The 139,752-nt window shown below is 41.6% G+C and overlaps 1 protein-coding gene across 3 annotated transcripts; it reads left to right on the forward strand.

Moving 5' to 3' along the window:
- The first annotated feature begins 19,720 nt into the window (after positions 1-19,720).
- ARMC3 (armadillo repeat containing 3) lies at positions 19,721-109,112 on the forward strand. 3 transcript variants are annotated; one of them, XM_063450784.1, is made up of 20 exons: positions 19,721-19,765; positions 30,742-30,837; positions 39,599-39,647; positions 45,474-45,591; positions 60,095-60,220; positions 61,304-61,372; positions 61,921-62,096; positions 68,448-68,642; positions 70,490-70,673; positions 83,887-84,039; positions 85,832-85,937; positions 89,120-89,369; positions 91,332-91,468; positions 92,628-92,796; positions 92,887-92,987; positions 95,138-95,239; positions 96,394-96,486; positions 101,812-102,006; positions 105,836-105,998; positions 108,814-109,112. In XM_063450784.1, the coding sequence occupies exons 3-20, from the start codon at positions 39,600-39,602 to the stop codon at positions 109,018-109,020; spliced, it is 2,592 nt and encodes an 863-aa protein (XP_063306854.1). In that variant the 5' UTR covers positions 19,721-19,765; positions 30,742-30,837; position 39,599; the 3' UTR covers positions 109,021-109,112. The 3 variants fall into 3 exon arrangements, with proteins under 3 accessions (XP_063306854.1, XP_063306856.1, XP_063306855.1); XM_063450785.1 differs by lacking the exon at positions 19,721-19,765 and adding an exon at positions 28,523-28,595; XM_063450786.1 differs by lacking the exon at positions 30,742-30,837 and having other exon boundaries at positions 19,733-19,765.
- Positions 109,113-139,752: the final 30,640 nt, after the last annotated feature.

Raw genomic sequence — 139,752 nt, forward strand, 5'->3', positions numbered from 1 at the left:
TGATGTCACTTCCTGCCCTGCCACCCATCCTTACACTTGCACTGAGAGAGAGAGAGGAGACCTGGCAGTGAGAGCAAGGTATGCTGTCAGGTCTCTCTCTAGATAGGGGGGTTTATTTGCAGTGTGATGGGTTGCAGGGGCCCTTCAAGTCATTATGGGCCCACTGCAACCTTTCATTGGATTTATTTTTGTTTAACTTCCTTCTGCCTAAGGAGATCTCTGATCTCCACAGCAGAAGCATGACTGTGCTACCGGGCCCCTGACTGACTCGGCCCTCAGTCCATGACCGATCTGCCCGACCTGTCAGTCCGCCCCTGCACACATTACACACAGATAGACACATACAGATACACACACTACAAACATACAGACACAAAAATTAAAAAATAAGCCACCTACCTTATGGTGGCTTCTGCTAGCTGTGACTGGTGGGAGTTGGGGGCCTGCTCTCCTGTCTGGCCCCATCCACGCGGCTCCCCCCTTCTCCTCACGAGCGGCTGTGTGTGTGAGCATTCCTCCCAGCTCTCCATGGAGGACTGAAGGGGCCCAGTCACGCTAATAATGCGCCGCAGCTCACAACCGGGACCCTTCAGTCCTGCATGGAGAGATAAGGGCATGGGCCACCCGATGGAACAACTCACAGAGGTTCCCATTCCGTGCGGTGCAACTGCACAGCCACCACAGGTTTGGAACCCCTGTGTTAGTTAATGACAGGGGCGGCAAAATGGATGGGGCCGGCCCTAGAGGGCTGTGGGGGGGAATAAGACATATGGAGGGGATTAGACACATTTAGGAGCTGGGGAGGGAATGAGACACATGGATGGCTGGGGGGATGAGACATATGGAGTTGCTTGGGGGAGGGAGACACATGAAGGGGTTGGGGGTGATGTGACACATGGAGGGGCTTGTTGGGAATGAGACACTTGGAGGGCTGGGGGGAATGAGATACATTGAGGTGCTGTGGGAAATGTGACACATGGAAGGGCTGGGGGAATGAGACATATGGAGGGGTGGAGAGGGAATAAGACAATAGAGGGCTGGGGGGCAGACACACAAAGGTGCTTGGTGGAAAGAGACACACAGAGGTTGTGAAAGGGGAACAAGAGACACACAGAGGGGCTGAGAAAGGCAAACAAGAGGCACACAGAGGGGCTGTGAAAGGGGAACAAGAGGGGCTGTGGGGAAAGAGACACACATCTTCACGTGTGTAGTGTCACAATTTTTTTGTCAAATTGTTTTTCATGTGGACAAAAAACATGGCTTTCACAGTATTCAAAGCCTGGGACCCAGCTGCTACTTTAGGTGTCAAGTGTGTGAGAGAAAATGTGGAATTGTTGTTGAGGGAAGATATATTAGGCCTGCTTTACTAAACAGCAGCCTGAGGTTTCTCAATTAAAATGTCCCAGGGAGAGATGTTAGGTTAGCAAGATACATTGCTGGTACTCTGCAAACCACGGTAAGGGTCTCTGGGGCGGAGCATTTGGAGAGCAGAGTGGGCCAGTGCTCCAATAGCACTAGTTGCTATATAACAGCCAGACCAGGACTTGTATATACACCTTAGGAGTTCCATGTGAACTCATTGATACTCACCTGTAGCTGGTCAATTAGCAGGCAGGCTTTTAAAAGAAGGGATCAGCCTGCTGCAGAGTGAGGGAGAAAGAGTTAGAGGAATGGTGTGTCTTGAAGCTATAGTTTGTTATTGTAAATTGGTAAGTGGGAAAGCCACCCAATTCCAGATGGTGATTACTGTGTTTAGTAAGTGCTCAAATAAGAGCAAGGAATGTTATTTTGTTTATTTTATTTTGAAGCACCTGTATATTTTGCACCAAATAAATCAGAAAAACTGAGCTGGATGTGTCCTGGACTTTGATTACTCTAGAAGGCTGTGGTTACCGTAAGATCTGTGACAAAATCCTACCTGTAAAAGAGGTGGTTCGTTACAAGTGTTACAAATATTTAGTCACTGTTTGTCTTCACTGAGACTTTGTGAAGACCAAAACATTGACAACTTGTACATAAAGAACAAAAATGTTTCTTTAGTCCTGAAGCAGCGTCATGACGTGTGGGCGTGAGTGCGTGCGTTCGCCGCGATGACGGAGTAGGAGGGGAGCCCGCCATGCCTTGCCGAGGTAGCCGCGCCTGAAGGTCTCCCTCGCTCCCCCGCTCTGCAAGAGACCGACCGCACAAAACTGCTTATTTTCTCCTTATTGAGTGTCCCCAGGCAGGCCTTCGGCGTCGAAACAGAAGCAAACAACAGTGCTAACGATAACCGCCGAAAACTGTGTGTCATCAGCCTCAGCTTGAGACTCGGAGTGCTGTCCTTTGAAAACATACTTTTTTCCACTCGGTGAACGTTTCGAAGTCCTGCTGGAAGTGAGCCATGTATCACCTTCTTACATACGCCGGGAATAATATGGTGAAGTAGAACTTTATCTATTTGAAATCTTCACATTTTGGCTGCTCTCCGTAGCAGTGAGCATAAACGTATACCTTAATTGGCTGATATTGAGTCTAAATTCAAAAGTACTGACATTTATACCCTGTACTCTCTATACTCTCAGCCTAATCCAGGTCAATAAGTAAAAGAAGGAAAGGGAAAGATACGGAAGGAAAGAAAAAGAAAGAGAAAAATATATAAAAAGTGGAAAAAAGGAGAAAATATATATATAAGGAAAAAAAAAAAAAACGAGAGAGTCATGGTATCGTTATAAACACACAGGTCTTTTTTTTTTTTTTTTTTTTCCTTCTCTTTTTTTTTGGGTCCTAGCTGAGGCACCAATAACTGTGCAATAAGGAGCTAAGGCTGAAAGTAAACAATCCCTGATTACAGCATAGATACCAGGCAAAGCCGATACTACATTTAAAAGAACCCTAAAGGAAAGGACGAGAGGAGGGGAGGAGTGCTGGAAAAGTGGGAGAGGGGGGGAAGGAGAGAAAGAAAAAAAAAAAAGAAAAAAATATACAGAAGGCAGTAGGCAGCAGGGAGAAAGAGAAAGTAAAAGAAAAACTAAAAGTAAACGGAAAAGAGTTAAAGAAGAAATAAGCAAGTCGGAACAAAGATTGATTGGTGGGCTTGTCCTCTCCATAAGCTGTAAATTGCTATAACATGGCTACGAAAAAAACACACAAAACCAAACTCTCTTCAAGGAAAGACAAAAAAGACCTCGCTCAAGATAAATCTCATGATAAATCACTAACAACATATTTTTCCCCCCAGCAACATAAGAACTCTAAACATAGAATAAATGACACGGACTTGACTTCGGAAACTTTGGATTCAGAATCAATAAGTAATCCTGATAAAGAGTTAATAACTATTTCCTTGCTCCAAACTAGTCTTAAGATCAATCTGGAGGAGTTCAAAGCGGAATTGGCTTCTACTGCCACGGAAATTAAACTGGATATTAAAACTGAAATAAAAGTTCTCGCTGCAAAAATGGAAATTTTTGAAGACCATCTCAAACAACTAGACTCTCAAGTAAATAATTTAACAGAAGAATATGATAAAACTCATCGGGACATTGTAAATCTACAAAACAAATTATCTGACCTAGAAGACTGCTCTAGGCGGAAAAATCTACGCTTTAGAGACATTCCAGAAAAAGGCAGACAAGAGGATGTAAAGCAATCCGTGATGGAGTACCTAGCTATATTGGGTGTCCCCTTTAAATCTTCAGAATTGATAATAGAAAGATGTCACAGGACATTCAAACCACAAGCTATTCAAAATGATTCTCCTCGAGACATTATAGCATGTTTCTTTTCATTTGATTTCAAGGAAACCATTCTGAAATTTGCAAGAACCAACCCAGCCTCTGAAGGACCTTTTCAGAAAGTCAAAGTATTTCAGGACCTATCCTTTGAAACCAGAACAAAACGAAAAACATTCAGCCTTGCTACTCGATCTTTGAGAAGCCACAATATAAAATACAAGTGGCTGTTTCCTCCAAAACTCAGCTTTTCCTTCGAAGGCAAAAGAGAAATATTTGAGACCAATGCATCTCTAACAGATTGACTCAAAAACAATAAATTATTGCTGTAGATTCATAACCGTATATTATAGAGGGAAAAACGTAATTAAGGGAGGTCAGAAAGTGGAATAAGAGAAAAGTGATGAGAGAGAAAGAGGGAAGGGAGGGAATTTGAAATGTATATTAATTAAGGCAAATTTTTTTTATTTTTTTTTAAAACAAATTAACAAAGGAAAAAGCAATATTCACTTGTTTTCACTGGGTATCTACAAATGCATTAATTATTTTACTCTTCGTTAATATAGACACTGTCCGGGTGTCGTCCCACTAGAGGGATATCCATGTTTAAATAATCCCAATATTATTCTACATGTACTAAAGTAAATCTTATTTGATTTAACTAATATGCCAAAAAAGTGGGAAAGAAAAAGTATAAAAAGAGAGGCAATGCTGTTCTCAATGCCCTAGGCGGTTCTATATATTATATATCTGTGAATTTTTATACAAATTTAATATATCACATAGCAATTGCTAGAACAAAATAGACATATATAATTGGCATTAACATTAAGGTATTGATAGATAAAAGAATGCTTTTCCTTTTTTTTTCTTTTCTTTTTTTTTTTTTTTTTTTTTGGACAATTTGTTCTTACTCTATATTGGTGGGTAAAATACCTGGGGAAAAAAACCAACATATAATACCACTTTTTGTGCTCACATATTATAAAATGCACTAAATATATAAATTAGTCACTATAGGTATCCTATAGGTATTGTGTTATAAGAAGGATACCCATGTCTAAGTAAATTCACTTTTACTCTATAGGTTTTATGTAAAACTGTTGCTAATTAATTAATACTTTAAAAGCTAACACTTAGGAGTTGACCCAAATGTAATAATACACTACAAATTTACTAATTTCTCCACAAGCTTAAGCCACGAGCTATTAGCGTTTACACACAATATATTTTCATTGTGCGCACCATGTACAGATAACGATAGACTAATGAAGATATTTATAAATTAAAAAAAAAAAAAACTTGGTGAATTTTTTTTTTTCTCTCCTTCTCCCCTTCTTTCTTTCCATCCTTTTGTCTCTCTCCCCCTTCTATAAAATGGGAGAGAGACAATACGATAGAGGGAGGGCATTTCAGGGGCGGGTTTCTAACTCAGGCATGGTTCAGGGTTTCCACTCTTGTGTAGCTATGCTACTCGATTTTCATTGTGCCTCTATGGCTTTCAATGACTACTATAGCATTAGGTTTTTACCTAAATGGTTGACTGTGGATGGGGGTCTTACTCAGCGCCCGCCATCAGATGGTATACATGTTGTGTGTTGTTTTTCCTTTTTTTTTTTAAATGTTAGTGTGACAAGTTATTTTTGGTTTTGTTTTTTTCAGGAAGTCAAAAGATACTGTCTATATGTTTTTCTATGTTGAATTTTCTATCCCTGAATGTTCAGGGGCTTAATACAAATAAGAAAAGGCACAGACTGTATGATTCGTTGACGAAATTAAACACACAGGTAGCGTTTCTACAAGAAACGCACTGGCTTAACCCCTTAAGGACCAAACTTCTGGAATAAAATGGAATCATGACATGTCACACATGTCATGTGTCCTTAAGGGGTTAAAGACACCAAACAAACTTGGGGTGGAGAAAATTTTGCAACGGTGATTCAGGCCTCACTAACAGAAAAAAAAAAAGAGGTGTGGCAATTATATTCAGAAAAGATATTAACTTGGAAATTCTCCATATTGAATTGGACTTAGAAGCGAGGTTCATTATTCTATTATGTAAGATTGAAGATAGAGTCTTTACCCTGGTTAATGTATATTTACCTAATGTTGATCCAATGACCAAATTTTCCCTGATAATGGATAAAGTCGATAAAATTTGCAGGGGACATTTGATCATTGCCGGGGACTTTAACTGTGTTAGTGATCCAGTTATGGATAGAACTTTTTGTGTTGAATATTTTTTATTGTTTCACATAAAAATGCATATTGCAAACTGGTTCGAAAAAGGCAAGCGGTTGCCCACACAGGAGCTTAAGCAGTAGTTTATACCATACATTAAGTTGAACAGTCGCCTACGTAGAGGCTTAATCATTAGCGTATAGGGAAATATGCGGGCTATCGCCTGTGCAGAGGCGTATTGGTCAAAACATATACTTAAACACCTACTAAACTTTGTAAGGATTCACTTGTGGGCATCACAACAAAAGCTGTATAGACCGAGCTAATGCGCTATTTGTTTTGTTTTAATTAACAGCATTTTAATCTGGTGCAGGTTATGACTAGTTATGTAATACAGGTAAAGAGATATATAGAGAAACAGGCTGGTGCAACTTTAAAAGGGTTCATTCAATAATGCACAGTCTGGTGTAAGCTGTAGCTAATGATGCAGTGCTGGTAAAGGAACATGTATGCAGACAATTATATAGATATAGCACAAGGGCTCCCACATTAAAGAGAAGTAGTATCAAATAACCAATGCAAGTAAGAACTAGAAATTAAAATTGCGGAAAGATCGGTTTCACAAACGGAGTGTCATGAAACAGTCCCATTAGCTTTGTCTGTCCTTCATTGTTTTATTTATCCTTTGCTTGGGACAGTGCTTAGGCGAAGTGGAGTTGTATAGCGGCATTAATTGAGCCTCTCCGCTGGAGGTGGCAGAGCAGTGCCTGGCGAGATAGGTTGTAGCTGTGCAGGCTGCTCTCTACTGTGGCCTCTGGAAGGCTGATGCCAAGTGTGCCCCTATTCGTCCCGTTGGTCGGTCAGTGCAAGGTCACCCTAGCCCCCCTGATGCATCTGTCCCCCTCTTTTCCCCTCCAGGCCTGCTATGGCCGTGCAATCGGGAACACTGCAGTGTTGTGGGCACTCAGGGATGTCGGTAGTCCGGCAGACTCCCACCCCTGAAAAGTCTTCGTCCCCTTGTCCCCTGCACCTCCCCAACTTCCACAGTTCCCCGTCAGAGCTCCAGCCCCATGGTGCCTCACCCTTCTCCGGTCTCACACTTGTCGCCGGTGCTCGCCTCTCCGGCCACCGGTCCGCCAGAGGTCCAGCTCGCCCCGGCGACACAGGGCTCGCAAAGTTGGGGGCATCCTTCCCTGGACCACCACCAAATCCTGGGATAAGGGCCGGCTCCGCGCCGTCCGTTCTGCCGCCTGGGGGGGTCCATCCGTGGGATCCGTCGCACCGAGGGCCCAGGTGACCCCGCGTACCTCCCTGCGGCGTGCGCTTTCGGCGGCCATCTTGGCGTGGGGAAGGGCTCCCCTCAATCTGCAGCCCTTCTGCCTCCAGTCTCTGGAGATTAGCCTCATGGGCCGGGATCACCCCCGCCGGCCCAAGGGGGGGGGGGAGCGGGGCCGAGTCCGGTTCCCCCTCTCTCCCTCAGCCATCTGGTCTCGTGGCTCCTGCCGTTGCCGTGTGTGTGTAGGCCTCATGGGCTCAACTTGCTCAGGTTAAGCGGATTGCGCGGCGGTGGCTGAGCAGGTGTCCCTGCGTTTTGCTCCTGTGCCTCTCCCCTGCTCCAGGTGGGTTTTTGGTGCCTTATTGTTGTGGGATTTGGCATGTTTATGCAGCCCAGAGCCGGAGCCGGCATGGACGGCAGCCGCTCAGCTCGGCGGCCCGGCCCCGCCCCCTGGATAGAACTTTTTTGTCTCCCTTATCAAATAACAAAGGAGCTATTAAACAAGCAAAAAAATTGAATAATATCTGTAAACAATATAATCTATACGATACGTGGAGACTATTACACCCTTCTGAAAAAGATTTTTCCCATCTATCCGGGGTGTATGGTACTTACTCCCGGATAGACTTTTGCTTAACAAGTGCCAACACGATTCCGCTCTTTAATCATATTAATCTAATGGAAAACACTTGGTCAGACCATAGTTTCGTCCTATTTGATCTTGGGGATTCCCCCCCTTTACATCGTAATACTTGGAGACTAAATGATAACATTTTAAAAGACCCTAGTAATAGGGAAGACCTTACCAAATTATTGAAATATTTTTGGGCAGAAAATGATCCGGGTGATACCTCTCCGTTAATAAATTGGTGCACTCATAAATCGGTAATGAGGGGCTATCTAATTAAAATAGACCACTTTTTTAAGAAAAAGAACGGTACAATACTGCCTGACTTATATACCGAATTCTACTCATGTTCTAAAAAGAATAAATTACAATCTTCTCCGGAGTTGAGAACCCAATTAAAAGTTTTACAAACTCAAATTAACCTAAAAGAAGAGGAAAAAATTAAGCAAAATATATATAAATTAAAATTGAACCATTATGTCTCGGGTAATAGAGCGAGTAAAGGTTTACTTCGTCCTGGTTCGATCTTAAAAACGGAACAAGACAGGGGTGTCCCCTGTCACCGATTTTGTATATTCTTTCTCTTGAACCTCTTGCGGTTAACATTAGAAACAACCATTTGATTAAGGGGGTCCCCATTAAAACTCAAGAGATAAAGATTGCACTATATGCTGACGATGCCTTGGTTATTCTCACATCTCCGGAGGAATCATTAGCCGCACTAATGAAAGAAATAGATAAATTTTCCAATATTTCTAATTTCAAGTTAAATGTATCAAAATCCACAGCTTTAACCATCAATTTATCTCCGACACAGGTTGAAAGATTATCCCAAAAATATCAATTTATTTGGACTGACATAGAAATTAATTATCTGGGTCTCAGCTTTCCAGCAAATGCCTCCCATATAATGGAGAGGAATGTAATGCACTTAATGAAAGATATGAATCAAAATTTAAAAAAATGGAAAAACCTTGAGACCTTATGGACAGGTAGAATTAATATTATTAATTCCTATATTTTACCGAAATGGCTGTATCTGTTTTCAATGGTCCCTCTCAAAATCCCTAAAGGTTGGCTTTTAATGATCCAATCGGCTATTAATAAATTCATCTGGAATAATAAAAAGCCTAGAATAAGTCAAAAAAATATCTCAAGAAAACTGTCCAAGGGAGGGCTAAATTTCCCAAATATCATAAATCTTTATTATGCGAACATTATACGTCATATTTACATTTTACAAGTACCACAATTTTTTTCCGAACCCTGGTATAAAATGGAATCCGAAGCTATACACGCTTCTAGCCTCTATTCCTATATTTGGTCAGATCCTGGTAAGCTCTCGAGAGTTCTACCCTACTTCTCAATATCGCTGGCCCACACTTTGGAAATATGGACGGAAATTAAGAAAATTTTGGGTTTAACCAATCGAATCCTTAGAACCTGCAAATTAAATATATTAGAAGCTAATGTAGAAGATTTATCATTGAGACACTGGCCTAATAAGGACACTTTAACCTTAGCGGACATTATGCAGGGTGATAATATTTTACCCTTTCAACAGTTAGTAGATAATTTGCATATTCCATCTAAAGAAATATTTACTTATTTCCGTATTAAGCACTATATTCAGAAACATGTTGTTCAATCTACATTCCCATGTGTTAAAGAGTTGCAAACTCTATTTTCTTTTCAAACTGTACCCAAGATTATCTCGGTTGCCAACTCGTTACTTAAAGGTCTAGATCCCTTCCCGTATAGACTGGTTAAAATATGGGAAAACGAACTTAATCTAGTGATCTCCCCAAACGACTGGTTTTCCTCCTTAATTTGGGTAAACAAATATATTCATGGATTGAACCTGACTGAGTGCCACTTTAAGCTTCTGTATAGGTGGTACTATACTCCAACAAGGTTGGCTAAAATGTATACTTCTCAAGATCCAACTTGCTGGAGATGTGGCACCTATTCAGGCACATATATCCATATTTGGTGGTATTGCCCAGCACTTAAGCCATTATGGGCCTGTACCTTTAATATCTTTTCGGAAATATCATTGAATGAGGCATCGTTTAATGATACAAATAAAAATCCAGCCTCGGCCCTCCTTCATCTGAATTGGCCTTTTAAATCAAGTAAATATAGATGTTTAGCTACTCACTGCTTTATTGCAGCCAAAGTTACCATTGCAAGACAATGGAAATCTTCCGAGCCTTTCCAGAAGGCTTCCCTAATCAAACAAGTTAAATTTCAATTAACAATGGAAAATGATATTCTTAATACCCGGTCACTGGCCTAAAAAAAAAGAGACTGGTATTTACTTTGGTTAAACACCTGTTCCTTACTATATGGCAATTTATAAATTTTTCAAGTGACGGGGGAGGGGACGGGGGCCTGAACGAGGTAGCCCTAATCATTCAGTAGAAATACCTGTATGGACAACAGCTTTCTTAGTTTGTGTTTATCTTTTAGGGAGTTACTCCCTAACAGATTTTCACAGACTTTTGGTTTATAATATAATAACGACCTCCTCAATTAATTTTTTTTTTCTCTTTTCCTTATTGGCTTGTTCTTTCTCTGTGTCTGTTTGGAGGATGGCTTGTCGCATCCTAACGAATGCATTCTCTTTATATAGTAGGATCTACTTATATCATTCGCTGTATTATGCAATATGTATGTTTGTAATGTATGTATTTCTCGAATTGTAATGTAATATAAAATATAAAAAATCTTTTGAATAAAGAAGTATTTAAAAAAAATAAAAAAATGTTTCTTTAAAAATCCAGGTTGTGTAAGACGCTCAACTCATATTTTGGGCACCAGCATAACTTAACCCCTTAAGGACACATGACGTGTATGACACGTCACGATTCCCTTTTATTCCAGAAGTTTGGTCCTTAAGGGGTTAAAGGGGCACTGTAATATATATATGTTATAATGACATCCTTCCATTCGATGTTTAATTGGTTTTAAAGTTGTAATTCTACAGAAGTGTTTCCAGCAAATAATTTCACAGTGCTGTTTGGGTAAATGAGGAAACATTAGCCCGAGCCGCCTTGACTGGCTATGATTGGCTGAGAATGTCAGCTGACTGCTTTCAGCCTATCGCAAAGCCCATTCCGATATGAATCTGTATGGCAACAATTGTAAATGTTGCCTTAGCCACACCTTACCTCCAGTGGGGTGTGTGGCTATTGAAAGACAGGGACCTCATTAAAGGAACACTATAGTCACCTAAATTACTTTAGCTAAATAAAGCAGTTTTAGTGTAGAGATCATTCCCCTGCAATTTCACTGTCATTTAGGAGTTAAATCACTTTGTTTCTGTTTATGCAGCCCTAGCCACACCTCCCCTGGCTATGATTGACAGAGCCTGCATGAAAAAAAACTGGTTTCACTTTCAAACAGATGTAATTTACCTTAAATAATTGTATCTCAATCTCTAAATTAAACTTTAATCACATACAGGAGGCTCTTGCAGGGTCTAGCAAGCTATTAACATAGCAGGGGATAAGAAAATCTTAATTAAACAGAACTTGCAATAAAGGAAGCCTAAATAGGGCTCTCTTTACAGGAAGTGTTTATGGAAGGCTGTGCAAGTCACATGCAGGGAGGTGTGACTAGGGTTCATAAACAAAGGGATTTAACTCCTAAATGGCAGAGGATTGAGCAGTGAGGCTGCAGGGGCATGTTCTATACACAAAAACTGCTTCATTGAGCTAAAGTTGTTCAGGTGACTATAGTGTACCTCAGGGGTAGGCAACCTTTTAGCAGCACTGTGCCGATATAGGATTGTGATGTCCCGTAGCGTGCCGATCCTCAGGCCCGTTGCTACCAGGCAAGCTAACCAAGCAATTGCTTGGGGCCCCGAGCTGGCCTGGGCCCCCAAGCAGGGCCGGCCATTTCTATAAGGCTGCAGCCGCCTGAGCGCTCCATAGAGAGCCTCAGGCGGCTGCAGCACTGCCTCTCTCGTCATCTCCCCTTCCCTGTAGCGTGACCGAGCTCCTCTTCCTCCTGTCAGTCCAGCTGGGTACCACGCGGTAAGGGAGATTTAGTTTCCTGTTCCCGGCCGAACTGACAGGAAGTGCACCCTGAGCTCGGCCACGCTACAGGGAAGGGGAGGTGAGAAGAACATAGGGAGGGAGAGAGGGGGGGGGGAGTAAAAAGAACATAGGCGGGGGAGTAAGAAGGACATGGGGGAGGGGAGTAAAAAGGACACGGGGGAGGGGAGTAAGAAGGACACAGGGGGAGGGGACTATGAAGGACACAGGGGGAGGGGAACAAGAAGGACACAGGGAGGGTGGGAGGGGAGTAAAAAGGACATACGGAGGGGAGTAAGAAGAACATGGGGAGGGGGAGAGTAGTAAGAAGAACATGGGGGGAGTAGTAAGAAGAACATAGGGAGGGGGGAGGAGTAAGAAGAACATGGGGCAGAAAGAAGAACATAGGGAGGGGGGAAGGAGTAAGAAGAACACGGAGGGGGAGGAGTAAGAAGAACACAGGGAGGTGAGGAGATGAGGAGAACACAGGGAGGGGGAGGTGAGGAGAAGGGGAGATTAGGAGAACACAGGGAGGGGAATGGTGAGGAGAAGGGGAGATTAGGAGAACACAGGGAGGGGAGTGAGGAGAAGGGGAGATGAGGAGAACACAGGGAGGGGGTGAGGAGAAGGTGAGATGAGGAGAATACAGGGAGGGGGTGAGGAGAAGGGGAGATGAGGAGAACACAGGGAGGGGGGGTGAGGAGAAGGGGAGATGAGGAGAACACAGGGAGGGGTGAGGAGAAGGTGAGATGAGGAGAACACAGGGAGGGGGGGTGAGGAGAAGGGGAGATGAGGAGAACACAGGGAGGGGGGTGAGGAGAAGGGGAGATGAGGAGAACACAGGGAGGGGGGTGAGGAGGAGAACACAGGGAGGGGGTGAGGAGAAGGGGAGATGAGGAGAACACAGGGAGGGGGTGAGGAGAAGGGGAGATGAGGAGAACACAGGGAGGGGGTGAGGAGAAGGGGAGATGAGGAGAACTCAGGGAGGGGGGGTGAGGAGAACACAGGGAGGGGGTGAGGAGAAGGGGAGATGAGGAGAACACAGGGAGGGGGTGAGGAGAAGGGAAGATGAGGAGAACACAGGGAGGGGGGTGAGGAGAAGGGGAGATGAGGAGAACACAGGGAGGGGGTGAGGAGAAGGCGAGATGAGGAGAACACAGGGAGGGGGGGTGAGGAGAAGGGGAGATGAGGAGAACACAGGGAGGGGGTGAGGAGAAGGCGAGATTGAGGTTTTTTTGAAATTGAGGTGTGTGTGCTGCCGTATTCTGCTTGTGTTATTTATACTGTAATTGCTTTGTATCGTTGTATTTGTGCGTATATGAGCTATTATACTGTATATGTTCATTAGTAGTTTATGGTATCGTGTATAATACATATGAATGTGGGCTGTGTATGAGGGCTGCTTGTGGAATTGTGTGTAGATGGATATGTCACATTGTGTGTTAGGTAGTGTATGAGGGCTGTTTGGGGTTTTTCACGTGAGAGGCTGCATGTGGGATTGTGTGCATGTATGTAGATTGTTAGTGGTGATGCGTTTGTGGGGATTGTGTGTATGTTTGTGTGTGGGCTGTTCATAGTATTTGTATGAGGGGAGGCTTATTCTGCAGGTCTGTGTATATCTAGCAGTGTGGGTGGCTTCCCTGGGTTCCAGTGGGGACCAGCCTGGGCAGGTACAGGTCAAGGACAGGAGCTGCAACTTCAGCTGTGGGCTGCTCTACTACAGTGTGGATTCCCATTCACAAGTGCTGGGAGGACGTGATCTGAGATCACTTCCTCTAAGTGCTGCAATGCATAAATTGAGGATTGTCCTTCACTACCTCTTTGTATTAGCATATATCTGAAGTTTCACTGAGACTCCTGATAGGCCAGACCCTGTTTGACTCTAGCAGCCTTGAGTGCCGTGGAAAGACACCTCGAGTGCCGTGCATGGCACTAGTGCCGTAGGTTGCCTACCCCTGGTGTACCTTTAATGCATGAAAATGGTTTAACGCTGAATGAGGGACAGTGCCAGGGGACTCCAGGCACTGTAACCAATTCAAGGAGATGAAATGGTTATTGTGCCTACAAATAGCATGAGGAATACAAATCTGTACTCCTAACACTGTAGTGTTCCTGTCACAACTTGTGCAAAAAAATATTAAGAAAATTAAGATTTACATGGCTACTGGTCTAGCCATCTTCAAAAGAAAGTTACACAAATTTGGTGTGGGTTTGTTGGTGTTTTATTTTTTTTCTCTCTTTCTCTTCTTTCCCTCCTGTTTCTAATTTCATCTTGGAACTCGTGTCGGTGCCTGCGCTAACCAAGTGCTAATTATGCTGTCCGACTGGCGGTCACGGATAGCGGAATAGATACAAGTAGTGGTTAATTGATCCTAGGCCATATTAGCTGGATAGTATAACTGTTTACCTTGTTGAGGTTGTGAATCACCAAGACCAAATTGCTATATTATACCGCCGTTAACTAATTTTTTAGATTGCAGTTTTAATGTAAACACTATTTGGATTCAATATATGAACTGAAGTACGGTGCAGTCAGAGAAAATAGTGAAATAAGAAAAAATAAAAACCAAAAAGAAAAGGGGACAGTGGAAGGTATTGCACAATAACTAATGACCTGGTAGGGGAGGCGGGAAAGGAAGACAGAGAGATGGGAAAGAAGTGTAAAGGCAGTACATGCACTGGAGGCACCTATAACCATGGCCACTTTGACTTTGGTCAGCAGTCCTCTCACTCACCCATTACGTGTTACTGTCTCGATAGGGATGACTCTTTTTTTTTTTCTTTCTTTACTGGCTGACCTTAACATGGTGATAAAACAGTGCCAGCAGTGTGCCCAAGCTGACCTTAACATGGTGATAAAGCAGTGCCAGCAGTGTGCCCAGGCTGACCTTAACATGGTGATAAAACAGTGCCAGCAGTGTGCCCAGGCTGTCCTTAACATGGTGATAAAGCAGTGCCAGCAGTGTGCCCAGGCTGACCTTAACATGGTGATAAAACAGTGCCAGCAGTGTGCCCAGGCTGACCTTAACATGGTGATAAAACAGTGCCAGCAGTGTGCCCAGGCTGTCCTTAACATGGTGATAAAACAGTGCCAGCAGTGTGCCCAGGCTGTCCTTAACATGGTGATAAAGTAGTGCCAGCAGTGTGCCCAGGCTGTCCTTAACATGGTGATAAAGTAGTGCCAGCAGTGTGCCCAGGCTGTCCTTAACATGGTGATAAAGTAGTGCCAGCAGTGTGCCCAGGCTGTCCTTAACATGGTGATAAAGCAGTGCCAGCAGTGTGCCCAGGCTGACCTTAACATGGTGATAAAGCAGTGCCAGCAGTGTGCCCAGGCTGTCATTAACATGATAATAAAGCAGTGCCAGCAGTGTGCCAAGGCTGACCTTAACATGGTGATAAAGCAGTGCCAGCAGTGTGCCCAGGCTGTCCTTAACATGGTGATAAAGCAGTGCCAGCAGTGTGCCCAGGCTGTCCTTAACATGGTGATAAAGCAGTGCCAGCAGTGTGCCCAGGCTGCCCTTACATGGTGATAAAGCAGTGCCAGCAGTGTGCCCAGGCTGACATTAACATGGTGATAAAGTAGTGCCAGCAGTGTGCCCAGGCTGCCCTTACATGGTGATAAAGCAGTGCCAGCAGTGTGCCCAGGCTGACCTTAACATGGTGATAAAGCAGTGCCAGCAGTGTGCCCAGGCTGACCTTAACATGGTGATAAAGCAGTACCAGCAGTGTGCCCAGGCTGACCTTAACATGGTGATAAAACAGTGCCAGCAGTGTGCCCAGGCTGTCCTTAACATGGTGATAAAGCAGTGCCAGCAGTGTGCCCAGGCTGACCTTAACATGGTGATAAAGCAGTGCCAGCAGTGTGCCCAGGCTGTCATTAACATGGTAATAAAGCAGTGCCAGCAGTGTGCCAAGGCTGACCTTAACATGGTGATAAAGCAGTGCCAGCAGTGTGCCCAGGCTGACATTAACATGGTGATAAAGCAGTGCCAGCAGTGTGCCCAGGCTGTCCTTAACATGGTGATAAAGCAGTGCCAGCAGTGTGCCCAGGCTGCCCTTACATGGTGATAAAGCAGTGCCAGCAGTGTGCCCAGGCTGACATTAACATGGTGATAAAGTAGTGCCAGCAGTGTGCCCAGGCTGCCCTTACATGGTGATAAAGCAGTGCCAGCAGTGTGCCCAGGCTGACCTTAACATGGTGATAAAGCAGTGCCAGCAGTGTGCCCAGGCTGACCTTAACATGGTGATAAAGCAGTACCAGCAGTGTGCCCAGGCTGACCTTAACATGGTGATAAAACAGTGCCAGCAGTGTGCCCAGGCTGTCCTTAACATGGTGATAAAGCAGTGCCAGCAGTGTGCCCAGGCTGACCTTAACATGGTGATAAAGCAGTGCCAGCAGTGTGCCCAGGCTGTCATTAACATGGTAATAAAGCAGTGCCAGCAGTGTGCCAAGGCTGACCTTAACATGGTGATAAAGCAGTGCCAGCAGTGTGCCCAGGCTGACATTAACATGGTGATAAAGCAGTGCCAGCAGTGTGCCAAGGCTGACCTTAACATGGTGATAAAGCAGTGCCAGCAGTGTGCCCAGGCTGACATTAACATGGTGATAAAACAGTGCCAGCAGTGTGCCAAGGCTGACCTTAACATGGTGATAAAGCAGTGCCAGCAGTGTGCCCAGGCTGTCCTTAACATGGTGATAAAGCAGTGCCAGCAGTGTGCCCAGGCTGTCCTTAACATGGTGATAAAGCAGTGCCAGCAGTGTGCCCAGGCTACCCTTACATGGTGATAAAGCAGTGCCAGCAGTGTGCCCAGGCTGACATTAACATGGTGATAAAGCAGTGCCAGCAGTGTGCCCAGGCTGCCCTTACATGGTGATAAAGCAGTGCCAGCAGTGTGCCCAGGCTGACATTAACATGGTGATAAAGCAGTGCCAGCAGTGTGCCCAGGCTGACATTAACATGGTGATAAAGCAGTGCCAGCAGTGTGCCCAGGCTGTCCTTAACATGGTGATAAAGTAGTGCCAGCAGTGTGCCCAGGCTGTCCTTAACATGGTGATAAAGCAGTGCCAGCAGTGTGCCCAGGCTGACCTTAACATGGTGATAAAGCAGTGCCAGCAGTGTGCCCAGGCTGTCCTTAACATGGTGATAAAGTAGTGCCAGCAGTGTGCCCAGGCTGTCCTTAACATGGTGATAAAGCAGTGCCAGCAGTGTGCCCAGGCTGACCTTAACATGGTGATAAAGCAGTGCCAGCAGTGTGCCCAGGCTGTCATTAACATGGTAATAAAGCAGTGCCAGCAGTGTGCCCAGGCTGACCTTAACATGGTGATAAAGCAGTACCAGCAGTGTGCCCAGGCTGACCTTAACATGGTGATAAAACAGTGCCAGCAGTGTGCCCAGGCTGTCCTTAACATGGTGATAAAGCAGTGCCAGCAGTGTGCCCAGGCTGACCTTAACATGGTGATAAAGCAGTGCCAGCAGTGTGCCCAGGCTGTCATTAACATGGTAATAAAGCAGTGCCAGCAGTGTGCCAAGGCTGACCTTAACATGGTGATAAAGCAGTGCCAGCAGTGTGCCCAGGCTGACATTAACATGGTGATAAAGCAGTGCCAGCAGTGTGCCAAGGCTGACCTTAACATGGTGATAAAGCAGTGCCAGCAGTGTGCCCAGGCTGACATTAACATGGTGATAAAACAGTGCCAGCAGTGTGCCAAGGCTGACCTTAACATGGTGATAAAGCAGTGCCAGCAGTGTGCCCAGGCTGTCCTTAACATGGTGATAAAGCAGTGCCAGCAGTGTGCCCAGGCTGTCCTTAACATGGTGATAAAGCAGTGCCAGCAGTGTGCCCAGGCTACCCTTACATGGTGATAAAGCAGTGCCAGCAGTGTGCCCAGGCTGACATTAACATGGTGATAAAGCAGTGCCAGCAGTGTGCCCAGGCTGCCCTTACATGGTGATAAAGCAGTGCCAGCAGTGTGCCCAGGCTGACATTAACATGGTGATAAAGCAGTGCCAGCAGTGTGCCCAGGCTGACATTAACATGGTGATAAAGCAGTGCCAGCAGTGTGCCCAGGCTGTCCTTAACATGGTGATAAAGTAGTGCCAGCAGTGTGCCCAGGCTGTCCTTAACATGGTGATAAAGCAGTGCCAGCAGTGTGCCCAGGCTGACCTTAACATGGTGATAAAGCAGTGCCAGCAGTGTGCCCAGGCTGTCCTTAACATGGTGATAAAGTAGTGCCAGCAGTGTGCCCAGGCTGTCCTTAACATGGTGATAAAGCAGTGCCAGCAGTGTGCCCAGGCTGACCTTAACATGGTGATAAAGCAGTGCCAGCAGTGTGCCCAGGCTGTCATTAACATGGTAATAAAGCAGTGCCAGCAGTGTGCCAAGGCTGACCTTAACATGGTGATAAAGCAGTGCCAGCAGTGTGCCCAGGCTGACATTAACATGGTGATAAAGCAGTGCCAGCAGTGTGCCAAGGCTGACCTTAACATGGTGATAAAGCAGTGCCAGCAGTGTGCCCAGGCTGACATTAACATGGTGATAAAACAGTGCCAGCAGTGTGCCAAGGCTGACCTTAACATGGTGATAAAGCAGTGCCAGCAGTGTGCCCAGGCTGACATTAACATGGTGATAAAACAGTGCCAGCAGTGTGCCAAGGCTGACCTTAACATGGTGATAAAGCAGTGCCAGCAGTGTGCCCAGGCTGTCCTTAACATGGTGATGAAGCAGTGCCAGCAGTGTGCCCAGGCTGCCCTTACATGGTAATAAAGCAGTGCCAGCAGTGTGCCCAGGCTCACCTTAACATGGTGATAAAACAGTGCCTGCAGTGTGCCCAGGCTGACATTAACATGGTAATAAAGCAGTGCCAGCAGTGTGCTCAGGCTGTCCTTAACATGGTGATAAGGCAGTGCCAGCAGTGTGCCCAGGCTGACATTTACATGGTGATAAAACAGTGCCTGCAGTGTGCCCAGGCTGACATTAACATGGTGATAAGGCAGTGCCAGCAGTGTGCCCAAGCTGACATTAACATGGTAATAAAGCAGTGCCAGCAGTGTGCCCAGGCTGACATTAACATGGTAATAATAAAGCAGTGCCAGCAGTGTGCTCAGGCTGTCCTTAACATGGTGATAAAGCAATGCCAGCAGTGTGCTCAGGCTGACATTAACATGGTGATAAAGCAGCGCCAGCAGTGTGCCCAGGCTGACGTTAACACGGTGATAAAGCAGTGCCAGCAGTGTGCCCAGGCTGACGTTAACATGGTAATAATAAAGCAGTGCCAGCAGTGTGCCCAAGCTGACGTTAACATGGTGATAAAGCAATGCCAGCAGTATGCCCAGGCTGCCCTTACATGGTGATAAAGCAGTGCCAGCAGTGTGCCCGTGGCTGACATTAACATGGTAATAATAAAGCAGTGCCAGCAGTGTGCCCAAGCTGACGTTAACATGGTGATAAAGCAATGCCAGCAGTGTGCCCAGGCTGCCCTTACATGGTGATAAAGCAGTGCCAGCAGTGTGCCCGTGGCTGACATTAACATGGTAATAATAAAGCAGCGCCAGCAGTGTGCCCAAGCTGACGTTAACATGGTGATAAAGCAATGCCAGCAGTGTGCACAGGCTGCCCTTACATGGTGATAAAGCAGTGCCAGCAGTGTGCCCGGGGCTGACATTAACATGGTAATAAAGCAATGCCAGCAGTGAGCTCAGTCTGCACTCAGTGACCTTCCCCACCTGCCCATGGTGAGTTAGGACTGTACAGACACACAGAACACATTGGGAACAGAAGGAGCGCTGATCCTGTGCACTGAGCCTAGGGGGCGCTGTCATTCCCAAACATTCACCAGACTGAACACTGCGCGTGCCCAGCGCGCGCTCCCGTCGTTGCATAGCAACCGGAACCAACATTGCGGAGTGCGGGATCGGGCAGAGTTCGGCAGGTGAGCGGGACTGCGGCATTGGGTGGGTTTATTCGTAAGAGGGTCTCTGTAATAAATGTCTGGCATCGAGCCGAACTATATAACGCAATGTGTGCTGCTTTATACCTAGCACGAATGGGAGGAGTGTGTATCACTTTAATATGTATTCATACAGTGTGTATCACTTTAATATATGTTCATACAGTGTATATCATTATATTTTGTGTTCATACAGTGTATATCATTATAATATGTGTTCATACAGTGTGTATCACTTTAATATGTGTTCATACAGTGTGTATCACTTTAATATGTGTTCATACTGTGTATATCATTATATTATGTGTTCATACCGTGTGTATCATTATAATATTTGTTCATACAGTGTGTATCACTTTAATATGTGTTCATACTGTGTATATCATTATATGTGTATCACTTTAATATATTTTCATACAGTGTATATCATTATATTATGTGTTCATACAGTGTATATCATTATAATGTGTTCATACAGTGTGTATCACTTTAATATATGTTCATACAGTGTATATCACTTTAATATGATCATACAGTGTATATCATTATAAAATGTATTCATACAGTGTATATCACTTTAATGTGTGTTCATACAGTCACTTTCCCTGCACAGAGAACTTACACACAGTACAGCAAGTGTAAAAAGACTGTCTATCTGTCCATCTATCTGTCATTCCATGCCTATGCTAAAGGAACAGTATAGTGTCAGGAACACAAACATGTATTCCTGACACTATAGTGTTTAACTATTTGGGTGTCTGCCCCCACCCTAGAGGTGTTACTAGGCAGCAATTTAAACATTTCCTGTTCTCTGAAAAGGCAATATTTACATTAAAATGCTTTCCGGGACATACTATAGACACTAGAACCACTGCATTAAACTATGGTGATTCTGGCGACTATAGTGTCCCTTTAACTGTGTGTCTCGCTGTCTGTCTCACTGCTCTGTCTGTACAACTATCTATATTTATTTTCTGTTGTGGAAAAGGCAATGATCCATGAATTTGACACATTTTGCCTATGTTTCTACCATAAGTGAGTGCATCTGAAATCCGGATGCAAATGACTCAAATCTGGGCTCGGATTTAAAAAAAATCTGAACTAGCAGCCAGCAGCCAAATAGATAAAATCCCTCAGCGCTGCTAGAGGTTATTATGTGGTGACTGGTCAGTGCTTGCTAGCCAGCCCTCACCAGTTGTGGACCTAGCAGGCGGGCACTTTGGACATGGTCCGAAGGCCTTGCTGAGAAACGGGGCACGTCCCCCCCAGTCACTGTGTGTGTGGCATTATCACACACAACTAACTTTACGCCAACCGTTCGCTATAGCTGCAGCGTCTTTGGGCCTGGTCCGCCCCTGCTTACCTGGTAGCAAAAGTGGGACACGGGGGAGCTGATGATGAGTTCGGCCCACTGAGCGGAGATGCGTGACGTTGATGTGCACCGCCTACACAGGTCACAACAATGCAAAACAAAAACAAAATAGATAATTTTTCAATAATTAGGGGCCCAGTTAGGTGGAGCGGCACTTTATCACCATGGATTATCACCATCTCGCCGTCTCTCACCCACCCTGGATCCAAGGCCAGGATCCAGCTTCCAGTGGGTGAACCTCTCCTAAATCCAGAGAACCAGGAACAAAACAAGCTCTTGCAAGAGATGACTCTGGGGAGTATGTGATTATAGCAATCCCCAGAGTATAGTTATCCCTTCCCCCAAGCATGAGCCAAGGCTTCAAGAAAGGTGCAAGTAGGTCTGGTTTATTGAGGGCTTCCTGCCCGGTATTTATGCGTGTCCACCAGGTGGACACTCCCCTAAGGGACCTGATGGAACAATGGGACACATATTGGATATTAGCCAATCACAGAAAATACAAACAAAACACTCAAACAGTGACCTCACAATCCCTCCTCTCTATCCTGGAGATAATTGGGAAGTAATCAAATTATCTCCCAGGGCAGAGGCAAGACTCCATTAGCCACATGGTTACAAAAATACATAAAATTACACAATGTTACAATCCCTACATAAAACATATACATGCAACATATCCCCAGATAGCTTAGATCTGAGCGCACATTATTACCGAATGGCGCTCAGATCACCTACATACAGTTCAATCGCCATGGAGCCAAAGTCTTTTTCATAGTCTTTTGTTACACGAATAGGCTCCATGGCCTAGCTATCTGGGGTAGCACTACTCACATACTGAAAGTCCCGAATGCCCAGGCAGAAATACACAAACAAACCTTTCTGCAGGGGAAAATACGGCTATCAGCACAGGGGCCATAGTCGGAAGGCAGGAGGTTAGCCAGTAGTCCCCTCCAGGCACAAGTGGTGAAGGGCACTTCATCACAATCTGTATGTGTGTTAGTGTGTGTCTGTTTATCTGTATGTGTGTGTCTATGTATCTGTGTATGAGTGTGTGTCTGTGAATCTGTATGTGTTTCAGTGTGTGTCTGTGTATCTCTGTGTTTATTTATTTCTTACTGGCATTTATAAAGCGCCAACATATTCCGCAGCGCTGTACAATTGGAAAAGACAACACAATAAGAACAGACCGACACAACAGGTAGAGGGCTCTGCCCGTGAGCTTACAATCTAAAGGTTTAACTTGGGAGTTGAGACAAGACATATTGTGTATCTGTGTATGTCTGTGTGTTTGTGTTAGCGTGTGTCTGTGTATCTGTGTATTTGTATGTGTGTTAGTGTTTGTGTATTTGTATGTTTGTCAGTGTTGTTCTGTATGTGTGTCAGTGTTTGTATCTGTATGTATGTCTATGTATCCTGGTGTGTCAGTGTATGTCTGTATATATGTGTGGGTGTGGCAGTGTGTATGTGTATACATCTCAGCAGCCAAACACCAACACTTTACACAAATACACCCCTGCATTCAAACAACAACACAACATACAGATACACTCCTACATTCAAAGGTAAACACTATACACTGCTTTCAAATGCCAACAGTTCATAAAAACACATAATACTGCACACTAATACACTCCACACATACATACAAAAACATGCAATGCTCAGTGCTAATTATAATGCTGCAAGGGTGGGCAAATGGTAGATACCCAGCTGGCAAAGCATTGTCGGGGGTTGTAAGACATCCCTGAGGTGGGGGGCTCAACAAAAATTCTTGCACCAAGGCCCTCTCTACTTTAGTTCCACATTTGAGCACCATGCAGACTATCAACCTAGAAAACATACATATAGCAACCAGGGGCATAGATATTAAGGGCAAACTTAAAGGCACTTTACAGTTCCCAGAACAACTATAGCTTAAAGGGACACTATAGTCACCTGAACAACTTCAGCTTAATAAGGTTGTTCAGGTGAGAACTATAACTCCCTGCAGCCTTTCTCATGTAAACACTGTATTTTCTAAGAAAATACAGTGTTTACAATGAAAGCTAGGAACACCTCCAGTTGCAGTCACTCAGAGTGAACCAGAGGGACTTCTGAGTGCCTCCATCCACTCAGATCTGCTGTGCACGAGCATCCTGTGATTCAGTATCTACTCCCACTGCATGCAGACACTGAACTTTCTTTATAGAGATTTATTGATTCAATTCATCTCTATGAGGAGATGCTGATTGGCCAGGGCTGTGTTTGAATCATGCTGGTTCTGCCCCTGATCTGCCTCTTTGTCAGTCTCAGCCAATCCTATGGGGAACACTGTGATTGGATCAGGCTATGATATGTCAGCAGACTGCTTGTTTTTCCTGAGTCTAACAGCATGCAGATTTACAGCTTCTGGCTTGAATACAGTAAGATTTTTACTATATTTATGGAGGCATGAGGGGCCCAGGTGGGCTAGCTGGTCGTGTTAACACTATAGGGTCAGGAATACATGTAGGTACACTGGTGACTATAGTGTCCCTTTAATGTCCCTTTTAACAGTCACTCGGATTTCCACTAGAGATGCTTCCTGGATTAGTACTGCGCACACTTTGCATGGAGTTGCTGAATGCTCCCCATAGAGATGCATTGATTCAGGGCATGTCTATGAGGATATGCTAACTGATGCAGCACAGCATTTTGTCGCATATGTGCAATAGCCTCCCAATGCTTTCCTATGGGAAAGCATTGGATTGGCTGAGATTGTTAAATTTGATAATCTTAGCCAGGTAGGCAGAGCCAGCCGCGGCAAAAAATGTGAGTAAAATTACTTTTTATTTAGAGTCAAGGGGGGGGCTGGGGACCTTAAATGTGTTCTTACAACTATAGTGTCAGGAATAAGGTTGTATTCCTGACACTATAGTGTTCCTTTAACACCTTACACACCATATGCTTATGCAACAAATATAGTATTTCATTTGCACTAAAGCTTTACTGTTATAACAGTCCCTAGCCCCTATGAAACCACTAACCACCCAACCCCCTCACTGCATTCTCTATCCCCCAATTACATCCCGTATACTCACTACAGCCTTTCATTCCCCACTACAACTTCTATACCACCAGTACTACCACCCACTACAGCTAATGTTCCCCTATTAGAGCCCCTGTTCCCCACTACAGTCCCTAACCGCCACACTACAGTCTCTATCCCCAATTACAACCCCTATACCACACAACCACTTTTTTCCACCCACTACATTCCCTATACAACCACTACAGCCTATTAAAGCCCATTAGAGCCCTTATCTCACCACTACAGTCCCAGTCTCTCATGGTACGACTCCTGGTCCCCACTGAAGATCCTACCACCCCACATAACCTTTTCTGTAACTCAAGGATGTAAATGTGGGCATGATTTATATTTGTGTAGCTTGCAAGTTGGTGGGTACAAAAGGGGCCCCATGATCTCCTACAGTCCAAGGTCCCCATGAGCTGTCAGTCCACCACTGGCCATCACATTAAAAAGTTTAAATAAATAAATTTTTACAAATCCTATGGTGTTCAATAAGACCATGATAGGGTTTAAACATCCCTATAACTTCGTCTGCTATGTAGCAGGTGGTGCTTTTCTACGACATAAAGTAAATACTTTTGCCTGACTAAACCAGGCTTTTGTATTTAAAGGTGCATTATAGCTATGGTAGTCTGTGCATATGCCATCTGGATATTGCTTAGGAGCCCTATACACACTGTTTAGTCTTAGTCTTTGGACAGTGCAAAAGGGTTGACTTCCTTTACTGTCCCTCTGCATAACTCAGAGGGCCTGAGTGTTTGGAGTTCAGACTGAGAAATTTGACCACTAGAGTGGAGGTTATCACAAAGAAGTAAGGCTGCACATCTGGGCAATTCTAGTAATTGAAGATTTCAATTACCGAGGTATTTCCTGGGCCAGAGGGACTAGTGGATGAATTAGGGGACACTTTCATGAAGCACCAACTAAAACAGATGCTTGTCTAGACCTTGTAATACTAGTCATAGTTTATCTCTGTAATGGCACAAGTGAGCACTAACTGAAGGGCAAGCTGAGCCTTCTCTGAGCTTTTGCCCATTCTCGAGGTTCTACTGTTCTCTGTTTGTGCTGCAGTGCATTTACTTAGGGTCTCCCTAAATCAAAGGGGTAATCTAGACCTGGACCCCGTGCTGACTTTGTTTAGAGGGGTTTCAGATACACCTCAGTTATGAGGCCCCAAAGAATACCGAAACAGCTGTGTGAGGTTGCTGTATCTCTCGTGCAAAGTGAACTTGCTGGCATTTTGGATCTAAACTGCTGTTATGAGCAGGATCAGTCCGATATGCAAATGGTAAAGGTTTTTTTCTGAAATGGCACAAGAGATCAAAAACTAGGGCAAGCTATTGAGGTTTCTCTGAACGTTTACCCGTTCTCGGAGTTCTCATATTCTCTGTTTTTGCTGCACCTAATAATATATATTTTTTTAATTCTTTATTTTTGTTGTGCATAAAGATATAACAACGCGTATGTGGTACCCCAACGGCATTCCACAAACTTTTCAATGACAGTTATAACAGTGGGGTACATGGTAGTACTTGCACAATTTTATATTAACATGAGTGGTCCGTTCTATTACTAATAGCTTGTGTGTGGGTATATTATGTGAGACAGTAGAGCTAATGAAGGTCATGCATAGTGTTTAATCGATCAATGTTTCCCTGAGACATATATAAGATTGGGACTGTGCCTGTTTTAAGTAATATGGGAATTAAAAGGGTTAACAAATCAGGCATGTAATGTAGAATGATGAGTCGAGTATTATGCAACTGTAGTATAAACTTTGCAGCGTAGGGCAAAATAGGTAGACGTTGCATGCTGCTTGTAAGAAGCTGGGTGATTGCTTTAACTTTGCAGGATAAGATTCCCCCCTTAGGCCCCTGTGGCCACATATGAGTATGCTTAGTAAGTTTGGCTATTCCTGACAGAATAATTTACAGTTGTGCTACATACATGCATTATGCTGTTTTAAATCAGTGGGGCGCTTTAGCAGAGTGTCCTCATGAGAACATGGTTATAAAGGACTTAACAAAATAGTTGCCACTTTAAACGAGGGAGCAGATGGCAATGTTCTCAGAGAAAATAGTATGGGCGCTAGATAAGCAGGTAAGAGGCCTGGCTGGCTCAGAGTGCAGGTAAGACAGGAGGCGACAAGGGATAGTGAGACAATATTTAAATTTCTAGCCCTGTGGTGAAAATGAGGCCCCCTGCAGCACCCTTAGCACAGTCCACAGTCACCCTACGCTCTGTATCAGTAGGGCATAGTCCCTGTCCACCCTGGGGCATGTCAGGCTTGGAGGTGCTGATGATGGGAAGTGTGGTTTGGCTATCAGGGTTTGGTCTCTCTGTGGCTTGTCAGGCTTGGGCTTGTGCCATGTCGGTTCTCGCCTCCGTGCCGTTGCCGGCGGGTCTTTACCGGGTCGGCGTGTGGGAGAGCCTTGCTGACGTGGGTATGCAGGTTTGCGTTGGTGCCGGGTTGTGGATTGGGTATACTGTGCCTTGTGCTGGGTTCTAGTCACTGGTGTGCGTCTCCTCACCTGTGTTCCCGCCGGCGGTGGAGCGTGTCGTTTGAGGCGCCATTTTTTGGCGCGCTTGGTTTGGGTGGGCGAGCCGTCTGGATGGGAGCTGCAGGGTAGAGCCATGGGTGCACTTGTAACCTGAGCCTGTGTGTTGCTCAGTCTGTCTTCCAGCTTTTTCCCACCTAATAATATTGACCTATTTTCAAACATTCAGGTTAGCGAGCACTTAGAAAATAGCAACCATAATATGATATTTGAGAACAACTCAGAAAAACATATCTATATAGGCTTTACAAAAACACTTAATCTTAAAAAGGCTAATTTCAATAGAATAAGGGATTCATTGCAACTAGCTGACTGGCAGGAACTATTCACTCAGAAAAGCGGATTATTGGAAAGCCTTTAAGCAAATTCTACGAAAGCTTGTTTCTCTTCATATACCATTAGGAAACAAATATGAAATAAGTCAAAATTAAAACCAATATGGACTTATATAGGAGCCAGTCAAGGACAGACAATAATCAAAGGACATTTAAAACAGGTAAATCACATATGTCAATTGAATATAGAATTCTATGAAAAAATAATAAAGCCAACGGGATTGCAAAAGACCTATTAGATGGGCTAAATGAGAAAATGGAAAACGCATAGCCAAAACCCAACACCCCTCAAAAATTGTACATACAGTAATGTAAAAAATGTGTTGCAATCTCAGATAATCTGTAGATATTTTCTAAAAAGACCTGGATTTTTGGGGGGGCAAAACACAATACTGTAATTATTGATACATATGAACAGGTTGTTGATCCAATGAGAAATTTGATTGCCATTAAGTCAAGAAGGATATTTTCCCCTTATTGTGGCATAAATGACTATTGGTTCAAATATGGTATTTTATTGATTTAGTTTGCCTACTTTTGGATCAACAGCAAAAAACATGTTTAAAGATTGAACTTGATGCAGTTGAGTGTTTTTTATTAACCTAAATTACTATGTAATTATGTTACTGTTTAGTAGGTATGTGAGGGAAGGTTCCCCTCCCCAGTATTAAAGTCTACATTTTACCCTAAAGAGCTGTTTTCACTATACCTTGATCCCCTCTACCAGTCCTAACCAATACCGCTCTAAAAGCCAGCCACCCAGTAGAGATAACTCCCGTCCAGAAATAAGGGATATATCCTGAAATCTAGATCGGCCTCATTAAACTCTCAGTCGGATCAGAACTCACCAGCAGCTGGACCAACCTTCAAATGGGTGGTGCTTGTACACCCTATTGACTAACTGAGTGCTATTTCAACCCAGCGTAGCAGATAATACGAGGTACCCATGACATATACTGTTTGAGGGTTTACAGCCAACCGGTAACATCAACACTCTTCTAAAGGCAGGAAGTGGATGCTGATCTCTAGACTGGCTGCAAGGAACTCTCAGCCAGGTTGGTACTCACATGCGGTTGATTTAACCTTCAACCGGGTGGTCACCTTGGAGACTATATGTGCACTATTTGGACTGAGGATAGCAGACAATGCAAGATATCCAGGAATTTATAATGTTTGGGGGTTACATTATGGAAGAGGGGTGTATTGGGGTTACTGTTTAACGACGCATTGATGTCTGGTACTCAACAGGAGGAGAATTGTATTAGCTGTAACCTGCTTATCAACCCAAACAGAGTGGTGCCAGGGTGGAAATATGCTATTGTTTTGCTGATCACTGTGTGGTATAAATGGGAGTGTTTTGTTCAGTAAAATCTACTTGTTTTCACCCTTCATCCAGTCTTGGCTGATGTTTGGGTGAGCTGCTATAATCCCTGAAGGTATGTTGCGGGAAAAGAAGGGTCTTTGACAGAGGAACTCAGTCCGAGTACTGAGTATTTTGGTTAGTGAAGACTAATCTTGTCACATAAACTTCTGCCCAGTACGGGTTTATGGGATGAGACGTTCATCCCTCATCTGCTGTCCGAATCATCACTTAGGATTATTGGAACTGCTCTATCAACAGTTAGTAGCCATACCACACCTGCCAATACACGGTTTAGTGAACTTACCTGTGTTTTGTAAATGGTAGAGCTTGCAAACTGCCCATGCAGAGTCTGTATCTCGGCTTTAACGAGGAAGGAGAGTAAGTCTCTCCTTCTACACTCACAATAGTTAAAACTAATGTAAGGCTACCTGAAACTTAGTGAGTGTTCCAGATTCTTGATTGACAGCCCTGGATAGCATCAACAATTTTTACAAAATGCTGTAATGCTAAGTGGTTATGGTGATTCAGTTGCCCCTTTGATATATAACCCAGTCCTGCTAATACATTAACCGGTGTTACTTTAAATGAATCTTTTTTTGTAGAGAACATTGACTGGACCAGTTTATTTTCACCCTATTGACTAGAAATAGTTTCTCTTGGCTACTAAATCAGTTGTATATTTTCCATTCAATAGATGGATGTTAAAACCTATCTATGTAAAATGGAATAGTGTTTGATGATTTCCATAACTGGGATACACTAGCAAATCAACAACACATAGAAACTGTTAAATACAAATTGTTACAAATGCAAATTGTAGAAAATGTCAAATATCAAGTATGTAGGCCACACGTACATATTTTATATTTTTGGATAAGCCTTTCAAATGTTTTGTCTACAGAAGTGAACATTAAAGTGTCGCGGTTGCCGGCCCGCCGCGTGGCATGGCCATGCCCGACCGGCACAGCCTCACCAACAGCACGAGCTTACCTGCTCGTCGGCGAGCCGACAAGTGCTTCCCCAGATCTTCCGGTCGTCACGCCCAAATCCAAAATGGCGCTGACCGCGTGGTCGCATCAAGTCCTAGCTCCGCCCCCCAAGTTTATACTGACGTGCGCGTGACGTCACAACGTCAACGCACACGCACGTTTTGGGGTCAGAGGTTGCCCTCTGATCTATCAGAGCATAGAGAGGGATATTTAAATCCCTGACACACCCCAGTACCTTGCCCTGTCGTGGTTTCCTGTTCCTGGTTTCCTGAGAGTGCTTTATCTTTGTGAATCTGATTTCCTGGTATCCTGATCTTGGCTTTTCCCTGGTTATTCTGAATTCTGGTTTCCCTGACTTGGCTTGTGTATACGGTATTGTGTATTTTCTGGCTTTCTTGACCTCGGCTTTCCCTTTGACCATTCTCTGTCTCTAGCGTATTAGTCCGGCCATTCTAAGGTCCGGTTTACGCTCTGTCCTTTTATTTTCCTTTTCTTTCCTATGTATATGTTTACATAGTTTCTGCGTGCTGGACTACACTAGTAGTCGTGACATAAAGTCTATGAGAACTTTTGTAGAATTATAAAAGTTCATCCAAAAATATTAAATCATTTGAAAAGCTTATCCAAAAATATTAAATCATGGCTCTAAGCTTTTCAAATGATTGAATACATTAGACAAACTTTCAAATAGTCACTATTAAAGTCAATGGGAATATTTGTAGATAAATCAGAAAGTTTTTTTCTAACAGAATGGAATAATGTCTGATTCTTCGTCAAACAAATTAAATCGAGGCCTCAATGTTTGAATGTTTGATAAAGGCAGCCAGTTGGTGCCGAAACGTTGGGGGGGTTTGGTGACTCGTGTTTCTGTCTGAGGCTTGTAAGGATTTTTGTGGTAATTTATTACTATTATTTTATTGTATCTGCCTTTACTTCTGTTATTTTGTTTATATTTATTTTTTCTTATATGTTTACATTCTGGTACTTTTTTGTACATAATAAAATTTTAATATTTTTTTGAGATTGTTATGGTGTGCATTCTATATCCTATATACATTTGAAAAAAGCAAAATGTCTCGATGTACAATGTGTGCATGAAATTTCTCATTATGCACTGACGAACATGTTTAATGGTATGCTGTTATTGTCATGTCATTTCAAGCTTGTAATAACTAAATTGCCAGTAATTGAACAGGGGATTTGGGTCGGCATTACCTGAATATAAAAGAGCAAATACCAGTGATGAAACCAAGAAAACTAATCAGATAATATTCACAATTTTCTATCTCCAGCAGTCCTTTTATCTTAAGCAGTGCGAACCACACACATTTCATTTGGCCGAAGGAAACATTATCGCAAGTTGTCAAACATAGTGTACGCCAAACCATGTGAGTTTATTTTAATATTGCTAAACACTTACTGCATAATAACTGATAACATTATAATGGTTTAATATTTTTTATATATATATAATTTATTTTTTTTAATAACATTAATAGTATGTGTAAATATTATTCTTTTATTTCATCTTTTTCCATGGTGATTGCACTAATATGTACTCCGATTGGGTGTAAAAAACACTGCGGCGTCAATTTATCCCACAGGAAGAATAGCCAAGAATCAGTGTTTCCTAACATTTGGGTCTGACCCCAAATTACAGTACTTCTCCTGGGTCTATAAAGTATATAGTTTTATTTAAAAAAGAAAAAACACTTTATGATATATTTCTTTTTGAGAATTTATTTATCCCCTTTGAATGAACTCAGAAAGGCTGCCAAAGTTTACAGCAAATGTACGAATTCTCTAAATCCACATGGAATAATTACCTTCCGTTCTTTAACAATAATTCTTGTCATTGTGCTATTCCAACGTGAGGCTAGAGGTCAAAGTACAATTACTTTGTATGGTAGGCGACTTCTTTAAAAAGCTTACTTATTTATCAAACACGTTACTCTTTAATAAGTATGCCAAAAAATGTATTATAAATTAAATAACTTGAGTTTAAATCTAGTGCAGTGATTTTCCTTTCTGTTACCTTATTAACTAAGACATGGGTGTCCAACCTTTTGCTTCCCTGGGTCATATTGAGCACAGAGGAATTGTCGTGGGCCGCACATAACATTTATAATATAATTAATTTATATAATACAACTTCAAAAGCCCTTTTCTTAATTTTGTTTAGTAGCTGACTCCCTAATTTGTTATCCTTATGTGGGATTGCCATTTTTAAGGATACCAAATTAGGGAGCTATATACTAAACACATACACATGTATATGCATATGCACACATAACCAGATGTACACACACACACAATCACAAACCTATACAGACAATCACAGACCCACACACATACATTCTCACACCTATACACACAATCACATACATACACACACACACACACACACACACACACACAATCACTGACTTACACAATCACAGACACACACATATCCCCCCCACACACACACAATCAATATCAAAATATACACAAAAATTATATTCAGACACATTTAGTACTTAAGAGGTCCACTCAGCCTCCTATCTTGTTCTGGGATGGCTGGAATGGATACTCTGTCCCTGGTGGCTAGTGGTTGCTGCTGGCCTGGAATGTCTGTGCTCTTCTTGCACACGCCCCTCACGCCCCAACTAGTGATGCCGATGCTGGGTTGGCAAGCTTTCCAGGAGGAGTACAGTATGTAAAGGGCTCCCTGCCCCGCTCGCTGCCCGGACTGCTACCGGATCGCACTACTAGCCTTCTGGGCTGCGGATTGGACACCCCTAAACTAAAAAGCACATTTATTAAATGTTTGAATTATACATACAGCATTCTGGAGTATGTTTGCTCCTTGTAAAATAGAATTGAGATAATTCTTAAAAATTTGCATACCAGGGGCATTGCTGGACTGTGCTTGTCGTGGGCGTGTGAAGTGAGAGCTCCTCTTGTCCGTAGCAAATTACAGTGTGGGATTCACAGCTAAGCTGCCCATTCAGCCAGCAAACAGTTACATTACCTGCAACAGACACCAGCATTTATTATTTATTTATAATTAAGGTTTCTCTCGTTTTCAAGTATGTCTTTTTTCCACAAAACATTGCATTGATACAAAAGGGTACAATAAAATACAAAAACAGTATTAATACACAATATATGCAAAATTAAACATAGAACATGTAGGAAATATTTAATCAACCATGACAGGTGCATTCTGTTTTGAGGCATGTAGAGAGGGATCTCTTAAAGGATTTCTACTTATCCTTCAAAAAAAGGGAAAAATCAAGCAGTCCACATTACAAATCACGGCACTGACACATGCCTCCATCACACTGCCGCCTGCCTCAACAGGCAGAAACAACTCCACGTCCATCTCAAACATACCAGCCACAAATTGTTCCCTACAAAAAATGTGTGTAATGATACTGATGTTATACAGAATTTGGAGTCCAGCAGCCAGATCAGCAAGGTTTTCTGCCAGAAGTAGCCACTCGTTACTCAGGTAGTTGAGCTCCTGAGGCTTTAGTGGCCGTCTGGCCTGAAGTGAAGATGAGAGACTTGGACAGAAAAAAATCAACAAGCATGATTAGAGAGTCACAGGAACCACAATATTCTGGCAAAGATACGGACACAGGAAGTGGCTTTTATAGGCCAAGAGATAGTTCCCTGATCAGACACAGCTGAAGAGAGTTCGAAGTAATATCATGGTTTGTAGAGTCAAGATTATCGGAGCTCAGGTAAATCTGCAAAAGTCAAGCTGGTGAACTGGTAAGGAAAACTTAGAAATCAGAGTTTGAAACCCAACAGAGTCAGTTCCTCACAATTCCCTAAATAGCCTCAAAACTACCTTTTTAGATGATTTTCACTAGATAGCAGCCAATATTTAAAAGGGCATCCAGGCCATAGGTGAAATGACAGCCCACTTGGAGGTGAATGTCAAAGAAGTCATTGATACCCACAATTTACTTGCAGATGCCTAAATGATCTTAGAAGGCAAAATCTCTCAGAAATTTAAATCATGGAATGAGAAGATAGCCACAGGCACAATAAGATACGACTGAGATGGTCCTGAAAACCATCAAAATAGCTGACCTGCAAGAATGATACATCTAGACAAACATGTCCCACCTGGAATCTGCTGAAGCTACTCTCCTAACATGGGGGGTCACAGCTCTGAGTGCTTCTATCACAACTGGAACTACTACTTCACTTTTCATATCCTTTATAACTCCACTTTCAGTCCTTGGTAATTGTCCACCTTCTCATGTTCTTTCTTCTTGGTTTTATGGTCACTGGGTATTGCCACATCCACCACCACTGCAGTCTCCCATTCCTTGTCTACCACAATGATATCACATTGGTTGGCAAGCATTTGCTTGTCTGTCTGAATCTGGAAGCCCCACAGGTGCCTAGCCCTGTCATTTTCAACTACCCTTTGTGGTACCTCCCATCTTGACTTGGGACTCCAATCCAGCCCATAATCTGTGCAGATATTTTAATACACTATCCCACTAACTTGGTTATTCCTCTCGGTGGATGCTGTCCCTGCTGACATCTTGCACCCTGCTACTTGAACTCTGCAGAACTGTGCAACTTGAATTCTGTGGAATAAGTTGGAACTATATAAATACCAATAATAATATGTGCTGGATTGTTCAGATGCCTCTTTGCGCAATTTGCACCTGGGATCCTGTCTACTGTGGTTGACCTCCACTTCTATTACTCTGGTGCTGAGTGTCTGTTCCTGTGTTGCTAGGATTAGCACCTCAGTGCTGTCTTTCAGCCCTGCTTTTCCCAACCATTGGTAGGATTTCTTATGAGCCGCATCCAATATCTCCCAATGCTACATACCCTGGAAAGGTTTGTGTTACCATAGAACCTCCTCCTGTGTGTTCTGACACCTTTCTATCATGGCCAGCATTAGGTGTTTTAGCAATTTGAGCTACAGAAGCTCTTAGGTGTGATTGGATCAGACAAGCTAGCTTTCACTCCCCTTGTGCATCAATAAGCCTTGGGCGCCCATGACCCTGATGCCGGTTCTTTGGTTGTCCTTCCTAACACCAATTTCGGTAGGTACTAACCATCGTTTTGAAAATACTATAATTGCACCTAAAATAATATATGCATTAATAACGCATTCAGAGGACATACGTAAAAAATATGTCTTGTTTTCTTTTTCTTTTTTTTCTTTGGTTCATAGTCCGCAATGGGAAAAAAAATAACATGCACAAAAAAACAACAACATTAACTATTCTACCCTGACCAGGCCGGGTTTGTACCTGAACATGAGGCAAAGAACAACACGACCAAACTCTTAAATCTAATATACCTTTTTAAAAAAAGCCCCACACAGAACCTACTATCAGGGGATGCTGAGAAAGCTTTTAACAGTGTGTATTGATCCCTGCTGTTCGCCACCTTGGAAGCAATGGGCTTCGGAATTAACTGCATTAAATGGTATAGGGCAATATATTCCACCCAAAAATGAGGATTAATGGTCAACTGTCGAATCCCGTACATATAAGGAATCACACGAGACAGACTGCTATCCCCCCTTCTATGCGTACGAATTATGTAGCCCTAACTCCAAGCAATCATGGAGATTTAGGGTTTAAGCATTCAACACAAAAAGTTCAAAATACCAGCTTTTGCTTACAACCTCCTTTTCTCCATCACTGACCCCTTAACCTCAATGCCTTCTTTGATTGAGGAAATGTCCCTACACAATCATCCCTCTAATTTCCAAGTCAGTTTCACGAAAAGCTAAATTTTACCACTGTACATAGACCCTTCCACTAAATTGGCCTTGCAAGCATCATTCTAATTTTCATGGGCCAACAAAAAGATTACATATCTAGGGGTATATCTTCCTAACTCCCTCACTCAGTTTTGCGAGTTAAATGTTTCACCTCTCATATGGGTAATCTGTAGGGATCTCACTAACTTGAACAAACCCCACTTTGGCTGGCTATGGAGTATTAACATACTTAAAAATGAATACCCTACCTAAACTCTTATATCTACTACAAACCCTCCCATTTTGTTATCTAATTCCTTTTTCTCCACAATTAAATCATAAACACCCCATACTTACTTATCACATCCTGACACACAATAAACTAAATCATGGTCTAGGTTTACCCAATATAGAATTATATTACAAAGCGATCCACCTCACTAGAATATATGAATGGGCTTCCCCCAATAAACACATTGGGCCTTAATAGAAAGTTACTTCTTTTGGATGCCCCTATATGCTATACCATGTGGACCACTGGCTCTAGACCCTGACCACTCATCACACCTCGCCTTCCAACTCACATTTTAAATCTCGTTAAAAGTGAGGAAATAAACACTTATCTCCCCAATCTGTCTGCCCTCTACCCCACAACTTCTAATCTGGATTTCCGACCTGGACTCCAAAATAAATCTTTTGAAGTCTTTTCTGAAACCGAACATCTCACTCTGGGTTAAGTTCTAAGTGAACAGGGAATCAAACCGCTATCCACTCTACTGCCCAACAGCCAAGCTTCATCTCTCCAGTCATTCTGATATGCTCATATCTAATTTTCTCAACACAGACCGTTTGCTTATCAAAGGTGTTTGTAAGCTTACTAAATTGAAATCACATTGTTCTTTACAAAATGTCAAATCCAAACAACTCTCCAAGTTCTATAACATCCTCCAACAAAATCAGGATACAAAACTTCCGCCTTTTACGTACTCCTGGTCTAAGGAACTTAAAATCACCTTGACTCCCACAGACTAGAAAGATATTTTCTCAATATCCATAAAACCTCAATTAGTAACGACTCACAAGAAAACCTTTAAAGGCTTTCAAATGAACTTTAACTGGCTCTCTAGGTGGCACTACTCCCCAACACAAATATATAACTTCTTCCCGAGGTGCACACAAAATGGAGGCACACCTGATCATATATAGTGGTCATGTCCTATCATGCAAGTCTAATGGGAAAAAATAATCTCAATGGTTCACATGATTACAGGACTATCTATCCCACTGGCACAGACACCATTGCTATTTTTATGATATCCGCTTCAGCTCTCTAGACCACAAAAACACCTTCTTACACACCTACTTACTGCTGCGAACCTACTTATTCAAATATTTTGGAAACAAACTCAACATCCCACTCTACAAAACTGGATCCACAAAGTCGAATCCATAAGACTTATGGAAGAAGTCCACCAAGCTACATCCCATACATACTGTCGTTACACCAAAGCATGGGACCCCTGGCTAAAATTCCTGTCACAACACTAACAGGACTAATTATGTCCCTTTTTGCGTTCCTTAATATGGCCCACATCAAAATCCAGTATATGCACTTCCTTCCTGTTCACATCCACCTAGCCAATTCTAGCCCTCCTGGAATCAATGTCTATTAATTAACTCAGCCCCTACTTAGCCCTTAACTGTACTTTAACAACTATGCTGTTTTATGAACCAACACTCCACAGGCAGCTCAGGGCCTTTTTGGTCCCAATATTGCACTCATGTTGCCTAATGCTCAATAATTTACCTATGTAATGACTTTCCCAGACAATACAAGTCATTCTATGGGTAGGACTCCTTTTTATGATGTCATTTCCACATGCATGCTTTCTGTAGAGATGCTTATTTAGCACATATTGTTATATTGGTTTTAGCTAAATGTCTCACAAACCAGATTGTTATCAATTGTATCTGTAATGTGAAAAAAAAATTCTAACTGGTAAAAATTGATCTATAATAATAATATAAAAGAAATAATAAATAAATAAATAACATTAGGGTACCCTAACCCCAGAAAACAGAAAGGAATCAAAATCTCACAGTAATGCCCTCTGTCAAAAAGGAACAGTACACCAGAGTAAATCAATTAATTCCTCTATTTATTACCCACTACAAAAAGTTATTCAAATAATTAAAACAATGGCAGATAAAGAGCACAAAAATTATTTATGAAATAAAGTGCTAGAATTACGTGGGGGGAGAGAGCGGCTTAGAGAGACACATATCCCATGCCAAGCAAGCTGGACACATTTTGTGCTTGAATGGGGACCTTATTTACAGCTACCACAAGTAAAAAAAGGCTTTTAATTTTATTTTTTATTTTTTATTATAAGAAGTGGATCATCACAAAAACTTTGAGTCAGAATATTTGGCACAATAACTTCAGATCTGTTCAAAGTATAATTCCGGGGATTAGATGCAAATTCTCTGTTAAGTTAAACCATTAACTACTATTACTATAAAACACAATAATTAATGTAATCCCTTTTCAAATGTGAAAACATATTGATAGAAAAAGCTAATGTCTTGGCTAATCCTTTTGGTTTTGCCAACATCATAGTTTAACTCTTTATGTGAATATATTGTCTAGTATGGATTTGTTTGAACAACTACGGTATGTTACGTAAATAATGAAGCTACTTGTTGTTATATGTGGTTTGATATGTTAAAGGGATATTTTAAGCACCAAAACAACTTTAGCCAAATGTAGCAGTTTTAGTGAAGCTGGGTTTCTCTGAAGCTGGAGAAGAAACACTGTTTAGCAGATATATCTCAATCCCCAGTAACCTGACGACATACAGTTCTGGGAGTCAACTGTTTTATTCAGGGCCACACACTGCTTTTATGCAAAAGCCCCTACATGGGGTTTCCCATACAAACTTACAGGGTAATCCCTCCCATGATCCTCTGTGCCTGAGAGATAATTACCTGGAAAAATATAAATAATTAAATTATCTCTCCAGTACAGAAAAATCGAAAAATGTTATGACACCCCAAAACACACATAAAACAATTATGTACCCCCTCAAATCTTATATCCCCGGATAGCCTGGATCTGAGCGCACAACATTTTCGAAAAGCACTCAGATCCCACGAACACAGCCAAAATGCCACTAGGGTAAAGATTTCACCGCACACGAGGCTCCTGCCCAAAATAGTTCCATAGAATCTGGGGTAGCGGTTGGTCTCTTTTGGGGGAATGAACACGAACAAAATACCGAATGGATGCTTTCACCTCGTGTGGTCATGTGCCCCTCATTCGTGGGAATGATTCCACTGAACAGTGTTCTTTTCAGATGTATAGTAACGAATGCAGGCGAAGATAAAAGTTCAGCGGTGTTTGCGAGGTCGAGTTTCCGATTTTAGTTCCATGCACTTGACGACCAAACACCGCTGCCTGCATTCGCAGGAAACAAGATCACCACCACATGTTCGTACATACAAACGACGGCCACCCAGCCAACCATTTAGAGCACTGAGGTGGGAATCATTATGGAAGTGTTAACAGGGATGATGGAGGTTAACAAGCATACGGGTGGTCTGGATCTTTCGTGGTTTTGTTCGGTTGTCGAACAAAACAAGGGTAAAAAGTAGGTAAACGTGGTTTTACCAAACAAACCAGGGAATCCTAGTAACATGGGTTAATTTCGCCACACAAACACACTGTGAAATAAGGGTAGCAAAAAAATTTAGACTTTTTTTTCAAGATGTGTGAGTGTCAGCCAGGCGATGTGTGGCTAGGACTGCATAAACAAAGCAATTTAACTCCTAAATGCCAAACTGCAAGGGCATGATCTATACACCAAAACTACTTTATTAGGCTACAGTTGTGTGATGCCTATAGTGTCGCTTTAATATAATTAATTAGTTGGGTAACAGAGATCAATATATTTTACTTCAATTTGAGAGACTGGAGTTGAAATATCTAACCCCTTACAGACTTAGAACTTGACAGTGTTTTAAGAGTTAAACTTATCTATGGTCACAATCTCCACTATAGGTCAATGGGAGAACTGTATTCAGATAATGGCATCTCTTGTAATAGAATCCAACCCAAGTGTGTGAATGCACCCCTCTACCCCCACTAGCTATTCATTACATTTACCAACATTAGCTATTAATTACATTTACCGAGGCACCAATATGACAGTAGCCTTTGTCTTTATATTCTACCTGTGTTTAGTTTCAATATGTTACCTGGTTTGATAAGTCATGACATTACTGTTCAATACCAGACAACTATCTGAACAATTGTGCGGTAATAGTAATGATAATAATTTCCTTCTCTTTGGAGTCAGCGTTATTCTGCCATTATTAATCCATGATGTTATAATTATTAATTGGATTTTCTTTTCCAGAATGGGGAAGAAAATTAAAAAAGAAGCTGAGCCTCCTCCAAAAGATGTGGTAAGTATGCGTCATATGCTTTATATAACAAAGGGGTTTATTTGCTAAACAGAGTTTGTAGGTTAGGCGGGGGCTGGGATGTTAAATAATTAATCAAAATAATCAATTTGCAGAGAGAGAAGGACATTGAAACTTTTGAAGTTTGTTATTTTCCCAGCCAGGTTACTTTTCTCCTAAAATGAATTTGCAAGTAGAAAATACCAATCAGTGGCAGTTCACAGAATCAGGCAGACAGGTTCTACTTCATGTCTTCAATTAGATTTTATCATAGCTGTATCATGTATTGAATATGGATATCTCTAAGAATCCCTACATGTGTGTTGGAAAAATACAGTGGGACCTCGGTTTACAAACGCCTCGGTTAACATCATTTTCGGTTTACAAATGAAAATCCATTGAAAATAATGCCTCGGTTTACAAATTTGTTTCGCAATGCAAAGCAAGTTTCCCCAGGATGCATTGCACCTGGGAGGTTTATAGCACCGCCCCCTGCATGCTGGAGCCTGTGGGTAGCACGTTGCATAGAGTGTGGAGGTGTTGGAGCGGCTTTTGCATCGAGTTTTGGAGCCATTCTGGAAATTGTTTTGGGACTTTTTGGTGCATTTCTCAAGCTGTGGAAAGGTAGGGAGCTGAGCTTCGTCGTTTGCATGTCTTTTATTGTGTGTTCTGCATTGTGGGTTGGTTTCCATGCCAGCTCATTTTGACTTTTTTCTGACCTCCAGAACTGATTAATTGGTTTTCAATGCATTCCTATGGGACAACGTGTTTATGTTTACACATTTTTCGCAATAAGAAATGTCCCGGAGAACAAATTAAATTCGTAAACCGAGGTCCCACTGTACATGCATAACATTGTCTTAAAACGGCTTCGTCACCGATGCGGATTGCCCAGGTTGCTGTGTGGTCTGTCCTTTCCAGTTCCTGGTGGTTCATCTGCCAGGAGCCCAGATCAGTGCTGTACCCCTGCACATGCATGAGAGTAAAACACTGTGCCAGAGCCTCTAAATACAATGCCTTTTCCCTATAGCCATCAGTTTTGTCAGGTTTAGGGAATATATAAGACTAAGTATTCCCTACTTTGTATTAGTATATATTTTAACTGCCTTGGGATTTCAGTGAAATTCCATCACAGTCAATGTGAATATTTATAAAGGAGTTTATATTTATGAAATACTAATTTTGCCAGGGAGGGGGTTAACAGAGCCGTTTTAATAAATATCATCGAAAGAAGTGGAAGTTTGAGTGCAGAGTTCAGCTCTTTGTTTGCAGGTGAAGTATATTCTGTGTTCTCGAAATGCAATACAGAAACAATAGAACTTAGCTGTACACGGAGAGAGATGGAATCTTGCCAGTATACCTGGACTTTACCTCCTGCCAATAAACACAGCTGTGCTTGATTATGTCCATTTCTGTTACTCGAATGTGACTGTTCAATGGTCCAGAATACAAACCGGATTAGGTCATATTGTGAAAATGTTATGAAATGTTACTCTTTTTGTATTTTTCTGTTTCATATACCAAGTTTATTTATATTGGCAACATGTGTAGGACAAAGATGATGTTAATTTAAAGTTTTGCTACGTTCCAGTAAATCTCATTTAAACCATTTTTAGGTAAACAAACTGAAAATGATATTGCACTGCAAAATGCAAACAAAGAAACAAAAGGCAATGCACATTATCTAGGCCGGGGGTAGGCAGCCTTTTAGTAATACTGTTCCAAAACAAGATCTTGAAGTCTTTTGGCGTACCTTTCTTATTTCTTTTAATTGAGGTGTGTGTTCCTGAATTGTGCTAGTGTTATTTATGTGTGCTGCAGTTGCTTTATAACATTACGTTTGTGTGTTTGTGGGCTGTTATATTGCATATATTCATGAGTAGTTTGTGTGTGGAGGCTGCTTGTTGAATTGTGTGTCTAGATGATATGTCTTATTGTGTGTTTGGTGGTGTGTGTATGTATGTGTGGGGCTGCTTGTGGTGTTGTGTGTGTGTGTGTGTGTGTGTGGATTGTCACTGGTGTTGTGTGGACTGTGTGTGTGGGCTTTTTATATTGTTTGTATAAGGGAGAGGTTTCTTCTGCAGTTCTGTGTATATCTTGCAGTATGGGTAGCTTCCCTGGGGATCGGTCTGGCCTGGTAAAGGTCAGTAGCAGCAGTCTGCTCTACTCCCTTGGACGAGCCGAGTTTCGGCGAAACGCGCGTCGGGCCGCTAACTAGCTAGTGGGTGGTGGAGGTTGACAGGGGACAAGACTGCAGTCAAAATACTTTATTCACTCCAGTTTACCACCCAGCTTAGATGATTTCAAGATGTATTACCAGATAGCCGGTTGATAGTTCGGCTGCTGTTTTTTATCGCTGAGAGGATTAGATATTTTGCCTACTAGGTGGCTTAGAGAGTTGTGAGTTGGAGGGTTAATTGTTTGAAACCACTGGAATTAACATTGACAGGGTCTTCTTATCTTTACCCTCTATTTTACCCACGGATGTTGCCACTAGACAAGGGCAACTAAGGCTATCCATATTTGTTTTGGTGTGCTTTACCTCTCAGCCTTAAGTACCGGTATTATTACTTTTCATACACTTTGTTAATTTTTTTTAACTTTTCTATTAAAAGCTATATTTTATTTTATATGTACTACCTAGGGTTGCTGTTAATGTACTAGCACCAGTTGGGGAGGCTTGTATGAGATATTTTCCCTCTTTCTCCACCATACTTGGATTACTAGTATACTTTTCTTGGCTTTATTTAGTATTAGGGGTTACCCCCCAGTTCCTATACAGCAACCTGACACACTCTCTCTATTCCTTCTCCACTTGATTACTCCTGTGTGGATTTTCGTTTGCAAGTACTGGGAGAAGTGATCTTAGATTAGATTCCTGAAGCATATAAATTATGCTTAATAGTGGGCAAGACTTTTCATGTACTGCTCACTCTGCATTCTAAAAGTGTAAAACGTTGTTCCTGAGAAAAGCATTTCGTGCATCGTGAGCAAGGCCGTCTTTAACGCGGGGCAAAAGGGGCAGTCATTCCTCGGGGGCCCAAAATAGCTGCCCCTTGAGCCCACCGGCTGCCGTGGTGAGTGCGGGCCGTGTGGTACAACCACCGCGGGCCGCACGATGAGGGGTCCCATCGGGTGGCCCATGCTCTTAATGCCACCCGATAGCAATGAGTCTGCAGGGGCCCGGTCAGCGCTGTGGCACTTTAACAGTGCGACCGGGCCCCCTGTGATGAGGTCAGCGCTAGGAAGAAGTGCAGTCACTTCGTCCTAGCTAACACAGAGAGTGCCGCGCGGGAGAGACGAAGAGAGTGCAGACTAGGAGAGAGCCCAACTCCCAACAGTCTCAGACAGCCACTGGACCCCATGTAGGAAACAGGAGGATGACTGAAATTGTATATTTTCCATGTGTGTCTGTTTGTGTGTGTATCTGACTGTATGTGCAACTGTGTGTCTGTATGTGTGTTTCTGTGTGTATATATGTCTTTATGTGTATATCTATGTGTCTGTTTATCTGTGTGTGTATCTGTGTGTCTGTATGTGTATATGCATGTGTGTGTGTGTATCTGTCTATATGGGTATCTGTGTGTCTGTATGTGTGTCAGTGTGTTCCCCTCTGTATCTGTGAGTGTCAATGCTTGCATTTATATGAGTGTCGTCCAGTGTATCTGAATGTTTGTCATTAAGTGTGTCTGTGTACCTGCATGTGTGTCAGTGTGTCTGTATGTGTATCTCTGTGTCTGTATGTGTATCTCTTGGTATGTGTGTGCCTCTGTGTATCTGTCTGTGTCTGTGTATCTGTGCGTCTGTATGTGTTAGTGTGTGTCTGTGTAACTGCATTTGTGTCCGTGTATGTATCTGCATGTGTGTTATTGTGTGTATCTGCATATATGTCAGGGTGTGTTTGTTTATCTGTATGTGTTAGTGTGTGTCTGCATGTTTGTCAGTGAGTGAGTGTATCTGTATGTGTGACAGTGTTTGTCTGTGTATCTGTCTTTGTATGCAGGGCCGGCCTTAGGCATTTGGGCGCCCTGTGCGAAAAATCTTCATAGCGCCCCCCCTTCCCGTTCCCCCCTCCCCCACCCCTTCCCACACACCCTGTCACACACACACACACACACACACAGGCAGACAGCCATACACACACAAACACACTCAGGCAGTCATACACAGACAGCCACACACAAACACACACACAGACATAGAATGTGACGGCAGATAAGAACCATTCGGCCCATCTAGTCTGCCCAGACAGTCACACATAGGCAGTCACACACAAACATACACACACACACACACACAGGCAGACAGCCACACACACACAAACACACACAGGCAGACAGCCACACACACAGGCTGGCAGTCACGCACAGACAGCCACACACAAACACACAGGCAGACAGCCAAACACACAGAGGCAAACAGCCACACACACACACAGTCACACACACAAACAGTCAAACACACACTGGCAGACAGCCACACACACACAGGCAGACAGCCACACACAGACAGTCACACACACACAGACAGACAGACACACACACACACTGGCAGACAGTCACGCAGACAGTCTCACACACACACACACACACACACACACATAGGCAAACAGTCACACACACACAGGCAGACAGCCACACACACACACTCACTAACAGACAAACACACTCACTAACAGACAAACACACTCACAGGCAAACACACTAACAGAAACACACTAACAGACACACACTAACAGACACAGACACACACTAACAGACACACACACACTCACCCACATTAACACATTTTTTAAAATTTATTTAGACACCCCCCCCAGCCTCCTTACCTTTGGGAATGCTGGGGGGGGGTGTCTCTTCCTCCCTGGTGGTCCAGTGGCTGCTGGGCGAGCGGCACTGGCTGGCGGGCTGACGTTATATTCCGACTCCCAGCCTCACTCTGCGGCGCGCGAGGGAGCCGAGCAGACAGCTCAGAGGAAGTGCTCCCTCACCAGCGCCGCCCGACCGCCCAGCAGCCCAGCATGTCTGTTAGCCGCAAGGCTAACAAGACATTTGCCTTGGGCATTTGGGGGCGGCTTTTTTTGCCACCCCTGGAAAATGCCGCCCAAGGCAAATGCCTTGTTTGCCTTGCGGCTAATACGCCCCTGCGGTGTGAGCTATGCGGACACAGGGCGCCTCCTGCTCCATGGCGCCCTGTGCGGCCGCACAGATCGCACACCCCTAAGGCCGGCCCTGTTTGTATGTACCTGTGTACCTTCTTTTCTCTTTATTTTCTTTTCTTATGTACCTGTGTATGTCTGAGTCTGTGTGTATCTGCATCTGTGTCAGTGTGTGTATTTTCTCTAGGTGAAAAATAAGTGTGGCTAAGTCTATGATCTATGTGTGTTTGTTTTTTTTGTGTTTCTTTATTTATGTCTTTGGGTGGAAGGTGTGTTTGCATGATAGAAGGTGGGAGGGAGGAGATGAGGGGGCCCAAGCTTATGCTTGCCCAGGGTCCAATCAACATTAAAGACGGCCCTGATCGTGAGCATGCGCCTTTTGTTCCAATTGCTTCTCTACAAGCATGGGATTGAAAAAAAAAAGTCTACAGACCTGATGACTTCACAGAATGCGTAGTTTCTGCAGAGAACTTTGTTATGACAAGTGGGGGTCTCAGTAATCCAAACAATAAAAAAGGAACATTCTAACAATAAAAATAAATACATTTAATTTTACCGGTAGAGTGTTCCTTTAAAATGTTTATTTTTAGTTGGCCCTCCATGTTTTTTCCCAGGGCACTTCAATGGGGGTTTGTCAAACACGTTACTCATTCACTTATGATTTGTTTCAGTTCGACCCATTATCCATCGAAAGCAAAAAGGCGGCAACAGCTGTGTTAATGCTTCAGTCTCCAGAAGAAGAGATTTTAATCAAATCCTGTGAAGCTTTATACAAATTTGCACAAAAAGGTGCGTAATCCAGTGATGTCATTAAACATGTTAACCTTTAATGCTTTGAGTGCTGTATGGAGGAAGGAAATATAGTTTTTAAAAAAAGCAAACAACTAAACAGAACACCATTAAAGCGGCACTGTCATGCCGAACTTACCTTTCCCCAATCGATTCCTCTTCTCTCCCTCTCTCAGGATCTGTTCTTCATTTCTTCCTATATGCTCTAGTTTTCATTAAAACTTAAGAAAAAGTAGGGACTATTTCTCTTATGGAGGTTCCCTACGCTGTGACCAGCGGAGGAGCAAAGTGTGCTTCGTTTCCGGTGGTCACAGCAATTTTCCCACAATCCTTACCTTTCCTCCCTGTTCCCGCGATGATTCCTGTCACTTAGACAGGACACCGGCAAAACTGCCGAATTGCATTCTAACAGTTTCTCCATTCGTGTTAGAATGCAATTCGGGACTTTGTTCGGATCGGAATTTCATTCGAATGAATGAAACTCCGATTCTATTCATTGCCGTGGCTGCATATTGCATCCACTTAGAAACATAGAAACATAGAAACATAGAATGTGACGTCAGATAAGAACCATTCGGCCCATCTAGTCTGCCCAGTTTTCTAAATACTTTCATTAGTCCCTGGCCTTATCTTATAGTTAGGATAGCCTTATGCCTATCCCACGCATGCTTAAACTCCTTTACTGTGTTAACCTCTACCACTTCAGCTGGAAGGCTATTCCATGCATCCACTACCCTCTCAGTAAAGTAATACTTCCTGATATTATTTTTAAACCTTTGTCCCTCTAGTTTAAGACTATGTCCTCTTGTTGTGGTAGTTTTTCTTCTTTTAAATATAGTCTCCTCCTTTACTGTGTTGATTCCCTTTATGTATTTAAATGTTTCTATCATATCCCCCCTGTCTCGTCTTTCCTCCAAGCTATACATGTTAAGATCCTTTAACCTTTCCTGGTAAGTTTTATCCTGCAATCCATGAACCAGTTTAGTAGCCCTTCTCTGAACTCTCTCTAAGGTATCAATATCCTTCTGAAGATAGGGTCTCCAGTACTGTGTACAGTACTCCAAGTGAGGTCTCACCAGTGTTCTGTACAATGGCATGAGCACTTCCCTTTTTCTACTGCTAATACCTCTCCCTATACAACCAAGCATTCTGCTAGCATTTCCTGCTGCTCTATTACATTGTCTGCCTACCTTTAAGTCATCAGAAATAATCACCCCTAAATCCCTTTCCTCAGATGTTGAGGTTAGGACTCTATCAAATATTCTGTACTCTGCCCTTGGGTTTTTACGTCCAAGATGCATTATCTTGCACTTATCCACATTAAATGTCAGTTGCCACAACTCTGACCATTTTTCTAGTTTACCTAAATCATTTTCCATTTGGCTTATCCCTCCTGGAACATGAACCCTGTTACATATCTTAGTATCATCCGCAAAAAGACACACCTTACCATCAAGACCTTCTGCAATATCACTAATAAAAATATTAAAGAGAATGGGTCCAAGTACAGATCCCTGAGGTACCCCACTGGTGACAAGCCCAAGCTTCGAATATACTCCATTGACTACAACCCTCTGTTGCCTGTCACTCAGCCACTGCCTTACCCATTCAACAATATTGGAATCCAAACTCAAAGATTGTAGTTTGTTGATAAGCCTTCTATGTGCAACAGTGTCAAAAGCCTTACTGAAATCTAGGTAAGCAATGTCTACTGCACCACCCTGATCTATAATTTTAGTTACCCAATCAAAAAAATCAATAAGATTAGTTTGGCATGATCTCCCTGAAGTAAACCCATGTTGTCTCTGATCTTGAAATCCATGTGTTTTTAGATGTTCAACAATCCTATCCTTTAACATGGTTTCCATCACTTTCCCCACTACTGAAGTTAGGCTTACTGGCCTATAGTTGCCCAACTCCTCCCTATTACCTTTCTTGTGAATGGGCACAACATTCGCTAACTTCCAATCTTCTGGGACTACTCCTGTTATCAATGATTGGTTAAATAAATCTGTTAATGGTTTTGCTAGTACACCACTAAGCTCTTTTAATAGCTTTGGGTGTATTCCATCAGGTCCCATTGACTTATTTGTCTTTACTTTTGACAGTTGAAATAGAACCTCTTCCTCTGTAAACTCACGTGTAATAAATGACTCATTTATCCTTTTTCTTAACTGAGGTCCCTTTCCTTCATTTTCATCTGTAAATACCGAACAAAAATATTCATTGAGGCAGTCAGCTAGACCTTTATCCTCATCTACATACCTTCCTTCTTTTGTTTTTAATCTAACTAATCCTTGTTTTACTTTTCTTTTCTCATTTATGTATCTAAAAAAGGTTTTGTCCCCCTTTTTTACTGACTGTGCTATTTTCTCTTCTGTGTGTGATTTGGAAGCTCTTATAACTTGCTTAGCCTCTTTCTGCCTAATCTTATAGGTCATTCTGTCTTCCTCACTCTGGGTTTTTTTTATAATTACTAAATGCTAACTTTTAGTTTTTTACTATTTTGGCTACATCAGTGGAGTACCACAGTGGTTTCTTGAATTTTTTGCTTTTACTGACAAGCCTAATGCAATTTTCTGTTGCCTTCAGTAGTGAAACTTTTAAATAATCCCATTTCTTTTGGACTCCATTTAAATTGCTCCAGTCTGATAATGACTCCTTTACACATATTCTAATTTTGGAAAAGTCTGTTTTTCTAAAGTCTAAAACTTTTGTTTTTGAATGGTGTGACTCAGTCACTGTTCTTATATTAAACCACACTGACTGATAATCACTGGATCCTAAACTTTCACCTACAGTAATATCTGATACCAAATCTCCATTTGTTAACACTAAATCTAGTATGGCCTCTTTACGAGTTGGCTCCTCAACGACTTGTTTTAGAGACAATCCCAGTAGGGAGTTTAGAATATGTGTGCTCCTGGCACAAGTAGCTATTTTTGTTTTCCAATTTACATCAGGAAGATTAAAGTCACCCATGATGATAACTTCCCCCTTCATTGTCATTTTAGCTATTTCTTCAACTAGTAGATTATCTAACTCTTCAATTTGTCCTGGGGGCCTATAAATCACACCTACACGAGTTACTGTGTGATTACCAAATTCTAACGTAACCCAAACTGACTCTATGTTCGCCTCATTAACCTTTATTAGGCTAGATTTTATGCTATTCTTTACATACAGGGCCACCCCTCCCCGTTTCTTGCCTTCCCTGTCTTTTCTATATAAAGAGTACCCTGGTATTGCTATGTCCCAGTCATTTTTCTCATTATACCATGTCTCAGTAACAGCGACTAAATCTACACTATCAGTTGCCATTATTGCCACAAGTTCATGGATCTTATTCCCTAAACTGCGAGCATTTGTAGACATGACTCTAAGCTTATCACGGTATTAGGGAGTTATCTACTAAAAGGCTGAAAGACCTAAATTGGTCTTTCAGCCACATTGACTAATACTAAGTAAAGATTACTTAGTATTTGTAAATTCAGCCCCTACTCGCTATACCGCGAGTAGGGGCATGTCTAGTAAGCAGTGTGCAGCCTGTGGCTGCTCACTGTAAAAAAACAACAACAACCTATTGCTCCCACCCCTGTGACGGGTGGGGGCCATAAAGATAATGAGGGGGGGACCTACTGTCCTCCCCCCCGGCTCCCACCCCTGGGCGGCGGTTGGGGGCCATAAAGATAATGAGGGGGGGGACCTACTGTCCTCCCCCACCACGCCCCGGCACCCACACCTGGGCGGTGGGTGGGGGCCCTACAACAAATCCCCCCCCATCAAGGTGACTAGGGGTCCCCAAGCCCCTAGTCACCCACCCAAATAAAATGTTACCCCCTACCTACCCCCCTCACACTAAAAAATAGTGAGGGGGGGAATAAAATTCTTTGGAATTTTCCCACGCTGTGTAAAATGACAAATAGCACTCTGATTGGTGGGCTTGGAATCTAACCAATCAGAGTGCTCTTTGTCATTTTACACAGCGTAGGAAAATTCCAAAAAACTCCTAGAGCGATGCTTAATACAGACATACAGCTCCCTCCTAGAGCGATGCTTAATACAGACACAGAGCTCCCTCCTAGAGCAATGCTTAATACAGACACACAGCTTCCTCCTAGAGCGGTGCTTAATACAGACACACAGCTCCCTCCTAGAGCGATGATTAATACAGACACACAGCTCCCTCCTAGAACGATGCTTAATACAGACATACAACTCCCTCCTAGAGCGATGCTTAATACAGACACAGAGCTCCCTCCTAGAACAATCATTAATACAGACACACAGCTCCCTCCTAGAGCAATGCTTAATACAGACATACAGCTCCCTCCTAGAGCGATGCTTAATACAGACACACAGCTCCCTCCTAGAGCAATGCTTAATACAGACACACAGGTCCCTCCCAGAGCAATGCTTAATACAGACATACAGCTCCCTCCTAGAGCGATGCTTAATACAGACACACAGCTCCTTCCTAGAGCAATGCTTAATACAGACACACAGCTCCCTCCTAGAGCGATGCTTAATACAGACACACAGCTCCCTCCTAGAGCGATGCTTAATACAGACACCCAGCCCCCTCCCAGAGCAATGCTTAATATAGATACACAGCTCCCTCCTAGAGCAATGCTTAATACAGACACACAGCTCCCTCCTAGAGCAATGCTTAATACAGACACACAGGTCCCTCCCAGAGCAATGCTTAATACAGACATACAGCTCCCTCCTAGAGCGATGCTTAATACAGACACACAGCTCCTTCCTAGAGCAATGCTTAATACAGACACACAGCTCCCTCCTAGAGCGATGCTTAATACAGACACACAGCTCCCTCCTAGAGCGATGCTTAATACAGACACACAGCTCCCTCCTAGAGCAGTGCTTAATACAGACACACAGCTCCCTCCTAGAGCAGTGCTTAATACAGACACACAGCTCCCTCCTAGAGCAATGCTTAATACAGACACACAGCTCCCTCCTAGAGCGATGCTTAATACAGACACACAGCTCCCTCCTAGAGCGATGATTAATACAGACACACAGCTCCCTCCTAGAACGATGCTTAATACAGACATACAGCTCCCTCCTAGAGCGATGCTTAATACAGACACAGAGCTCCCTCCTAGAGCAATGCTTAATACAGACACACAGCTCCCTCCTAGAACAATCATTAATACAGACACACAGCTCCCTCCTAGAGCAATGCTTAATACAGACATACAGCTCCCTCCTAGAGCGATGCTTAATACAGACACACAGCTCCCTCCTAGAGCAATGCTTAATACAGACACACAGGTCCCTCCCAGAGCAATGCTTAATACAGACATACAGCTCCCTCCTAGAGCGATGCTTAATACAGACACACAGCTCCTTCCTAGAGCAATGCTTAATACAGACACACAGCTCCCTCCTAGAGCGATGCTTAATACAGACACACTGCTCCCTCCTAGAGCAATGCTTAATATAGACACCCAGCTCCCTCCCAGAGCAATGCTTATTACAGACACACAGCTCCCTCCTAGAGCAATGCTTAATACAGACACACAGCTCCCTCCTAGACCAATGCTTAATACAGACACACAGCTCCCTCCTAGAGCGATGCTTAATACAGACACACAGCTCCCTCCTAGAGTGATGCTTACTACAGACACACAGCTCCCTCCTAGAGCGATGCTTAATACAGACACACAGCTCCCTCCTAGAGCAATGCTTAATACAGACACACAGCTCCCTCCTAGAGCGATGCTTAATACAGACACACAGCTCCCTCCTAGAGTGATGCTTACTACAGACACACAGCTCGCTCCTAGAGCAATGCTTAATACAGACACACAGCTCCCTCCTAGAGCAATTCTTAATACAGACACACAGCTTCCTCCTAGAGCAATTCTTAATACAGACACAATGCTCCCTCCTGGCATTGGCGGATCCAGGGGGGGGGCAACGGGGCAATTGCCCCCCCCGAGAAAATATTGCTGCCCGAGGCTCTCCCCTGCCGGTCCATGCAGGGCTGGTGCTATCCAAGCACCAGCCCTGCTGATTGCCATCACGGACCGGAGGGGAGATCAGTGATCTCCCTCCCCGGCCCACACAGGCAGATTGCTGGGCGGCCGGCAGGGGAGGGAGTGAGAGAGAGAACCCGGGGGAGCTCTTACCTGCAGCTCCGCCGGGTTCTCCTCTCGCGAGCACGGAGCGTTACCATGGCAACGCTCCGTTCTCGCGAGAGTGAACTCTAGCCTGCGCTGCAGGTTAGAGTTCACTCCCCCACTAGAACCACCAGGGAATGGAAGAAAGCAATGTCTCCCCCTCCCTCAGCAAAGGTAAGAAGGGAGGGGGTACATTAGCTTTATTTATTTAATTATTATTTAATAATGAAAACAAAAAAAAATCTTTTATCTGCCCCCCTATCCCCTCACACACTGCACCACACAGCCCCCCTTACCTACACAGCCCCCTTACCTACACAGCCCCCCCCTTACATACACAGTCCCCCTTACCTACACAGCCCCCCCCTTACATACACAGTCCCCCCTTACCTACACAGCCCCCCCCTTACCTACATAGCCCCCCCTTACCTACACAGCCCCCCCTTACCTACACAGCCCCCCTCTTACATACACAGCCCCCTCTTACATACACAGCCCCCCTTTACATACACAGCCCCCCTTACATACACAGTCCCTTACTTACACAGCCCCCCTTACATACACAGCCCCCCCTTACCTACACAGCCCCCCTCTTACATACACAGTCCCCCCTTACCTACACAGCCCCCCCTTACATACACAGCCCCCTCCTTACTTACACACCCCCCCTTACACACCCCCCCTTACATACACAGCCCCCCTATTACATACACAGCCCCCTTACACACACAGCCCCCCTTACACACACAGCCCCCCTTACATACACAGCCCCCCCTTACACACACAGCCCCCCCTTACACACACAGCCCCCCCCTTACACACACAGCTCCCCCTTACATACATAGCCCCCCTTACACACACACACAGCCCCCAATACACTCACTGCCCCCCATACACACACAGCACCCCTCACACAAAAACACACTGCGCCACTCACGCACAAACACACTGCGCTCCCAATACACACACTGCACCATTTACACACAAACACACTGCTCCCAATATACATATTGCTACCCCATACATACACTGCACCCCTCTCACACACGCACTACCCCTTCATACACATACTGCGACCCTCGCACACACTGCACCCCTCACACACATACACACTACAACCCCTATCCCGGCAGACATGGGTAAGTTATCAACATTTTTTTAAACAGTTTGACTACTTACTCTGGGAGGGCGCCACAGCAACTCCTGGCACCAAAACCACTACAGAGAGCTGTAGTGGTTATTGTGCCTGGATTGTTTATTAAAATAATCTGCCAGTGCCCCTCCCGAGATTAGCTTCTGGATCCGCCACTGCCTCCTGGAGCGATGCTTAATACAGACACACTGCTCCCTCCTAGAGCAATGCTTAATATAGACACCCAGCTCCCTCCCAGAGCAATGCTTATTACAGACACACAGCTCCCTCCTAGAGCAATGCTTAATACAGACACACAGCTCCCTCCTAGAGCGATCCTTAATACAGACACACAGCTCCCTCCTAGACCAATGCTTAATACAGACACACAGCTCCTTCCTAGAGCAATGCTTGATACAGACACACAGCTCCTTCCTAGAGCGATGCTTAATACAGACACACAGCTCCCTCCTAGAGCAGTGCTTAATACAGACAAACAGCTCCCTCCTAGAGCAGTGCTTAATACAGACACACAGCTCCCTCCTAGAACAATGCTTAATACAGACACACAGCTCCCTCCTGGAGCGATGCTTAATACAGACACACAGCTCCCTCCCAGAGCAATGCTTAATACAGACACACAGCTCCCTCCTAGAGTGATGCTTAATACAGACACACAGCTCCCTCCTAGAGCAATGCTTAATACAGACACACAGCTCCCTCCTAGAGCAATGCTTAATACAGACACACAGCTCCCTCCTAGAACAATGCTTAATACAGACACACAGCTCCCTCCTAGAGCAGTGCTTAATACAGACACACAGCTCCCTCCTAGAGCAGTGCTTAATACAGACACACATCTCCCTCCTAGAGCAATGCTTAATACAGACACACAGCTCCCTCCCAGAGCAATGCTTAATACAGACACACAGCTCACTCCTAGAGTGATGCTTAATACAGACACAATGCTCCCTCCTAGAGCGATGCTTAATACAGACACACAGCTCCCTCCTAGAGCGATGCTTAATACAGACACCCAGCCCCCTCCCAGAGCAATGCTTAATATAGATACACAGCTCCCTCCTAGAGCAATGCTTAATACAGACACACAGCTCCCTCCTAGAGCAATGCTTAATACAGACACACAGCTCCCTCCTAGAGCAATGTTTAATATAGATACACAGCTCCCTCCTAGAGCAATGCTTAATACAGACACACAGCTCCCTCCTAGAGCGATGCTTAATACAGACACACAGCTCCCTCCTAGACCAATGCTTAATAGAGACACCCAGCTCCCTCCAAGAGAAATGCTTAATATAGATACACAGCTCCCTCCTAGAGCAATGCTTAATACAGACACACAGCTCCCTCCTAGAGCGATGCTTAATACAGACACACAGCTCCCTCCTAGAGCAATGCTTAATACATACACACAGCTCCCTCCTAGAGCAATGTTTAATACAGACACACAGCTCCCTCCTAGAGAGATGCTTAATAAAGACACACAGCTCCCTCCTAGAGCAATGCTTAATACAGACACACAGCTCCCTCCTGGAGCGATGCTTAATACAGACACACAGCTCCCTCCTAGAGCAGTGCTTAATACAGACACACAGCTCCCTCCTAGAGCGATGCTTAATACAGACACACAGCTCCCTCCTAGAGCAATGCTTAATACAGACACACAGCTCCCTCCTAGAGCGATGCTTAATACAGACACACAGCTCCCTCCTAGAGCGATGATTAATACAGACACACAGCTCCCTCCTAGAACGATGCTTAATACAGACATACAACTCCCTCCTAGAGCGATGCTTAATACAGACACAGAGCTCCCTCCTAGAGCAATGCTTAATACAGACACACAGCTCCCTCCTAGAACAATCATTAATACAGACACACAGCTCCCTCCTAGAGCAATGCTTAATACAGACATACAGCTCCCTCCTAGAGCAATGCTTAATACAGACACACAGGTCCCTCCCAGAGCAATGCTTAATACAGACATACAGCTCCCTCCTAGAGCGATGCTTAATACAGACACACAGCTCCTTCCTAGAGCGATGCTTAATACAGACACACAGCTCCCTCCTAGAGCAGTGCTTAATACAGACACACAGCTCCCTCCTAGAGCAGTGCTTAATACAGACACAATGCTCCCTCCTGGAGCGATGCTTAATACAGACACACAGCTCCCTCCCAGAGCAATGCTTAATACAGACACACAGCTCCCTCCTAGAGTGATGCTTAATACAGACACAATGCTCCCTCCTAGAGCGATGCTTAATACAGACACAATGCTCCCTCCTAGAGCAATGCTTAATACAGACACACAGCTCCCTCCTAGAGCAATGCTTAATACAGACACACAGCTCCCTCCTAGAACAATGCTTAATACAGACACACAGCTCCCTCCTAGAGCAATGCTTAATACAGACACACAGCTCCCTCCTAGAGCAGTGCTTAATACAGACACACATCTCCCTCCTAGAGCAATGCTTAATACAGACACACAGCTCCTTCCTAGAGCAATGCTTAATAGAGACACACAGCTCACTCCTAGAGTGATGCTTAATACAGACACACAGCTCCCTCCTGGAGCAATGCTTAATACAGACACAATGCTCCCTCCTAGGGCGGTGCTTAATACAGACACACAGCTCCCTCCTAGAGCAATGCTTAATACAGACACACAGCTCCCTCCTAGAGCAATGCTTAATACAGACACACCGCTTCCTCCTAGAGCAGTGCTTAATACAGACACACAGCTCCCTCCTAGAGCGATGCTTAATACAGACACACAGCTCCCTCCTAGAGCGATGCTTAATACAGACACACAGCTCCCTCCTAGAGCAATGCTTAATACAGACAAAATGCTCCCTCCTAGAGCGATGCTTAATACAGACACACAGCTCCCTCCTAGAGCAATGCTTAATACAGACACACAGCTCGCTCCTAGAGCAATGCTTAATACAGACACACAGCTCCCTTCTAGAGCAATGCTTAATACAGACACACAGCTCCCTCCTAGAGCGATGCTTAATACAGACACACAGCTCCCTCCTAGAGCAATGCTTAATACAGACACAAAGCTCCCTCCTAGAGCGATGCTTAATACAGACACACAGCTCCCTCCTAGAACAATGCTTAATACAGACACAATGCTCCCTCCTAGAGCAATGCTTAATACAGACACACAGCTCCCTCCTGGAGCGATGCTTAATACAGACACACAGCTCCCTCCTAGAGCAATGCTTAATACAGACAAAATGCTCCCTCCTAGAGCGATGCTTAATACAGACACACAGCTCCCTCCTAGAGCAATGCTTAATACAGACACACAGCTCGCTCCTAGAGCAATGCTTAATACAGACACACAGCTCCCTTCTAGAGCAATGCTTAATACAGACACACAGCTCCCTCCTAGAGCGATGCTTAATACAGACACACAGCTCCCTCCTAGAGCAATGCTTAATACAGACACAAAGCTCCCTCCTAGAGCGATGCTTAATACAGGCACACCGCTCCCTCCTAGAGCAATGCTTAATATAGACACCCAGCTCCCTCCTAGAGCAATGCTTAATACAGACACAAAGCTCCCTCCTAGAGCGGTGCTTAATACAGACACACAGCTCCCTCCTAGAGCAATGCTTAATACAAACAAAGCTCCCTCCTAGAGCGCAGCTTAATACAGACACACAGCTCTCTGATAGAGAGATTCACAATCCACACACACAGCTCTCTGCTAAAGAGCCTAACAATACAGACACAGCTTATTGCTACCATGCTGCACAGTTCACAGATATTGCTCACTGCTAGCGTGCTCCACAATACAGATACAGAACTCCCTCCTAGAGTGCTGTCCAGGGCATAAACACAGTTCACTCCTTTTATTCTGCACAATTTATTAAGACCTATGCTTGTTCAATACTCTAAAGTAGTGGTTCCAAAACCAGTCCACATGACCCACCAACAGTCTAAGTTTTGTCAGTTTCTCCGTAGGAATAAACAAGGAAAATCCATCAGTCTTAGATTGTTGGTTGGCCATGAGGACTGGTTTGCTCCAGAGGTGATCTGTGTCCATTTAACTTTATTCCTGACAGCAGCAAATGTGGAGGAGTGACACTATGGAAAATGTTTCTAATTTATTGCAACTGGTAATGCAATGTAAAAAAAAGTTAGAATCCGTTATTTTCGCTTTAAGTTTGAAATGATCGATAGTAATTTCCCACCCAGACATTCTAAGAAGTTTATTATTTCTCCCTGCCCACACTGGGTTTTGATAGCTTGCCATAATAATAATCTGCCAGCTGAGATGAGTGGGATCACATTTTTATCCACACACTTTGGACTTTGGTTTAAGATCTCATTTGACGACCTTGGTCTGAGATAGGCCATTATAATTGGGGTTTGAGAAGTGTAGCTATTGATTTAGCCATTTGCTATGTGGTTTATTGTGTTTTTTTTTTTTTTTTCTACTGAGCTTTTGATTCTCATACATTACACGGATTTCCAGAACAATGTTCTACAATAGCAGTGGAAACCAATGGAATTTACCTATTGATTTATCTGCTTATTTCTCTGCTTTTAGAACACTGCCCCAGAATTTCTCTTTGACACCATTAGGGCTAGGTATATTTTTGATTGTCACACCTTTCAGTACCATGGACAGGGAGTACAGTGTGCAATGCCAAGAGAGATGAATATTGTAATGTAAGGGATTTTTCAAAAGAGTTACCGGAAGTTTGAGTTTATTGTTCTAGTGACATTTACAGCATTTTTAAGCACTTAAAATCAGTGCAACCCCTGGCAGCCCCCTGGCATCAGGATCTTTCTCCATCTTTGACAGCAGTAACATCCAAATAAGGAGATAAACAGCAAATGGACAAATGAATAGCTATAGCTAAGTCTACTCTCCCCCATTACATAAAATATGGACTCTTCATGAAGACATGAGATAGTAGTGTGTGAAATATTCATGTTTTTTCTTCTGTTTTTAAAACTGATGTGGGAGGCATGGCTACTCCGCAGTGAGTTAGTTTCCTTTGTCAAGAAATCTATTCACAGTTTCAGCATGTTTACCCCTATACTACTTTGCCTAGCATGTCTTCTGGCTATACAACTCACTTATATATGGTTACACATATCCTTTATCTTGTTTATTAGCTAGGCAGACCTGACCCTTGCTTGTTATTATTAATATAAAAAAAAACAAAAAACTGTGCCTGACCTAAAATGCCAGCCACTGTAAAGATCTGTGTGAATAAATCACCAAGTTATTTAGTTTATTTTACTTTGCTCCATTCGGTAGCTGTAACTACCGAACACCGACCACCCCCCTGGCTCATTAACTTCAAAGAGAACAGTCGTTTAAGCACTCTCCCTGTGTGGCCGCCGTTCGTATAGTCGAATGCCATGTGTATGAGAAAACGGTGGCCATCTTGTTCGCACGAAAGGAGGCAGCGGGACTTGGTCGTCGAATGTCTGGAATTAACACCAGTCCAAAGTGTACGAACACCTGCTTCCTTTTCCTGAACAGCTAGGAGAGCACTGTTCTATAGTTTTGTTCCCGCGAACTAGGGGAACAATCGCTACTATGAGCCAGGGGGAGCAGTTTGTGCATTTATTCGGTTTTTCAGACTTCACAAAATAGACCAGCCAAACCACCAAAACTTATGGAACTGTTTTGGGCAGGAGCCTCGTGTGCTGCCAGTCACGTAAGACTTCCATAGAATTCGAAAACCCCTGAACTGATCTGGGTGATGTTTGGATATGTTGGTCACCCAGATCAGGGCTATCAGGGGATATGACATTTGTGGGAATATTGTGTGTTTTAGGGTACATTCCAAGTTTTGGGGAAATTGTAATTTTTCTGCCTGGAGATAATTAAGTTATTACTTTATCTGACCCAATTATCTCCAGGCAGAGAGGAGGGGATTGTATGTTTGTACTGGGACAGTTTTCCCCTGCATTATTATTGGCTGTATGCTTTGTGTCTCTGTCCCCCACAAGGTCCACGTGGGAGGTCCGCTTGCATGGGGACTTGCATAAAAGCCAGTGTGGCACCCATTAAAATTTAGTTCTGTTACACCCTTCATCTAGTTTCGGCTGATGTTTGGGTACCTGTCTGCTTTACTGGGAGAATCTACTTGGGAAGCTGTTATTTCGTACGGAGATTAATTCACCTCAATGCCCGAGCTGCGAGCTATAATCACGCATGCTCTGGCAGTTCGGGAGGAAACAGACGAACGGGTATAGGTTATATCAGCGTTTGTTACAATCTGTATATTAGCCTGGCTCTTGCTGTTGGGGCATTGTAAGGCTGTTTGTTATCCAGTGCACTGCCAAAAATAAAGATTGACAAAAAAATAAATAAAAGATGCCAAGATATGTCATAAAACACCCCTAAAATGTCAGCAAAACGTTTCTCAGATGCCCAACATAACTTTAGTAATAAATATTTATGAACTATTTCTGAATTATATATTAGTGTTTTTTAACACTAGTGAACTTCAGAAACATTTAGTGTTTCACAGGGCTATCGTAATGATTCAGGAGCTTGGACTAATTTACCAATAACTATATTGATGTGCAAAATAACGGGGCGCAAGAGTATAATGAGAACGGGAAGCAGCTGAAATAGCCTGCCCTTCGGTGGGTCCCCGCTCAGATCTCAAGCTGGTTTTAGCTCATCTTGTGCCATTACAGAGAGAACATCTCTGAAACATATCAGACTGGTCCCACCCATACGGGCAGTCCAGATCCAAAATGCCAGCAAGTTCCCTCTGCACGAGAGACACAGCAACCCCAGACGATCGTTTCAGCCTTGTGAGGCATCATCAGTGAGGCATAGCTAATATCTCTCTAGGCACCGTGAGCAAGGGGTCCACGTCTGGATTACCCTTTAAACAAATGGAGAGCAAAAAAACAGGGCTCACCTCTCTTGCTACCTATTTTTCTATCCTTAACTATATTGATGTATTTAAATACACCTTGACTCTCAGTGGTAAAGACATATATGAGTTGATCATTTATAACTGCCGTCAAAATATGTTTCCTTACGTTTTCTCATGCTGTGTTACAATAATTAAACATTCCCATTATATCACTTTATAAAAAGGCTTACTGAACTGTTTAGATATGTATATAAACTTGTTCATAAATGTCAGCTGTTAGGTTTCCTAAACTAGACGAGTAATTCTGTTTTATTACTGCATTTAAGGAGATGAAAATAAAGTGACGCTTCTTGGACTTGGCGCAATGGAATCTATTGCAAAACTTATCTCACATGAAGACAAAGTAGTCCGCAGAAATGCCACAATGGTGTGTGGTGTCATGGCTGCCAACAGTAAGTAACCTATTTTACAATTATTTGTTGCAGTAACTATACAATTTAAGACATTTTAAAAAGTTGTCTAGTCCACTACATTATGAGTCAGCCGGGTATAGGCTTCTCCCTACAGAACAGTAAGATAAAGAAACCAGGTGTCACGATCTCTTACCTTATTCCATCACGCCCAGGTCATGCAAGATCCAGGGCAGACTCCTCTTCTAACGAGTTCAGCATGTGCCACGCCGGACGCTGGAGTCACACCCCTTTTTATGATGCAGTCCTGCGTCATCAATACCGGCCCAGAACGTTTTGGGGGCGTGGTCTTAAAGCAAAAGACGCTCCCTTGCAAAAGGGCGCATTTTGCCTTGTTCCTTGTGTTCCCCTTAGTGCTCTTTGATTTCATCCTTGCGTATTTACTATTGTTTCTGTGTACTGACCCGGTTTGGCTTTTGGCGTTCCTGTTTTCTGGTTCCATGACTCGGCTTGTATTTTGACCTCCTGATAGCTGGTATCCTGACCTGGCTATTTCTTGTATCGTTCTCCTGATCTCTGGTATTCTAATTTTTGGCTATCCTCTGACTACTCTTTTCTACCTACGTTAAATCCGCCCATTCAAAGGTTCGGTAATACGTGTTTGGGTTTTCTGTGGGTTTACATACTGCCTGTTGGGTTATCACGCGACCGTGATACAAGGTATGTTAGACCTTGATCGTCACAATTATGATGGTAAATGTGTTGGCATTACGTTTTCACTTGCATATTTACTGAATGGAACCAGGCAGCGTTCCAAATGTAGGTTCTGCAGTGATGGGAGAATTACTGGAAAATATATTTCATCAGGGAGGTCCTGTACTTATTACTGAGTGCATGGGGAATACACAAGGTATCAGCATTGAAATTAGTGAATTGCTGTATCAGAAATCCCAATACACGTGTTTTACTGAAGATCTACTAAGAAGAGCTTAAAAAATATATTTTTGGGCTAATTTGTGGTGTCTTGTTTAGAAATATAAGTAAAACATGAAACCACCATACGTATTAGCTTTTCAAAATAGTTCCTTTCTGAATCTAACTTTTTGTCCTTTTGGTTTTCCCTAGATGATGTCAGAAAATTGCTTCGAAAGTTGGATATCATACCTTCACTAATTGCTCGTCTCGCACCAGAAGGTAGCTCTAATCTGCAAAAGATTTTGTTGACAAATCCAACCATCTGTTCAAGAATTTTGGATAAAATGAGTAAAACTGCATACAGATATTATATGAACTGATAAATATCCCTAGCACTCCTCAATGTGCTTTCAAAACAGAATTTTCAAAGCCTGTGATTACCTCTTTAAGCTCACTTAATTATTTTAAAAATGACAAACCACAAAAAAAAAAAATGACATACTCTTTCCATTGAAAGATCAGAGGCACAGAATAGGTGATTAGTTTTTATTAACAGACAACATGAACCTTCAACTACTAGACAACTAATACATTATACAAGTGGAGTATTTTTTATCTGTTTTAATGGTTTTATGTCTGTGCTTCCATCTGTCTATCTATTTCTCAGGACTTAAAAAACATGAAAATCTTTATTTGGCATGCTAAAAAAAAAATGATGTAGCTGCTTAAATACATGTTCACAGTTTGTGTCCCCTATATCTATAGTTATACATTCTTATCAGTGTCAGGTGTCCTATACTGTATGTTGTTGTTTTTTTCTTTTGCAGAAGAGATAGTGATTCATGAATTTGCCACACTTTGCCTTTCTTATATGGCTAACGAATATACCAGTAAAGATCAAATATTTGAACTGAATTGCTTAGAATCCATCATCCGACTTTTCAGCAGCAATGATCCTGATGTTAAGAAAAACGCTGTTGAGTGCATCTATCTCCTTGTACAGGTAACGTATTGAAGATTTTTAATTTCTGTTATTGAATTTACTCATTGTAATTAGCACTTTTATGACTCGCATTAAATCTGTGAGCTCAATTACGCTGAATGCATACGAAATACAGAACTAATCAGCTAGCAGTGTAAAATGCCTTTTGAAATATGTCTCAAGGAAAAGTATGGAAATTGCACAATGCAGTATTTCTCTCACATTAAAAAGTAATGAAATCAAAAGAGACAGGGAAAATGCAGATGTTAATGAACATCAAATATACTTGTATATTTTTAAAATTTGTTTTAATATAATAAATAAGCTGATGCTTAAACATGTGCAGACACATACATGTCCCTCAAAGGGATAGTTTAATGCTTCAATTTAAGTTCACAACAATTTGTGTTTCGAACAGTATATATATATTTTTTTATATATATTCTTTATTTTTGCTGTGCATTAGATTTACTTGTATTCCAGCCACGACATCTTTAACAAGTACCACGATAACAATCATAATATACACTAACATGGCATACTGAATACGTGCACATTTTTATAGCAGTAATCTCAGGCAAAATGTCAACATGTTAAAGGGACAAACTACACCTTCTAGCCTATCACCATATCTGGATAGTCAATAAACTGTTTAACACAGATCTGCACACCAGTCAGGCCATAAGACTTGCATCTCCCACAAAAATCTCAAATTTGCAGTGATGTTATTACTGCAAGGGATTCTGGGTGGGCATATGAAGTTAGGTCAACAAAGAATCAAATTTTTGCCTCATTACATTTAAAACATGGATCCCTTAGAGTTTGTGCTTGCTGTATACAACAGCTTTAACCCCTTCAGGACCGTCAGACGGTTCAGGACCGTCAGCGGTAAAACGTGCGTTTGGATCGCTGACGGTCCTGAACCGTCATAACGGTCTGGGGCTACTTACCTGATCGCCGTCGGTCCCACGGCGGCGATCAGCTCTCCTCCCGGTCCAGGGGGACTGCCTGTCTGCCCGGGCAGTCCCCCCTCGGCAGATCAGGACCCCACGGCCATGTGATCACTCGATCACATGACCGCAATAGTGGTCCATGTGTCTGATTGCAGTGGGACTGCCTGTGCTTACAGGCAGTCTCCCTGCAAGTGAAAAATCAAAAAATAAAGTGAAATAAAATCAATCAGTGTAAAAAAAAAAAAAAAAAAAATGTGTATATATATATGATATATATACATGTATTATATCTATATATACCTATATATAATATATGTATATATATCATATATATAATGTCATACTAAGTGTATTTTTATATTTATATATACGTATATTAATATAAAAATACACTTATATTTAAATTACACACGAATATATACAATATATATAATAACTATATATATGGTATATATATATTATTATAAAATACAAATAATATGTTAATAAAAATAAATAACAAAAAATTAAAATAATTTTTAATAATTAAAAAAACATTATATATATATGCAATTTTATTCTAACAGTATTTTGATATTGATATATATATATTTATATCAAAATACACGTAGAATGTAATGATATATATATCTATGTATAAATAAATAAAAATACGAAATATACATATGTCCACATACATAATTACATAAATAATTTCATAAATATACACGTAGACGTCAAATATATAAATATGTATCTATAATAAAATTCTATGTGCGTATTTATGTAATATTTTTACCTAATTAAGTAATTTTAATGATTGCAATTTGAGGGACCTGCCTGCCAACCCAGGCCGAAAGTCCAGATAATTTAATTTGCTAGCACTGTGTTTAACCCTGTAACTTTCTATGACACCCTAAATCCTGTACATGGGGGTACTGTTTTACTCTGGAGACTTCGCTGAACACAAATATTAGTGTTTTAAAACAGTAAAACATATCACAGCGATGATATTGTCAGTGAAAGTTAAGTTTTTTGCATTTTTCACACACAAACAGCTCTTTCACTGAGGATATTATTGCTGTGATATATTTTACTGTTCTGATACACTAATATTTGTGTTCAGCGAAGTCTCCTGAGTATAACAGTACCCCACACGTAGAGGTTTTATAGTGTTTGTGAACAGAGGCGGCTCTAGACTTTATGAGGCCTTAGGCGAAACGCAAACATGAGGCCCCACTAACAAAAAAGTGTCACATATACACATTGACGCACTGTCTACCTGTGTATGTGCCTGAGAGTGTGTCTGACAGAGAGTATCCTTGTGTGTGCGAATGTATGTCTCTGTGAGCATGTTTGTGTTTTTGTCTGAGACCCTATGTGTATGGGGTAGCTGATGGTGAGAGGGAGCGGGGGGTGTGATGGTGAGAGGGAGTGGAGGGTGATGGTGAAAGGGAGCGGGGGGTTGATGGTAATGAGAGGGAGCAGGGGGTGATAGTAATGTAAGAGTGAGAGGGGTTAATGTGAGAGTGAGGGGGTTAATGTGAGAGTGAGGGGGTTAATGTGAGAGTGAGGGGGTAATGTGAGAGTGAGGGGGTTAATGTGAGAGTGAGGGGGGGTAATGTGAGAGTGAGAGGGGGGTAATGTGAGAGTGAGAGGGGGTAATGTGAGAGTGAGAGGGGGTAATGTGAGAGTGAGAGGGGGTAATGTGAGAGTGAGAGGGGGGTAATGTGAGAGTGAGAGGGGGGTAATGTAAGAGTGAGGGGGTTAATGTGAGAGTGAGAGGGGGTAATTTGAGAGTGAGAGGGGGTAATGTGAGAGTGAGGGGGTAATGTGGGAGTGAGGGGGGTAATGTGAGAGTGAGAGGGGGTAATGTGAGAGTGAGAGGGGGTAATGTGAGAGTGAGGGGGGTTAATGTGAGAGGGGGTAATGTGAGAGTGAGAGGGGGTAATGTGAGAGTGAGGGGGGTAATGTGAGAGTGGGTAATGTGAGAGTGGGTAATGTGAGAGTGAGAGGGGGTAATGTGAGAGTGAGAGGGGGTCATGTGAGAGTGAGAGGGGGTCATGTGAGAGTGAGAGGGGGTAATGTGAGAGTGAGAGGGGGGTAATGTGAGAGTGAGAGGGGGTAATGTGAGAGTGAGAGGGGGGTAATGTGAGAGTGAGAGGGGGGTAATGTGAGAGTGGGGGAGTAATGTGAGAGTGGGGGGGTAATGTGTGAGAATGGGGGGTAATGTGAGAATGGGGGGGTAATGTGAGAGTGGGGGGGGTAATGTGAGAGTGAGAGTGGGTAATGTGAGAGTGAGAAGGGGGTGATGTGAGAAGGAGGGGGTGATGGTGAGTGGGGGGAAGCTGAGGGTGGTGACGGAGGGTTATGCTGAGGGTGGTGATGCTGAGGGTGGTGGGGGGTAATGCTGAGGGTGGTGATGCTGAGGGTGGTGGGGGTAATGCTGAGGGGGGTAAGGTGGGTGATGCTAAAGGTGGTGGGGGGAGTGATGCTGAGGGGTGGTGAAGCTGAGGGTGGGGTGAGGCTGAGGGTGGTGGGGGGTTATGGGGGATGGTGAGGCTGAGGGTGGTGGGGGGTGAGGCTGAGGGTGAAGGGGTAATGCTGAGGGTGGTGGGGGGTGAAGCTGAGAGTGGTGGGGGGTCATGGTGGTGGGAGGTGATGGTGATGGTGGGTGTAGCTGAGGGTGGTGGGGGTGATGGTGGTGGGTGAGGCTGAGGGTGGTGGGGGGTTATGGTGGTCGGGGGTGAGCCTGAGTGTGGTGGGGGGTGATGGGGAGGGAAAGCCTACCTTTCCCTGGTGGTCCAGTGGGCTCCCTGGTGGTCCGGTGGCCACTGCTCACGGTCTGCAGCTCCACAGAGCTGCAGACCGTGTAATCTCGCGAGATTTCAGAGCGTTGCCGTGGTAACCCGCGGCAACGCTCTGATTGGCCAATTCTCGCGAGTCACATGGTCTGCAGCTCTGCACACTGCGGAGCTGCAGACCAGTGTCTGCGGTGGCCGGCCTGGTAGCCAGGAGGGGCCTCGCACCCGGCGGCATACCGGGCAAGCCGCCGGGCCCCCTCCTGGTGTCAGGTCCTCGGTCACTGACCGAGGACCTGACACACTCTGCCAACAGGCGGTTTAGGCGGCCGCGAGGCCCCAGCCAGCGCGAGGCCTTAGGCGGCCGCCTAAACCGCCTAATTAGAGAGCCGCCTCTGTTTGTGAAAGTTACAGGGTCAAATATAAGGCTTGATTTTACTTTTTTTTTTTTTTGAAATTTGTCAGATTGGTTAGGTTGCCTTTGAGAGCGTATGGTAGCCAAGGAATGAGAATTAGCCCCATGATGGCATACCATTTGCAAAAGAAGACAACCCAAGGTATTCAAAATGGGGTATGTCCAGTCTTTTTTAGTAGCCACCTAGTCACAAACACTGGCCAAAGTTAGCGTTTTTTGAATTTTTAACACACAAACAAATATAAATGCTAACTTTGGCCAGTGTTTGTGACTAGGTGGCTACTAAAAAAGACTGGACATACCCCATTTTGAATACCCTGGGATGTCTACTTTAAAAAATATGTACATGTTAGGTGTGTTTCGGGGATTTATGACAGATAACGGTGTTACAATGTCACTATTGATACATTTAAAATATATATATATTGAAACAGCAATTTCCTACTTGTATTTATAGGCCTATAACTTGCAAAAAAAAAAGCATGTAAACACTGGGTGTTTTTAAACTCGGGACAAAATTTTGAATCTATTTAGCAGTTTTTTTCATTAGCTTTTGTAGATAAGTAAAATATTTTTCAAGTAAAAGTCCAAAAACATGTTTTTTTTTTAATTTTTCACCAGATTTTATTATTTTTTTTAAATACAATATATGACATAATACAAATAATGGTATGCAAAGAAAGCCCTTCTTGTCGTGAAAAAAACAATATATAACTTGTATGGGAACCGTAAATGAGAGAGCGGAAAATTACAGCTAAACACAAACACCACAAAAGTGTTAAAACTGCTCTGGTCCTTAACGTACAATCATCGCAAAAACAGGCAGGTCCTTAAGGGGTTAAACACAACTCAGGAAGAGATACAAAGCCAGTGAACCTCTCATGGACAGCTGTTTCGTTGTTAATGCAAATCACCAGCATGGGGTTGGTTACTGTCTTGCTGTTGAGGCTTGGCGTTACTTGCGGAGCACAAACTACCACTTGCAGTAGTAAAATCACTGCAAATTTCAGATTTCTGTGGGAAATGCAAGTCTTATGGCTTGACTGGTGTGCAGATCTGTGTTTCACAATATATTGACTATCCACTGACTTCAGGTCAAAATAAAAAAATTTTCCCCACTATAACATTCTTGGTTTGTATTCCGCAAGTATCGGAGACATATCAAGACAAAAAAAATTCTGTTTTGAGTGCAAAGTGCTAAAGGTCGACAAATTTTATGAACCTAGTTATGTTTTATTTTCTTAAAAGTATTTTTATTATGCATTTCAATCTTTATTGCATCACTGCTCTTTTGTTTATATGACCACTTTAATAAAAAAAAAAAATTATTATATTAATTTGCATTAGTGGTCATTGTAGGTCCATATTCTTCTGACATACACACATACACAGGGTGAACAATCAGGATTCCAAAGCAAATTTCACATTGAACTGAAAATGCAGATTTCTCTAGTTTCTCTATTTTCACATAGAATTAGATTCCTGACAATGCGTTGAATAATCCCGAGACAGTTATGAGAAAAAAACAGATGGCATATGATAAATTTAGTTATGCTGGTATTCGCTAAAAATAAAAAAGGAATTTATGGAGAATTAACAAATTGCTAATTTTAGGATGAGTGGCAATTCTGAGAACATGCTGTAATGTAGAGGATAACCCCAATAGTTTCTTAGGTGAAAGCTGTGAATGAAGGAATTATTTGTGAAAAAAACATTTAATCAAACACTACTTTTTGTACCAAACTTCCTTATTCGTTTATGTTTTTTTGCAATTTTTTTATTGTGCCGCATTTAAGCATAAGTCAATAAAAGCAAAATCTTAACCCTTTAAGGACACAACTTCAGAAATAAAAGGGAATTATGACGGTGTCCTTAAGGGATTAATGCACCAAATATATGTAAACATATGTATTTTTATAATATGAAAAAAAAGAGGGACAAAATTGACAAAAGTAAAAATCATATCAGAAGAAGCAGTAGAAATGGTAAGGAATAAGGGAAGGAAAGAGAGAACATAAGCCATTCCAAACGTCTACCTATTTTCATATAAATCATTAGTAATTTAGGATATTTTATGATATTCCCACACAGACCAAGTAGATTTGAAAGATGTCTATTTGCATGTCGCTGGTTGTCGTCAATATAAATTGTGAAGAGGTCAGTCAGTATATTTTAGTGCTGCCTGCTTAACGTGTAATGTTATACTAACGCTTTGATTTTTTAGGACTTCCAGAATCGCTCAGCAGTTTGCGACTTGAATGCTATTCCGCCATTGCTGGAGCTTCTAAAGTCGGAGTACCCCATTATCCAGCTATTAGCCCTTAAAACCCTCAGCACTTTGAGCTGTGAAGAAGAAGCTAGGATAATTATGCAAGAAAAACAAGCATTGGATCACCTGCTAAAAATCTTAGAAGCAAAGGTATTAATATGTGAATGATGTTTTATGATATTTCACTCCATTAGCACTCATATAAAGGTGTGCATGTACCTTACACAGGGTTCAAGTCATCCATTCTGCTAAGGCAGAACTTAAAGAAAGGTTAAAGGAAGATACTGTAGTAAAGACGTGATCTAATATAATGTGCTTAAAATGCACACACAAATATAGGGAGAACACTTGTAAGAAAATCCTCTTTATTGTTTTCACTTTTCTTTATCCAGCTGTAAAGCGTAAAACATAATGGATATGATAACACTGTATAAAAATATCCTGTCCAAGGTTAAAAGCGCTAGAGATCCCACTAAAGTATCACAGTAAATCCTTATCACCTGGAGTTGTGTAGACAAGAAGGATATAAAATCATTCATCAAACTACTGTCTTATAAAAGCTAAAGTTTGCAGAATTTGTAAAAGTCCCATCTGTTCATTAGTCAACGTGTCTGCATGTGATCACCATCCAAAACATGTCCAGTTATGTTTGCTCTTCCAATAGAACGTATTTGCTACTATGTACAGCAGGATCCCTTCCTCGTGTGTTTCATATTGGTACATATCTAGCGCTATCATTGTGGTTGCCAATGAACAAATAGAATTGAGTTCTTCATTATATAGTGCCACTATGAATCTGCTATCTATTGGTTAAATCTTTTTGCTTTAGAAGCAAGAGATATGTCCTGGAAAGTTTCTATGGACAGTGTAGAACCTAATCTCAAGAGGGGCACTGGTAGACTAATTGCAGTGCTGTACCCCCACTCTCCCCTCCCCCCACCCTCCCGATTTTCCCTGATGGATAGTTAGCGTGTTATTCCACCTTGATTTTTAATATTATTAAGGAATATACTCATTTGGTTGTAGTCTCATTATGTGTTTTGTGCAGGTTCATAGCCATTTATATTAACAGTGAAAAGACTTGCTGAGCATCATGGGAAATATGAACCACAAAAACATGGAGTTTTGTGATTAGAACTCAGTGAAGGGCACTTAGAATTGCTTATGTGGAGCCTAGTATTGGTTAGTGATTTTAATGAATTGTAATCTGAATTGCAAATAAAGGCTAAAACAGGCTATCTATCTAAACAGGCTATTTAGGCTGGAATCTATTTAAAATCAATAATTGTTTTAATTTACTGTTTGGAGTTTAACCCAAATAATATAATTTTTAGAGAGGTTTGCCATATTTCCATATAATAGTCATCAATACATTTTTCCTAACCATTTCAACTCCTTAATCTCCTGTCACCTTCCATATGTCTGTGATCACATCTCTCGCTGTTTATGTTTGGACTTTTTGCCCACACCTTTAGAACTACTTTTAGTTTTGTTAATCTAGAGAGGATCAACTAATTAATATTCACTAAACAGTGCATTGTAGTCGTCTGCCAAGGGAATTGCTACGTTTTATCCAAATTAACCAAACTGTAAAAATGAATCCAATCCGCTTTTTTTTTTCCAGCTTTTTGTCAATTTGACCTAATATTTGTAACTCTTTTGTCTATTCACCACAATACACTGTTTAGTGACTGAATGCAAATTAGTATTTTGCAAACTTCTTACATTACTCATTCGCAGAATAAGGAATTGACCAGCTTCTCTGTTATGCTAGTTTAGATGCTTTTAAATCACGAACAGTAGGCTATAAGATCTCATCTCATTCTTTATTCTGTTATTCTCTGAGCTGTTAGGATTCATAATGAGGAATGTCAAGATATAAACTAAAAAGGACATTGTATTCATATCAAAACAGTGCTGTTATTATAATACTTATTAGAAATGAGCTGTATGAAAATAAAGTGCTCTTAGAACATATATGATTATTATGTTATTAGGAGCTTAACGACTTACACGTGGAAGCACTTCTGGTTATTGCCAATTGTCTTGACGATGTTGAGACCGTACAAGCTCTTCAGCAATCAGGAGGACTTAAGAGAATACTGACCTTTGCTGAATCATCTCCACTGCCTGACATACAGAAGAATGCTGCTAAAGCTATGGCTAAGGCAGCTCGCAATGGTATGTGACATTCAGCTTAAAAATGCCTGTCGACCCATTCCAAATTATACATGTGGGTAGTCTCAAATCACAGTCAGCTCCCATTTCATCTGCCAATGGGTAATGTCAGCCGTAAAGTATTGTGGCATCTTCCAGTGGGATTATTTACTAAATTGAAAATTCAAGCTGAACTATTGCAATATGAAGAGTACGAAAAACCATGCATAATATTTTCTGTTAAACACGTGGCTGTGCTAGTAAAAACTACATTATGATAGTCACCGGCTACCAATTATTTTAAATAAAATTACCAATGCAAATTATTACCAAGCTTCTATTTTCCTTAGTGATGACATATATACATATAACTGCATATCTTTAGCTTTAAGTTGTGCTTAAAATATGCATACGTAAGGTGGAGCTATATGGTAGGACTTCGGCGTGAATCTGTAACAACACAAGAATGCAGAAGGTATATATATATATTTAAAGAAGTAGAAACTCGGAATAAGATTGTAACCAACTAAGGAAGCCCCTTTGCCGGGGCGAAACGCGTTTTGGACATTACTGGACTAATCAGTTTACCAGGGAATTCACCATCTGACTGAGAGTTCTATACAGAGAGGACCGGAATGAACAAGGAGCTGGACATCCTTAAGTGTCCATCTGCGTTTACCATGCGAGCCATATGTACCCGAATGGCTCCTGACTTGTGAGTGAGATTCCTATCTTCACTATACCATATATCATTGGTTCTGGCAATGCTGCACTATTGTTTTGCATTCTTGTGTTACACATTCACGCCGAATTCCTACCATATAGCTCCACCTTATGTATGCATATTTTATGTATTTTGTAAAGGTGGTTTAGGGGATTACACTCAATGTGTTTTTGAGCTCACCAGTTATTTCTCCTTATTGTGTATTTGTTTTATGATTAAGTTGTGCTTATACAGGGGAAATGATAATACAAAGGACTAAACCGCAACCTTGACATGTACACATCACAGCAGTATACAGTATTATACAGATCACAGTGTTGATAGGAGTCAGTTCAAATGAAAATACTCACCCCACCCATATAATCGGAGTCAACAACAAGCTAAGCTCTGTGTATAGGGAGTCAACAACAAGTGAAACTGAGTGAGAGTGTGTTTCAGTATGGGTTCAATTCTACAGCCGTTAGAATGTTAGCTAATTCACTCTTTATTGTTCTCCAGAACGGAAGAATTATTTAGTATGTATCATGTTTCAAATCCTGTACTAGAGTCTGTGACTGATGCTGTGCAACATGGGGCCCCTAATCTCATTGAAGCACCTGGATCTACTTATCCTGGCCTTACCAAGATTAGTGGGAGTTACACTGTTAGACAGGTGTTATCTACAGCTGCCACCATTACCTTATTCCCTCTCACCTTAATGATGTGCTCATAGAGAGGCTGGAGTGACCAAAGTCCTATGATTCTCCCTCCCAGCCTCCTTTCCTACCATATAACATAAGGGAGAGGAGCGGAATTAGGGACAGCAGCCCGAAAGAGCATCTACTGCTCAGGAGTGCAATCTCTGACCTAAGATTTATGGAATCCTAACCCTAACGTATTTATTGGAAAGGAGCGATTATCTGGGTACATCTACTAGGTTTGTAAACTGAATTCCCTTGCACTGCTTTTATTCTGATGAATGAGAATAAGAATGACTGTTCCTTGCATTTTTCTTCTACACCTGCTGCATTGCAGAACACTGAATTCTATTTATTTAACTAAACCCAGATTAGCGATTGTTTACGGTAAAATTCTTGGTTTAGGATTTTAGTGAGCACTCAACTCAGCAGGATCCACAAACCCAATACTTAAATTCAAGGTTAAATGGCTACCATTTGCATTTAATGAACACCTGAGTTGATGAGGAAATTAAAGGATCATGCTGGCCACCATAACCACTACTGTGTTATACACTGCAGTAGGAAATGGAGGTGCATGGTTAATGAGAGAGTGTTCAGTGACCACCATTTTGATCAAAGTTGCCATTTTATTCACAGTTACCTTTTGTTGGTTATTTTAGGGGATATTAAATATATATGGAATTTTGCAGTCACACCGAACTTCAGAATTTTTACTTACACTTGTTTTTTCGCTTGTTTAGTATTGTAATCAGTATATATATTTTGGGTGTGTGAACATGCACATTCTTCATGGCTGATTAAAATGAATGCTTTAATAAACAACTCTTTCAGGACCACAAGTGGTGTGGACGGACTTCATATGTGTTTTTTTTTTTTTTCTTTGGGCTTAGAACTGGGATATTTAACAAACATAGTTTTCAATTTTAATATTTTTGGATACTTTTGAATGATTTAATAATTTTAGATAAACTTTCAAAATGACATATAAACACTTTTTAAATATCAGAAATATATACACACATATAAATCAATTTATCAAAGAATATCCAAATATTACAATGTTTTGCAAAAAAAGTAATAATTTTTAAAAGTTTTTCTAAAAATATACAATCATGTGAAACGCTTATCCAAAAATATTAAATCAAGGCCACAAAGCTTTATGGTTGCAATGCGTACCTCACTGGTTCTGACCGTTTATAATATTCACTAGACGTTAAGTGAGTAATAATTTGTATTTGCTTGTTATTTTTGGGCTTGGTTTTTGAATGTACCCATTCCCTGTTAATGAGTTTTCCTTCCTGTAGTGCTGCTCAGGGGGTGTTGGGGTCACAGCTTGGAGCTGGATGGCCCACAGCAGGTCTATCAAGCTAATTGCCAAGAACTATTGATCTCAAGGCAAATGTCACTTCTCAAACTGTAACTGTACTAGCTTTGGAGAATTCAAACTATAATATGCTACTTTAATTAATGCAGAAAATTGTGAATATCTTGATATTTTGCTAACTGAGTGAACCTAAAAAGTTTGTATTAGCACTTTCAAGAAATCTGAATTTCCTGTCTGGAATTGTTTGCGATAGTAACAATGAATAAACATAATAGTTGGAAATGTTGATCCAACTTGAAAAAAATCTTCCATCTCATGTATTCATGCTGCTCTTCTGGCCCTAAATTTGTATTTTGCAGTGCTTGCTGGGAAATACTTGTGATATCTGCACGGGAGTCATTTAGTCTCTTAAAATGCATGAGTGTTGTTTCTTATCTTAATTTTTACAGCACCAACATATAACGCAGCACATTACAGCATTCAATGGTGATACATAACAGCGAGTCCTGCGTACTGTAGACATGGCTAAGGCAGATATTACACACTTCCAAGCAGAGAGGGGATGGACTGCTGAGGGTTCTCTTTTTGGCATTAAAACATTAAAATAGTTTAACGCTGAATGGAAGGATGTCGTCAGGGGATTCCAGACACTAAAACACTTCAGTGAGATGAAGCAATCACAGTGCCTATAGCATCCTTTGAAGTTATAATTTTGGTTTGTTCCATAAACCTTCAGTTTTCATAGAAATGTAGGCTTATTTATAAAAGTACACCACAGTATAAAAAAAGTTGCCTAACCAACACTGAATGTCCTCATGCTCGTAGGGCTTCAAAGTAAACAAAAGAGCGAATTTATTTTAAGGAGACTGAATTTTTCAGTCCAACTACCTTGACATATTAAGAAAAAATTGGTAATGGGACTGAAATGGTGAATGTATGCTGTTGGACAGCTGTAGAAAACAAATGACATCATCTTGTTGATTTTGAAGTCCAATGAGTGTGTTCTTCACTTTGGCTGAGATCATCAAACTTGATCTCAGCCAATCCATTGCTTTCCAATAGGAAAGCATTGGGAGGCTGTTGTGCATGTGTGGCAAAAAACTGTGCGGCCAATCAGCATCTCCATGGGGTGCGTTCAGCGCCTCCATGTAGACACAATCTAATACACTGCCCATCCCCCCATTTTAATACACTGCCCACAAATCCAACACATTGCCCCAAAACCAATGCACTGTCCCCACCTCCCTTCACTCTTATACACTGCCCCCTCCCCCAATCTAATACACTGCCCCCACTCCCACCACTCTAATTTAATACACTGTCCTCCCTCCCCCAACTTAATAGATGTCCTCCCCTCCACCAATTTAACTTGCTGCCCCCCTTTCACCACTCTAATACACTGCCCTCACCTTCCCCCAAATTAATACACTGCCCTTCCCCCAATTTACCACACCGCCACCACTCTAATACACTGCCTCCCCCTCCCACCACTCTAATACTCGGCCCCCTCCTTTTCCTAATTTAATACACTGGCCCCCCTCTCTCCCCAAAATGAATACATTGCTCCTGTCACCCCCAAATTAATACACTGCCCCCTCCCTCATTAAAATGAATACACTGCCTCCCCTCCCCAATTTAATACACTACACAGCAAGGTCCTCAAGCCCCTCTTCTCCTACCTTAAGATGAGCCGCCTGTCTTCCAGTTTCAGCTCTGCTTAAGCAGGCCAGATGCTCCTTTGGCACTGCGACCAGGAGGGAAGGGGTAGTGGCTGGCCTGCTCTACAGACAGACGACACTGTGCCCTCTTGTGGCCGCAGTAGCACACGATCGGCAGTGGGAGGGAAGACAAGAATTAGAGAGGAAAGATCTTTCCTGTCTTGTGGCTGATCACAGCCACAGCACAAAGCGGCCCCAGGGCAGGTGGGCCGCATGCAGGCTATGGGCCGCAAGTTTGACATGCTTGCGGCAGGGGAAGAATAAAAAGGAGATACACTTTCAAATGGACGGAGCTGTGAAGAGCTCCACTTGTATGTGTGTGTGAGTGTGACAATCCCCGCTTATGGATTCTGTTGTATCTTGGTCCCAGTAAGTGATCTAGGGTATATAGAATAAAAACACACATACTATAGTGCAGTATATCTGAATAAGTTAGATAAAATAGGATATAAATGCACTCACATATAATGGAAATAATATAGATAAAATATAATAGGATACATATTCTTAAGTATACTACATTGTTGTAAATGTTGTATACATTTGGTGATTTCAAATAGAATAATTTTACAAAACAATCTAATTATATTTCCTTTAAACACTATATCCAGTGAATAAGAACATGCTAGTTACCTATTGCCTATGGCTGTTTTTGTTAAATTCCATTGTTTGTGATTCCTGCCTTTAGATTAAAAGCTTGGACAGTTAAATAAACAGCCACCCTCAGATTTATCATTGCCTGCTGTCAAGCAGTGGTGGGCTGTAGTTTTACTAATTAGCCTCTAGCCGAGTGGATAATTATTCCAGAGGTGATTTGAAAGTGAATTCTTATTGCTGCAACTGAGAAAAAACTTCCAAAGTGGCAAGAGCAGCTCCAAACTCACCCACATACAGTACCATATGATGGCTGATCCAGTTAGTTATGCTGGGTGTTTTTCTCCATTTTGTAAGCTGAGCTATTTCATTTACCCATTCATTTTAACCTGCTTTGTTTCCCTTTTAGCGCCAAAAACATTGCTGTACACGATGTCACAATTTGTTTTTTTGCTAGTTGTAGTTCAGACAATATTTCTACAGCAGAAATCTGGCAACTAAAATGCAGTACCACTGTTGTAGCAATAAAGCACTGGTTATATGAGCGAGCCTGGCAAAGTTATAGAACGTTAGGACAGTCAAAGTACTATAACCACTAAACATCAAATCAGTTAGACATTAACAAGCCTGCATAATATGTTTTATTTCCCCTATATTTAACACACATATATGTGTGAGGGATAAAAATGTGTGCATATATATATATATATAAAACTGTTCCTGTACATCCAGTTGTCCTGGTTACAATTACATGTCTGTTAGTCCACCCATTGCACAGCGCTATATAATAATAAAATAATAATAATATATTTTTTATATTCTTTATTTTTCATGTCACTAGTGCGTAGCATAACAAACAAGCTTACTTAGACATTTCTCAAGAGTATAAATGACAATAAAAAGGCAGAGATGTATCATAAAATGAATCCTTCAATGCTTTGTATAGTAAATGAGAATACCAACACTCTTGGCTTAGGAAGAGAACAGAAATTAGGTATGTAAGTAGCGAGGCATAAATAGACATGTATCAGCGCTTAGTGAATTTACCCCTATTTTTAACATGTGTCATCTGTACATACATTTATAAATGTGAATTATCAGATGGCTCTTAGTATAATCTCTTAATTTCAAGCAAAGAGTATCATTGCCTATAATTACTAATTTTTATATTTGTTAAAGCAAAGTCCGTTTTTTATATAATGGAATGTGTCATTTGTACATACATTTATAAATGTGAATTACCAGATGGATCTTAGTATAATCCTTTAATTTTAAGCAAGGAATATCATTGTTTATAATTTTAATATATTTGTTAAATATGGAATGTGAAACTAGTTAATCTAATCAGCATGCAATAGTGAATGGAAAAAGATTTGTCTTACTATAGAACAGCCTTAAATGGCATACTTTCATCAGATACGATAAGACTGCTAGTTTGTAACTAAGTGTAGTAATTGACTGGATTTGAACATACATTTATCTAGGACTATTATCTGAATATAGCACTTGGATAAAATAACGTTTAAAAGTCACTACTAAAGTTTTATTACGGAACTACAAGATCCTTAACAAAAATTAATTGATCCGTTAATTAAGAGGCACTTATATACACCTACTGTCCCCCTTAACACTTCATCTTGAAAAAGCTCAATGTAACGAACGAAACGCGTAGATCATGTTTTTTGGCGGGACTTTTGAATTTTGCAACGATCACCGCAGTATCTGGAAGCCGGCGCTCCTGGAGAGGACCGATCTTTGTGCACAGGACCGGTTCTGAATAAGCAGTATCCACGGAGCGGTAACATTCAAATCCTTCCATTGACACTCTGTTTGAACTTTGCTTTTACTGTGGAACTTAGAGATAAGCTTCACAACATTTTATTGTAAGAGTTTCTCCTATGGGGGTCTTTTTATATGGGAAATAAAGTTGTTACATTTTTACGTTATGTCAGTATCTTTTCTATTTTAAGGTTTGTATACGTACAAAGACACAGATTTGACATACTACTGTTACAGCAACTTATCCCTGTGGACTTTTAAAAGTGCCCTCTAATAAGACTGGAATGAAAACTCTTTATTAATAGATATTTTCTGTGTTGAACCCTATGTTATAAATAGGGGTAAATTCACTAAGCGCTGATACATGATTTGTTTTAATTTTTGTTCTATAGGATGTTTTAAAATTTGGGAAGGTTTTTATTTGTATTTAGCAGCTTTTTCCATTTAATCTTGTGGACAACTGAGTTTGGGGCATTGTCCTAGAAAGTTCACTATATTATCTTTATCTTGCTCTCTATACTGTGTGTTCTATAGATAGACATGTGTTTAACAAATTAGGAAGGCCACTGGATCCAAGCTCACTATCGTGACACTGCTCCCTGCTATCTAAAACTGAGAACAATGTACTGAAACGGTAGTAAAATAAACAACTGCAATGCAAACAATGCTTAATTAAGCATGTAAGGACTCAAGAAGGCTAGATAATTAGGGTAGCATCCACTAATTGTGGGTAGACCCCACAAAAGTAGCTGTTAGGCTGCCCGATTAGTAGAGCTGTTTTTAGCCAATTCCCAAAATTGCAAAGCACATGTGTGCACAGGTTGTTGAAGGTAGTGCCACCACAGGTACGAGTCAGGGCATCCCTCCAACCAAAAGCCTGTATCCTGGCCCGCATCTTCGAAACCATGAACTCGGGGGCTCATAGAGTCAAAGTCCTTCCCTGGTGGGGAGTAACAGAAGACCCTGATGGTGTGTAACTGCTGGCTGTGGTCAGCCTTCTGTCCATGTGGACAATGTGGTGGGGTCTCACCCTTGATGACCTTGGCACAGGTGGACTAGTAATAGTAGGGATTTGCATTTGAGAAGGCTGTTTGCCAGAAGGAGGCCCACTCACTCCCTGGATCCCACTCCTCCAATCACATACTTGAGGTTGAAGCGACATGGCTACCTGACGCGCCTCCAAAGAGGCCCAGAAGCAATCAATCTCCCCCTGTCACCTCATGATATTCCTTCTTGGGTTGCATAGGATTGTGTCCATGAGGAAGAAGTGTAGTTGCCATCTTGGTAAAACAAGCTCCGGTCAGAGTTTTAGCAGGTAGCGTAGTAGAGATTAATGCTGATGTGCATTGTAAGCCAGTGGGGACCGGGATAACCCACACCAGTCCAGAGGGGGGAGAGGTTGCAGGATATCTCCGTGAGGATGCAGTTTTGTGCAAAACGGGATACCGGCATCCTTACCCGTCTGACAGTTACATTGGGCCTCTCTGAAACCTCAGGGAGATGCAAAGAAGGCACTCCAAGGGTCCCATGGCTGGCTCCCCCCCAAAATTTAATTAACTGTAGAAATCCACACCTCTTTATCCTATAACTTCATGTAGTTATCTTAGCTGTCCTTAACTCCTGGCAGTCAGCATAGAGAAAGCATATATAGAAGAGAAGACTTTAAACAATTGGGGTTATTTATCAAAGTGGTTAAAAACAAAAAGTGTAAAAGGGGGAGGAGTCAACAATGTTGTGTGCCTGCTGGTTCCATTGGTTTCTATGGTCATAGCCCCACTTTTAGTATTTTAGACCCTTTTTTTAAAACAACATTTTGTTTCTATTTCTCCTGTTTGTTTGCAATGCTTGCCTTGGATGGTTTGCCTGGAATGAACTGGCGTGTTATGTAATCTGCTAAATCTTTAACCCCTTGAGGACCGATGATGGTCCTGAACCATCATAACGGTCTTGGAGTACTTACCTGATCGCCGTCGTTCCCCCAGTGGCGATCAGCGTTTCACCCGGTCTGGGGGGACTGCCTGTCTGCCCAGACCGTCTCCCCGCGGCAGATTAGGACCCCGCGGCCACATGATCGCTCGATCACATGGCCGCAATAGGTGCCTGTGTATCTGCCTGCAGGGGGACTGTCGGTGCTGACAGGCAGTCTCCCTGCATCTGTAAAATCAAAAATAAAGTTAAATAAAATCAATAAGTGTAAAAAAAATAATATATGTGTGTGTATGTGTATATATATATTTTTTTATTATTATTTTTTTTCATATATATAACGTCATACTTAGTGTATTTTTATATTTATATATAGATATATTAATATAAAAATACACGTATAATTAAATTACACACGTGTGTGTGTGTGTGTATAGAACAAGATACAACAAATACAGGGTGCGCTAAGTAGGACAATGAGAGATAATAAACAAAAAGAATATAAAGAGTCTCTTAAAGTTCAGCGAAGACCTGGAGTGTATATTCTTCAGTTCTTGCTTTGAATCCTCAGTGGTAAATATGAAATACAAAAGCAAAAATAGAGACCAATAGTGCAAAACCGTTTTAGGAATGCTGGATCACGAACAACATAGAAAAGGTAAAACAGCATACAGTGGTATGTAATACTCCCCACATGTAGGATATAACTGGACACTTGGAGGTGTATCCTCAAGACTTCTTACAGCATTCCAGATAAGCGTCAGCATATAAAATACATATAAGGGGGAAAAACCCAATGGTGCAATAACGTAGGTTAACTGCAACAACAGACAACACTGAGGTCCTAAGAGTGCCAACTTACAGTTGGGAGAGCTATAACCAGCTCTGAGTAAAACAGCATACAGTGGTATTTAAACTCCCCACATGTAGGATATCCTTCTAGCGATGCTTGCAGTGCCGGTCTTATGAAAATAAAATCACAAGAGAGGGCCCATAGTGTTTACCGTATAAAAAATAGCAGTAAAAGGTAAAATTAAACGTACTTACTGTAGCGCTGTTCCTCTCCAATTTTTTTTTCTGACACCGTGTGTGTGTATATATATATAATATATATAATAACTATATATATTGTGTATATATATACTATTATAAAATTCAAATAATAAGTAAATAAAAATAAATTAAATTTTAAAATAATTTTTTTAAAAATTTTATATATATATATATATATATATACACGGTATTTTGATATTAATATATATATATATTTATATCAAAATACACTTACCGTATATAAGCCGACCCGAATATAAGCCGAGGCCCCTAATTTTACCCCAAAAAACTGGGAAAACTTATTGACTCGAGTATAAGACTAGGGTGGAAAATGCAGCAGCTACTGGTAAATTTCTAAATAAAATTAGATCCTAAAAAAGTTATATTAACTGAATATTTATTTACAGTGTGTGTATATAATGAATGCAGTGTGTGTGTGTATGAATGCAGTGTGTATATGAATTCTGTGTGTGTATGCAGTGTGTGTATGAATGCAGTGTGTATATAATGAATGGAGTGCAGCGCGTGTATATGAGTGCAGCGCGTGTATATGAGTGCAGCGCGTGTATATGAGTGCAGTGTGTGTATATGAGTGCAGTGTGTATGCAGTGTGTGAGTGCAGTGTGTATATAATGAATGCAGTGTGTATGTATGAATGCAGTGTGTGTATATAATGAATGCAGTGCGTGTAGCAGTGTGTGTGTGTGTGTGAGTGCAGAGCATTGGTGGGGGTGGGCATTTTATTAATTATTATTATTTAATTATTATTGTAATATATATATTTTTTAATGTTGTTATTATTTTTTTTATTATTATTATTTTTTTTTATTATTATTATTATTATTTTTTTTTCGTCCCCCCTCCCTGCTTGTTAGCTGGCCAGGGAGGGGGGCTCTCACTCCCTGGTGGTCCAGTGGATGGGCTGTAGGAGGGGGGCTGTCAGGAAGCTGTAACTTACCTTCACCGCAGCTCCTGTCAGCTCCCTTCTCTCTCCTCCGTCCGTGCAGCTCCCAGGTTAGCTTCCTCTGCAACTCTCGCGGCCGCGCGGAGCGTTGCCACGGTAACCCGTGGCAACGCTCTGACCCCGCGGCTCTCGCAAGAGTTGCAGAGGAAGCTGACCTGGGAGCTGCACGGACGGAGGAGAGAGAAGGGAGCTGACAGGAGCTGCGGTGAAGGTAAGTTACAGCTTCCTGACAGCCCCCGGTCCTTGTCTGTATTATGGCAATGAAAATAGCCATAATACAGACAACTGACTCGAGTATAAGACGAGTGAGTGTTTTTCAGCACAAAAAATGTGCTGAAAAACTCGTCTTATACTCGAGTATATACGGTATAAGATATATGTATCTATGTATAAATAATACGAAATATACATATGTCCATATACATAATGACATAAATAATTTCAGAAATATACACATAGACTTCAAATATATAAATATGGATATATATTTAAATTCTACGTGCATATTTATGTAATATTTTTTAAATAATTAAGTAATTTTATTGATTGCAATTTGAGGGACATGCCTGACAACAACCCAGGCCGAAAGTCCAGAGAATTTAATTTGCTAGCACTGTGTTTAACCCTGTAACTCTATGACACCCTAAAACCTGTACATGGGGGGTACTGTTTTACTCGGGAGACTTCACTGAACACAAATATTAGTCTTTCAAAACAGTAAAACATATCACAGCTATGATATTGTCAGTGAAAGTGAAGTTTTTTGAATTTTTCACATACAAACGGCACTTTCACTGATGATATTTATGCTGTGATACGTTTTACTGTTCTGAAACACTAATATTTGTGTTCAGCGAATTTTCCCGAGTATGACAGTACCCCACATGTAGAGGTTTTATAGTGTTTTTGAAAGTTACAAGGTCAAATATAAGGCTTGATTTTACTTTTCTTTTTTTTTTTTACATTTTTTTTTACATTTGTCAGATTGATTATGTTGCCTTTGAGAGTGTATGGTAGCCCAGGAATGAGAATTACCCCCATGATGGCATACCATTTGCAAAAGAAGACAACCAAGGATATTGCAAATGGGGTATGTTCAGCCTTTTAAAGTAGCCACTTAGTCACAAACACTGGCCAAAGTTAGCGTTTTTTGCATTTTTAACATACAAACAAATATAAATGCTAACTTTGGCCAGTGTTTGTGACTAAGTGGCCACTAAAAAAGACTGGACATACCCCATATTGAATACCATGGGTTGTCTACTTTAAAAAAATATGTACATGTGGAGTGTGATTCATAGATTTATGACACATAATAGTGTTACAATGTCACTAAATTAAAAAAAATATATATATATATATTGAAACAGCAATTTCCTACTTGTACTTATAGCCCTATAGCATGCAACAAAAAAGCATGTAAACACTCAGTGTTTTTAAACTCAGGACAAAATTTTGAATCTATTTAGCAGTTTTTTCATTAGCTTTTGTAGATAAGTAAAAGATCGTTCAATTAAAAGTCCAAAAACATGTTTTTTTTAAAATTTATTTTTCACCATATTTTATTATTTTTTGTAAAGTAAAATATACAAATAATGGTATGTAAAGAAAGCCCTTCTTGTCCTGAAAAAAACAATATATAACTTGTATGGGAACAGTAAATGAGAGAGAGGAAAATTACAGCTAAACACAAACACCACAAAAGTGTTAAAACTGCTCCGGTCCTTAACGTACAACATGGCCAAAACAGGCTGGTCCTTAAGGGGTTAATATAAATTTCAAAGCAAGTAGAGCATCACATGAAAAAAAATATGTTAAAAGTAGATTCTTTAAATGTTTTATCCAATGGTGTAATTTCCAGATATAAGACTGCCCTTCTTAAATGAGCTGAATCACCTCCTGATGTGGTGAGATTCTACTGTAGAAGCTTAACATCCTGTGAATTTTGTAATTATTAATAAATGTGTTAGTTTTGAATATACTTATGAATGCATCACTAATATAAAAACCAGAATGGACCATAACCACTTTCTACAAAGGTTATATGTCACTTTATAAATAGGAGTAAAATTCCATTTTGGAATAAACACCAGAATATTTATTGAGACACAAAGGAAAAATGCATCACAATAAAAGCTGGTATACATCAGACCAGTCGTTCATAGACAGAATATCGCATTGTGTATACAAAATAATAATGCCTCGTTTTACATTGTTTAAGATGTCATGTAAGTTATCTCAAGAGCAAGTGCTATGTAAAAACAAACAAAAAAATACTCATAAACAACTTGCATTATTAGGTGAGTATGAGATAGCTATGATAAGATGCACGAAGATAATTTCACCGTGTTACAGCATGTCATAAGGTAAATTAAATAAGGAAGGGTGCAACAGACAAAATGAACAGTGCATAATTATAAATAAAAATATGGAACTGTTATCTTTTGATATCTGTTGTTTGTCTTTGCTCCCTAGATGAGATTAGGAGATTCTTCCATGAACAAGAAGCTGAAACATCTCTGGTCAAGATGCTGGCCAATGAGAACGACGGTGTCAAGGCTGCAGCTCTACTCGCTATTTCTGTTATGTGTGAAAACATGGCGAGCAAAGAGATCTTGAATAGAAACGGTTAGCGGCATGCATTACTAGTATCGTTAATACTGAACTTACATATTCTACAATATGAGAATGGCACGTCCCACACGTCAGTAAAGATAATTCGTGCTAGAAACACAAAGGTTTACCAAGTCGAAAATAAAAATAAATGATAAGTAATGAACAATATGGCTGTCCCCGATGTTATCCTCTAAATTGGTTGGGGAAAAAATTGAGCACCTGCATATCTATGCACACAGAAACACACATCTGGCATGTGTGTATGTGTAAATATCAAAGTGTGTGTGTGTGTATATGCATAAATAGATTACAATAAAGGTAGAGAACTAGAACATACACTCGAGGCATTGAAAACATCACTAGAGTCAGGTGCATCATTAGGACAATGAAAGTGTAGTCCAGCATGGGTCTGAGAAAATCCAGTATTATCTACGCAGGTCTCTCTTTATTCAAGTCCAGATAGGGTTCGGGAATGAAATACATACTGAATGTTGAAGCAATGGAGTTGCCAACATGGTGTACCCTAAATTGTGCAGCTCTGGGAAATTTGAATTATTGCAGTAAAACTCACAAGGTTGTCTCTTGAATTTTTATTTCTTTGATCAATCCCTTATTAATCCAAGTTTGTGCCCAAAATTGCTGATCTTACGTATTGTTAGCATTTTTAGCCTACAGAGTTCAATGTTTAGTCTATGGTAATTTCCAGGTTTTCTCTGAAATTGACAGAAAACACCCCAAAACAATTCGGTATGTTCACTAACAACACAAGTAACTTGAGAACTGACTTTCAAACCTGAGGCTCAGTTTGACAAAATCTCCACATCAGGTCTGTTTTTGTATTATTATTTTTTCGAGTCACTTGTCATGTTACCACAACTCAACCCCAACTTTTCAATCCAGGTTTGGGGTTATCTTTTTGCCTAAAAAAAGGGCAAGATCAGGCTGTGTAATTATTTGTGCAGTGTGCAATGAATTGTTCAGTACTTTGCTTTTCTAAGCTAAAGGAACATTATAGTGTTAAGAATATTAAATTGAATATTAAAAAAAGGTGGAGAAATGGTTTAAACCTACTATTTTTCCAGCGCTGAGACTCACTCAGTGCAGCCGCCAGCCCCTCCTCCTGCAACATCATCTGGCAGGTGTTGCTTATTTGTCGACTCCAATGCTTCTCATAAAGGAGCATTGGGAACAAGAAGACCACGCTTTCTATGAGAAGCATTTAGAGGAGGTGACATGTGAGTAACAAGTCTGACTAGCCTCGTCAGCACCTCTAGTGGCTGTCAGCAGAACAGCTAGAGTTGTGTTTGGCTCTGCAGTAAAAACATTGTTGTATCTACAATGGTGCACATTGCAGAGCTAAAATGACAGAGGCTCTGCACCCAGAACACGTCATTGAGATTAAGTGGTCTGGGTGCCTACATGTACTTTTAAGTTGCTCATGTAAATGTATGCCCAGCAAACACAATGTATGGTCACTTGAGAGTTAAATCCCCAAACCTTTTAAAGTTAAATATAAGTTATAGCTCAAGGGTTTAAACTTGAATGGGTCCGTCTGCACCTGCAGCATATCTGAGACCCATAAAATTAATTTCTCATGATTTACTGCTTTTGGGAGAGACAACATGGGTGCATTGATGTGGGTGTTTGACATTGTGTGCCTGCTCTCAGTTGTTTTAATAAAGACAAACATGGGCACATTTGGGAAATCTAAGTGTAGGTTCAGCCGCATAGTTTTTAGTTTCGTTATGTCCTAAATTTGCTACTCAGACACCACCCAATGTATCTTTAAATCTGTTTCCAATAGGGATATCTCAGATAGTTGCTTTGTTGAACCGAGAAAATGACGGAGTTAAGGAGGCAGCAGCGTTTGCCTTGGCCAATCTCACCACTGCATATCCAAACAATGCCAGGTAAGGGAGCACCTGTATAAGGAGAAATGATGGCAAATTGTTTAACCCTTTCAGAGCTGGATACCAAAACCCTTTCTCAAAACTTATTCTAAAGTGTTAAAAGATATCTCACTGTTATCGGGTTATACCTTGCTTTAAGCAGAGTCTGAGATAGTATAATGCATTTTTCTGTTTCATATAATTGTCTGCTTTCATATTAATGTCACATAATTAAAATCAAGCTCCTTGTCTAACTGAATGAGTAATCCCTGTCATCCTCATCTGCCTCTTTAACTTTTTTTAATTGAAAAAATTGCATAACAATTATTGGACACATGGAATGAATAGCTGGAACATAATTCAAAAACATATCTGCAATTACATGTGTTGATTACTGTTCATGGGTACATTTTTTTAATTATGTAAATGTTTTGCATTTATTCATTCATCCTTTGCAGAGAGATTTTATGGTATACTTTTCTTTCAAAATTTCTGACAGCAATGGTGGGTGGGCTTTTACTACCCCTGTGCTCCATGCAAAGGGCCTGAACAGAGACCCAGATGATACATTTTTTGTTCCTCCAGTGCTGGATTGGGAAGGGAAAGGTAAGATGGGCTAAATTACCCAAACTGGAAGAACAGATGATTTGGAGAATTTTTCCAATTGGGGAATTTTGATCTACAATTTTACATTTCGTGACAATTCACTATTTAGTGATTAACCCTGCCTGGAAAAACAAACAAACAGTTAAAGCGACCTTTATCACAAATTATTGCCGTTATCATACTTTCAGCCAATGCAATTAGGTCTTCTTACCATCTCATCGAGAGCTAGATTCTTATCTCTTTAACAAGTTTGATGGAATTCTCTCATGAGAAATATATCTGGTCATTTTGCCTTCCTTCGTATGGTAGTGTCATGTGTTTTAGTGCAACTGACACAGTTTTTTATTTTCCAGAGTTTTATTGGTGTGGAATTACTTAATTTATTGACTTAATCTGGTTTCTCATGAAACTGCTGCTGTAACTAGCTCTTAATAAAGTGGCACTATCGTGATTCTTTTTTTCTTTCAGTTTTCCGTCCCTTATGCATATTTTATTTTATCTTAATGATTATAAGCCCCACTTGCCTTAATTTATATTTATTATCTTTTTATCATTGCACCGGATCTCGATATCTGGAGGCAGCCATTCTGTCCTACTTTGCCCATGACGTCTGCAGTTTGTGTGATTCTTTTGACTGATGGATTGTGGGTAAATTAGCTTACAATTTGAAATGGAACCTTGCTGAAGCTCCAGCCATTGTCAATGTTTGCTAGAGATCCCACTTTATCGACTACACACTATCTGTGGCATCCTGACCCTTTCTTAGATATCCCTTTTGTCTCACTGAAAGTTAACATTAGACCTTGCTGTATTTGTTCATCGTTCTGTTGTTTCACCCCTACCTTCGGAATAGGTTAATTTTGGACCACAATTTGTGAATAAACATTAACTGAGTATATTAGTTCTCTATAGGTTATAGATGGTTTTAGAAACATAGAATGTGACGGCAGGGTCCATCTAGTCTGCCCAATTTTCCAAATACTTTCATTAGTCCCTGGCCTTATCTTATAGTTAGGATAGCCTTATGCCTATCCCACGCATGCTTAAACTCCTTTACTGTGTTAACCTCTACCACTTCAGCTGGAAGGCTATTCCATGCATCCACTACCCTCTCAGTAAAGTAATACTTCCTGATATTATTTTTAAACCTTTGCCCCTCTAATTTAAGACTATGTCCTCTTGTTGTGGTAGTTTTTCTTATTTTAAATATGGTCTCCTCCTTTATTGTGTTGATTCCTCCTTTATTGTGTTTTGTAACACATAGATATGAATATGATCAGCATTCACAACAATATCAATTAATCAGTCTTGTCAGTCACTGTTTGGTTGTGTTCATCGAAAACGTAAAAGGTAAACGTACTGTTCATTTCGGCTGGGCCCTGCTCCATCGGCTGTTCCTGTTAAATGTGGTTTTGTCAGAATTAATAGTTTGTCTTGGTTTATCTATTGTACTGTGCTGCACTATTGTAATTGTAATGGTTGGGTACATGACTCTATGCTAGTCATGCATTTAACCTTTTCCTCTCCCTTTAAACGAATACTCAAAGAAGCATAATAACTACAACATATTACCTGGGGTCCACTACAACCTTAGTGAGAGCTAGAAGCTCTCTGTCTGAGCTAAGCCTGATGGTGCAAGGCTTAGTTCATTGGCTGAGAATGATGAGATGACTCTTAACTCAGATTGTGTAGGTTGTGGTGGAGGGAGAGGTGCTAAAGAACTTTCTAAAACAGATTAACTCTTTACAATGGAGGAGGGAGCGTCAATGCACTCCTGTGATCATGACCACTGCACCATGTTGTAAAGGTTACGGAGTTTGGTGGGTTCCATTAATAATTATTTTACCGTATACTTTGCCACACGCTTCCAAAAAAATGAGGTTTAATTAAAAAGAAATACTGGATTAGAGTGTTCCTTTTTATAATGTTGGGAGAGTTTTAAGCCGCATAACTGTGGTATGTGGAAAGTTAGGGCAGCTAGAGAATTATGTAAAGCCGTATATGAAGGACTTATATTTTATAAATAGTCTGTTTTAAATACTACTTATTAGTATAGATTAAGTGGATCTAATGGCAAAAATTACAACCACGACTGGTTTAATAAAATGCATTTCTTTAAAGTTGTCTTTCATTTTTTTGTTAGAACTTTACTGCCATCTATTGGTCATAATGCGATATTTCATTTATTTAAAGCCGCAATCAAACGTTTAAGTCTAGAAATGTAATTTGGACTCATACTGTTAACCCATTTCTATTTGGAAATAAATGGTTTGTATTCTAGATCTCATTAACTGTCCGTTAGTTTAATCACACAAAGATGCAATCAATCCCCAAATCAACTTCACACGTGCAGTTTACAAATATATATATTACTGCTTTAAAAATGAACAAAGAGAAACTATGCTTTAAACAAACTTAAAAATTACACCCTCATACGTTACATTGCTTTTCTTCAAAGGGAAATTCATGGTCTGAGGTCTTCAACATCTTCTAGTTACTGTATATATGGTTTTATCTGTGATCGGTTTTATCTGTGATTGGTTTTGCTGAAACTTTTTAATTATCACCTAAAGAATTTTTTTCCTTCTTTTAATTAGAGCTGTAGCAGAAGCAGATGGTGTTAATGCCTTGATTAATCTTCTGTCGGATAAAAAAGAAGACCCTGTAACAAACGCGTGTACTGTACTAATTAATATGGCTACCCAGGAACCTCTACGATCCATTATTCAAACCCATGGTGTAATGCATGCTCTTGTCGAACCTTTGCGCTCTGCTAACAATATGGTGCTCAGCAAAGCTACCCTCACTGTTGCAGCATTTGCATGTGATGGAGACTCAAGAACAGAGGTAAGGAAATGTCAATGAATACAAGCTAGCTTACACATTAAACATTGTTTGTGCTCATACCTTCTCTCCAACTCTTCCCTGCTGTCTTCTTCTGTTCCTTTGCTGCTATCATCTTCTATGTTCCCTAATTTTGTGGTTCACGGTGATATTTACTTTCATTGTTATATGTTTATATATTTGATATATTGTATACCTATAGTAACTTTTTCCACAGGGAGTCACTGTATTGTTCTCAGATCTGTTTTATCTGAAAAATGTTAAAGGGATACCCCGGACCCCATAACAACTTTACCTTGCTGAAAAACTTTATGTGTGAAGAGTGTGTCCTCTCTTTTTCATTTTGCAAAAAGTGCAGATTTCAATAGAAATTTCAAACTTTTATAAATAATCTGGTTACACCCCCTTGGCTTTCAAGCAGACAACAGGTCCTGTTACTTCCTGGTTTTGTTAGCTTAATGAGGCAGCAATTGCTCAGAGGACCTGACCTGCAAAGACTTCTCATTGAGCTGCATTGGGAAGTCTGTGATTGGACAGAAATTCTGGGTGGGGTTAGAAGGAGAGAGCTTGGAAACGCTGCAGACAAGAGAGCTGCAGCTTTTGCAAGCTGGTTTTAGATCTACCCCCCATTGAACAAAAATAAATGATTATATGCATGCAAGCTTTCATTTGGGGTATATCTACTAAACATTGATTTTTATTTATTTTGTGTTTGGGCAGTGGAGTGTCCCTTTAATGATTTATTGTTCTCATTAAACCAGTATATTTAATATTTTACCTTCAGTAACTTCCTTGCTAAGTCCAGAAAATAAACACACAAGTCCATAAGGTTCAAACTGGCACATATACCCTGCTGCTGCTGCTGTTACAGGAGGTTTTTTAGAAGTAGAATGCTTGTTTTAACTTATTTATGGTAAAATTATGTCTTCCTGATTCTCCAATGCAGTAGACTGTGAGCACTGTTTTGAAGCAGTTTGACAAAAAACACTTCTGCATTAGCAATTTTGTCCATATTTACTTTGAGAGCATCGGCTGCAGTGCTCGGCCAATCAATGCCATGCGAATGTAGATAAACTTGATATTGCTAATGTAGAAGGGAAACTAGCACCATAACCACTACAACAGCATGAAGGGATTATGATACTTAGATAGCCTGTTTACACTTATAGCTCCCGTTTCACAAAAAAGCTCCATGGCTGTATATGCTTTCTTTGATCCCTTTATCACTAGTGGATTTCTATTACACCAAAATAAATAATGTGACTAAACTCTCAGATCTGACAATCTGATAATATGTATTTCATCAAATCACCTTACTAGTGAAACTTTCCATATCTTATCTGTTCTTCCGAGTTCTGGGCAAAACTTAGTGTCTGGGAGGTGGTCTTTGAAAGGACATATAAATATCCCAGGGAGGGTAAGAGATCTCCCCCTGAGGTGTTTAAGAAAAAACCCACAATAATGGTTAGAAGAAAATGCCAAACTATAGTGTGTAAATTCAAAACTTGGTCCCAGGGTTTGAGCAAAGAAAAAGGGGATGATGATAATTTAGAATACCAGCCAGGGACATTCTATCAGGTAAACATTATCGGTTACATTGACTGAGTGGAGTAAAGTAGGTGGGAGGAGAGAAAAGCAATGTGTTCTTGTAACACTCTAATTTGTGGAAGTAATATTTACTGTGACTATGTTGTTAATCGTTGATAACAGTAATGCATTATATTAACTTTCTTGGCTTTTGACCATTAATGCGCAAAAAGCAAAATTAAACAGAATTTTCCACGTTGCATTTTTTCCCCCCATGATTCATTTCTATGCTGTTGTTTTCAATTGTGGGTGGTTAGGACACTTCTCCTTTAGTGATATCAAGGGTTATAATAAGCAAATGTGTCCGGTTCTGTCTGTAACTATAAACAATACCCACAAGCTACAGGTTTGCATGTAATCTGCATATGTTGTGCTTAGTTCAGAAACGCAGGTGGATTAGAACCTCTTGTGAAACTTCTTTCCTCCAATCACGATGAAGTCAGGAGAAATGCATGCTGGGCTCTTGCTGTATGTGCTAATGACGAACTCACAGCCGTGGAACTGTGCAAATTAGGGTAAGAGACTCTTGCATCTAAACGAATAAACAGCTTGTTATAGTGGAATTTTGTAAACAGAAGAGAACACTTTTCAATATGTTAAGCTAGTAAGTTTAATCACATTTTGCATTGCTTCACATTTAACTGGGCACATATAAAATTATATTGCCAATTAGATACAAAGTCCCCATATTTGTTGCTTCAGAGGATATCAATAAAATACACAATGTGGCGTCTAGCATTAATAACATTATACATATAAATAAAATGATAAATCATAGGAGTATGGACTTTGCGACCTTGCTTTCAATGATTCCATGTATAAGTTACCATTAGAAATACAGAGGGGATTAGCAGAGCACTGTTTGCTTTAAATGGTTAAAGTATATTTCAGTATAGCCTTGACATTCATTAGTTTTAAATCTTTACATGAACTGGAAAGTGTTAATCACATGCTTGCATAGATTGTTTCATTAACACTTGTAATCAGATGTGTGGATACGATAATTATTAACATACACTACACAGATCGATGATTATTCATCTGTTAATTAAATGCATGCCTCTAAAAAAAGTAAAAGATGTAGAAACAAATAGTATGGGAATTTCATTGGGTTCGAATATGCGCACCCAGGCTTCAGTGCTGACATTTTTCCAAGTAATAATACCCATTTTTATCCAGTGTTCACTGCATTTTTTAATGTCTCCTTGTATAATGGTCATGTGGTGAATGTACCAGCATTACATTATATTAAGGCATTGAAAGCTTGTCAAATCAAACAAATACGAAAACAATAAAAAATATTAATAAAATAATAAATCATTTATTTTTAAAAGTTTGTCAACCAAAGTCTGTAGTTAAAAGCAAAGTTATAACTAAACCTCGTTTATAACTTTCTTTGTATTGCAACAAAAATGGGACAAAGCATCATTTACTAACCTATGCAAAGACAAAGGGCTTTGTTCACTAAGAACAGATTTGTAGTGCATTGAAAACCGAATTGTAAAATGTAAGATAAGATAGTCGAGTTGTGACTGTAGCTGAGTTGAAGAATTTTTCCAGATCAGGTATTTTTCCTAAATTTTCCAGCTCAGGTTTTCACGTCCCTGGAATGTGTTGTTTATTTAACCAATAATAGCCTGAAGTGATTCTTATAATAGTTTTGTATGGTTTTAGGGCACTGGACATTCTCCAAGATCTGAACCTGTCAACGAGCCGAGGAAACCATTTTAGTGAACTGGCATACGACAAGCTACTAGATAACAATTTGTCTCTGAAGTACAGTCAGAAAGGATGCTTGTCTTACAACAACCTCATTAACGATGGCTTTTATGACCACGGACGGGTATGTTAAAAACATATACCAATTCACAGGGATATTTTGGTGCCGTGTGAATAATCTTGTACTGGAATAGTGTATGCTATCTCCCTGCAGATCAAACCAGAAGCAAAGCTGCTGTCTCTAGAAGAACTATGCAAACAGCCACTGAATCAAAACCGAGCTATTATTATAGTCAATTCGAGATGTCCTGAGCTGTAAGTAATATTTTTTATTATTGAAAATATCACCTTTATTTACCAATGTCCTGACGTCTCATGCCTAACCAATGAATGTTACACATTGATCCTTGAAATGGTTTTGATTTTTATTTTCGAATATAGTTTATTAAGAAACATTTTTAAAACGTATAAATTAAACCATACATATTTTCAATGAACGTACAACACAATATATGTTTACATAAACAAAATAACAATATTTCACAATAAATATATCTTATTAAATACTATTATTTGAATTTTGTTCCTTGTATAATGACCCATAACCCTTAACAATTGTGTTAATAAGTAGTAATTAAAACTAATTGTAAATGAAATATATATAAAAAATAAATAAAAGTTTGCACTTATGTATAAAAATAAAAATAATTAAAAAAAACAACAACAATAAAAGTGGGAGGGTGGGGGAAAATCCACCTTAAATAGTTGGTTTTGAGCTTAATTCTGAATGTACTATTATCTGTATAACTTTCATCTTGACTTTGGGTAGTAGAGCCAAGTAAAATAAGTCCCATAACTGCGGCAGATTAACACGATCATTAACTTTCCTCATGAGAAAAACATTTAAAGGTTATATTCCTTTTTAACCTCCTTTTCCCGTATTTACCAATAGTAAATTAAGATTGTCTTGCAACTTTTATTCTCCAGAATAGAACTGAGAACCTCTTTAACTGGTAGAATAACAGGTGATCTCCAATGTCTGGGGACCACTGTAGTGGCAGCAATGAGAAAATGTTCAATAATGATCTTATCTATTTTTGCAAGTGAACTTGTGATTTTTTTTTTTATCAAAATGTTTTTTTGTGTTTGCTAAATCATTCTTTTTTTTTCTGTCTTATTTATTATGTGTAAGAATACAAGTAGTACAACATGTTAAAAAGGAATGCATTTATAATAAATTTTACAACAAACAGAGCCATAAACAGAGCTTATATATAGCCTTGCAATGTATAGTTTAAATTTCCCAAACTACGATTTTTCACAATTTTAGGTGCATGACTTTTTGTAGAATTGTAAAATTTGCTTAAAGGGACACTCCAGGCACCCAGACCACTTCTGCCCATTGGAGTGGTCTGGGTGCCAACTCCCACTACTCTTCACCCTGCAACTGTAATTATTGCAGTTTTTTTATAAACTACAATAATTACATTGCAGGGTTAATTCCACCTCTAGTGGCTGTCTACTAAACAGCCACTAGAGGTCACTTCCTGATTTCTAGCAAGGATTTTCATTGCCGCGCATGCGCATTAGGTCTCCTCAGCCGGTGGACAGGATCAGTCTCGCCCACCGGCCAAAGGAATCAGTAGGAGGAGTGGCGCGGAGGAGGAGACAGCGACGAGGGACATCGTCGCTGCCTCAGGTAAGTGACTGAAGGGGTTTTCACCCCTTCAGTAACCGGGGATTGGGGGGTGGGAGGGAGAGGGTACCTCCAGTGCCAGGAAAACGGATTGTTTTCCTGGCACTGGAGTTTCACTTTAACTGTTTACATCTGTGGTATTTGTGCATTTGTGTACAATACATGCCATGTAATACATATTTAGGGCATTCATCTTTAAATTTTGCTTTTACTGGAAAAAAAACAAAACAGGTTAAAATGTAAAAGTTTATGGGTTAAAAAGACAAACTGGGGTTAATGAGAAAACAAACTGCAAAATGTAGACACAAATCTTTGTCTAAATCTTAGTCACAGCTCCTCCCCCTCCCCTCCCCTCCCCCCCCCCCCCCCTTCCCCAAACCCTCTCCATGTCTCTTCAAAACAAAGTATAGCATAGCATCAAATATAGACTATATACCATTTGCTTGTGTGTCAGCTAATCCATACGAATGCTGTTTGGTCCTTGTATTTATTTTGCAACATATTATAGAGATACACATGATGCTGCTGACAGAATATGTGACAAAGTGGGTAATTCACAGACTTGTTACAGGCTGATTATGTATCCCTGTACCAGATTTCATGTCACATTGTCTAAGCAATAGGAATAACATAACCGTGTCCATGAATATTTGTTTCCCTGTTACATTTTATTTTATTTTGCTTTTGATATTCTATTCCATTTATATTTATGTATATATATTTTTTCTAATAATTATAATATCAACATGCAATATAATTATAATTTCAGAGCCTCTGCTGTATCACCTACCCCTGATGAAGAGAAGCGAGAATCATCTTCTGATTTATCACAATCCTCTCGCAGCCTTAGTGCTTCTAAAGAAAAAGGAAGGTATGATCTGTTACTCAATGTTCTCTTATAAACCCTTTTTTTTCTGCATTACCTATCATACTAACATTAATAAGAGTTGCACTGACGTTTACCCTGGAGTTTGGAATATTTGTGAATTGAACAAAAAGGGTACATTCTAAATCAGGGGTGTCCAAAAGGTAGATCCCCAGATGTTGTAGAACTACAACTCCCATGATGCTTTGCATTCCATGAATGCCTTTAGAATGCCAAGACATCATGGAAGCTGTAGTTTTAAAACATCTCGGGATCTACCGATTGGGCACCCCTGTTATTATTATTAATATTATTTTATTTATTTATATAGCGTCAGCAAATTCCATAGCGCTGTACTGTAAATGTCTCTGTACTTTATTAAAGATAAAGAGAGATTTTTATATTGTTTGTATTTAGCACTCTTTTAGCATTTCAATGTTAAAGTAACTAATAGTCATTTTGTAAAGGTCCTGTCGCCATGAAGAAAATCATACAGATTATGGGATACTAAAATAATATAGGGCAGTGATTAGCCTGTGGCCCTTCAGCTGTGGTTTATTACATGTCTGCTGATGCTCAGCTATAATTTAACTCGTATAGAGTATTGTTTCTGCATGTGGGGGTTTTACAAGTTGGAAGAAACAGTAAGCCCTGTGTTCACAAAACATTGTGCACATCTAAACGTTTGTACAGGTTTTTTATTATCCCATCCCTAAAAAAAAAAATGATGAATCTACAACCATAATGCAGTTCAGTAATCACTAATGCAGCTCTAGTTCAGTTCTAAAATGAAATACACAGTTTATATCAATGATATTATTTTTTGCGTCCTCACCATACCATAGCCAGAAAGTTTGTCTTTCCTCCTTACGTTAGCCATGGGCACAGGGAGAAAGGTTTTTAACCTGTTAATAAGGCAGACATGGTAAATGATGCAAAAAGTAAGGCCTTATTCATAAAGTGTGTAGAGATTTAGAAAATTGAGTTAAACCATCCAAGGAGCAGGACTGAATACATCAGTGCCATCAACAATAGTAGAGGGATTTTACTTGTCAATCACCAGGTACCGAGTTTCTAGCTCAAACTCTGCATGTATCTGGGTTTGCTCAATATATCTGCTTGCAGTGAATAAGGATTGGATTATTCTGTGTCATTACCAGGGCCACTACTTCATCTCCTGTAGAAGAAAAGCCTGTTTCTGCTGGACGATCTCCTTCACTCAGTAGAGGTGGTTCTAAGGACAAGCCTCCAAGGTATTTATTTTGTATAACACAGAAAGGTGCATTCAAATGCTTTTTGGGGGCTAACACATTTGTTTCCTTTAAAAATATAGCCCACAAAATCTGAAAGTCATTTAATTCTTCAACCCCCATTTATACTTCTTCGGAAATTATTCACTGGTTGTGTGATCTACTTTATTTAATGGTACATTTGTCATTTTCATCAGCAAATCTAACGTGCAAATTTTACAAGACGGACACTCCAGTTGTTGTTAGGAATAGTTAGGGTAAGAGTTATTTAATTCTATGTTTTAAGACTAGATTTGACAGCTCTAGCCCTACAAGAGTCTTTATGGGTGGAAAGAAAGGCATTATGTCCAGGCTCATCGGTGCCTTGGCCTAATCTATCATATTTAAAGAAAAAGAATGAATAAAGCACATGTGAAAACCTAAGTGGTAAGTAGATATTGTTTCTCTTTGCCTGTAAAAATAGACTGCTCTCAGTCCTCCTAAATTCCAACACTCCAGACTGTAAGTATCTGAAGCATCTGAATATTAAATTAGTTCAATATGTGTCTCACTGAACACAATTCTATTTATTTAGGTTTTTTTGGCATTAAAGATTAGTCCAACTTTTAGCTCTCCAGCTGTTGTCACACTACAATTCTGATCATCCCCATTCGCCAAGTGGGCTGTTGAATGTGGCTGGCAATCACAGTCCTCAAACAAACAGCTGGAGAGCAGTGAGCTGACCACCCTTACACAAAAGCATGTGTATATAGCCCAGGCAGATGTTTTTGCTTTCGCTAATTAATCGAAAACATGCGCGGCTTAAAATTATGTACAGTTTTATAGAGGATTCAGAAATCCTTTGCTGAAAGACATATGTGCCATGGGATGTGTCAGACAATTTTATTTTGTTCATGAGTTAACGAATGTCTAAATCGAAGCAGATGTGCTTTGTAGCAAGAAGGCTCAATGTGATGAATTTCAGGGTAACATATAAGCTTTTACGATTCATGGAGTCCAGCTCAATTGAAAAATTAAAGTTTATTTAAAAAAAAAAAAAGCAAACCTTTTATTTTTTTTCAATATTTTTTATTGTGAAAATAGAAACTTGCTTTTGCCTCTTAGATGACTACAAAATATAAATCTATTACAATATGAAAATATCTAAACCATACGTTTCATTATTACATTGATGTAAAAAGTATCACTAAATAAATTTCTGTATTGTATTGTACAATAATTGGCGTACGTCCTCAGACGCTAAATCATATTGCTGAGGATAATGTTTAACACAAGAAACTCTTTCAAACGCTGAGACTTTTTTTTTTCCCAACCTTGGGTCATGTGGTTAGTTTCCCTTCAGGTCTGTCAGTGCGACATTAATCTATCTGTCCAACTCTGTGAGATTTATAGCGTTGAACCTTTCTTATATTCAGTTTTTATTGAAAGAGAAACATCCCTTGTGTGTTTTTATGTCTTCCCATACAAATGGCATTTTTGTATGTCACGTTAAATTGCAGTAGCAAGTTTTTTAATCCAACTGAATGACAGAGGGCAAGTATCATATTTCAGAATCCATAACATATACTATTTATTATTTATTACTAACATGATGAATGTAAGTGCTGTCTTAAATTGCCATATAGTTCTGCTATTTATCCCTAAACAAAAAAATATTTACAGGTCTACTCAAGATGGCTGCTTCAAGTTTGTTCTTGCTCGTAATATTCACTAAGAGTCAAGTACAGATTACTGACTTTGGTAGTCTTGAAACTACCCAAGAGCCACCTTGATGCTGATTGTTTCTTAAATTCTGCCACCTAACAGCTGACTTGAAGCAGTGCCATCTTAACAGCATTATGGGCCCCCAGGCAAAGCAGTGCACTGGGGCCCTGCCTACACAAAAACTCACAGGAATAAAAATGTAAATTATCGATAAAATTAAGCTTATATTCATTGGTACCTTCAACAAATGCAATACATACATACACACAGATTGCTGAATACTCGCACACATCGACTGCTGAATACTCGCACACATCGACTGCTGAATACTCGCGCACACACCAACTGCTGAATACTCGCACACATCGACTGCTGAATACTCGCACACAGCGACTGCTGAATACTCGCACACACACCAACTGCTGAATACTCGCACACATCGACTGCTGAATACACGCACACATCGACTGCTGAATACTCGCGCACACACCAACTGCTGAATACTCGCACACATCGACTGCTGAATACTCGCACACATCGACTGCTGAATACTCGCACACAGCGACTGCTGAATACTCGCACACATCGACTGCTGAATACTCGCACACAGCGACTGCTGAATACTCGCACACACAAACTGCTGAATACTCGCACACATCGACTGCTGAATACTCGCACACAGCGACTGCTGACTACTCGCACACACAAACTGCTGAATACTTGCACACACCGACTGCTGAAAACTCGCACACACCGACTGCTGAATACTCGCACACACCAACTGCTGAATACTCGCACACACCAACTGCTGAATACTCGCACACACCGACTGCTGAATACACGCACACACCAACTGCTGAATACTCGCACACACCGACTGCTGAATACTCGCACACACCGACTGCTGAATACACGCACACACCAACTGCTGAATACTCGCACACACCGACTGCTGAATACTCGCACACACCGACTGCTGAATACACGCACACACCGACTGCTGAATACACGCACACACCGACTGCTGAATACACGCACACACCGACTGCTAAATACTCGCACACACCGACTGCTGAATACTCGCACATACCGACTGCTGAATACATACACACAATCCGCTGAATACACACAAACACACACAAAGACTGCTGAATACACACACACAGACTGCTAAATACACACACACTGGTGAATACCCACACAGAGACTACTAAATACACCTATACTGCTGAATACCCACACAGAGACTGCTAAATACACCCACACTGCTGAATACACCCACACTGCTGAATACACCCAGACTGCACAGAGGGGAGCAGTGTGTGTGTGTATGTGTGTGTATCTGTGTGTGTGTGAGGGGTGCTGTTTGTGTTTGTGAAGGATGCTGTGTGTGAGAAGTGCTGTGTGGGGAGGGGGATGCTGTGTGTGTGTGTGAGGGTGCTTTGTATAAGGGGTGTTTGTGTGTGTGTGTTGCAGAATGTAAGGGGTGCAGGGAGCAATTTTTTTTTATCATTTAAAAAATTAATAATAATGAATAATGATTCATTTATGCCCCCCTTCTTCTTACCTTTGGTGAAGGAGGGGAACACACAGCTAGCACTGGTGGTCCGGTAATGAATTCTGTAGAGCCTGCAGCTCCTCTGGCTGCAGGCGGCCTCTTGTCCTCCCGTGCGCAGAATGCTGTGTGGAGCATTGCCATGGCTACGCTCCCCACAGCCTTCTCGCGCGAGGAACGCTCTTCCTTCCAGGTTCCTCCTCCTGCCTCCGGGTACTCCCGCTGTCTCTCCCTTGTTTGGATGGGCCTTTGGACTGGTGAGGGATATCTTTGATTAGAGGGCCCAGTGGAAGAAAACAGGGCCGACTCTCTATTGGCCGGCAGGGGAGAGCAAAGGATCTCCCATGTCAGCCGGGCACATGGGCATCGCGGTGGGGCCCCCGGGCAACTGCCCAGCGTGCCCATGAGGAAAGTCGGCTCTGACTTGAAGTCCTCTGTGTCAGAATAGCGTAATGCCTTAACATGCAGAGCTAATGTCAAGCCTGACTAAGGCAGGATAATAAATGGACAGTAGCATGTCACTGCTCCTTATAGATGGCTCTGCTTACCACTATAATAGGAAAGGCATACCAGCTTGAAATAGGAAAGGTTATACAGAGAAGAAAGCAAAGCTTCCTCCAAGGAAACAAGAAGGAGAGAATAATCAAGGAAAGCAGAGGTCAAGTGTAACAAAAGGAGAATAAGTAAGGACTAGTTGAGGTCAGATACCAGAGAATCAGAAGTGTAACATGCTCTCAGATAACCAACTGGAAACCATGACAGGACAAGAGCTTAAAGCGGCAGTCACGCCGAATTTACCTTTCTCCTATTGTTTCCTCTTCTCTTACTTTCTCAGAATCCGTTCTTCTTTTCTTTATTTTTTTCTTTAGAACATAAGACAAAATAGGGACTACTTTGTCTTTTTCCTACGTCTTTTTCTCTGACACAAGGAGGAGCTTAAGTCAGCTCCATTTTCTTTGTCAGGGAGGATGGTAAGTACTTTCTTTGCAAGAAACTGAGCATCTGAATTGACACATTCAGAGAGAGAGCCATAACATAATGCAGGATTGTAACATCCAGACTCAGATATGATGCCAGAATGAAATATCAGGAGTTAGGCAAAGTGACAACACAGCACATTCTCTCTCAGTAACCATATAGTTGGCATCAAGAGTACTGATCATTAAAGAACAATCAGAAAGCAGTCTGAAGGGGGAAAAGCAATATGTCATAAATTAATAAAATTACCAGGTGTCCCTGGGTACCACTAATTTGGGATAGCAGAAAAATAACCTCCCAACTTCCCCTTCTGCTTTGAATTGAAACCTAAGAGGCTTATAAAGCATAGTACTATTGGATAGCAGAAAGAGCCAGAAAAAGAGGTATCACTCAGAGAATATTATTTCGAAATATGCATTGACTGCACAGTCTGCCTTATTTCTGGAACATCAAGCCATACACAAGTTACTCTTTGTCTTAAATTATAATGATAACCATCCAACCATTGTGTTAAATAAAATTATGTTGAGTGTATATTATCAAAAATAACCTCACAGTGAAGGTGCAAGTAAATGAATCCCGGCATTTTCATAGATTAATCAAACCAGAAAACAAATATTACTCCTATTGTTTGGTTACTACATAATTTGTTTGTCAAAACAGTTTTGCCGCACAGCAAACATAGCTGTCAGTTCCACTAACTGTCTGACAAATGCCAATGCTGGATTCTCATCATGTCTTATTGCATCTGCCCAAGACTACGTAAAGATCGTTTTTTTGGGGTTTTTTTATTAAGTCTTGCAACACCTAGTTTGCATATTAGGGTTTATTTTCTAAACAATATTCATTCTGTACTGTATAGTTTTAAAAATAAGGAAAATTTACAATTATAGTCGCTTTATTTAATCCTAGAGAAGGATTTGGTGATGTACCATATTGTAGTGTAAACAATATTTTACCAGGAACTACCATAAGTGAGATTTTTTGCTAATTGAAATTAACTAAAGATTGTGCTTTTTCATGATTTAAAATTTGTTAGTTTTTACATTTTAAAATATTATTTTTATGCAACGTGAAACTCCGTATTTCAGCCGGGGAAGAGTCAAGGGGAAGAAGGAAGAAGAGAAGCCAAGGGAAGAAGGTGAAGTAAAAGTCCCAGAACCTGTGGTCATGAAGCAAGAGTGGTCTCCGCCATATGATGAAGAGTTAAGCAACTACATCATGGAAGCTTCAAAAACAATTCTTCCTCTTACTTCTGTCAAAGAGAGAGTTGTGGCTTTAGCTCAGTAAGTAATAATATTTGACATTTCTAAGGGTTGTGAAAGATTGACTATACTGTAGATTGGTGTCAAATAGTCTGCAAATCAATAAGGCTACATTTTCTATGTTGGGATAGGGAGATGCCATTGGCAAAGCTTAAAATAGTTATACTAAGGAACTTTATTTAACTTTTACCTGCAGAATGGACATGCCTGATATGTGTTTAAAACTGGGTAAAGCAGGGAGAAGAGCTATTAATTCCCTCTCCCACACCTAGAGACAAGAACGTTTAAACCAAAATGATAGCAATCAGTTAACAATAACTGGTTCAATCCTTGAGAGTTTTCTTGGGTACTGATAGTCTTTTTTTATTTTTTATAATTCTTTATTTTTGTTGTGCAGTAGATAAACAGTTAGGCATTCTAGACATTAATTGATAACTGAGTAGATGGGTAATCTATATAACAACATAACAATGACGAGTTGTCTGCACTTTTTATGTAGCTAATAGTCTTTTTTTGATAGGGAATATAAGCATTATAACCATTTCATTGCATTGCATAGTCTATAGTGCCTGGATTCCCCTAGTTCTCTGTCCATCCATTCAGTGTTAAGCCATTTGTTTGAGCAGTTTAACACTAAAGGCCTCCCACAGCTCACGGGATGTGTGGCTAAGGCAGAGATTGCACACTTCCTTCTAGCCATACTGAGTCATCCCAGCAATGGGTGCGGTGATAGGCTGAAAGTGATTCAGCTGAAACTCTCAACCAATCATAGCTCATTATTGCTGCTTAGGCTTACACTTTTTCATGCTTATATCAAAGCAATATATTAATCTGAGCACCTTCCTTTCTTGTTTGGGGTCACCTACCCCTGAACTAGTCTTTAGGCAAAGTCTGGAACCTATACCGGCATCTCTGTATTTAGTACTTGACATAGTTGTATCTAAGGGAATATTGGAATCCAGGCACAGCTGTGTAAAGTGTCATGTTCTAGATTCGTCTAGTAAGGTCAGCAGTTATACCAGTATGTTTGTACAGTTGATTTAAAGATTCAACTTTAGTGGGGTAGGCAAAATGCAGCCAGAGAGACAGTCTTTGATTGAAGTAAGTACTCGTGCCTCCTATACAAATCTGGCATTGTAGGTCAATGAGGCCTTGTCTAACCCTTTTGGAAGAAAACATTCAAGCTATTTTGGTCTAAAATGTGCAATTCCCTTAATTCTTAACAAATCCCCAGTTTGGTGTATAAATACAGAATTCACCTGGGAATAGCACGGTTTAGACTAAAATACCTGAATTGTAAAAATTATCCTAGTCAAATACGTTTTCAGATTAGATTTTTTGGCATAAAATTTTGAATTGAGTGAATCCCAGGCAATTCTTGGTTTATGTTATAAAACATGTTGATGTGTTGCTATGCCTTTAACTTTTTTGCTGTTTTATAAAACATTAGAAAGATACACATGGATGCTCTCTTATAACCAGTTTTAAGTTAAATTGTGCACTCATTTCTGATGAATGACAAAATGGAAAATTTGAGTATTTTTAGTCAAATGAACTATACAATTGGTGCTATCTAAGAACTAAATCTCTTAATTCTGGGGCGGGGCCGGGCCGCCGAACTGAATGGTCGCAGGACAGACCAGCTCCTGCAAACCAAACACTATTAAGCCTGAAAACCGGGACTTTTGATAACTTAAATGACCCACAACTGCGATCCTCGGTGCATGAGGGCCACCGGAGCCGAGGAGAGGCTTGCTCCTGGAGTTTTAGTCCCTCGGGGGAGAGATCTCTGCCGTACCAAGCGGGACCTGCCCGGCGTTGAGTGGAGTGGAGAAGCTGAACCATCGCGGGCCCGGTCCCGATCCCCCTCTCTGGACAGGGGGGGTTATCCCGGTCCTTAAGCCATAACAACACTCGGAGGCAATACCACGCCGCCACATGGGCCTAAGGCCCAAAACAAGATGGCCGCCAGACCTGAGCCCGCTTCACCGAAGGCCTGCTTACAGCCTACTCACATGGTGGCCCCGCTTGTACAGGACTCTGAAAAATTGTGCACACAACTCTGGACAAAGCAGCAAAAGAACGGACAAGCTCCTGTCCATCAGTGCCAACCTACCGGAGAACAATGCATGGAGCAGCCCCAACTGTGTGTCCCTCGGGCGATACCGCCGAGGTGTAGATACAGACGGACGACACAACCTGAGCACCAACCCCCGACGGCACAGCCTCCAAGCCAGCTACCTCTTACCAAAACCGCAAACTACCCGGGAGGGTCCCTGTCTGCAATCACCCCGCAGAAAGAGGACTTTGAGCAAGCAGTGCCGGATACACGTAATAGAAAGCCCACACACTCGGGATCCATCGACCAGCCAGGAATGGCCTCAAAGAGGCACTGCACCAGAGCGGCCGTGGCTGGGGCTCGTTGGAGCGACATGATCAAGCATGCTGGACTCAGTCCTACCGCACATCGCAGGGTGACCTTTGGACACAGGGATGTAGCTCCCACCTGGGCATGGGCGCGAAGATCGGCTCTGATGCAGAATCACAGCTAACAATCTAATCACAGTCTGGGAGACCACCATTTCCTAACCGGTCTGGAGGGGGCAGGAGGAGGCCCAGGCTATGACATGGCGATACACTCTATCTCCTTACCGGACTGTGGTGTTGGCTGACTATCAGCTGTAGAAGTCGTCCTTCATCAGCTTCCAGTGCTGTAGAGTCTGGCTGTAGTCTATGGTTATTATGTTGTGTTTAGTTTTGCATTGCTCAGCGGTACATATATATATAAAATGTCTCTAGCATGTTACCTACTGGTTATACTTACCCTGTAATACCTGATAAGCTTATCTACTAACATGCAACATACAATAAGTCTGTTTTGATGCATTTCAATGTACCTTCGCACCTTTATGTCCATCTAATCGCATACTACAAACTGACGTTATTAGTTTACCTTGCTTGCTTTTGATACTAGCCAGTGACAGCTGAACCTGCTCGTGTCTATATGTTTAACGTTGAATCTACCTAACATGTACCTCAAACATCTGACCTTAACACAGCATGGCAGCATGACATGATGGGCAGCGATAGGGCTGTAGACTGACCTCATGAGTATTAACCATACCTCCATGACAAAGACCGCACAGTTGCTAGGATAAGCAGACCATGAAGTAATGGAAAAATAACCTGACATGGCAAGACAGAGAGGCACTAGTCACATTGGATGAACCACGCTTGACTCATTGACTCTCACTTTAGCCTGTTGATAATACGCTATCGTTCATCGACACACAAAAATATAAAATGAGGCATTACTGTTCTGAAAATGTATGTGAACACTGTTTGCACTGTTTTGGCCCTATTTTGTAAATCACTTATGCATTTCCCATTCTTTATTCTGTACCCCTCAAGTATGCCTTAATAAAAGAAAGATTGACAAAAAAAAAAAAAAAAATCTCTTAATTCTGTAAGTTAAGCATCAGCATATTTTAGGATTAACCGGCTCTTCACATGTGATCCTAACAGTGTGCGTCTAAATATCCTTTGACTCTAAACTACATAATCATTATATTTGCTTAATTTCGGCAGTCTTTAAACTAAAATTGATTTCATCTTAAGCTTTTATGTAGGCTTTTAATCTTACATAAAATGCAGTTCAACAGACAAGATGCTCAAATGACTGACTGCATACACTACCATTTTAATTCCTTTAATGATCTGAACATAATTGCAGCAATCACTCAATGGCAGTTTGAAAAATGCTACTTTTGTTTTTCAATGATACATGTAAAAAAAATAGAAATGTATAATAAAAATGTGAAATTGATGGACCTGCTTACATTTTATGAAGGTTTGTTGCCGAGAAGATGGGGGGCCCTATTGACAAAGATCGGCTGCATGAATTCAACTGGGAACTGCATATGAGTGATCTTAAAATTCAGACGCAGAGCAATGTTATACAAATTGGCAAAATTAAAAAAGGGACCTTCTATCATCGAGCATTGCTCTTTAAGGTATGTACTAGTTGTACAGATAGCTATGGAAAAGCTTTTTATTTTTTTATTTTATGTTTTTAAATTCTAGACTGGTTGTAACCAGAAACTATTTTGGAAAATAAAGCATAACAACAAATCTACTTTGGTACTATTTAGTAAAGAAATGTAACATTGGCCAGGTAACTGCATGGTTGCAATATATGTGGCTATTTTGGTCTTAATGTAATAGATAAATAGTGGTCTACCTGTTTAGCATACTAACAAAACAAAAAAAGAATTTAATAAGCAGATAAAATAAATAATGCAAACAAACTAACAGAGGAATTATTTTAACCAAAGCTTTGTGAAGAACCCCAGATTTTTTCACCTAATGAACACCAAAAATCAAAGAAAAAAAAAATCTATATTAGTATTTTATTTTTAAGTTCCTTGGAGAATGTGATACATACTTATACATGTACAACCTCAACTGATGTCACGGTGACAGTGAATAATAGTGCACTGTTTTTGGACTCGAGAATACCAGAAGATATATGAGGTTATTCACTAAAGACCGGATTTTTTTTCCACATGGACAAAATCCAGTAAAAATTACCAAATTTCCACCACAATAGTAATTCTCATATTTATTAAAGCCAGTTCTGGTCTGTACTCGCCCTGATGCATTTGGTATCTGTATTAGAATTGTTGCTTTGGCATTAAATCCCATACAAAGTATACGGTTTGGAATATTCACAAAATTTAGAACTGAATGAATCCAGGAGGACGCACGTTCACAAATTAAAATTTTAATGAGACACTGTAGTCACCAGAACAACTACTGATTAATGTAGGTGCTCTGGTGTGTATAGGCTGTCCCTGCAGGCTTTCTAATGTGAATACTGCATTTTCAGAGAAAAGGCTGTGTTTACATTACTGTCTAGGGACATCTCTAGTGGCAGTCACATAGACTGCTGTTGTTTCCACACTTTGCATGGATGTGCTGGACACTCCCCATAGAGATGTATTGATCCAATGCATCTCTATGAAGAGATGCAGATTGGCGCAGTGCGGCGTCTTGCAGCATGTGCGCATAAGTCTCACAGTGCTTTTCCCTTGGGAAAGCACTAGATTGGCTGTGATCATCAATTCTGATGATATCCGCCCAGTAGGTGGAGCAGGGATGGAGCCAGTGCTGGCAGACCCACACGGCGCTGGAATAAAGGTACCGTAAGTTTAATTAATACCTTTTTCAAGGGGGCCAGCCAACAAATCTGTGTTGTTAACAATATACAAACGTCTATTGCTGACCCTATAGTGTTCCTTTAAGTACTATTTGCCACCTGGCAGCGCTAATAAGCAGGCAAATAGTGAAAACCCCTCATCAATGAGAGGGTTAATTAAGTAATGAAAAGGCTTTCTGAGTTAAATTGAAATGTTGACGCATATTTTCAAATCTGGAATAAAAGTAAAGTTTTATATGTTTTTTCCCCAAAGTCCTAAGAGTGCTATCATTTTGTTTTGTATATCCTTGATTAACCAGCACCATGCATTAGTATTTTGATCCTAGAGGTTTTTAGTTATTATTTACTTATATTATATAAATATATTGTGTGTGTATATGTAAAACATGCAGTATGTATATACACACATACATGTACATCTACCAGACTATATCACCATCTAAGGGTAATTTTTTTATTTAATTTTTTACTTGACTATTACTATTCTTCATTAACAGCCAGGTGGTTTCATATTATTAATATATTTTATTGCAATTTCAATCCTCTGTCACACCTGGAGTGCAATAAACTATATAGAGTGAAGTATATTTATTCAGCTATGTCACACATGCACCTGTAGCATATAATTGGTTAAGTTAATGATCACATTCAAATAATGACATAGTTCTAAACTTTTTACTTAAACATAAACTTTAAAGAATGATTATTTATTTCTAATTCATATGTAACACAAAATGTGTTTGTTTTGCACCAACAATGCTTTTCTTATTACTGGCAACACAAAATAATAGGGGTTTATCTTTATAGATGTTGGACCTAAGAAGTGATTATGTTCTGGTAGAAATCAATAATAAGTAGATGTAACCATTTAGGAAAAGTTATTTTATATAAAGGCACACTATAGGCACACATACCATTTCATCTCATTCAACTGGCATGGGTGAAATGCAGTGCAGTTATTACATTGCAGGATTAACTGCACCTCTAGTGATTGTCTTCCAGGCAGCCACAGAGGCGCTTTCTGGTCCTTAGCGGAGTTCTACTTCACTAAAGGATGTTGGACGTTTTCGCGATTTGCATGAGGACGTCTAACATCTTCTATGTTACCCATAGGAAAGCAATGATTTAATGCGCGTGGCACTCACCAAACATGCACATTAGGTCTCACCGTCGTATTGATGTTGTGGGAGGAGGAGACCTAGCCAGCGCCGAGAGAGCCTCAGCGCTGAAAAAAAAGGTAAGTAAAATATTTTTTTTGCTCCATTTTAGGCAGAGGTGGGGGACCTATAGAGGTAGGGATTGAGACACTATAGCATTAGGAATATGGGTTTCTTTTCCTAACACTATAGGGTTCCTTTATTAGGAACCCTTGGCACATCGGACCGTTGAGACCATTGTAAACTGCACAATTTCACAAGCAGCTTAACTCAGAATCAATGGTAGTGCATCCTACACTCATGAGCATTATCCTACATGACATCATGGGAGTGTTCACTAGATCAAATCAGGTTTTAAATGTCCTCTGAGCTCTCACCTGTATAGAAGCCATATGTATTTGAGTTTCACATCCTAACTCAACCTTAATGCCCAGCATTTGCTTACTTTCTTAGGTAATCGCAGATCGAATTGGCATTGGTTGTTGTCTTATCCGTGGAGATTACGGCCGGGCTTGGAATGAAGTAAGGTTACTTGATGCAGCTCACCAAGAAGGAACTCGAATGAGTCCTCCGACTACATACATTGTTGACCTAATGTTTCATCCAGGCTCTTTACTGAAGGACAACAGTGCAGAAGCTGACCGATATAAATACATTTAATAAAAATGTCTCTGTAGACTTGAATAAAATCGCACTAATTTAAACATGTATTATTTACATCATATTTGTGTTATTTCCTCTTTCTATATCATAAACCGTCAAATAAACATCTAAAATATGGCGATGTTGCTTTCATTTCTCTTGCAAAACAATATTTTCTTTTTACTATAACTTTAATGAAATGATTAATTAACAATTATTTGGTCATAGATCTTCTACTTACATTTATAGTAAAGCAAAGTAGCTAAATTAATTACGTTTCAATTACAGAGCTCGTAGTTCATAATATAGACATGATTTAAATGATTGTTAAAAAAAAAAATAAAGCCAGGTGTATTAGACCAACATTTGATTAAAAAGACAAGCTTTTGAAAGTATTGCTTTTGACTTGTTAGAAGCCAAATGACTTCCTAGTTTGCTACTTCATACACGCTATTTAGTTTGGGACACATTTATCGTTATAGCATGCATTTTACCGCTGTAAGAATACATGCATTTTAAAAGAAAGAAGTAAAGGGAGCATTGGAGAGAGAGAGAATAAAAAAATAATTTATCAATGTTTCATGGATCTGATCTGTAATCTGATTGGCTGTTGGTTGTGTTCAGGCAATCAAAAAAAAGAAGAAATCACTGTCAGTGACAGAAAATGGACAGACACAAATTACACTAATGGCAACCTCTTATTTCTAAGATTACATGTAGCTACAAAAATCACAAAATTAAAATAGCACATTAAAGAAAAAATAGATAGATAACTGTAGGTAGGTTGGTGGCATCCCTCTGTGTATAAAAATCATAATGCATAGTGTGACTAACACTGTCCAGTCTTGGGAGCTCCCTATCTCATGGCATGTCTGTCCAAGATAAGTGGGAGTTACAGTCCTGTGCAACAATTGCTATTCATGATTTATCACGGATAAGGGACATGTAACAGAGCTCCTGTACCCTGGCTGAGTACCTCCGTTAGGTTGGCTTCCTTACCAGGGGACTCTGGAGTGCTTCAGACCCAATCACTGAAATTAGACTGGGGATCTCTGTGCATCTCTTCCCTGGATAGTGCTGCAGTGGTTATAGCTCTTTGCAGTGGTTATACTTTACCTGCACAGCTCCCCACACATCATATGTCCCTGGATAGCTCCTCGTTGAGCACCCTCATTGTCCAAATAGCGCCCTGATCGAAGAATCCACACCTAAGCAGCAGTGTGTTAAAGTTTTACCGGGTCGCAGCTATTCTACGATCCAATGCAGAATAATTCATTAATTATATATAATTATATATATATTTGGGGAACCTGCCTAACAACTCAGGCAGAAATTCCAGAGAATTTAATTTGCAAGTCCTATAGTTGACCCTGCAACTTTCCAAAATCCCATAAAACCAGTACCTGGGTGGCACTGCTTTACTCGTGAACACAAATATGAGTGTTTTAGAGTGGTAAAACATATAATGCTGATGATATCATCAGTGAAAGTGCAATTTATGTGTGAAAAATGCAAAAAACAAATATGAACCCAAAGTTTGACCAGGATTTGTTACTAAGTGGCTACTAAAAAAAGACTAGTTATAGAAACATATAATGTGACGGCAGATAAGAACCAGTCAGCCCATCTAGTCTACCCATTTTTCTAAATACTCTTATTAGTCCTTGGCCTTACCTTATAGCTAGGATAGCTTTACCACTTCGGACGGAAGGCTAAAAAATCAATAAGATTAGTTTGGCATGACCTCCCTGAACTAAACCCATGTTGTCTCTGATCTTGAAATCCACGTGATTTTAGATGTTCAACAATCAACAAACCTATCTTTTAACATGGTTTCCGTTACTTTCCCCACTACTGAAGTAAGGCTTAGTGGCCTATAGTTGCCCGACTCCTCCCTACTACCTTTCTTGTGAATGGGCACAACATTCTCTAATTTCCATTCTAATTTCTACTCCTGTTAACAATGATTGGTTAAATAAATCCATTAATGGTTTTGCTAGTACACCACTTAAGCTCTTTTAATAACTTCGGGTGTATTCCATCAGGCCCCATTTTTAATACCTTGGGTTGTCTACTTTTGCATATGGTATGCCATGATGCCATCTTCATTCCTGGGCTGCTATAAGGTCTCAAAGGCAACATAACCAATCTGGCAAAAATTAAATGTGTACAAATTAAAACGGGCAAGATCTTTATTTGATCCTGTAACTTTCCAAATCACCATGAAACCTGTACATTGGAGACATTATTGTACTCGTGGGGGCGGGGCCTGACAGCCAAGATGGCCAGACGTGCGTCCTGAGTCCTCCGGTACCAGCAGCCACGAATTCGACAATTCTGCCTAAACCACGGGTGCTGGCGACTCAGGGTGCTTGGATCGGGCTGCAGTACCAAGCAAGGAACATAACGATACCAGTCCGGCACAGATCCGCGCCGGTAGAGCCTGCACCAGCCATGAGGCCTAAAACGGAACGGAGCCTGAAGCAGGGTGGCAAGGGAACCGCTTCCACACGAGACACACACACAGCCCTGCTACCCCCCCCAATGGACCGGCGGGGGTTATCCCGGTCCTCGCTGGGGACGGTCACCCCCATCCAAGCGACAGAACCAGCAGACAGGCAGCACTGCAAGGGCCCAAACAAGATGGCGGCTAGGACGAGACCCGTGAAAGGGAGAACTCGCATCAAGCCACCTGTACACGCTCTGGAGTTCTTTGACAGGCTGAGAGCACGCCTCTGGTCAGTACTTCACGTTAAAGACCAGACCTTCACGCAGGTATTGAGACAAGCAGCGGCGTGGATTCGCCCCACGACCCGCCGCCACCTAAGCAGACGACCGCCAGTGGCACCCAGGGCGGCCGCCCGACGGTGGATGTACCAAACACTTGAACAGCAAAAAAATACACTACAACTCCCGGGCGCTAGCTCTCACTTGACTGCTCACCTGAAGGGGACCACACTTCTCGCCAGGCCCGCTTCCCGCCCAGCGACATTTACATCCTGCACAGCGGCGCCATGCAGCTTGAGTGCAAACCCTGACCCTCACCCCTTAGAGCACAAGCCTGCTAGCCTGGCCTCCCACATAAGCTACCTCCAAGCTTCAAGAGCCGAAGTCCAGCTAGGCTCGCACCTTCTCCTGCACGGCGCAAGGACACACCAAGGGATCACCTCACAGACCAACGCACTCCCAACCGACACAGGGACACCAAGCCTCCACACGATGGAAAGACCGGGCCCAGTACACCGACCAACGCAGGGGGCATATACTCAGCCCCAAAACGGCATCGGCTGACCCACCAGGGACTTGGACTTAATTTCAGGCACTTTGCTCGTTGTAACCCAGCCTCACATGCCTCGAATGGTCCCAGTATTACAACGTTTGGTTCCTCTCCTATGTTACCTACATTATTTGTTTTTGTTGTCGCAATTACTGCTCATTTGTACGCTTCCAAAGGCCTAACTATCACCCTAGCGCAGCCGGGTGTAACTCTGTTGATGTCTCCCCTAGTACTTATTAAGCTACTGTGGACTTGTAATCAGCTATGTCTTAGTTAAACTCCCTTTTCCTACTGAATATCTTCATTGTGGCATAGTTGATCTACCTTGTTTTAGTTACAAGCTCAATATATAGACGTCCACCATCTTCCTATTACCGTAAATCTAGACATGTTAGCCTGAACCATATCAAGCGTGTTAAAATATAAATTTCTTAAACAAACGTCCCTCTAGCGATGCTTAGCCTAGATAATGTGATTTACGGAATCATCACTTTAGATTGTTCCTTCATATATCGTGTTCAATATAGGCTTAAATTTGCAGTAAAAGCTTGAGCATTGCCACATTTTAGACCTATTTGTTATATCGTGTTTAGCCATGAACCTTAAACCTGTACATGAAGCCTATCTTTATTAATATTGTTTCTCAACCAAGCGTGTATTACTTTGTTTGCATAAGTGTTTCACAAAAAAAAAAAAAACATGGCAATCTTTCTTTGAGGTGCATTGCACACCATCTTGTTACCATATACTCGTATTACCCCACAATGCTTCCTCTTTTTCTTCTGTACCCCATGACGCATATGCCATAATAAAAGAAAGATTTACAAAAAAAAAAAAAAAAAAAAATTATTGTACTCGTGGGACATCACTGCATACATTTATGTGTATTTTATTGCAGTAAAAACTAACCGTATTATGACATTTACAGTTAAAATGCCATGCAGAACTTGGAAAATAAAATGTCTTAATTTCTCACGCTTTTTTTAAAGAGGTAAATTATGGTTGAACAGACATATAGCGAAGATTCCAGGTTTTGTTTTGTTTTAAATGGTTTTTATTTTTGTGAACAGTGCGTATAGTCAAGTACTTTACATTTATGACTGTGTATGCCTACGTAGAGGCTTAGCTCAGATGGAAAAGCGTTGTATGACGGTGAGCCGTCCAGTGCAACAGGTCTAATCAACAGTTACAATATAACAGTAACAAAGTGAACTCTGTACAGTTAACAATCATATGTTGGCTGATGGCAATGCTGTGGAAGTTAGTAGTAAAAGCTCTTTGAGCATAGGTTGCGCGAGAGCATGTGTTCTCTCAGCCCCCTCTAGTGAGCAACACAGGTAGAGTCAGGTACTTGTATTCTGAAACTTGCCATTGTATAAGAGCCTTATAGGTGATCATTATATAAACAAAATGAGAAACGTTTGTCTTGTGTGTGTCTGTGTGTGTGCCTTAATCATACGTAGCATAGTTGTCGTAGAGTTCGGTTCCGATTCCAGTATCTGGGTGGCTATGTGTGTCCAAGTTATGTCGTGTTTGTGGGTGTGAGGGTCTGGGATTTGGGAAAGGGGATGGGTTGAGAAACATAGTGAAGTAGGGAGGCAAGGCATGTGGGGGGGGGGGGGGCTGGAAGAGATAGTGGCATCAGGGCGTGCGGGCATCCCTGCCGCCTCGCCTATCTGTATCCCCATTCTCCGCCCCAGACCGCCCCGCCCCGTCCGCATCACCGGTGGCCGGCTCTCCTTGGTTCCTTGTCTGCTCCTCCCTAAAGTCTGATGTAGTCAAAAGGGCTACGAAGTCGTCTGAGGTGACATATCCAGGTTTTGTTTTGGATCAGAAATTTAACAATTGCTTCTGTCCTTAAAGGATTAACAATTATTATTTCATAAAATCGTTGACCATTTTGGATTTGTTTTCACTTAAAGGAGCTCTCAGTTTGTCATTGCCATACAGGTTGCACAGAATTGATGTGCATAATGCAAAGTGTAAACAAGGGGTGAAACCCACCAAAAATGGTGGATGGCACACACAGACACTTTGCAGCAAAGAATACAATTATTCTCTATGGAGGAAACGTAGGCGCATCGCGGCAAGTGCCACGCATGCACCTATGTTCCCCAAAGCATTGGATTGGCCCATAAGTTGATGGTGTAACCTGAGGAGGGAGACTCCGCACTGGAGAAAAGGTGAGTGATTTGTTTTTCGTTTTTTTACACATTGGTGGAGCCTAATTGACAAGGGACATCAGGGCTGTAGTGTTTGGAATACAGATTAAAGGAACTTTCTATCGTAAATGAATCAATGCATCTCTATGGGGAAAGCTCAGCATCTTCATGCCGAGTGTGGAGATGCTGAACATCAGTGTGCATAGTGTGCAGCACTGCCCCAGGAAGCACCTCTAGTGGCAGTCTGAGGAGTGGCCACTAGAGGTGTTCCTAGGATATAATGTAAACACTGTCTTTTCTCTGAAAAGTCAGTGTTTACAGCCAAAAGCATGCATGGACATAATATAGACATTAAGCTGTAGTTGTACTTGTGACTGTAGTGTGGCTTTAAATTTGGGTTCAGGTATCCTGGACCTGGTATCTTTTTTTTTTTTTTTTTTAATAGACAGACCACGGTAAGATTATTCCTTTTAATGAGTGTTTCTATGCTTTGATATTGTTATCATGTCTGCAGAGTACAATATTGGTTTTATATGACCATTAAACACTGCCCAGCTGTCATTAAGATGCACTGTCGCAATTCCGAATGCTTTATTTCATGCTGAGCCTTTAGAACAGGAGGATTGTGCTGTGCAAGTCTGCTATTTTTTTTAGACATAACATTCTGCTACTCGCAAACCGTTGTTTCTCTGGAACTGATAACACGGAGTTTATGTTTCCCTTCAGACTTTTTAATAGCAGAAAATGGGTGTTTTTTATGGTGTGTAAATGCCAGACTTTGCACAAATGTTATTTAAAAGAAAAATGAATACATTGATATGAATATATATATACACATAATGCAATACACTTAACTTTAAAGATTTAGGTGTATATTCATTAAATACGTTTACAAGAGCAATGCCGTCTGTGCTTCTGTCCCCAGTATGTAATAATGTGCATGTTGTGCTAAGCTTTATATGAAGTCTATTAAATATATACTGGTTTATAACCTTATTTTATTGGGAAAAAAAAAGCTCAAAAGATGATTTTTTTAAAAAAATTCTCAAAATTAGATGAATCAAAGTTACTTCCGGCCAAAATAACAGAGCTAGAAACATAGAAACATAGAAACATAGAATGTGATGGCAGATAAGAACCATTCGGCCCATCTAGTCTGCCCAATTTTCTAAATACTTTCATTAGTCTCTGGCCTTATCTTATAGTTAGGATAGCCTTATGCCTATCCCACGCATGCTTAAACTCCTTTACTGTGTTAACCTCAACCACTTCAGCTGGAAGGCTGTTCCATGCATCCACTACCCTCTCAGTAAAGTAATACTTCCTGACATTATTTTTAAACATTTGCCTCTCTAAGTTAAGACTATGTCCTCTTGTTGTGGTAGTTTTTCTTCTTTTAAATATAGTCTCCTCCTTTACGGTGTTGATTCCCTTTATGTATTTAAATGTTTCTATCATATCCCCCCTGTCTCGTCTTTCCTCCAAGCTATACATGTGAAGATCCTTTAACCTTTCCTTGTAAGTTTTATCCTGCAATCCATGAACCAGTTTAGAAACATAGTTAAAACTAGTGAAATTTTCCAGGTCAATTATTTTGGCCCAAAATGTAAATTCCCAGTTTAGTAAATAACCTTTTAATGTGTGAGTGAGTTAGGGGTTAACATACACTATATAGATTAGGACACCTGATCATTACACCAACAGGGACTTTATGACATAGCATTCTAAATACATAAACATTAATATGTAGTTGGTTTCCCCTTTGCAGTTTCCACTCTTCTGGGAAGGCTTTCCACAAGATTTGGAGTGTTCCTGTGTGAATTTTTGGCCTTTCCTTCCTGTAGAGCATTTGTGAGGTCAGACACTGATGTTGGACAAGACGTCCTGGCTCACAATCTCCATTCCAGTTCCAGATGGGGTTGTAGTCAGGGCTCTGTGTGAGCCAGTCAAGTTCTTCCACACCAAACTCACCCCACCATGTCTTTATGGACCCTGCTTTGTTCACTGGGGCGCTGTCATACTGGAATAGAAAAGGCTTTCCCCAAACTGTTTCCACCGTTTCTTGGTATGCTGAAGCATTGATACTCGCCTTCACTAAAAGTAAGGGCCAGACCCGAGCCCAACCTCCATTAAACCAAACCCATACCATTATACCTCCTCCACCAAACTTTACAATTGGCACCGTGCAAACAGGCAGGTAATGTTCTCATGCCATTCGAAAATCCCAGACTTGCTTCTAAAAATGCCAAACAGAGAAGCATGATTTGTCACTCCACAGGACACGTTTCCAGTGCTTCAGAGTCCAATAGTGGCGTGCTTTACACTACTCGATCTGACGCTTGGCATTGTACTTGGTGATGTGAGGCTTGCAGGCAGCTGCTCTGCCATGGAAATACATTCAATGAAACCCCTGCTGAACAGTTTCTGTGCTGATATTAATGGCAGTGGAAGTTTCAAATTCTTCCTGGATTCAGCAGAGCATTGGCGACTTTTACGCACCATGCGCCGTCGTACCCCGCCCTGTGACTTCTAATAGTCTTCAACTTCGTGGTTAAATTGCTTTTATTCTTAAACGCTTCCACTTTCCAATAATACTACTTACAGTTGACCGTGGAATATCTAGCAGGGATGAAATTACACGAACAGACTTATTGCTAAGGTGGGATCCTATCACGGATCCTATCACAGTACCTCGCTTGAATTCACTAAGCTCTTCAGAAGACCAATTTTGTTCACAAATGTTTGTAAATGCAGACTGCGTGGCTAGGTGCTGGATTTTATACACCTGTGACAATGGGTCTGATTGAAATACCTGAATTCAATAATTAAGAGTGTCACAGTACTTCTGTCCACATAGTGTACTAGCCAGAGGTCACTTTCTGTGTAATATAAAGAAGCAAATAAAAGCATAAAGCAGCAAAAAAAAGTATGAAACAAAATGTAATTGGTCAAAAAGTTCCAAACAAATTAAAATATTATGTGTACAAAAAAATAGAAGAGACAGTTTCTACTTTTATTAGGATTCGAGCAATGTATAGTATAAGATGTTAGACTGCCACCTGGAGGTAATAATCTGACATGCTGCTAACATGTCAGCCATGTACTATAGAAGTCACCATACTACTTTGCTCTCCAGTGGACTATAAAACCAATCACTATATTTACAGAATTAAAAAAATCAACATGTTTTTTTTCTGCTGTGCATATGGAGCCCTGGAACAGTCTCTCCTATTTTACAAGCAAATTTAATGTGCTTGGAATCTAAAAGTTGCCTGTGAAAATCATCTGATTTCTTCATCTACTTCTTTGTAGGCTGTATGGTTTTCCAGGTGTTTACGATAGAATGTTCCTTTAATCCTGTACGATGCTCCAGGATAAAGAGAAAGGATAGGGATGCTGGGATGATTTTGTAAACATTAGATCCAAAACCAATCTTACCTGTAAGAAGCTGTATCTTTATTGGATAGAGACTGGGTCAGCTATTCTTCAGAAATGGAACCCACTGCTGCAACTAGATTATTTACTTGTTTTTATTCTCTGATATAAGTGGAACCCCCGTATCTGCAACAAAAAAAATACATTTCAGTTGTTTGTAATCTGAATTTACACTTGATTGACATTAAGGCATTAATCACAGTATATTGTTTGATAATTATCTACATTAACAGGTGATGATGCGTGTCCTTTATTAAAGTTTTTTGAGGGAAATGGATATAATACATTAAGGTGACAATCCAGAACACTAAATAACTTTTAATAGTGCATCCTCTTTTTCATATTATAAAAAGTGCAAATATTAGATAGAAATTGGCCCGTTAAAAAACAATCCTTGTTACACCCCCTTGCTGTCAGTCAGACAAACAGTCCTTGTACTTCCTGGTTTGGTTAGCTAGTGGAGCTAAACTCAAGAGGCAACAATTGCACAGAGAACCTGCCTTGCAAAGACTTCTCATGGAGCTGCATTGGGAAGTCTGTGATTGGACAGCCACAGAAAGTCTGGGCGGGGTTAGAAGAGGAGGGCTTGCAAAGGCTGTAGACAAGAGATCTGCAGCTTTTGCAAGCTGTTCTTAAATATACACCAATAAAAAAAATGCATAATTAAATGCATGCATGTTTTCATTGGGGCATGTCTACCTAATGCATCCAAGCGATTTTGGCAATACGAGGGGAAACTAATATTAAAACCACCTACTTAATATCATGCAGGTCCTCCTCATGCTGCTAAAATGGCACTGATGCGTCAAGGCATGGACTCCAGAATACCTCTGACTGTGTTCTGCACCAAGATCTAAATAAATATTGACAAAAAAATAAATAAATAAGAAAATAACAGTTAATTAAAGTTGTGAGCTGGGGCCTCAATGGATGGATTTGTTGTTCCAGCACATTCCACGGATGCTCAATCAGATCTGAGATATTTGAAGGCCAAGGCAACACCTTGAACTCTTTGTTATGTTCCTCAACCCATTACTGAACAATTTTTGCAGTGTGGCAGGGTGCAGTGTTCTGCTGAAAGAGGCCACTGCCATCAGGGAACACCATTGACACGGATCAATCATTCAATACTTATATTCAGGGGAACCCGAATTGTATATAGCGCTTGGAGAAGCAATAAGACACACAACACATAGTAGTGAATCAGTAGATTTCTTCTGCCACTTATTAGGAAAGCTTAGCTTTTATACAGTAAAAGTACATGAGCACACATATTTTGTGGTAAATACGTCACAGAAAAAGAATGTAAGAAATAGACACATTTGTTTAAGGTCATGTTCACAAAAACAGATGGTTTGCGAGAATTCAAAGTAGATAACAGTTTATAATACATGCTCCGGTGGGAGCTATTCTGCTCCCGGAAATAGACATACTGTGGGCAATGTTCATTTAAGCATAAAGCATTACATGAGTCCAAGTTAGCCAATTTTAATATAGGATAGCCATTTATGGCACCTACAAACTTGAGCCTTGGTAGCTAGGTGCATTCCTTCACACCATTGTCATGAAAGGGTGTACAAGGCCCGTAACAATCTCTAGGTAGGTGGTCCGTGTCAAAGTAACATCCACATGAATGCCAGGACTCAAGGTTTCCCAGCAAAAACATTGCCCAGAGCATAACACTGCCTCCAGCGGCCTCCCTTCTTCCCATTGTGCATACTGCTGCCATCTCTTCCCCAGGTAAATGGCACACACACTCCACCTGATCTAGAGAAAAACATGATTAATTAGATCAGGCAATCTTCTTCCATTGCTCCATTTCTGATGCTCATGTCCCCATTAACGGCGCTTTCGGCGGTGGACAGGGGTCATCATGGGCACTCTGACTAGTCTGTGGCTTTGTAGCCCCATGTGCAGCAAACTGCAATGCTCTGTGTGTTATGACACCTTTCTATCATGGTGAGCATTCAAGTTTTCAGCAATTTGAGCTGCAAAAGATCATCTGTGTGATTGGACCAGACAGGCTAGCCTTTGCTCCCCATGTGCATCAATGAGCCTTGGGCACCTGTGACACTAAAGCCGGTTTACTGGTGGTCCTTCCTTGCATCACTTTTGGTAGGTACTAACCACTTGCACTAGATAAGCGCTCATATACATTATCTGTTTTGTAGGCAGGGGCGTATTAGCCGCGAGGCAAACAAGGCATTTGCCTTGGGCGGCATTTTCCAGGGGGCGGCAAAAAACGCCGCCCCCAAATGCCCAGGGCAAATGCCTTGTTAGCCTCGCGGCTAACTGACATGCTGGGCGGCGCGGCCGGTGAGGGAGCACTTCCTCTGAGCTCTCTGCTCAGCTCCCTCGCGCGCCGCCCGCAGAGTGAGGCTGGAAGGCGGAGCCGGAATATGACGTCATATTCCGGCTCCCAGCCTCACTCTGCGGGCGGCGCGCGAGGGAGCTGAGCAGAGAGCTCAGAGGAAGTGCTCCCTCGCCGGCCGCGCCGCCCAGCAGCCACTGGACCACCAGGGAAACACACCTCTGCAGAGACACCCCCCCCCCCCAGCATTCCCAAAGGTAAGGAGGCTGGGGGGGGTGTTTAAATAAATTTAAAAAAAATTTTAATGTGGGTGAGTGTGTGAGAGTGAGTCTGTGAGTCTGAGAGTGAGTCTGTGAGTCTGAGAGTGAGTCTGTGAGTCTGTGAGAGTGAGTCTGTGAGTGTGAGAGTGAGTGTGAGAGTGAGTCTGTGAGAGTGAGTCTGTGAGAGTGAGTCTGTGAGAGTGAGTCTGTGAGTGTCTGCGAGAGTGTCTGTGAGAGTGTGACTGTGACTGAGAGTGTCTCTGTGAGAGTGTCTCTGTGAGAGTGTCTCTGTGAGAGTGTCTCTGTGAGAGTGTCTGTGTCTGTGAGAGTGTCTGTGACTGTGAGAGTGTCTGTGACTGTGAGAGTGTCTGTGAGAGTGTCTGTTAGTCTGTGTGTTTGCCTGTGAGTGTGTGTGTCTGCTAGTGAGTGAGTGTGTGTCTGTTAGTGTGTCTGTTACTGAGTGTGTCTGTTAGTGTGTGTGTGTATCTGTCAGTGAATGTGTGTGTGTGTGTATTTAGAATGCGGGGCGGGGGGAAGGGTTGGGTGGGGTGGCGCGGGGGGTGGGAGGGGGGCGCCTGATTTTGTCCTGCCTAGGGCAGCACAAAACCAGAATACACCACTGTTTGTAGGTGCTAACCACTGCATACCGGGAACACCCACAAGACTTGCAGTTATGGTGAAGCTCTGACCAAGTCGTCTAGCCATCACTATTTGGCCCTTGTCAAAGTCATTCAGATGTCTTCACCCTCCCACTTTTCATGCTTCTAAATTATATTCAAGAGCTGTTTACTTGCTGAATAACATCCCACCACTTGACAGGTGCAATTGTAACTATATTATCAATGTTATTCACTTCACCTGTCCGTGGTTTTAATGTTGTGGCTGATCAGTGTATTTACACTTCTGCATATGTTAGGAGTGCACGTTCTTCAGTTTTGAGATATCACCAGTGAGTATACTCAGTGCTTTACTGGTGACACTATAGTGGTTGTAACATAGAATACACTCAGAAGGTCAGTATAAAAACACTGTGGGAGATTTATTTAAGAGTAATTTTTGGAAAACATGTGAAAGGGTAGAGTCACCAGTAGAATGTGCCAGCATATTCCACCGGTTCCCATGATGGTTGCTTCACATGTAGTATTTTTCACCATTTTTGGAACAGAACACTTTTGGCGTTATTCACTACACATAGGATTATGTCCAGAATTAAGTCGTCCCAAGCAAATCTGTGATTGGTGTCCAGATTAGAATCCGTGTTTTCCTATCCAAATTCTATGAAAAATTTAGGATTCAGAGGATTCATAAAGCACCGATTTTAAACTGAATAGGGACCAAATTAATTTGCAAATTATCGTTCACATGCTTTTATGCAAGCGCTCAATAATTTTAAATACAATCTGCCCGATGTGAATGCCGGCCAGCCGCCACATAATAAAGCCACCGGGGTTTTTAACTGCCTGTGCTGCCACCGGGAAAATAGCACCGATTTTTTTTTAGATTCAGGCTCAGATAGGCAGCATTCGTTCCAGATTTCAGATCTCTTGAAGGGTTCAATCTGGCTAAAAAATCCAGATCAAATTTAGGCCCAAAAATATTTTTAGAAATTGTTAAACAGGTGAACAGTGTCATGATTTTGCAATCCCAATGCCCATATGCAGTCAGATGTTTTTGCCCAATTCGGTTCGTGGCCATTCAGGCTTTAGTGTAACAACATTAAAAAAAATAAACTCTATTTGATGAATCTTCCCCATTAATAAATCAAAATCTATGCATTACACTTGTGCTGCAGTGATTGGTCACTTGCTACTTTCCTAATTTCCAGTGCAGTGGGATGGAGAACTACAATTCATTAACACCATTCTTGGCAATGCAGAATTTAGAAAAAAAAAAATAACAAAAGAAACTCAGATAATTTCCCATAATTGGAGTTACCCAGTTTCTTGGCATGGTGATTGTAGCGGACCACCTGGTAACCCGACCGGTTACTTCCGCTAATTCCCTTCCTTCAGCCAATCAGGAACTGGACGACACACAGTTCTGGAGGTACAACTCTGACAATCTTTATTGAAAACAGGCTTCTTTTATGCACAGACGGACCCCCGCAAGCGCAGGCGGTCTCCATTCATTCAGTACAAATTCCTCAGCCCAAGGCTGGTGGGGGATGGCTTACAGCAGATAACCGTCTCCCGCTCTGGGAGATACCAACAGGACAATAGTTACACAGTTAAAATAAAACTACATGGGGAAACACACATTTTATAATGGGGAATCTATGAATATGGCAGAGGACAATTCACGGACAGCCAGCGGTCCCGCTACAGTCAGGGCCGGCCTTAGGGGTGTGCGAGCTGTGCGGCCGCACAGGGCGCCATGGTGCAGGGGGCGCCCTGCGGCCGCATAGCTCACACGGCATGTCTGTTAGCCGCAATGCTAACAAGGCATTTGCCTTGGGCGGCATTTTCCAGGGGGCGGCAAAAAAAGCCGCCCCCAAATGCCCAAGGCAAATGTCTTGTTAGCCTTGCGGCTAACAGACATGCCGGGCGGTCGGGCGGCGCTGGCGAGGGAGCACTTCCTCTGAGCTGTATGCTCAGCTCCCTCGCGCGCTGCAGAGTGAGGCTGGGAGCCGGAATATGACGTCATATTTCGGTTCCCAGCCTCACTGTGCGGCGCGCGAGGGAGCTGAGCAAACAGCTCAGAGGAAGTGCTCCCTCGCCAGCCGCCCGCCCAGCCCAGCAGCCACTGGACCACCAGGGAGGAAGAGACCCCTCCCAGCATTCCCAAAGGTAAGGAGGCTGGGGGGGGGGTGTCTAAATAAATTTAAAAAAATGTGTTAATGTGGGTGAGTGGGTGAGTGTGTATGTTAGTGTGTGTCTGTGTCTGTTAGTGTGTGTGTATGTTAGTGTGTGTCTGTGTATGTTAGTGTGTGTCTGTGTATGTTAGTGTGTGTATGTGTATGTTAGTGTGTGTGTGTCTGTCTGTTAGTGAGTGTGTGTGTCTGACTGTGTGTGTGTGGCTGTCTGCCTGTGTGTGTGTGTGTGTGTGTGTGTGAGACTGTCTGCGCGTGTGTGTGTGTGACTGTCTGCGCGTGTGTGTGTGTGACTGTCTGCGCGTGTGTGTGTGTGACTGTCTGCACGTGACTGTGTGTGTGTGGCTGTCTGACAGTGTGTGTTTGACTGTTTGTCTGTGTGTGTTTGACTGTTTGTCTGTGTGTGTGTGTGGCTGTTTGCCTCTGTGTGTTTGGCTGTCTGCCTGTGTGTTTGTGTGTGGCTGTGTGTGTGGCTGTCTGCCTGTGTGTGTGTGTGGCTGTCTGCCTGTGTGTGTGTGTGTTTGTGTGTGACTGCCTATGTGTGACTGTCTGGGCAGACTAGATGGGCCGAATGGTTCTTATCTGCCGTCACATTCTATGTCTGTGTGTGTGTTTGTGTGTGGCTGTCTGTATATGACTGCCTGAGTGTGTTTGTGTGTGTGTGTGTGTGTGTATGGCTGTCTGCCTGCCTGTGTGTGTGTGACAGGGTGTGTGGGAAGGGGTAAGGAGTGGGGGAGGGGGGGGCGCTGTGAAGATTTTTTGCACAGGGCGCCCAAATGCCTAAGGCCGGCCCTGGCTACAGTGATCAACTAACATGAACAATTAAATACGTAAACATGGACAGTTAACCCTAATGGGTTAAAAGGGATTCTATAGTGTTAGAAATACAAAAGCAGTATTCCTAACACTTTAGAGCTTTCTGAGCCACCCCTCCATCATGGCCCCCCACCCTTTATTTACTCACCTGATTACAGTTCCTATGTCCCTCAGTGCTGGATGTGCATTCTGCCTCTTCCAACGCCCAATGGTGATGGGTGAGCGCTGCAAACTCATTAGGCTTTCCCCATAGGAAAAAACATTAAAGCACCACTATAGTGCCAGGAAAACATACTCGTTTTCCTGGCACTATAGTGCCCCCACCCTCAGGGACCCCCTCCCGCCGGGCTCTGGAGAGAGGAAGGTGTTAAAATCTTACCTTTCTCCAGCACCGGGCGGGGAGCTTTCCTCCTCCTTCCTCGCGACGTCATTGGCTGAATGCGCATGCGCGGCAGGAGCGGCGCGCGCATTTAGCCGGTCTCATAGGAAAGCATTTACAATGCTTTCCTATGGATGCTGGCGTCTTCTCACTATGATTTTCACAGTGAGAAGCACGCAAGCGCCTCTAGCGGCTGTCAATGAGACAGCCACTAGAGGCTCTAGAGGCTGGAGTAACCCTCAGTATAAACATAGCAGTTTCTCTGAAACTGCTATGTTTATTTAAAAAAAAAAAGGTTAACCCTAGCTGGACCAGGCACCCAGACCACTTCATTAAGCTGAAGTGGTCTGGGTGCCTATAGTGGTCCTTTAAGGCTTGATACTTATCATGGATATTATAGGTCAGGAATAGATAGGGGTCCACCTCAACGAATCAAGTATTGTTGACTGATGCCCTCAATGTCGTCATCTTCTGCCTTGCTTTATATTAAAAATAAATAAATAAATAAATATATATATATTTTTTAAATCATGCTTGGCTATGCAGTCAAAGGGATACCTCCCAAATGAAAAATAAATAGATATCACTGTTTAGTAGATATACCCCAATTAAAAACTTGCAATGTTAATAGCTTGCTAGACCCTGCAAGAGCCTCCTGTATGTGATTAAAGTTCAATTTAGAGATTGAGATACAATTATTTAAGGTAAATTACATCTGTTTGAAAGTGAAACCAGTTTTTTTTTCATGCAGGCTCTGTCAATCATAGCCAGGGGATGTGTGGCTAGGGCTGCATAAACAGAAACAAAGTGATTTAACTCCTAAATGACAGCGAATTGAGCAGTGAAATTGCAGGGGAATGATCTATACACTAAAACTGCTTTATTTAGCTAAAGTAATTTAGGTGACTATAGTGTTCCTTTAATGAAACAGTTTTGTTGTGTAGATCATGCCCCTGCAGCCTCACTGCTCAATTCTCTACCATTTATGAGTTAAATCATATTGTTTATGAACCCTAGTCACACCTCCCTGCATGAGACTTGCACAGCCTTCATAAACACTTCCTGTAAAGAGTCATCTAATGTTTATCCTCCCTTTATTGCAAGTTCTGTTTAATTTAGATTTTCTTATCCCCTGCTATGTTAATAGCTTGATAGACCCTTCAAGAGCCTCCTGTATGTGATTAAAGGTCAATTTACAGAGAAAGAGATACAATTGTTTAAGGTAAATTACATTTGAAAAGAAAGTATTTGATTGAAAAAAAAAAACGTTTTTTTTTTTTAATGCAGGCTGTGTCAATCAGAGTCAGGGGAGGTGTGGCAAGGGCTGCATAAACAGAAACAAAGTGATTTAACTCCTAAATGGCAGATAATTGAGCAGTGAAACCTGAGAGGCATGATCTACACACTAAAACTGATTCATTAAGCTAAAGTTGTTTAGGTGACGATAGTGTCCCTTTAATTATTGCATTTCTTCATTGGAGGTATATCTAAATACTTGAAATAAAACTACAGGTCTCTTGTCTGCAGCCTTTGCAAGTGCTCCCTTTCTAACCCCGCCCAGACTTTCTATGGCTTTCTATGGCTGTCCAATCACAGCCTTCCCAATGCGGCTCAATGAGAAGTCTTTGCAAGGCAGGCGCTCTGGGTAATTGCTGCCTCTGAAGTTCAGTGCAATTAAGCCAACCAGGAAGTAACAGGACCTCTGGCCTGCATGAAAAGCCAGGGGGGTGTAACCAGGTTAATGCAAAAAAGTGTCAATTTCTATTGAAATCTCTACTTTTTGCAAAATAAAAATAAAATATGATACACGCTTCACACACAAAGCTTTTCTGCAAGCTAAAGTGCTTTAGGGGTCTGAAATGTTCCTTTAATGTCTGCATTGAAGGACTCAGAACCCCTGGCATGGTTGAATGTTACAATTGCCACACTGGAAATGTTTGAAATGATGTTTTTAAATGTAAGGGAGGGTGAGAAGTATGGGAAGACCATTGGGCAGGTTATCCACCTGGACCTGCGAACCTCCATGCCATAGGAACGTACTGCTCTTACACACAAAACTGAGAGCAGCAGGATATAAAGAGATATGTACCAACCACCAAGGAATTTGCATAGTGTGTGATTTCCATTACCAGAATTCATTATATTGCTGCATGCAGTCATCTTACTCTGCAAACAATTAAACAACTTTATCTACTGCAAGCCAGATGCAGTGCAGCATGCTGATAACAGGACATGGGGCCGCGCACTGTCGGCTAGATCACATTAATAAAATAAGCAAGCCAAGCCAAAGGGCAACTGTCACTTCTGTGGAATTTATACCACTGAATAAAACATCGAAAGTCATCTGTAACGTGTCTTAAATGATTACTGCAAGCACCATCACCACTTCATTGTTTTGGCATAAATCACACGATTCACTTTGAAAAGCAGCACATACTAAGTTAGCTACTTAGCTACAGGAGGGGTAACTCCACTTCTGGTAGCAGAGGGGTGAGACCATCTCAGTAAGGGTTACTCTATCCAAAACCAGTGTTTTATGATTCACACTCTCCTCTCTCATGCAGTTCCTCCACCTCCATCCTTTAAAATAAATAGCATTTAATAAACAAAATTAAAAAAAACAAAAATTAATATAGAAATATATATATATACATTTTTTTTAAATAAACGTCCTTGCTCCATCTTTGCCTCCCCATTCCCTCCTCTGTCTGACTCAGAGCGCATGCATGTGCTCTAAACCGGCAAAATGAAAGCCTGTGATTGGACCATGTGAGGGCTGCCGTGTAAACACTTTTTCCCCCGCAGTTTAAGTGTGGGGGGAACATCCCTAGAAACCTTCGACATGGCATTACAGGATAAAAAACAAATGAACCTCATTATTAAAATGGGTTAGCATAACCCCTTAAAGATATAGCAAAATACATTATAATCTAGTTCAGACAAGGCGAAGCTCAGTGCAAATAAGCCAACCAGGAAGTAACAGGACCTCTGGCCTGCATGAAAAGCCAGGGGGGTGTAACCAGGTTAATGCAAACAAGTGTCAATTTCTATTGAAATCTCTACTTTTTGCAAAATAAAAATAAAATATGATACACGCTTCACACACAAAGCTTTTCTGCAAGCTAAAGTGCTTTAGGGGTCTGAAATGTTCCTTTAATGTCTGCATTGAAGGACTCAGAACCCCTGGCATGGTTGAATGTTACAATTGCCACACTGGAAATGTTTGAAATGATGTTTTTAAATGTAAGGGAGGGTGAGAAGTATGGGAAGACCATTGGGCAGGTTATCCACCTGGACCTGCGAACCTCCATGCCATAGGAACGTACTGCTCTTACACACAAAACTGAGAGCAGCAGGATATAAAGAGATATTGTGGTGGAATCTCGGTAAAAATAAATTTAGTAGGCCGAGATTACCACGTGGCATGTGTACGTGCATATGCTGACGTATCGATCAGTTGGTTGCATGAGGCAAGATACGATCAGTAGTGTACGGAGCATGTGCAAGAATACAGGATATAGTATTCCCCTCCTCCATTGTGCTGGACAAGCCATGCGGTCAAACAGGAAGTTAATTCTTATTTGTGTTGATTGGTTAAGAGAATGTGCGGGTGGAGCTTAATATGGGAGGAGTTATATGCCTATATAAGGAGCCTGCACTATTGTCCGGGGCTCAGAACTTGTGGTATTTTGGTGACGCTAGTCCCTCTGAGTCCCGATCGGTGATCCAATAAAGAATCTCTTCCTTCCTGAAGAAACCTGTGTCCATCTCTCTGTGCTTGGCTTCCGTCAGTTTCTCCGGTATCATTTGGTGCATTGGCCGGGAAGCTCATCGTTCAACGGTAGCTGAGAGGCAGAGGCGTGAGACGGTCTATCTTTGCCCACGTTCTCTACGGCTGCACCCCTGAACTTCTGCGTGGACCTCCCTTTGTCTCGGCGCCACTGGGCCGTTGTCCAGGAGATCATCGGCCTCTACGTGAGAAGTGCTGGGGTGTCCCCGTCGATGAGTGTGAACTCAGGTTCAGGAACGAGGAGGTAAGACAACTGCTGTTTTAGACGGCAGGACCCACTAGGGGTATACCGATTGTGCGGTAGGCCCAAAGGGGTTTTGAATCTGTGTATCTGCCCCCTCTGTCGGAGGGAAGGAGCGAAGGCGCACCGCTCGATCGAACGCTCTTTAGTCAGACCGTTTGATTCTGTTAGTCAGGCGGGGCTCTGGTGTAAATAGCCCTAGCCGGACACCGGTGTCTTGTCTAGACTAGCGTTCTAGGGTGTACATTTTGTTCGCTAGGTCGGAGGGACCGGGAGACTAAGCGGCGTCTGTGTAAATTCGGTTCGCTAGTTCTCATCCTATCTGGGCTAAGTGGGAAGGCGTGTAAATTTGGAACCCACTAGACTTTTGATAGTGCGACTAAGAGGCGTCTGTGTAAATTCGGTCCTCTAGCTCGCTATATATGTGGTGATTGGGCAGTGTGGCTAACCAAAACGTATGTAGATTGTTTTAGGTAGTCCATCAAGGTACTGGCCAATAGTTTAGTTGGGAATTGTAAATGTGTTAACGATTGTTTAGTAAAGTGTATATCTTGTTAGATAGCGCGAGCTCAGCCGTCTAGCGAGAGTGTTAATAGTGTGTTGCTGTATTATAGTGCACGGTACCATAACCCTGTATATTTACTGACACTGTATATAAGTACTAATCACTGTCGTCCATTGCATGTTTTAACACCATAACCACTAATAATTGTATTGTGACCTTAACTTGTGCTTTGACCTATGCTAACCCTACTGTAACCGCTATTTGTAAAAGACGATGTTACTGGGGTGTGTTATAGACGGGTAATTCGTATATAGAGAATTATAGCGTGGGTGACTGTATAGTTACGCCAAAGGGCATAATATTGATTATATAGTGACTGGTGTAACAGCTGTGTGTGTACGGGAATTCCCTGAGTGTTTATTGTTATTGTGTACGTTTCACTTGGTAACCGTACCACGTGGTGCTGTTGCCAGAGGAAACGGGTGTGACTGTTGAATAGTACGCGTGTATAGTATTCGTTGTCGACGACGTTCCATTGTTAAGTATGGGTGCGTCGCAGTCAACGATTCCGGATCCCTTAGGTTGTATGGTGAAGAATTTTAAAAAGGGATTCAAAACTTGTGATTTTGGGGTTAAGATGTCTCCTGTACGTTTAGTTACTTTGTGCACTAGGGAGTGGCCTACTTTGGTTGCGGCATGGCCGCCACGTGGCAGTTTGGATCCAACTCTGGTACAGCGCTTACACGTGGCTGTATCGGGTAGGCCTGAACTTTACGGCCAGTTTCCTTATATTGACTGTTGGAGACAGGCCGTAAATGACTCGCCAAAATGGCTCCAGACATGCCACGAGGAGCAGTGTCGCCTCATGGTAGCTAGGACTTGTTCGTCCACTAGGACTGGTGTTAGGCCCATTTTGGACACGCCCCCTGAGTCCGAGATCCCTTTGCCGCCCCCTTACTTTCCGTTAAGAGGAAGTGACGCAAACGCAGGAAGTCCTGCACCCCTCCCCTCATTACCCTCATCCACTTCCGCTTCCTCCTCCAGTACAGGATCCACCCCCCCTCGTACTAAATCTCCCCTTCCGGAACCAGAACCCACCCCCATTAGAAACGAATATCCTGATTTGGCGCCACTTCAGACTTCCGGTCAAGCTTCATCTAGCTCGGCTCGAAGTGTTTTATTTACGACCTTTTCCCAAAACCAACCTCCCACATCCCCATACCCTATCTCTCCCCGACCGGAACCCATGACTGACGCCTCTCTACGTAGCCCCATCCAAACCCGACAGTTGACTGGTGCCCAACAATTAAAGCACTATCAGATGCCTCTTCGTCTGAATCCCGGGTCAGCTTATATCGATGCCGCAGGTCAAATGGCACACGCTGACCCAGTCTTCGTATATGTCCCATTTACCACAACCGATCTTTTAAACTGGAAGACCCATAATTCCTCGTATACTGAGAAACCACAAGCTATGACTGATCTGTTCACCTCAATAGTACAGACGCATAATCCGACATGGGCTGATTGCCAGCAGTTACTAATGACTTTATTTAACAATGAGGAAAGGACAAGAATAAATCAAGCAGCCATAAAAGCACTAGAGGATAGAGCCCGTGCTTTGAACCAAGCTAATCCAGCAGCATAGGCCGCAACACATTATCCCAACACCGATCCCGATTGGAATGTAAATGGTGCTGATATGGTTCAACTCAGAGCCTATAGAGACGCTATAATTGCTGGCATGAAAGCAGGAGGAAAGAAAGCCATTAACATGTCGAAGACAGTTGAGGTGATCCAGAAAAGCGATGAAGCGCCCAGTGTCTTTTATGACCGATTATTGGAGGCATACCGCTTGTATACCCCCTTTAATCCGGAAGACGCAGATAATTCCCGAATGGTTAACTCCGCCTTTGTCAGCCAAGCATACGGAGATATTAAGCGCAAGCTACAAAAGTTAGAAGGGTTTGCAGGTATGTCCATCACCCAACTAATGGAGGTAGCAAATAAGGTTTATATGAACAGGGATACAGAAAGTAAGAAAGAGGAAGAGCGCAAGATGCGTAAAAAGGCTGATATGCTAGCGATAGCGATCGCAGGCGTAGATAGACGGGGCCCAGATAGAGGCGATAGTAAGTGGAATGAGGAACCTCTAAGTAGAAATCAGTGCGCCTACTGTAAGGAAGAAGGGCATTGGAGAAATGAGTGTCCGCGAAGAGAACAGTCTGAGAGAGACAGACCTAGGTCAGGTTACGGAAACTTTAGAGGCAGAGCGAGAGGTAGAGGAGGCCCCGGAGGGAGTAATGGTTATAGAGGGAGTAATGGGAACAGAGGAAGTGTTAGGGAAGACAGGTATATTCCAGCAGCGCAAAGGTCCCGCGATAGAGAAGGTAGGGACTTTGTAGGATTGGCTGACACGGTCATGGAGGACTATTGATACCGACCGGGCTCCATCCCCCTTGGTCGAGCGGAGCCTATGGTCGATGTATCAATAGGGGGAAAAAGGAGTGCGTTCATGATCGACACTGGTGCTGAACATTCAGTGGTGACTAATCTAGTTGCTCCTCCATCTGGAAGGACTATTACTGTGATAGGAGCAACTGGAAGAAGTGCTGAAAAACCGGTTCTTAAAAGTCGACTCTGTACATTGGGAGGCCACGTAGTAAAACATCAATTCCTTTATATGCCTGAATGTCCAGTCCAATTGCTGGGACGTGATATGCTATCAAAATTACAAGCGCAGATTACGTTCCTACCAAATGGAACAACATCCTTAAAGTTTAATGGACCTTCAGGTATTATGACTGTATCCGTACCAAAGGAAGAAGAGTGGCGACTTTATACAGTGTTGACTAGCCAAAACCCTAGGAGTGATGAGACATTATTTAACATACCAGGAGTTTGGGCAGAGAACAACCCACCAGGACTGGCCCGCAATATTCCACCTATAAAAATTGAACTGAAACTTGGGGTTTATCCAGTGAGCCTAAGACAATACCACATCCCGCAGAAGGCTAAGAAGAACATTCAATCCTATCTGGATAAGTTCATACGGTATGGTATCCTAAAATTCTGTACTTCCCCCTGGAACACCCCATTGCTGCCTGTTCAAAAGCCCGGTACAGATGAGTATCGACCTGTGCAGGACTTGAGAGCAGTCAATGATGCGGTTGTTAGTATACATCCAGTTGTACCCAATCCATATAACCTGCTTGCTTTAATTCCGGGCGGGGCTACTTACTTCACAGTCTTAGACCTCAAAGATGCCTTCTTTTGCCTCCGAATTGCCGCAGAAAGTCAATGTATTTTCGCTTTCCAATGGGAGAACGCTGTAACGGGCTCAAAACGCCAAATGACTTGGACAAGACTACCCCAAGGGTTTAAAAATTCACCTACCCTATTTGGTTCAGCTCTAAGTCAAGATCTACTGGATTTCGAGTCCATCCCAGGAGAGTGTGTATTGTTACAGTATGTAGATGACTTGTTGATAGCAGCAGTTACAAAAGAAAAATGTCAGCAAGCAACGCACGATCTACTACACATTCTCTGGAAGGCAGGATACAAGGTGTCTAGAAAGAAGGCTCAGTTGTGTTTGCCAACTGTCAAGTATCTGGGATTCCATATCTCTGAAGGTCAAAGGATTATGGGGCCAGAGAGAAAAGAAGCTGTCTGCCAAATACCAATACCCAAGAATAGAAGACAAGTGCGAGAATTCTTGGGGGCAGCAGGCTTCTGTAGGATATGGATTCCCAGCTATGCGATACTGGCAAAACCTCTGTACGCAGCCATCAAAGGTACAGAGCACGACCCCTTCTTATGGACTCAAGAACAGCAAACGGCTTTTGAAGATGTGAAGAAGGCTTTGATGAGTGCCCCAGCATTAGGTCTACCTGATCACACACGACCATTCTACCTGTATGTACATGAGCAAAGAAGAATGGCTGTGGGAGTATTGACACAGTACTTGGGATCATGGCAAAGACCTGTTGCCTACATGTCTAAGCAGCTGGATGCAGTGGCCAGCGGACTTCCACCTTGTCTAAGAGCCGTAGCTGCAGCCGCCCTGCTAGTAGCTGAAGCCGATAAACTCACTCTGGGTCAAGAACTTTATGTACGAGTCCCACATGCAGTACAGACGTTGTTGGATTACAAAGGAAATCATTGGTTTAGTAACAGCCGTATGACCAAGTATCAAGCAATGTTGTGTGAAAACCCAAGAGTGCATTTAGAGACTGTAAACACCTTAAATCCAGCTACCCTTTTGCCGCAACCTACTGAAAGTCAACATGATTGTTTGGAAGTAATGGATGAAGTATTCTCAAGTAGACCAGATCTTCGTGATTTTCCCATCCAGAACCCCGATGTTCAATATTACACCGACGGCAGTAGTTATGTGAAAGAAGGGATCCGCTATGCAGGATATGCAGTAACAACAATAGACAAGGTGATAGAAGCTCGGCCACTGGCAAAAGGAACATCAGCACAAAAGGCAGAATTGATAGCACTAACACGAGCGTTACAATTGGCTGAAGGTTTAAGAGTAAATATCTATACGGACTCTAAGTATGCGTTTTTAACCACTCATGCCCACGGAGCTTTGTATAAAGAAAGAGGACTACTGAATTCAGAAGGCAAAGAAATCAAGTACGCAGCTGAAATCCTACAACTATTGGAAGCAGTGTGGGAGCCGAAAGAAGTCGGTATTATACATTGTCGAGCGCATCTGAGAGGAGATGGTGATGTAACCAAAGGAAATCGGATGGCAGATAGTGCAGCTAAGCGTGCTGCTGAATCAGGAAGACAGGAGTATGTGGGGCATATAGCTGCTCTAATACCAACCCCACTGTCCCAATGGACTCCAGTTTATACAACTCAAGAAGAGGAGTGGTTAAAGACTGAACCGGGAAAGTATTTGGAGAACAAGTGGTATCAGCTAGAAGATGGAAGAATAGTCATACCAGCATCACTAGCAGTAGAAATTGTCCAGAACTATCATAACGGGACACATTCTGGGAGAGACAGTACAGAAGAATCTCTCAGAAAACATTTCTACATACCAAGATTGTCCAACTTGACTCAGGCCATTGTACGTAGATGTGTAACGTGTGCTAAAAATAATGCAAGACAAGGACCAGTAAAGCCACCAGGAGTCCAGTTTATGGGGGGACTCCCCATGTCCGATCTACAAATAGACTTTACAGTGATGCCTAAATCGGGTGGACATCGTTACCTGTTGGTAATTGTGTGCACCTATTCAGGCTGGGTAGAAGCATGTCCTACTCGTACAGAGAAAGCAGGAGAAGTTGTGAGATTCCTGCTACGAGAAATAATACCCCGATATGGACTACCCTGTTCTATAGGATCGGACAATGGTCCAGCTTTTGTTCACCAGTGCCTACAACAACTGACTCATATGCTTGGTATAAAGTGGAGGCTTCATACTGCATATAGACCCCAGAGTTCTGGTAAGGTAGAGAGAATGAATAGAACTATTAAGAACCAGTTGGCTAAAATGTGTCAGGAAACCCAACTTAAGTGGAACGTTCTCTTACCCATAGCTTTATTGCGAATCCGCAGTACCCCTACCAGAAGGATGGGCCTCTCTCCTTTTGAAATCATGTATGGGCGACCACCTCCCGTACTTGGTAACTTAAGGGGGGATTTGAGTCAGTTGGGAGAAGGAATTACCCGGCAGCAGGTTGTAGAGTTGGGTAAGACTATGGAGGAGGTACAGAAATGGGTACAAGATAGATTACCTGTGAATATTTATCCCCCTGTTCATAGTTATCATCCAGGAGATCAAGTGTGGATTAAAGAGTGGAATAATGTACCGTTAGGGCCCAAGTGGAGAGGTCCTTATGTTGTTCTTTTGTCTACCCCTACAGCGATAAAAGTAGCCGAAGTGACTCCGTGGATACATCACTCCAGGGTTAAGCCAGCAGCAGTCGATTCTTGGCAAGTTACAGCAGATCCAGAGAATCCCTGCAAGATCCGGTTGAAACGCACTACTCAGTCGGAGTAACGAGGAATTATTGTGGATTACAAATTTTATTGTTACAGGTGTGAGTGAGAAGGCCATAATAAAGCCTGTCCGCTTACCAACACATAGTGTATAAGCCAGGAAAGTCTCGAAGGGACACCTGTGAAGACGAGCAGAACTCCATTCCCTGCAGCCCTCACATCCTGGAAGCTGAGGTTCCATCGCACGGACGAAGACTGAGGATGACGGCGAAAGATGTGCTTTTGATTGTGTTTATTTATATGTGTTTTTATATTCAGGAAGGTAGAGGTACCGACACTCCTAGCTGTGAGGTATGCATTAAGACTACGAGAACAGGTAACCATATTTCCCAAACCCTAATTTGGCATTCACAATACGAATGTAAAGGAGAGGTATCAAGATGTAGATACCTAAATATAGACTATAGTGTGTGCCATTTAGGAGTAGGAGAACCTAAGTGCTTCAGTCCAGAGTATCAACCTCGTACAATTTGGTTGACTCTCAGGAATGGAGATCCTCAGGGGACCCTAATTAATAAGACGGTGTTAGAATCCGTATATTCTTCGGGTGTTCTGCTATCTCAGGGGACCCTAATTAATAAGACGGTGTTAGAATCCGTATATTCTTCGGGTGTTCTGCTATTTGATGCATGTAAGGCGATATCAAGTGGTAGAAAGCCGTGGAATGTATGTGGGGATCTTAGATGGGAGAGGACGTATGGATCTAACGATAAATATATTTGTCCCAGTAGTAAAAATAAATATGTGAGTCCTAGATGCCCAAATAAAGACTATAACTTTTGCCCATATTGGTCTTGTGTGGGGTGGGCGACTTGGGGACAGACAGTAGATAAAGACATGATAGTGACTAAGTTGCCGACTAGCCCTTATTGTAAGTCTATGGAATGCAACCCAGTCCATATACTTATTAATAACCCCGACAAGTTCTTAGATAAGTATGGCAATTTATTTGGGTTTCAAATATACGGGACGGGTTTAGATCCTGGGACATTATTGTTTATAGGAATAGAGACTGATACGGTATCCTCCCAGACTCATCAAGTATACCATTCCTTTTATGAAGAGATGAGTATAGATAATAAGATCCCCCATAATGCTAAGAACCTGTTCATTGACCTAGCTGAGAGTATTGCCGGTAGTCTTAATGTTACCAACTGCTATGTGTGTGGAGGTACTAACATGGGAGACCAATGGCCTTGGGAAGCAAAGGAGGTAATGTCCGGTTCTGAGGCAGTTGACCAACTAATATCTACACAAGCCGATTATCATTTGAGTGTTAGAGGTAAATCTGAGTGGAGATTAAAGACCTCCATCATAGGTTATGTTTGCATAGCAAGGAAAGGAATAATGTATAATACTTCTGTAGGAGAATTAACTTGTCTAGGGCAAAAAGCTTATGATGATGATACAAAGAATACAACTTGGTGGTCGGCTTCAAATGTCTCAGAACCATCTAACCCGTTTGCTAGATATGCCAGTTTAAAGGATGTGTGGTTTGATTTATCCATCACATCTACCTGGAGAGCCCCAGCAAATTTGTACTGGATCTGTGGTAAGAAGGCCTATTCGGAGCTGCCACAGGACTGGGAAGGGGCATGTGTGTTGGGTATGCTCAAACCATCCTTCTTCTTGTTACCTATTGAAACAGGTGAGACTTTAGGTGTTAAAGTGTATGATGTGAATCATAGGAAGAAAAGGGGACCCTTAGAGATAGGCACCTGGGAAGATAATGAATGGCCTCCCCAGCGTATCATAGATTATTATGGGCCAGCCACGTGGGCAGAAGATGGTACCTTTGGTTATAGAACCCCTATTTATATGCTCAACCGCATTATAAGATTACAGGCGGTGGTTGAGATTATCACTAACGAAACATCACAAGCGCTCAATCTCCTAGTGAAACATAATACCAGGATGAGGACAGCAGTATACCAGAATAGATTAGCCTTGGATTACCTTTTGGCAGTAGAGGGAGGTGTATGTGGGAAGTTTAACCTAAGCAATTGCTGTCTTCAAATAGATGACGAAGGGCAAGCAATAGCTGAGCTTACTAGCCATATGGTTAAACTAGCGCATGTGCCTACTCAGGTATGGAAAGGGTATAATCCAAGTAGTTGGTTTGGTAGCTGGTATGAGTGGTTTGGAGGGCTTAAGGCAGTGGTAGGTGGAGTCCTACTGATTTTACTGTTGTGTCTACTCCTACCGTGTCTTATACCCTTAGTAGTTAGGTCTGTGCAAAGCCTGATAGGAAGTATAGCAGAGAGGAAGGCTGCCGCACAGATAATGGCGATATATAAGTATAAGGCTCTAGATCAAGGAGAACCAATGCAGGAAGATGAGTGTTAAAAGATTCACATCATAAGATAAGTCTGGTCTGTTTCAAGGTAACTTGCGGTGTAAGCAAAACTAAGGTTAAGTGATGCCTCAAGTAATTGTAAAATATCAAGAGGCATCAAAGGGGGGAATGTGGTGGAATCTCGGTAAAAATAAATTTAGTAGGCCGAGATTACCACGTGGCATGTGTACGTGCATATGCTGACGTATCGATCAGTTGGTTGCACGAGGCAAGATACGATCAGTAGTGTACGGAGCATGTGCAAGAATACAGGATATAGTATTCCCCTCCTCCATTGTGCTGGACAAGCCATGCGGTCAAACAGGAAGTTAATTCTTATTTGTGTTGATTGGTTAAGAGAATGTGCGGGTGGAGCTTAATATGGGAGGAGTTATATGCCTATATAAGGAGCCTGCACTATTGTCCGGGGCTCAGAACTTGTGGTATTTTGGTGACGCTAGTCCCTCTGAGTCCCGATCGGTGATCCAATAAAGAATCTCTTCCTTCCTGAAGAAACCTGTGTCCATCTCTCTGTGCTTGGCTTCCGTCAGTTTCTCCGGTATCAATATGTACCAACCACCGAGGAATTTGCATAGTGTGTGATTTCCATTACCAGAATTCATTATATTGCTGCATGCAGTCATCTTACTCTGCAAACAATTAAACAACTTTATCTACTGCAAGCCAGATGCAGTGCAGCATGCTGATAACAGGACATGGGGCCGCGCACTGTCGGCTAGATCACATTAATAAAATAAGCAAGCCAAGCCAAAGGGCAACTGTCACTTCTGTGGAATTTATACCACTGAATAAAACATCGAAAGTCATCTGTAACGTGTCTTAAATGATTACTGCAAGCACCATCACCACTTCATTGTTTTGGCATAAATCACACGATTCACTTTGAAAAGCAGCACATACTAAGTAAGCTACTTAGCTACAGGAGGGGTAACTCCACTTCTGGTAGCAGAGGGGTGAGACCATCTCAGTAAGGGTTACTCTATCCAAAACCAGTGTTTTATGATTCGCACTCTCCTCTCTCATGCAGTTCCTCCACCTCCATCCTTTAAAATAAATAGCATTTAATAAACAAAAAAAAAATAAAAAAAAATTAATATAGAAATATATATATATACATTTTTTTTAAATAAACGTCTTTGCTCCATCTTTGCCTCCCCATTCCCTTCCTCTGTCTGACTCAGAGCGCATGCATGTGCTCTAAACCGGCAAAATGAAAGCCTATGATTGGACCATGTGAGGGCTGCCGTGTAAACACTTTTTCCCCCGCAGTTTAAGTGTGGGGGGAACATCCCTAGAAACCTTCAACATGGCATTACAGGATAAAAAACAAATGAACCTCATTATTAAAATGGGTTAGCATAACCCCTTAAAGATATAGCAAAATACAATATAATCTAGTTCAGACAAGGCGAAGCCAGGGTATTGCTTATCGTATTTCTTTAAATATTTTTTTTTACGCCATAGTTCAATTTGTGGATAGTCGCAGTGTAGGCCAGCTTCAAGAAATGGTTTTAAACTGACCTCGTATAATTGTTTTCAACTGACTTTTGAAACTTTGTGGACAGACTCCTCCTAGACATGAAACATTGAACTTTGGAGTACAAGTATAAGCCATGTACATGCAGTTGTCATGACAACGTATGCCTAAACCAACGTATGCCTAAACCAGATACAAAGTGTCACTTGAACTTCCATGCACACTGGTGTCAGCAAGAGATCGCAGAGGTCAGGTAACATGCTAGTGTCAGCATACCTGATGGCTCCAAAGTAATTGTGGCAGCTTGAAAGGTATTCACACCAACAGAAGCAAAACAAAAATGGCTAGGAAGAAACAGTCACAAAGGAGAGCACACCTAAAGCAGAGCTTAGATTATCACCCCCTTCTGAACTGGAAGTCCTGTAAGGGCGACGGTCCTTCCATTTTGTTGGCACTTAAAGTATTACTTAAAGTTCTGTCAATCAACAGAATGTGTGATATTTGAGATATATAGGTATGTAAGGTCTCAGACTGCAAAATATCAGTCTACTGTCTAATCTCCAACATATTTTACTGTAATGGAAAATGTATACAATATAATTAATATAACTGTAAAACTTTGGGTGATGGTATAGTCAGGTATTCGTTCAATCACACAAAACTAAAATGGAGGGCCTACACCTAAAGACTAGTTACACCATATGTCTCAAATCTCATTATTTTATATATGACGTGAAAAACGGCAGCTCTGTCACACAGTGTTGGTTGACTGGGACAAAGTTCTGCACAAGTGCTGGATTTAAGGGAAAGAACACTATAGTCACCCAGACCATTTCATCTCACAGTAGGTACTCTGAGCAATTGCTGCCTCTTGAGTTTAGCTCCACTGAGCTAACCAAACCAGGAAGTAA

Source organism: Pelobates fuscus, chromosome 4 (genome assembly GCF_036172605.1).
Source record: "Pelobates fuscus isolate aPelFus1 chromosome 4, aPelFus1.pri, whole genome shotgun sequence".
Classification (NCBI taxonomy): Eukaryota; Metazoa; Chordata; class Amphibia; order Anura; family Pelobatidae; genus Pelobates; species Pelobates fuscus.

Excerpts from the sequence above, each read along its gene's own strand:
- ARMC3 (XM_063450784.1), top strand. The coding sequence starts at position 39,600 with ATGGGGAAGAAAATTAAAAAAGAAGCTGAGCCTCCTCCAAAAGATGTG. Across the intron at positions 85,938-89,119 it reads GCATATCCAAACAATGCCAG|AGCTGTAGCAGAAGCAGATG; the intron begins GTAAGGGAGCAC and ends TCTTTTAATTAG. Across the intron at positions 91,469-92,627 it reads GTGGAACTGTGCAAATTAGG|GGCACTGGACATTCTCCAAG; the intron begins GTAAGAGACTCT and ends GTATGGTTTTAG.